The 144,179-nt window shown below is 38.3% G+C and overlaps 2 protein-coding genes across 12 annotated transcripts; one reads left to right on the top strand and one right to left on the bottom strand.

The window, feature by feature from the left end:
- Positions 1 to 27,275: 27,275 nt before the first annotated feature.
- Positions 27,276 to 55,824, bottom strand: ETNK1 (ethanolamine kinase 1). Its single transcript, XM_065742480.1, has 8 exons — positions 55,558 to 55,824; positions 44,755 to 45,014; positions 43,825 to 43,965; positions 42,892 to 43,034; positions 36,809 to 36,892; positions 34,693 to 34,853; positions 32,596 to 32,669; positions 27,276 to 31,398 (listed from the first exon to the last, which is right to left on the bottom strand). The coding sequence occupies exons 1-8, from the start codon at positions 55,711 to 55,713 to the stop codon at positions 31,326 to 31,328; spliced, it is 1,092 nt and encodes a 363-aa protein (XP_065598552.1). The 5' UTR covers positions 55,714 to 55,824; the 3' UTR covers positions 27,276 to 31,325.
- Positions 55,825 to 78,003: 22,179 nt separating this feature from the next.
- On the top strand, positions 78,004 to 140,074 carry C2CD5 (C2 calcium dependent domain containing 5). Of its 11 annotated transcripts, none has more exons than XM_065742451.1 (27): positions 78,004 to 78,172; positions 81,574 to 81,660; positions 83,510 to 83,681; positions 85,947 to 86,042; positions 86,599 to 86,754; positions 87,575 to 87,773; positions 90,271 to 90,422; positions 93,217 to 93,411; positions 95,778 to 95,863; positions 101,394 to 101,502; positions 115,364 to 115,478; positions 117,189 to 117,377; positions 118,897 to 119,088; positions 121,091 to 121,277; positions 122,124 to 122,288; positions 122,620 to 122,760; positions 124,987 to 125,050; positions 128,876 to 128,937; positions 129,763 to 129,861; positions 130,159 to 130,248; positions 130,635 to 130,722; positions 131,723 to 131,809; positions 133,846 to 133,896; positions 134,907 to 135,008; positions 135,842 to 136,032; positions 138,459 to 138,605; positions 139,192 to 140,074. In XM_065742451.1, exons 1-27 carry the CDS (start codon positions 78,083 to 78,085, stop codon positions 139,321 to 139,323), a joined length of 3,444 nt encoding a protein of 1,147 aa, XP_065598523.1. In that variant the 5' UTR covers positions 78,004 to 78,082; the 3' UTR covers positions 139,324 to 140,074. The 11 variants fall into 11 exon arrangements, 9 of the variants coding, with proteins under 9 accessions (XP_065598523.1, XP_065598516.1, XP_065598518.1 ...); XM_065742444.1 differs by having other exon boundaries at positions 78,010 to 78,130; XM_065742446.1 differs by having other exon boundaries at positions 78,010 to 78,172; positions 117,189 to 117,284.
- The last annotated feature ends 4,105 nt before the right edge of the window (positions 140,075 to 144,179 follow it).

Raw genomic sequence — 144,179 nt, 5'->3', positions numbered from 1 at the left:
CACTCCTTTCTAAAGGGAGTCAGCTCCTTAACCACACCACTCAAATGGAATATGGCCATGTCCCACCCACTGTTTACAGTGCCAACCCAGAATTTACAAGTGAGTAATTAGTAACGAGCCTGCTATTTTGAAGGCAGAAAAATAAGAAAATGCTTCTATCAAAAGAGTAATGTACAGAAGTTCCCAAGTGCTGTTCAAAACTTTCAAGAGGGCACGGCCTTTTATTAGCCTGAAATAATAAGGAGAAGACTTATAAAGAAAGAAAACAGTTATTCCTTTTCTGGTCTTGGGAGAAAGTAATTTACAGCATGCTCTCAGATGGCACAGGTCCCCTCTATTGGTCTGCATCATTGTTTCTGGCTGAAACATGGAGAAGCCCCAGCTTTTCTTCCACTCAGCCTCGGTTCCCACTTCCTGATGGGGCAGGTAGCCTCAGTATTTCCCCCTTCCCTCAAGCCACAAGTCAGTGGTAGTCAATGCACCCAGAGCAGCAGTTTTTCAATGAAAAGGAAGAATAAAAATCAAGATTACAGGCAGTCAATGCATTAATTTTAAATATCTTGCACTGAATTAAAGGCTGGGGGCATGTCTTCTGATGGCACAATTGTATAGACATGAAGTATGGTGTATTGGAAGAAAAGTTTAATAGAAAATGTCTTCTTGACAAGTTACACACCATAAGTGTGTTTTTTTTTTAATGGTTTATCCACTAAAGGAAGAATTTATGGCAGCTTAATTCCCTGAGTTAAAGGGGAGAAAAATGTAAATGATGCTGCAAAGGTAACTGGGCTACCAAGAAGCAGATGGCTTTAATTACCTATTTACAGGATTGTTTATACTGGGAATTTGAAAAAGACACACGGCTTAGAAACAATACTCATTGTGGGAACCTTGTACATTTTAATTAAGCCAGATTTTAAATGAGAATAAAAAGAGATTATTGAATATTACCCGAAGTCAAATTGACACTTCAAAATCATATGTGCCTTGCACACAAAGGTTTAGTTATACCAGATGTGTACAAAGATACACAAATCTGTACACACTGAGCCTCGTCCTCAGTTTTGCTCCTCGTTTCCTTCTGTTCCAACAGAGGCCACAGCTGTGTAAGGCAGCGTTACTGCATTAAGGAGTGTGGTTCACTGGGTGGAATGCATTTCTGGATTTCAGCAGGGTTCTGTCAGAGCCAAATTCAACTCCCAGGACTGTCCTTCAGCACTCCAAGCCTTCTTTACCAAGGAATCCTTCCACAGTCCCAGAACTTGAAGTAAGAAAGCACAGTCAGCCCTGACCAGATGCTCACCTGCCCAGAACTGACTCAGGATATAGTAACACCAACATAACAGCACTAGAGGATGAGCTCCCACCCACACAACTGCTTTTCTTCCTCACCCCCTATTTGTTGTTCATCTGCCATCACCACTGTAGGTCTTCAGAGCTCTTCCATTAGCCAGCCCATATCATTAACAGAAAATTAACTCAGTCACAAAAATGAGCTGTTCACTGGGTGCTGAGCTCTTACCAGCCACAAGTGCAGCAGAAGGATCAGGTAGCTGCAAGCACCAAGGCCAACTGACACAAGCAGGTGAAATCACAGCCTCAAAGAAGTTTGTTCTGATCAGTTTAAAGAAGTGCAATGCCCCCTGAGGATTTTCTGATGTAATGACTTTTGTACGGTTTCCTTCTTTTATCCCCTTCAATCCTAACTAAGAGTTAGGGCCCACACTCAAAAACAACCAAATTACAATAGTTAACCAACTACATGGGAATACCAGCCTTATGCATGTCCTCATACATACTAAATCCCAAGCAAAAGGGCTTGGGCTTAGAGCACTTCAATCTACACCACCTCTTCTACCTATTTACTAGATCCATCTAAAATTGCACTTTAATTTAAGCTGGTTAATGGATTCCAGACATTATCTACAACTCAGGACAACAATGAGCATTTTTTTTTCTTTTTATATAATCAAGATCAAACATAAGTAGCATAAACACACTAATAAATCAAGTGAGCAAATTATATCTGCAAAGAAAATACGCATAAGGAAGGGCAATTCAGCTTCAGTGACTCGGTACAAACAAACCCCTGGGGGAAAGAATAATTACAGCATACTCTCTACAATTGAATAGAATAACCATATCAAGCCAAAATTCAAATGTATGGCCGCTCCAACATGCTTCCAAGCACAAAGAGAGAAGTCACATAGAACCATTTTGCAGATGAGACAAATCAAGAAGAGCAGGAGCACTTGCTCTTCGTCTCTCCTAAAGAAACTGAAAAGTATAGATTACCTCACAACGAGAAGCCTCAGCCAAGATATACCATCACAAAGAGAAACAGCTAACAGGAATAGCCCAGGCAGTTTGTAGGATAACAGCATGCCCTCGAGGAATTATGCCTGACATGAAATGGTTGTATCAGTCCCTATGACACTGGTGCAATACCAGAAATGGGAGGTGATTTCACAAGTTTAGACTGATAAGTTTCTTTTCTCAAACTGTTGCATACTATCAAAAACCACTATGCAAAATTCAGTTGCTACTCACTCAATTGAGACCACAGTAAGTACATTCACTGATCCTGAGCTTTTCCTTCTTTTGCATACACCTTTGGACACTCCTGCATCTCTTCGCCTGGTCAGAGACTGTAAAATCTTTAAGACTGAGCTCATATTTGTTTCCTCAGCGTACACACTGCAAGGGGTTGCTCAAATACAAGGCTGTTACAATTAATGCAGATGCTTCTGCATGGTGACTTCCTCAGTTTAAGTAGCACTAGTGGTCCATAAGGCATCAGAGATCACCTGCAGGATCTTTCCAAATCAAATTTTAAAATTTAATTTTAAATTCCATACATTCAAGGGGCAAATAAATAAATAAATAAATAAGAAGAAAAATAGAAGCAACAGGCACTCAAAGATTAGCCCACCATTTTTTTCAGTTGCCCATGAAAGCCATATTAGCAACAAAGAGATAATAATAAAATTCCTCTCTCCTGTAAAATTTTGGTCAATGATCCAGCTTCCTCCCATTATATGAATGAGAGCTGCAGAAAGTTCAGATACCCAAACCAAATTCATACTACATTGCTTAAAAAAAAAATCCCATTGCGTCCAATAGGACTGAGTTTTGTCCCTAAGAGTCTGGTTTTGATCTGCAATGACTTTCCAAGGTTTATCTCTATCTTATTCCTAGATCCCATGCACACTTTTACCTCCTCATTCCATTTATAGATGTAGGCTTTCTATTAAAAAAAAGTAATGAAAAGAATTGTCACCTCCGTTGTTATGATTTTTTGGCATACCAACTGCAGCCTTCTGGACTATGCTAATCTCTGACAAGACTGAGACACAGACCTAACTAAAATAGTCTAGAACAGCCAACACCATCCTCAAAATAGTTTCACATTTTTTAGAATCTATTTTTACTGGCTAGGGCAGGATTTAATCTTTCAATCATAAGGTTGTGCCTTTGATTTTACTTTAAAATGTGTTAGAAACTTTTTAAATACATGTTTTACTATGTGTATCTTCTGGTGTGAGTTAAATAACTTCAGACCCATATAAAATTACAAGCCATGAGTTAGCCTTCAGCAAGCAGTAATGCCACATAACTTGCCTTTTCCAGAGAAGTTTCATACACTGAAAGCCTGATCTTAGTCATGCCGTTGCATGACACTCATGTGTTTAATGCACAGTCACTTGCCTTTACCTTGCAATTTATTTTTTGAGCTTTGCATGTTCAAATCACCAGAGTGGCTGTCCCATTCCTATCTCAGGAAGAGCTGGGAAGCCTAGTAGCTGGCTGTCATTCCCACCACTGTACTCAGCAAAATGAGTCTGCTGAGGCTTGGTGCCCTTTCTCCCAGATCTCAAGGTAAGAAATAATGTTGTAATGGGATACCACATCGTCTTGGTGCTTGAATTAAAGATTCCACTTTGAGAAGAAATTAGAAGAAATTCAACTTAAGCAAGAGCTATAGTAAGAGAAAATAGAAAGTCTCTGTGGTAGCAGAAACTTTCACATTCTATTCTGTGATCATGGAACACCAATGTCTATCAGAGGAAGGTAGAGAGAGATTTAATTGTTTATAAATTGCTTTGTACTAAAGTATTAAAACTTAGTATGAATTCCTTCTAGCCTATTAGAAGATTGAAAGTAATTTTCTCTACATATGCAGAATTGTCTAGAAGTGATCTGTGACTGAATCTGAGACATTAGTGGTATCTTTACAGGTAATATAGAGGCAAACAAGTCTAGGATTTTCATTAGAGGTTTGCTAAGGCTGAATTAATTGATAAATATACACTCATCGGCAAAACTCATTCATTCCTAAAATCCAACAAGTACTGCTTCTAGCTTAACACTGTCACTGGGGCCTACGATAAAAACATCAGCCTAGAGCACACTGAATCCTGATAACAAAGTTGATTATTTGCAACAATACTGAATATTGAAACAGAATTAAATTGGTAACTGCTGTATCACAGAGGTCGCTTTTTGTGGGTTTTTTAAACAACTTAAAAAAATCTATGGGCACTGCATATTTTCCTCCTAGCTTTTCCATTTTCTCTTTGTGGCTAAATATATAAAAAAAAAATAAACCTCAGGGAGGAAATCTCAATGAAAACTAAGACTTTTTAAGATATTCACGTCTGCTGGATGACACCTCAACAGGACAGCTACAGCCAGAAATTCTTGCAGGAAGCATTTAAAGATAGGATTTTCTGTTCTTATTGTTCAGAGTAAGAACTTACTCCATTGTGTAGGAGTAAGCTACTTCTAGAAAATGCATTAGCTCCTAAAATACAGTCCGTTTCTCTAGTTATTCAAAGCAAATGAAAAGCTGATGTTAATGTTTCTGTGCTTCAAAAATATAAAGCAATGCAAAGATAAAACACTGACTTACGCAGATCCTTCCTTGTGGTAGTCTAGTAACGTGGATATAATGGGCATGGGTTACAGAAGCATGCATCCAAACACAAGCTTAGTTTATTATCTCTGAAAATGTTCAGAAAAGATTCCCAGACTGGTACACAGTCATCCTGATTAGGAAATGGAAAAATGTTAGTTTTTATTAGAATTCTGATTCTGGAAATTCCGACTTACGGGCTTCTCCTCTTTTCTAGTTCAGATAATTTGACAAAGCAGGATCATCTTAAGAAGGATCTCTGAGTGGTTTAAAGCAACTTTTGGAAATACAACCCCACCAGTATAAGTTTATTCATTGCTTTGAATAAATGCATAATACTTTTTTTTTCTGAAATACACATTTTGAGACTGTGAGAAGTCAACACGTTCAGAAAGTGAATAGTAACTTAGGTGTGCTGCTTTGAGGTGCCTAACTGGATACACATCCAAATACTTGGCTTCAAGAGCAAGGATGTATTTAATCATCAGTCCCTGCTGAACATCTTGGACTGGGTTTCTGCTAAAAGTAATCAATGCCCGTCTTTGTGCAATAGTAGCTGTGCACTGGATTCTTCCAGAGATTTCCTTGGTCTCCTATGCTGGTGAGGATCCCACCATTTCACTGCTGTTGGAACATATCTTCAGTTACTTCAGTTATAATTAAAGTTGATGTATCTTACATGAGCCATTCACCTTTCATTCAGCATGAGCAGCATGCAAAAAGTGGATGAGAGGTTCACAGGAAGGAAGCAGTTAAAAGATAAAAATGTGAAATGTTATGCAGCAAGCTGTGTACAATTAACTAGAACTCAAATATACACCTTGTTCCAATCCAAGCCATTTATCAGATAAAAATAGTCTGCTAGAAGAATGTCATGATTAATGAGGTGAGACTCCAGCTAATTACTGTTTCCTCCAGAAGTAATTAGGTTGGCATTGCTAATCAAGATGAATGAACACTCTGACCCGCTTTTTTAAATGTAAAACTATGAGCTGCTGCAGCAATAACATCATTTAGTTCAGGCAATGTAGTCTTTATTAGGCTTGTAGTTTGATTAAATTCTTTTGTTACACCAGGCTTTCCACACATGAACAGATGAATGCTGTGATGTTCAAAGAGTTTGTCACCCTTAATTAAAGATTGAAAAGGCTTGTTCAATTCGCAGGGCAATACACAGGACAGCTCTAAATTGATAGCTTTTAAGTGGGGGATAACTGAGGGAGTCATAGGGCCTGCCCATCTGCAAGAGGATCCCTCCTCCTTCCACAGTTTGCCATCATAGTAGCTGGAAAATTAATATCAGATATTTTTGTATTGATTCCATTAGGGAACACTCATTTCAACAGAGCACCTTTTCACATGCAGCTTCGCTTGTATAAGGAGAATCCATTATAAACTAAAAGAAAAAGCTGTAAGAAGCATGTCCAAAATAGAAGCTAATTTATCACGCTGTTTCTGACTGCAACAATTTTGCACAACTAATGAGCCCCAGAATAGCCTTGTCCCCACCTTTCCAACAGTTTATAAAAGTGTATGGCAACTTCATACTTGAGGGGTGGGATATACCAGGAAAGCCATGATGTAGATAGAAACTGTCTTATGGCAGAGTACTTCCTTGTTTCTAGCATTCATTTAGCTAAACACCAGGTCCAAAATTTTAACTTGAATTCAAAACATGCATTTGAGAGGATAAGAAAATGACACTTGCCCCACATTAGCTTATTTGAACCAATTCACCATCTAGCTGACAAGAAGCATCACAAGGGGCCAGGAGATGGAGCCAGAAGCAGAGGTAGAGAGAGGGCCACACAGGGCAGAGGGAAGGAGGGGAGGTGGCAGGTATAGAAAGCCCATTGCTCTGGATGGCAGCAAACACAGATGCAGAGCCAGGCTACTCCACATGTGCTTCCCAATGGCATCAGCCAGCAGCACCTCTCACAGAACCTCCTACCTCACACACCTTATGCTTGCCCTTGCAAGGGCAACTGCATTGGTAAAGCAATTGGTGGACCTACAAAGGAAAAAAACATATTGAAAAATATTTTTCTTCCTACTGCACAAAAAACTAATAATAAAAAAGGTTGATTTAATCTAGGTGGCTCCCCAGCCATGCAGCCATTTAGCCATTACAAAGCAGCAGGCTCCCCTAGCTGGAACACAGCACAGGCCAGACTACACAGCTCAATGGGAGGTGCCAGCCTACCAGACTACAGTGACCAAAGGCCACCACCAGTAATGGCTGACGAAGCTTTACTATGGCAAGTCATTATCAGTTAGGCAACACAAAGGCCACCCTGAGCCATCTCTCACCTACGTGTTTGTCCCTTGTCTTGTCCTAAAGCAGGGTGAAATCCATCAGTAAGCTCCCCTTTCTCCACAGGACACACAATACAAACAGCAATGAGAGCTAAGCAACCTCAGGCCTGCCAACATTTGAAGTCACACATGTGCCCCCAGGCGAGCACTGCGTGATCACACCTCACACAACACCAATGGGTGCCACGTGAACTGCAGGACACCACTTGCACCTCACTAGCTAGTGGGCAGGGGGTGCCCACTTCATGTCTCTCTCAGCACACCAGGAGGACGGCAGAAGTCCCTGTGCATCACAGCACATAGGACAGACAGACACTGAGCACCTCGCAGAGCTCACAGCCCACACTGACCCCACACCCTGCCAGTGCAGAGTTGTACGCCTGCATTCTGATACTTAATGATTTAGCAAAAAATCCTTACCTAGAGGGTAGGAACAACATCTCCTTCCTTCCTATGCCATCTGGTTGAAATTTCCGCTCACTAGATTGCAAAATCCTATTTTTAACCTCTTCTGCTTAATGATATTCCTGCGCTGGGCGCTGATTGATGCACTCCCACTGTTGCTTCCCAGCCACGCTCTGACTGATGACAGCTGTCCACAGGCTCAGCACCTGAACAGACCTTGGGTACTGCCCCACCCAGGAGCACAGCAGCGGGCAGACCCTCATTCCACCCTAAGGAGCCCTGCTGAGGCTTACAGTGCTGTGCCTTCAAGAAAATGAGGCAGTGTGTTTTGGGGGGAAGCCTCGAGAGATGATTTACAGGTGGTGGTTGGATAATCACACCATAACCTGTGTGAAATCTCTCCAGCCTCAATGAGGCCTCTGACTGCCTTTGCCTACACTGCCTCAGGCCCACAACCCCAGCAGCCTGAGTACCCACAGTCCACTTCTGCTCATCTGTCAGGCTCTAGGCCCATCTACATGAGCCTGTGGCATGTGGGATTTGAGTCCTAAATCATACGTTATCTTTCTTTCTTTCCCTTTTCTGAGAATTGAAGGCTTTTTTAGAGCAGAAGCTTCCTCAACTTGGAGCCAGGATGGTAACACTGTCATCCAACAGCTTTGACTCATCTCTGTTTCGCTTACTGCACCAATTTGCTGGTTGCAGACTCCTGCAAGGATGGGCTTGCTGGGAAATTACAAGAGGCTCATCGCTTTCAAACACTCCAGTTCTTGTCTCAGAAGGCTGTGGGCACGGTGTGGCAGCCTCACACAAGCTCATCTACCCCTCTGCTACCACACCAAGCTGATCAAGGGGCACGAAGCCTGCCTTGCCCTCAGAGTCCATCTACCTAATCCTACATATCCCCTTGCTGAAACAGCTGTTTCACATATACCTGGATTGTCAATGGCTTCCTTTACCACACAGCTCCTTAAAAAAAAAAAAAAAAAAAAAAAAAAACCATGGCATTTCTGAGCTGCTATGTGCCAATGAAGTTACTATAAGTTACTTATTTATGACAGATTTTTTTTTACCTACCCAAGCTGTAGGCGCCCATTCACGTTTACTGACATGTACTCTTAATTCTTCTTATCCTCACAAGAAGAAAAAACTTTTCTTAGCTGAGCCAAATTAAAGCAAGGTACCAAGTAGAAGGAATACATTTCTAAAATCACCTTCCCTGGTGACGTGTACTACGAAGATTCTCTTTCTCTCTACTTCATTTCCACACCTTTCTTCTAGTGGCCCTAGCTCTGCTTGCACACACTCATTTTCATCCCTCAGCATGCTTCTGCTGACAGTGTAGATGTCACACTGATGTTTTTCTTCAGAATCCTTCAGGCACATCTCTCTGGCTGCCCCAAGGAGAGGTCTGCTGCTTATGGACTGCTGGGCGATTTATGCTCTTGAGGTCCCTACTTTGAGTTTCAAAGGTCTGCCAGGAACAATTTGCACATGGAGCACTGCAGATAAGCTCTAATTTCATGACTTATAAGCTCTGATTGCTTTTCTTTCTTTCTTCTTTAAAGCAATTTTTGTATTAATAGAACTACAAACATCCTTGCTGCCTAAAGCTGACCTCTACCCTAGCAGAGTAAGCAAGATTATTCTTAGTTCCCCTGTCTTTTTGCTAATAATTGGACCCAAGGGTGGCTTAAGAAATACTGGGAGAATTAAAATATTGGGTGTGTAAATGAAAAATTCAAGTGAAAAAATACAAATGAAGTAAGAAGCAATAATAAGCTTGTGAGGTCACTGATGGTGTCCAGACTGCATCGGGATGAGGGGAACTTGCAGTCATTCTGAGGGCTGCTATCACCCCCCGTGGAGCAGGGAGGGTGGAGCCCAGCTCTCATCACTGAGGTCACCTCCTCTCTAATCCTACACGTTTTGTACTTCTGGAGAACGACTGCTGTGGTTTCGGCAGGAAGTGAGCTCAGCCCTGCCAGCTGAGGGGTGAGAGTTGTCGGGAATTTCCAGCCCGCCCCCCAGCTGAGGTTGTTTATAAGTCCCTGGACCCCCTCTGCTTCAAGAGAAAGAAATCTGTGTTCATCCGGATCCACCTACTTTCTGTGCATTTTGTGCTATGTGTGCGTCACAGAGCTCAGTTCAGTAGGACTGATCTATGAACACCAGTGCCCAGCTGGCATGCTCAGGTGTCTGCGTGCCTAATCCACAGGGCATGTAAATCATTTGTGCTTCTTAGACCCAGAGTGTACTGACTTGAATTCAATGACTTGAATATTTGCAACTTGTTCTGGAAGAACCCCAGCTTTAGACAAACCAGCAGGTATTGAGCTTGTCCTGCATCACAGCGACCTTTTCCTCCTGCCTGGAGGAAGCTTGTCCCCATCCATCAATGAGGGAAACCAGCTCATCCTGATAGGTGCCAGGGCTGAATGTATCCAGGTGGGCAGAAGGAATACCTGTCCTCTTTCCATGCAGGTTTCATTCTCCCCCTCCAGCAGATTTCCAGCTGTGCTCCAGAGCTTGTCAGGTTTTGGAAAAGCACAAACTGAATCTCCTCAAAGCTCTTCTTGTGCTTTTCAGAGCCCTTTGCCTATTGTGCTGCTGCAGCTGTGGGCGAGGGAGCGTGGGCACACCACCAGGCTTGTCTGCTGCATGTTTCCTTTGGTTAAGGTTTTTTTGGCTTGTTGCTTTTTTGAATCTAATTCAAGTTATGGAATTCTTGATGTAGGTTTTTCTTCTTGAGAGAATGAAATAGAAAAGTCACTGATGATTTGTTCTTTCACTATATTTTAGCGCCAATACATCATTTAGCTCTGCAGCAGCCATCAATACCCACTCAGCCACTATCGTGCGGCTTTTCCCTGTCATTCACTGTGTCATTTAGAAAGTGATAAAAAATCCCAGCTTAGAGCAGTGTATTCTCTTTTGTGGTCCCCTACTTCCAGCAACCTTTCAAAGCACTGAACAGAATTAGCAACAAATTACTTTATGAATACCGAGCCCTTTTGTTACAGTATTCTGAGAGTTTGCAGTACTGTCAGATTTCAATTAAATTTAAGAAAAATTAAGCTGCTCTGTGTGGCTGCTTGCTCAGACAGTGAGGTAATTACATATAATAAGGAGATCTGTTTAACAATTGCTTCTAGTCATGGCAACGTCTCACCATTATTGTGCTTAATGTGAAGAAAGACTGCTATATTGTTTTTAGAATGTGAGAAACGAGCAATAGCTAAGGCACATCATGAGCTTAACACACAGAGCAGGATTTTTAACATTACTGGCTGCAGTAACTTAATTGTCACGACTTTGCATTCTTTCAGGTTAAAGTAAACTGTGTGAAATCCCTGGTAACGTGCACATTGCACTGCAATGGTAGGCACACAGCCGAAGTACCACTCGAAGTACCGTCCAAGTTTTTGTGTATTAAATGCAGACCAATTCTATCAGTGCTGCTTTTTTCACTTTTTAAAAATAGCCATTGTCCTTTCTGTATGTCTCAATGGGATGTGACAGCAGGTGATAAGAGCAGGAATCCTGGAGGAGCTGCATCCATCACTGGATCCCGGCACAGCACTCAAGCTATTATGTCACAGGGCTAGGTGAATGGAGTACACGTTGCTGTGGTTTCACAGGATAAGTGATCCTGTGTGTTTGGGAAGACAGATGGACACATAGAGCTCAGACATGCTCTTTCATATGTGGGCATGATGACTTCCATTGCCCTGCCCCAACAGCTGCAGGGTGTGTGTGCTGCTCGCCTGGAAGCACAGCCTTGTGCCAAGAGAGGCATCTGCAGGGCGGTTTGCCCAGGAGGGTGAAGAGCAGCTTAACCTACAGTGCGTTTTTTCCCCTCTGGATATAGTATCTCATTGCGGGTTAGGGGAAAGCAGCTGTGTTCTGGGATTTTGCTCCCCAGTAGCAAGGCATTTTGAACTTGTAAAGTTGGAAGAGAAAATATCAAAGTTCAGTTCTGTTCAGGACCAAGTTCTGAATCATGGCAAAGCTTAACTAGGCGAGTGAGGAATATTTCTGGTTTGTGCTGTGGAAAGGAAGGAGCTCAGGCCTAAGAAAGTACAATACAGAAACAGCCTTCCTTTTTCAAAGTGGACAATCCCAAAGCTGGTGAAAGCCTTCTCCCTGAGCAGGAATGCCAGAGGAGACAAACGGGAAACACATGCAGGATCCCATTTGGTACCAAAGTTTTTAAGAAGGATTTGAGGATCAGTGCATCTCATTTCTAAACTAAGCAGAGAAGGAAGACGGAGTGGAAACTTGGCGTAGGGCAGCAGTAGCCAAGCTAAGCTCCCAAACATCTCCAGCACAGCTCCCACGCTGGGGCTCCGACACGAGCCAGCAGCAGAAGTATTTGGCACAGGCAGCGCCTCGGAAATCCAAAGGTCCATCTGTGGGAGAAAGTTATTGGGTGAGGAGGTGATAAGGTAGCCAGGAAAAGCAAATAAACACCAAGAAAAGCAAAGGACTGAGCTTGGGCATGGATCTGATCATTATCACTCAGGAAAGAGCTTGGCGTCACTGTGGATAAAGCCATGGGAACATCAAGTCCATGCTGTGCAGTGACTGAAGAGACAAATGGGACACCAAGAATAAGGAGGGAAGGAAGGGCCAGCGGAAAGCAGAACTGTGCCATGTGCCTGTGTCTGCTTCACGTTCCTGTCATAGCTCTCCAAAATGTTACAAGGACATAGAAATGATAAGGCAACAGCCATGGGGAGAGCCAGGGAGCAGTGTCTATATGGGAGACAGCAAGGTGCCCAAGGGCACTCCACCTAGAAGAGAGAGAATGCGACCCTCAAAATGCTGGTGGCTGTGGATAAGGGCAGCAGAGAAGATGCAGGGCCGTTTCTCAGGGTCTAAGGCCTCAGGACATTAAATGATCTTGAAATAGGGCTGGAATGAGCAAAGGAAGCACTTTTCCATATGGCACGCAATTAAGCTTGAGTAAAGATAACTCTGGGCACCAAAAGTATAAATTGCTTTAAAACAGAATTTTTCAGACTCAGGGAGGTAAGGTCTATCAATCTATCTATTGTTAAACAGAAAGGTTTTCATGAGGAAGGCTGCTACTATTGTTGCAGAAAATAACAGACAAGAAATTAGTTAGAAAAAGGAGTGCTCTGCAATCAGAAGAAATTTAAACCCCTAATTAAAAACTGATTCCAGGTCTGAAGCACATGGCAAAAATCAGGTCTATTAAGCCCATGAAAGCAGTGACATTTCAATTTCAAGAGTAAAGGTTACTTGGAACATGTCTGTCCGAGCAAAGGAATTGGGGAGATCTGTCAAACCATGCTGAGCAAGTTGGCTGCTTAGGACATGAGTCCAGAGGCATCAGAACAGAGCTGATGGTTGTGCAGAAAGAGTACCCAAGAAAATTCCAGTACTTTTATGTCCTCAAAAATAAATCATAGTTGTTTTGATATTCTCCAAGTCAATTGTTCACATGAGGCTGGCCTGCAATGTTTCATTCTGACACAATCAAGAGTATTCTGTGCTTGCCTTCTTTGGCACTGTGGCTTTATGAGAATCAATCAGGAGACCAATGTCCCCACTCTCCCCATGGGATTAACCTTCCTGTAACGTACCAGCTGGCGTGGTCACAGGAAATTATTCATTACGTTGTGGGAGATGTGGTCCTCCAGGGAGCCTTGCTCATGGAATAGAAGAAAGACCAAATGTCTCAATGAAACAACTTGCTGGAAGAGAAACAGCATTCAGTGTTTTATTGCAGACTGAAAAATTAAATGTTCTTTGTAAGTCTAGCAGAGTGTTAGGCATGAATTATTTGCACTTGGATTGAATCAGCTAAAACCAATTTTAATTTTATTTTTTGCAATCTGTTTTGCAATACTAATATTTTCCTAATTCTTTTTTTAGGTTGATTTTTCTATCAAAATATCATTTTCCAGAAAAAAATAAATTTTAATAATCTGTCTTAGACAGTCTATTTTAATTAGACAATCTAAATATATCGATATCGACATTCAGAAGGCTAAAGAAAAAAGAAATGGCCCCACTGTGAAGCAATCTAACACAGAACTTGATAGTACTGAGGCAGAATAAAATCTATTAAAAAGCCTTGTAAATGAAGAGGAGGGAGCATTCATTTTATGTCTTTCTCATTAAAAAAAAAAAAAAAAAAACTATCACTATTCTGACAGTGGACAAAAAGCCACTGAGATGGCAGCAGAAGAACTCACAGAGGAAACACATCTATTTAAATTAAAAAATACCTGAGAGTAAAGCAATTAGTGATCCCCTAGCACCACCTCTACTAGGACACCAGATCTCTGCACTTCTGGTAGTGTTTGTATAGAACTAACCACAACTGCTAGGATTCAGAGAAATAATCAGGAAGGGACCTCGCTGTGAAGCTTGCTACACGTTCATAAGCTCAGCTTGCCCTGGAGGCTTCCAGTTAAAAGACCTCTGGATGATAGGTAAGAAATGTGAATACGCCACATGAGCAGATGAATACAGTGAAGTATTAGCACAGCACAGTCCTCCTACATGCTGTTTGAGCCATGGCAGGGCACAAGCCATTATTAGATTATATATGGAGTAGAATAAAGGATTAGTTTGAAAAGCACGTTCAGAGTCAAATCTTAAATTAGGTACAAAGAAAGATTCCTATCTAAATGTTGCAGAAGTTGGAGGGTGGCAGCCAGTCCTCCCCGGGTATTAGTCCTATTTCCTCATGGAGCACGTTGAACTGATCATCTCACTGAACAAGATTTAGCTGTGAGCAGCTGTGAACAGTGTAATCCCAGAAAATTCTGCATGGAGGGGAGGAAAACTGCAGTGCTCTCCTCTGCTCTAAAAGTAAAAGTAATTTTGTCCTTTTCTGGAAAAAAAAAATCTAATAAACTAATAGAAGCCTTTATTCAAATACAATAATCTTTAAAAAAATATATAACGTCTTTTTAGATGCAGAGCCGGCACAGAAACTTTCAGTGCAACTGATGTAAGTTTGAGAATCATAGAATAATATAGGTTGGAAAAGACCTCTAAGGTCATCTAGCCCATCCATCAGCCCATCCCCATTATGCCCACTAACCACATCCCTCAGTGCCATATCTACCCATTTCTCAAAAACCCCCAGGGACAATGACTCCTCCACCTCCCTGAGGAGCCTGTTCCAGATGCAACAACTTAGTTTACAAGGTACTTGGATATCATGTTTTAATAGCCACCAATAGATTTAATTATAACTTTTTTGCTGTTATTGCTTTTGTGATAAAGCGTTTTGTCTATAGAGGCGGAAGGACAGTGGAAAGGGTAAGAGACATTCAAACAAGGGGGTTACAGATGAGAGTGGCTTGTCATCCTTCCTTCAGGCAGATTCAGCAGTCCTCTCATTCAGTCAAGGATGTCAAACCCCATTCCCTCTGCTGGATGCTGCACATATTTTGCTAAGTCATATTCAGCAGTGGCTAACAAGAACACCACTTATACTGCACAGCAAATCCTCTGCTGCTCTCTCATATCTCTTATACATGGTGGATATAACTGGGACCACATAAGGTTGGCATGATGTTAGCAATTCAGCACAGAATCCATGGTGCCTCAGCCAAAAATTCCCAGTTCTTGGGTGCTGGCCCAGGTATGGCCAAAAATGCTCTTTCTGAAAGCAGCTAATCCAGATGTATTCGCATCTTGTAGAGACACAGAGTCTAGTATACAACATAGTCAGCAACTCAGATTAAAAACTGAAAATGTCCTACACTTTGTAACTCCTCTCTTCTGTGTCCACCTGCAAATACTAGTCCTACTCCGGAATTGTGCATAGGCCTTAGAAAGCATCTGGCAGAGTTTCTGTTCAGAATTAATTTTGTATTGATGTTCCACACCTTCTATTTTTTTTTTTTTTTTAGGGTGGGTCCAACATGCTCAAAAGCAGCAGATGTACTGTTTCCACAAATACAGCTGGTAGATACTGGTGTCACTACAGGCTGCCCATTGGGCCTCCTTCTCCAACAGAGCAGTGAACTGAATGGTATTATGGCCACCTGTGAAGGCCTCCCTGTAGAACAGCATTCTCTTTAGATGCTTTTCCTGAGTAAAAGGATAAAATAGTGTCTATAGATTTGCACTATTGTAAGGATAAAAAATGTAGATTGCTACCTGAAGATCTTGTTTTGTTCTCTTCTGTTGTTTCTTTTTTCTCTTTTCTCTCTTATTTACATTAATATTAGGTGTTTCTTTAGAGGATGCAGATTGAGCAGGGACTATTCTGAAGTATATTTTTAGTTACTTCTGGAAAATATGGCTTGAAAAGCAGGACGTGTATTCTCTTCTGATATAGGAGTTACCTGCTGAAAAAGAAATCCAAGATCTGGAGAATTCTCTGTACAGATTTTATTTAATCAGGAATTATAAATTCTCAGTCAGTGTTTTACAGAATGTTTTACAGAATTACTACAGTCTAGAAAAATACTTGCACATCTTCCATAATGAACAGAAAATATCTGTCAGAAGAATAAAAAATAAACAGAGGTGGGTTGTGAAGGTTTGATAGAGACTAATCATCATCTTTGCATAACATCCAGACTATAATACTACAGTATACATACTTAAAAGTATATGCATTCTATGTTTTCCATATACCCAAACTGTATATTGTTTCCACATCTTCACATCCTGTAAGCATTTTGGTAAAACATTTTTCATTTTCTCTTCTTTATAGTTTGTGCTAAAGTTTATTTATCTTCCATAAAGCCACCGAAGAAAGAAATAATATATTGTGTTTATAAACTGCACTGTGTCAGTAAGCTCATGTGTACTGCTATCTGCCCTGATGAAGATGTATCTTTGCTGTGAAGGACCAAGATTTTAGGCAGCCATCTCAACCCAAACTGAAATCAATCCCAACAGTATTCTTTATGGCCAGAGCACTGTAAAGAAAAGCAGCTGCCTTATGTAACACTGGCACTAAAGGTTCTTCAAACAAAATTAAGTTCACTATTAAAAATGTCCTTTTATGACTTTGCATGGGAAAACTAGAATAAAGTTGAGTAAAAGTTCTTACTGATGCAAAAGAACATCTAGACCAGTCATTGCCACAGTTTCTCTGCAGTGCTAATGAGAGAAAACACACACACACACAAAAATAAGAGAGAAGATCTACTGATTAGCAAAGAGCTTTTTATTCATTGAATGAAGTAATTACTTGATGAATCACTGAATCCTAGGGGTTGGAAGGGACCTGTAGAGATCAACAAGACCATCCTGCCTGCTAAAGCAGGTTCCCTGCAGCAGGTAGCACAGGAAGGTGTCCAGACAAATTTTCAGTATCTCCAGAGAAGGAGACTCCATCATCTCTTTGGGAGGCCTCTTCCAGTGTTCTGTCACTCTGACAGTATAGAAATTTTTCCTCATGTTCGGATGGAACTTCCTGTGTTCTGGTTTCTGGCTGATGCCCCTTGTTCTACTTCTTCTCACCACCAAAAACTGTCCACCCTCATAGAGTTGAAATCTGCCCCCATGGACTCAAAGTAAGATGGGATTTTAGATCTAAGAATTGAAGCCTGCAAGGAGTTTGGTAACTCTGGAACTGCTTGTATTTCTGAAGTCGCCTGGGTCAAGATTGTTTTTCCTTGACAGGTGACATTAGCTTTACAGGTGGAAGTCAGTAATTGCCAGCAGCACCCCCACTATACAATAAGGGATGTATATTTCTGGGTGTAGTGTTTCTTGCTGCTTCACAGGGACACCTGTTGCATAGATTTGTATATATATATTTATATATATACATATATATATAAACTGTGCCACCATTGGACTGCATGGTGTCTCCTTGTCATGTCCTCCTCAACAGCCACAGACGCTGCTGGGACCCCAATGGCTTCACTAAGAGCTTATTTCCAAGGTGCTGAATCAAGAATCCAATGTGGTGCACGGTGTAAAGACACCGCAGAGCCTATCATGGCTTTTATTGTTAAAGAGAACAGCACACTATTCTATCATCCCTGCCTCACCATACCTGGTTATAAGCCACAAGATGATAAAGGTTTTCAGTGTTGATATTGATTTTGGATTTTGAAGCCTTTCATTTGACCTTGAAGACTTTTGAGCGCACACTTGGATAGGTGAGGTAGGCTGATATGTCAATGACACACCAGCATTTTTGTACCCTACCATTTTGGGTGTCAGTCATGGACCACATCCAGTGCTGGAGAGAGGCTGAAATAGTTTCAAATCAGAGTGAAAAATTGCTTCCAAGCTAACTTAGAACAACCAACATGTTTCCAATACTTCATTTGGATAATGTTTATCCATCTCATTTGAGCTTTTCTTTTATGTCAAATATGAAGTGTTAGCTGGTATATTTAATATGAAGCATGTTAAAGATACTTTTATGGGAAAAAAATGAAATGGAAACAGGATAAAGTCAAAACAATTTTATCTTATATCAAAACAAAACGTTTCGATATTATTAAAATAAATCAAGAAAGTAAAAATGAAATGTTTTGACTTTTTCTTGTTAAAAATATTTGTCAGAATTGACACATACTTGCAAAACATTTGGATTTTGACAAACAGAATTCTTTTTACAGAAGAATTGTTTTAGTGAGCTCTAATTAAAAACTGGCTAAATCACAGATCTCAAAAAATAGTTGTCAGTGGTGAATTATTACTGTGTGTCAGATATCTGGTGAGAGGGAACAGTTTACAGCCCACTGCTATTTAGTATTGCCATCTGTGATCCTAACATGAATTTTAAAATGTTTTTGACCAATTTCTAGGCAATGTGGAGTTTGGCAGAGCAGTCAGGGCCATCATAGTGTGATCAGGATCGCCTAGAGAACCCAGCAACTTGAGTACCACGATTTTCAGTGCAAGGAAATGTAGATCTTGTCCCCATGCACAAAGATGGTGCGTGATAGTAACTGCCTCAGTGGAACAGATGACTCATTTTCAGTTGATAAATATCAACCCATAGCTAAATAAATGCAGAGGAGAAGCAGGCAGGACACACAGAGGGGTCCAGTAGTAGAGTACACCTTCTGGTTCTGAGATGTAAAATTTTAAGTACAGAAAAGCACAAGAAATTTAAAGCAGACAAATTCATACATATTCTGACCAGAGGAATGTGGTATCTGCCCCAGCAGAGAATGCTTCATTTCAATTTCCCTTCAAGTCAAGACTGGCTGCTTTGCTGAAGCCACTAATTGCTTGCACATGGCAGATAGTCAAAGGATAACCAGGAAATTGTTAGGAGATGCTAAACTATACTGAAAATCATTCACTTGTTACCAGTGCTGTCAACAATTGTTGCAGGTGGATGTTTGGATTTACGAGTAAAAGAGCGTCCCGGAAATTATTTTACTAAAGCATTTCAAATTTCTGTACAATCTCTTACAAGAGTTCCTTTTTTCCCCTTCATTTAAGGAGGGTGACAAAGAGAGAGCCTTTCTAGAACTGCTCCAGTAGTGAGGAGACACACACAGATGCAGGAGAGATGCTTGCCTTCCTAATTGAAAAGTCAGTATCATCAAGGCCTTATACATCACTCCAGACCTCAGGAAACTCTCGGTAAATAGAACACGACTGTAGGAACAGTTCAGTCTCAGTGGGCACCATTTCTCCTCAGGAGAAAAAGTCGTATTTGAAAAGCTTGTTCCATTTAATATCTGTGTTTAATTCTGGCTCGTGTTACCAAAGCTAGGTTCGTCATTTATGTTTCCATTATGTTCTTCTTTACCTGCAAAATGGGAATACGACCTTCTTTTACCTTTATTTCTGTTGCAAGGATGTTGAAAGGGTCTCTCTCTCTGTATATTTACACATGAAGTAAAAAGCAAAACAGCTTTTTGTGTCTAAGCTCATTCGTAACGCAGATAGTGTTTGTTCTTTTACTGCTCTACTTAAAAAAAATATAGTCAACAGTTAGAAACTGCAACCCAGAGATATTATCTGTCTTCCATGACTTGAATATTATATACTTAAATAAATATCGAATTGTTCAAAGAAATTGATTTATTTTATGCCATGTGTTTCTTGGTAGAACAATACAACAGTAAGATAACATTTTACAACTTCAGATCATTTCCCTTGACAAGAAAATTATATTTTCCAGCCAGCTGGTTTTTTTTCTCTATTTAACATAAACACAACAGATCCCAGTTAGGACTGATGGTTTTGGTAAAACGTTCTTCACAACCAGGTGTAAATAAGTGATAGAGCAATAGAACACTGTCACCTATCTGCTCCCAGAATTTTTCAGCTCTCAAAACCTCATCGTGCTTTTCAGTTTCAGAAGACTTTGTTTTGGTTGTAGAGCAGGAGCAATCTTCATGAATTTATTTACATTATTTGCACTGTATTATATTTTTCATATGGACTTATATATACAGAAAGAGATTTAATTGTGCTAATAGTAGGTGTTTGTATCTAAGACACATTTTTTATCAGTACCTAGGATAAATCTAAGACCTAGGCAATCTATGTAAAGTGTGGCAGGAAAAGTGAAATTTAGACCACAGGTAGATGGCTCAGATTGGGTTAGTTAACAGGTTAATAGCAGAGCAAGGTATTAAACTGAACAGATACACAACCATGCTGGTGATTCCATCTGATAAATGTGTGCATTTGTTCCTAGCCCAAAGGAAGATTTGAAACAGCAGTAATACCCTATTTGGTACAGCGTTACGAAGTATAATATGGCAAAATAATATTACTCAGTGGCAAAACTTAAAATATCCCGATTTTGGCACTCAAAGTAATTCTCCACTTGCAGTACCCGAACACAAGCACAAATTTCTCCCATGAAGCACCCATAAATCAGAACACTGAATGACATGACTTAAAAAGCTTGGCACGGGAAAGAGATCTCAATAGTCTCAATCACAAATTCATTGATGCAATCCATATATCATTTATTGTAAGATGAATTTCCCAGCCAGCTCCTACTGTCATTTTTCTCAGGTCTCCCTTGTTGATGTTCAGGTTACATGGAGTAAAGTGTCATACTTAGAGAATTCTTACTGCACACATACACATACACAAACATCAGACAGCCAGTGCCTTATAAACATCTCAGTCCTTATTCACAGCACATGAAGTCATGTGTGGCAGGCAAAGGTTGGGTACAAACCATGAGGTTCATGATACCACAACATAATTAGCAGCAATTTAGTTGTGTTCTAAGAGTAGTTGTAGCCTTAAATGTGTGCCCACCCTGGAGAATTTCTCATACATACATTTGTATTTTTCCTCTCCGTTCTTTAACCTAGAAAACCCTAAGAAGTGGAAGTTAACCCTACATCTAATGAATAAAAGTGCTTCCAAAACATGAAGCTCAGATCTTGTAAGCAGAACTGGAGCCACCAAAAGCTACCCTGAACACTGCTGGATCTTCAGTTGGGTGTTCAGACCAAAAAAAAAAAATGCAAAATCACGACCACTTTTGATAATACATGCCAGAGAAACAATAAAATAAATTCACTATGACAGTTTCATAAAGAAGTTTTCATTTTTCCTCTGCTGTAAACTCATTATCCTCAGGACATCTCTAATTTACTCTTGTCAGCATCTTATCACCACTTGTTCAGTATCTTCCCTCTCTCTCATCTTGGATGTTCCCCCTATTTCATGTGCCCATTTTCCTGTGTCAGCAAGCCTTTTCATTAATTGCTCTCTCCACTCAGTTTCTGAAGTCTTGGTACAAACGAGCATCTGTAGTGAGAGGTTGCACTATACAGGCTAGATCCATGAGCAGTATTCAGAACAGGAAAAGGGTTTTGCTTCTCATAAAGCTGTAACACAGTGACATCTGCGTGACAACTTAATTCACCCCCCTCTGCAAGTACTCAGCTCCCCTTGGTTATAGAGGGAGGATGAATGAGCTCTAAGACAGGTCAGTGCAAATAAAGCATTGCTGTTGGTGTGGTTTACCTGCAGGTTAAAGAGCCATTCACTTGTTCTCCCCCAGTGGGATGGGAGAGTGAATCAGCACAGGCACTGACTAGTCACCTGAACTGCTAAATCCAGACAAGTGCTCGGAGCAGTCAGGAAGCTGATGTTCCTTCTGTGGCCTTTAGGCACAACCTGAAGGAATAAATACTTGACAGTGGATCACTAGCTGTCGTTTTTCCAAAGCTAAAAAGAAGTTTTGCCTTAAAAACATGTGAGTTTATAATAAGAGCTAGAGGATGCCCAACGAATCCATCTTGAGAAGCCATGGTAGGTGTAACTCTTAAGTTCGGTCCCTAAGTTAGATCTCTCCCAGCTCTCACATGAGAGCTCACATTGTTATCAAAGCCTGTAGAGAAGAAAGCGGGGCAGTGGCAGCTGCTCGTAAGCAGAAACTGCAGACTAGCTTTCAGAGAGCATCTCAAGTATTTAAAAGTTCAAATAAAGGAGGGTTTTTGTGTCTCCCTAGCTCCAGTCTTTTCATGCTGTTATTTTACTGATAAAATCTGGGGAAAATATGCTGCTGTTTTTATAGTGCAAGACGATTGGCAAGCCCCCACTTTAGAGAAGTGTAGGTTGCAGCACGCATGACTAACGATTAATGATGCTCATTAAAAAATGAAGTTCTGATGAAATTCATTAATGCTTGGCTTGAGTCTTGCTAACAGTTATGCAACATTAAGAGCAAGGCAATTACAGATCTTGGCTGCAACTCATTGAGAGATAAAAGAATACCCTTTTCCCCGTTTAACTCAATGTATGGCACACTGTACTATGGAAATCAACTGTCTTGAAATGCTTCTTGAACAATGAGACACAGCCTGCAGCTCCATTGCCACCTGCGGGTAAGCGCTGGAGTCTGTCAGCCCCTTCTGTTCCACAGGACACAAAGGAAGGTATGAACAGAAAATAACTTCAATCAAGAGCTGCCCAGTTAGTCGTGAAGTCACTTGAAGGAGACACCACCTTTGGCCTTTGAAGTGACTGCTACCACTTGAACTGCTCTATTCACACTCCAGTAACTTTGAAATACTGGCAAGTGGCATTATTCTAAACAGCACGGCAAGAAACTAAGATAAGGTTGAACTGCAGCCTAATTGTGGGGAACACGAACAGGGGATGGGAAGGAAACAAGTTATGGTTAGCAGCTTAAACAAGACTTCCAAGAGTATACAAGAAAAAGGTCACACTTCCCATATCAAAGCGAGTTCTGGATGAAAGAAATGTTTTTGTCCTTTCTTGCCAGCAGTAAAAGCACACTGTGAGACTTAAATAAGAAGAGAGAAAAGAGCTGTCCCTACCTGATCAGTAGCAAGTGCAGGTTCTAAAATGAGGCTGTGAGTAGGACACACACATTGACATGCAGAGAGGATACCAGCACATTCCTGTGCAGCTTGACTCTGCTGTGCTAATGGAAGTAAAGGCTTCCATTTAATAAATCCGATATGAATTAAGGGTGTGCGATTCTGAATTCATGCAAGGACCAGTTTTTGTTTTCCATAAGTGAGTGTTTTATACTGCTGACATTTTAATACATGCTGTATTCGAGTTCGGTGCATACACCACTATTTTCCCTCCTATCGCATGTCTGTAGTTTGATACCTATCTTGAGGAAAATGCCCTACTCAAGATCTCAATTTCTGGACAGGTCTTCAAAAACTCTGTATTATTCCCCACTGACAACAACTAGCTCATACAGAGCTCGCTTTCCATTTTCTGTAAAGCCAAGGCAGACAGTGAAGAAACGCGAGCTCCCAGTTTCAAGCAGCAGTTCTGCTTGGATGAGTAACCCCAGTTCTCCTGTCACTGAATATTTTTTCACTAAACCAAAGAATAATTTTGGTCTTACTCATTCTGTAGCAGAAACAGTACATTGACACAAAGCCTAGTGTTAGTAAGCCACGGGTTCAGGTCAGCGACAGCCAGCAGAGGTTTGAGAAACTAAGGCCATAGCTGTTGTGCACAGGGAACATTTCTGTGTGACCATTACACTAACAGAAAACAATCAGTGAGTTTAAAAGGCAGAGGCCTTCCAAATTAAGAATTATTATATATATATACACACACACACACAAAAAAAATCTATTTAAAGAAAGATGCATGGGTCTCAGGTCTACAAAGCTGGTTAATGCTTTCTCTCAAGCCCAAAGATACCTTTTCTTTTGCACTCAACAGAACTGTCCTGTTCTGCCCACACCTTTCTAAATACACAAAGACTCTGGTAACTCTAATCAAGCCCACTAAAACTAATTATTTTTTCTATTTAGTGTATGTAGGAAAGATATTTTCCGTGAGGAGGGAAGATCCATCACAGAGGTAAACTTGACAAGGAGAAACAGACTCAAGGGGAGGTTCAGGTTGGATATCAGGAAACAGTTCTGTACAGAAAGGGTTGTTAGGCACTGGAATAGGCTCCTCAGGTTGAGTCATCATCCCTGAGTGTGTTTAAAATCCAACTGGATGCGGTGCTCAGGGACATGATTCAGCAGTGGGTTGTTGTGGTAGTATGGTTTGGTTGCTGTTGGACCTGATGATGATGGAGATCCTTTCCAACCTGAGCAATTCTATGGTTCTACGACTCATTGTTCTCCTCAATAAATTCATAGTGGTCAGTTGCTTAAGGTTACTCAACCCTAAGTAATATCTGTCTCGGTGAAACCATTGTCTTCACAGTTGCACAAACAAAATGGAGGCAGCAGAATTTTACTAATACACATTATACATTCCCCCAAGCAACTGTCTAATGTAGTGCCCGTAGCACTGCATGCAGAGCCTGTAAAATAGGACCCAAGCAGTTAACACAGCCCTTACTGCGCACAAGTAGGAGCTGACAGCAGGATGGACTTCTTTCCCCCAGTTCCTCAGTTGTGCTCCCTACTGACAGCCATGCTCACTGCACCTCCCAAATGTGACACTTTAGTATCCAGTGACCAAGAGTCAACTTCGTGCAAGCAGAGTACTAGCCTGAAAGCATTTCACTTTCAGATGGGTCATTAATCCCAGAGAGATTTTAACGCATTTTAACACAAGTCAAAAGCCTTTAACAGCCCTTCAACTATTCCACAGTAAGTGCTTTTAAGTGTGGGGAAAGCAAAATCACAACAGATGCTAACAGTGCAGTTAGAAACAAACTTTATTGTTGCAGTTTGAAATTATTTACACAATATAAATCTCTTTCAAAGGTACATTACTTCATTTAATCAGTGGTAGAAGGCCTTACAATAGAGCTTCAATAACATTGAGTTCAAAAGAAATACAGTTCACTGCAATGGATAAATGATGCACCTAAACTCCACAACATACAAAAAGGGTCATGGGGACTTTCGGGGGATGACAGTGCCAGAAGATAAAGGTTGCTTTTTAAATTTAACTTATTCACAGCACATAAATGGACTCATGTTTAAAAGAACACTGGCAAATATTCAGTTAAAAAAAAAAACAAAGAGAAAGGACACAAAGAGGAACATACCCCTACTATGCTATGGCCCTGTTTCTGCAAGTAATTAAGGGTTTTAGACAGCTGGATTAAGACGCTTGAGACAGAACTAAAGAATCTAAGTTATATATTACAGATTGGATACATTCTTGGTGCTGAGACTATTCAAAGCACTTGTGTACAAAGCAGCATTACTGACTACCACAGATTGTACTGGAGATACAAAATGTTAAGAACGTTTCTACCTATCAAAAAATGAAATTAAAAAAAAAAGTCTGTCACACACTTAAGACTCAACACCTACTCTTTTTACTTTTGTTTGTTTCTTAATAACACTTGGAAGTTACTACCACCAAAAGCTAGGCATTTTTTTTCCCCAACCTGCTCTGTGTTTTATGGGATTGCATGTAAGTTTTTGATGCTTCTCTTGTGTGGTCTCCTTCACCTTGTGTTTTGCATGAATCTCTACTACATGGAGGAAAAAAACCCAACAGAATACCACACCATGAAAAAAAAATGCAGCTGTGATATCACAGAACATAAGGCTGGTGCAGTACCTGAAGTTATTTCAGCATTTAACGCCCATCAGGTTTTCAAGTGATGTGCTTTCCAAACATCCACATGACTTAACCAGCACCAGGACTTCCCAAGGTCAGCATCGCATATTTTGGGGGGTGGTTAATTCTAATCCTACACAACTGGGAACCCGAGACAAAAGCTGTGCATTTTTGTATAAGGCTACAGAAGCAAGTAGTGTAAGTTCTGCATCAGAAGGGAGTTCATCTGGTGAAGCCTGGCCACTTGTCCTAAGGTTAGACGACTCAGGCCCACATTCCAGCACATTTCTGGCATTCAGCAAGGATAATAAAACCTGTTATTAAACCATCTGGTGCAGAACATTATCTATACCGTTAAATAAATGAAAAGGCCCAACATACACCTGAAGTTTCACAAATTAACTGTGCCTAGATTTTAACATATAGTTAATTTTTCAGAATGCCTCCTCCCTTCCCTGGTCCCCTAATTTGGCTGGATTCTAGTTAGAGCACCTTAAACTGTACAGATCGATCACTTGAAAAAGTCACTTTGAAGCACTTCCATACAACTGGCACACGCAAACAATTTGCACATTTTCCTTTCCATTCCACAGCTCTAACAGCCACAAAAGTGGCTTTCTTCTGACATACCCCACCTAAATTTGTGTGGTTCCTCACTGCCAAGAGTTCCTTTAAATTACATGGCTGGCTAACAGAAGACCTATACTGTGCAAGACCAAAGGTCGTGGATTTTTATCTCTTTTATACCTAATGAAAACATTCAGCATGTAGCCTACGTGTTCGCATGCGCCTGTGAACACATTTAAAAGCACAAAAAGAAAAAAACAACACTGATAACAGACAGCTCACTTGAAACAAAACAGACGGGATGAGGTCAACCTCTTCTAGTAGCTACAGGGAGAATTACCCTGAGCAAGAAATTGTATTACAGTGGGCTATAGAAAACAGTTTTAATTAGAAAAGCAGTTACCTTAAGATTCCTTCTGGCAGGAGTGCCTTTTCTAGCTAGCAAACGTTTTAAAATAAATTTAAACTTAACTTTGACACAAACTTTACCCTTTTGCTCTTGTCCTCAAACCACGCAGTAGGCATATTCAATAATTTGCTACATTGAAAGTCCAAGTTCTCATTTCCATGGGGATTTCCTCTTAGCTATATTTACTGAGCCCAACCCACCTTGATGAACGCTTCTACGACAAGCTTACTTCCCAGCACCCTCATAACTTAAGTGTCAACACTGATAAGCATGTGTACCTTTCATCCAGTGCAGGGAGAGCTGACAACGCATGACAACTGCATCAAGATCGATTTGTCAGATGGACAATAAGATTAGCACACCAGTGTTTTCCAGCAGAAATACAGCAGGGACAAGAATATACCAACAGCTTGAAGGACACCACGCTGTTCAAAATTGGTACTGAAAGGCAACAGTACTGAAATATAGTTGGCCATTTGGAAACAACTGTCTATGCTTCACTTCCAAGGGCAAAGGCCTCTTTAGCAAGGGACTTTATACAAAATAATTCTGATGAGGAGTAGTATACTAATAAAGTAGAACACAATTTCAGTCAAAAAAACTTGGATTAAGTACAGAAAGGAAGCTTTTATAATCACGTTTCCCCCAATGAACTAGGGTCTGGGGGCTGCAGGAGAGTAGCACACACAGGAAAAAAAACCTCCTCAAGTTAAATCTCAAATAGTCTAAAGGAACTACCAATAATTCTAGTGTGAACGAAAATGACTGGCAGAACTACTTGAGTGATCTGAGGGTGAGGGGGTTATTATAAGCATTTACAAGTTAGCAACTAATCCTATTTTATGTCTATATCCACCAAAAACATTTAAATTCGGAGACTTCTATCACAACTAACTCAATTGCTGTCAACACAGGAGCGCACACTTAAGAGTACTTCAATTCAACATGCTTATGGTTTAGAAGTCACCAGCATTCAAGAATGTATAGGACATTTCTTTTTTAATTTTAACAGCCTTCCCTATACAGCAGGTACTTACAGGTACCTGTGATACATCGTTTGCCCTATCAGAACAGACTTTCTCTTCAAATTAGCACTGTACGAATTACTTTTCTCCCCAGAATCATTCCCAAGAGCAAGATGTTAAAAAAGCCAGCAGGGAAAAACGACACTGGGTGTCCAAGGCTACAAATGGATACCTGAACATAACGACTATGCTTTGTTACAGATAAATTTAACAAAAGAAGTCAGCACACGGAGTTAGATTTCTTCTTTACATGAAAATTTCTACAAAATAGGAGAGAATACAATGCAATACACAAGTCCATAAAAGCAAGGTACAGTACAATTCACACTAATTTACAAATGGTTATTTACACTGTTTTATATACATATAACAGTCAGATCTGGTTAATACAAATTTGGTAATTAACTTTTAAAATGCAAATCAAGACATAAATGAATTCAGAATTGTATAAGAACAGATCAGTTACTCAGAAATCTGTAATGCTTAAACGACTTAAAAAATTAAGCACTGATTAGCCAGATCTGACTGCAGAAATGAGAAGAAAAAAATTCACACTATTCTGCTTTACAAAAGCAACCAGGCCACTATGGTCTATTGACTTGATGCTATTTATGCAAGAATGCCATTATTAATAATCCTTTTAATATTTACATTACAGGTTTAACTACAGTAAGAATTATTAATTTTGGCATTTATGCCCTTAGCTTAACATAAAGGCAACAGAGTATCTTCTTGGCAAGTCACAGTCAAAACTACTACAGGATGTTTCTAGAGCTCAGTCTTTTTTGCCCTCCTTCAAATGTCTTAAAGTTGCCATTAAGAGACTGAGAGAAACTAATCAGAACAAGTACACATTCTCTAGTTTGGTGCTTTAGTACCTAACTTACATTCAGAATGTCCTGTATTCACAGTTTCAAGCTACCTTAAAATTTGCAACGCTATTGAAAAACCTACCGCTTCAAACTTAATACATCTGTAGATATTCTGTTGCAAATGAGAATATCTGAGTGCTACTGGCTAAATGTGATGTGGTACAAGAATCAAGGTAACTGGCATTTCATTTTGGAAAAGTTACAGTATTTTCTCAGAACCTTTTATCAGGAATTGTTTTAATCTGTACTTGTCTCGAAAGAAAGCTGATGCAAAGCAGTATTTAAGTGTGTAAAATGAAAATCAACATGCAAAATGAAAGCCTCTATCAGTACTGCAAAGTTGACCACTATAACCTGTGATAATCCTTGTGCTTCTTCAAAGTGGCTCAGAAAAAGCGTGCAGTATTTACTATCTGCTTGAAAGTGCTTTTATGGGAGATTCAGTGGAAATTAACTCTGTAAAAATGAGATTGAACTGTATTCACAAAGAGCTTTGGTTCTGCAGAAGCGAGTTTCCAAGTTTCCACTCCTACAGTTATTGCTACTTGAACTACATAAACAAAATACTACTGAAAAAAAGTTACACTAACTCCAAACTTAAACAGAACTGGTACTTGAAAAGGGAATGTGGGTTGCAAGCTGTTGGGAAAGTTAGTCAGGATCTGTGAAGTGCTGGATTTCCCAAGACCAATTGAATTTCACAGCCTCTTACACATTTTTAAAACAAAGCAACATCGACAGAAATAAAGACACAAATTGAAGAAAATAATAGAAAAAAAAAATCAAGTTCTAAAATCTTTATCAACCTTACTATCAAAGAGATCATGCCATTCTTGAAGGGACTACAAAGACAGCATGCTATTACTCAATATATGTCAATCATGCCTACAGGGGGAAAGTACAGAAAACGAGTCTTCAGTGCTTTCGTGAGCTCTAGCAACATCCTCTATATCTGCTACAAAAGAAAATATAAATGTCAATTTTAGCTATTTGTTTCTATTTAACTACCAAGATATTTTGTCCAGTATATTAGCCTCCAGCTAACAAACACTAACAAAAAAGGTTATCCAACTTCAAGTTACAGAAAAAAAAGCCCAGTTTTCCCCACTGCATTACAGTTAAGGTTTTGACTAAATAATTTAAAAAAAGAAAAAAAAAAGAAAAACTTTCAGAGATGAATATAAACAAGAGGGGAAAACCCAACCCTTGCTTTTGTAAAAACACAGAATGCCATTCAAAATGGTTGTTCAAGATGAAAATTCTTCATTCACATCAACCTTCTTTGTCTTGAAAGAATCAAAAAAGCTTTAAAGCACACGTGTATGTATATGTTATTTATATGTATATATATACACACACACACCAGTATGTCACAAAGCAATTTAGAATAAATATCTTTGCCGGAGTCTCTACAAAAAGCTCCCCATAATATTTACTCTTCAGTTAAGTTTGTGATTGCATGTGTATATGCACACACAGACTTTGTACATGTGGGCACTTAAGTGACCAAAGTGCAAAGTTTTTCAGAGTATACCCAAGAGCTGAGTACACGCCTGCCCAACTCCAAATTGCCTTGTTGGTTTTATTTTTGTTGTTTCTCCCTACCCCTTCTGAAAGAGTTTTAAAGCCTCTTTTCCATTTAAACTTACATACAGTTTTCTTAAGTAAACATTTTCTTTTCAATTCACATTTTGTGATCCAGACCATTCTTGGTATAATAGCTTTAAAAAGCTGTGTGTGACAATCAAAGTCCCACTGTTCAAGTCATATTTTTTCATGTTATCCTTCAAACCGGAGACTTTGAAAAGTAATTTGCTGCCACAGAAGAAAAACAGACTTACAGAATTTGCAACTACAGGACCGAGCATTTAAGACTAGAATCCAAGGTTAGATGATGACAAAGCAGAAGGAAAGACAATATACAATATAACAAACTGTAAACCTAAGTGTCTTGCTCCCCAGTGCAACAGGATCTCTGTTCACTAATTTGCAGTTCATATAGTCCATTCTGTCAGATACTGCTGAAGCACATCAGAGACCAGAATAGTGTTGAAATTTTGAATCAAGTTTCAAAAAGTTATACAAATTTTGGAACAGTGGTCTTTTGTTTAAGAAGTACGCTTAGTCAACAAGCAGCTTTCCCACAGAAGTTAGAGGTGGTACACTTGCCATCTAACACTGTGATGGTACGGAGTCTAAAAGAACTGGATGGCCACAGAACGTTCACATTTCTACAGCTGAACACACAGAAAGGAAAGTCGAAACATTACTTATCATTTTAGCAAGAAGGCTGATTCTTATACAAAAGTACTATAACACGGAGAGCTACCTTTTTCTCTATAAAATTAAAAAATAAAAATAAAAAAAGATTACCCTAACCTTTTCCCCTAGTTACTACACACCTGTGACCAGTATCTTGCATTTTGCCTGCACAGATCTAAACGGTTGATATCCTCTGTGTAGATCACTAATATAAGTTAACACAGCTCACTAAAACAAGTCGTTACACAAATCCTTTGGAACAACTTCACCGTCTGCACCCAACTTTTACAAAAACTGAAGAAAGCAGCAATGGAATCATGTTAAACTTAAAATAAATAATTCACATACAACATGTTAAATTACAAAAGAGGATTAAATTGCCTTGTCTACAACTTTTTTTAGATTTAGCAAGTTTCTAACCCATTTTATATCAACAGCAGTACGTATGCTCTTCATATTAAATTTAACATTGAAGGACTGTTTAGAGGCATTATTTATAAAGCAAGAACCACCAAGTGAGCATTACAGAACTTCAACAAATGTTTAGCTTTTTATCCAGTATCCATTCTCAGAAAAGATTCAGGGGCTGCCTATCCACTTGGCAAGTTTACTCCTCTTCTTTACTCTGGGAGAGTTAACATTGTGACCTCCAGCTTCATTTTGAAATACTGGTTAAAACGAACAATTGCATACCTATCCAAAGGGAAAAAGATCTGAAGTTAGGAGCAGATAACTTCCTACATGCAAACACAGACAGGCTAGGGCTAATCAGAAGTTCACCTATCCCAGAACCATGTTTCAAATATTAACCCATAGCAACTACAAGAGGAGGAAGAACAGAACAACCTTATTATGGTACTTCCTCAACAACACAACTGCACCACTCCACCCAGCTTGCTATAGTTTGCAAAACAGATGCTACTCTTAAGTGTATCAGGTGGCAATTCCATGCTTAAAGTTCTTAATAAAGTGTCCTACAATTTACAGATCCAAAAAAAACATAAAAAACGGAGGAAAAAATGAAATGCAAACAACTATCTTGTTCATTGGAAGAACGTTATTTTTCTAAACCACAACGTTCTGGGGAGTTCTCACTTGCAGTTTTACTTGCTTTTTGCGCCATCTAGCGGCCACTTTAAAGCACTTCTCCTTGGGAATAACTAGTCACAAGGCCGCAGAAGAAACACACATTGGTATTGTTTACAGAACAGCACAACTAAGCCTAGTAAACCAGCTTAGTCATTGCCAAACAAATATTCTAAACTGGAGCAGACTCATGCCAAGTAGTAGGATGGATCAATCTTCAAAAATAGATATATTCTGCTTGCTGTGACAAAAGACTAATAAAAAAAACGACAAACGTCTACCTGAAACAGAACCATTAGCCAGTGTTTCAGTATTCAGTAGACAGAACTTAATGTTTGTTGGCATTATGGAGGTTCTTCTTAAATTCCTAACTTTTTGAGATCAATATTCTGCGCAGTAAGAAGTAAGCTAAACTTCCTATACAAAAGGCCTATTTCTTGACTTTTGCAGTTGGGGACGTACATCTTCTGACAACTCGCACACCACAGCGACTAGTCTGCTTCTGTGCCTTTATCTCTTTGATAAAAACCTTTAATCCTTAGAAGCACTTACTCCTCTAGTTTAGTCTCTTGCCTTGCTACACTACCTATTTTAGCCCAAAGACACATATTAAGTTTAGAAAATTTTCAGGAGAAAGGAAAAAAAAGACCGTAACAGCTGTTTACACTTTCACTTCAAAAGTTGCAGTACAATCATGTAAAACTCTAACTTCAGTTTATGATAGCAGGGATACTTAACCAGACTGTCCCAAAATTCCCTTCCAACCTCAATTATTGAATGATTATATGAAGCAAGCATACTTACCCTAGAAAATCAAAGTCAATGGTAGAATATTTGGCTTGAATTAGGGCCCACAATCCCCAAAAGAAGTGGGAAGCCTTAAGGAAAAAAAATTGGGAAAGATTAGCATTGTATAAAAGGACATGTAAGTGCATTCTTATACTGAAATAAAAGAATCATCTACAAGAGAACTCCCCAAAATTCATCTCTGTAAACTTGCTTAATATCTCTTCATCAAAGAGATTGGTAAACAAGCATTATAGAACCACAGGCAGAATAAATCTATTGCCCTCTGGACACTACAACCGTCTTGGTTTTTAACCCCAAGAAAAATAACTTTGCATTTGTGAAACTATTCATCTATTGAGTAAATTGTTGTGTAATTATATACATCATGTTGAGAAAAGAGAAATAGAACTGCTACTACTGTTACTTATCTAGGATATTAACAGTAAGTTGCTTAATGTATTCAACTCTAATGTATATAAAAGGCTTCCATTTGAAGCTTTGATTACACCCTTAGATTATTATAACTGCAACTCACTTTCACTATTGACCTGGACAAAAGCATCATCTGTAGCTACGGAAGAGAATCTCCACAGCGTTCACACACTTGTAATTTGTACACTTCAACCATAACTGCTTTACTAGTCCACATAAACAGTCTGGAGGCCTATGTTCGATTTCAGATTGAAATCTATGGATCAAAATCACTATGAATGATGTGACTACTAGTGAACTTTCAAACAAACACAATGGACATGAGCTTGATAATCTCCTTATTGAAGGCATTTCTGGACCACTCAGGTTACATACAACACACTTTTGACTTCTATTCAGTTAATAACTGCTTATAGTAAACTGCTTCCCAGAGCTTGCATGTAACACTTTACCAGAAGTATAGAAGACACTTTCAGGCACGTATATCTGGAAACACCTAAAAACAGCAACCATTATACGCAAGCGTGAATCTTTCCTGCACCTCTAAGTTTAGGTAACTTTACCTGACAGTGAGCAGTTCGGAGCTTCACATCAGCATCCATTAATTTTTCTATTAGCAAAGCTTCCCACATTAAATGACACCTGCTTTTATTTGGCACTATTTGTGCATCATCGTGTGGTCTCAAGGCATATCTTAAGCTCTTCTCTAAACAGAACACTATCCTCTCCTAAAGATTAGTATGACCATGATTTAGAATTGACAAAAATAACACTATATATTTGACATAAGACCACAATCAGCAGTAACAGTAGATTATACAGATTTTCACAGAACAACAACAAATTGGTATTTTTCTAAGGACTTGTTTAATATCATCTTCCTAGAGTAGGACCTGTATTTCTTCACTATTACCATTAGCTTTTTGCCAGAAAACTAAAGGTATTACAGTATAGAGGTGAGCTTGGACTAGTCAGAAATAAAATAAGATCAAACTGGCATTTTAGCCTTAGTCAGCCTAAGAATAGTTTAGCACATTTTACTTCAGGAGAAAGCAAAATGAAATGAAGCTTTCACATCTGAAGAAGGCAGACTGACAGCAGACAGTTTACAACTCACAAGGTACAAGACGAGCAGGAAAACAGATTCTCACAGTCAGCCCTCAGAATACCTCCTGGGATTCTTAAGACTACAAGTGCATTTTGCTACAGTTTACATCACACAGTTTTCCAGAACACTGAAAGCAAGGGAAGAGTTATAGTAGTGCTAAAAGATTCTAAAAAGAGATCACCTGTTAAAAAAAGTTAAAAGTATCCTAGTTTTACTCTAACAAAAAAAATGAGGAAAAAAAACTTAAATCAGAATCTTGGTATGTCTTTATGGAGTTCTATATTGTTTTTCTGTTGTCTTACAAGCAGTTCAGCATAGACCCACCATAAGCTCTTGCCAACACAGGGACTTGCCAGTCAGTAGCTATACTTGCTAAAAATCTCATCATCTCTGAATACTCACTGCCTCTTTTCCTTGGAACCGACACACAACATGACAAAAACTTCCAGAGAACATGCTAAGAAGTTTTTCTTCACTAACACAGTGCACAAGTTAAGAAACTGACAATTACATTTGCCCACAGAGAAAAAATACAGCATTTAACATATTCATATCCACAGATTGTTATTTACCAGTGCAAACTGATTGACTTGAACATATAGAACTTCAACTTCCTTTTCACTGACTTCTGTGCCAAATCCTTTATATTCTTTGTAGGCCTCAAGGTAAGATCTCAGCCACTGTTCCTGTAATTTTCTGTTGGGATAAAGGCTGTAGTCTACTTCATTTACGCCTATAGGGGGGAAAAAAAATAAATCTGAATCTTAGGGTATCTAAAGAGATCAATAGAATCATAGTACTGGAATGCTACTCCCACTCTCCGTCCCTGAACACAAACACATAGATTGATGCAAAAAGATGACTTTTACTTTGATATGATTTTATCAGATCAGTTTTTCATTGACAAGAATTTCTCACACAAGAATCACACAGCATTCAACACAATGATTTATGGTGTTTTCAGCCATGTACACATTCCATTTGTTTTGGAATGCAACAAGTTTAGCTTTAGCAGAGATCTCAAAAAAAAAAAAAAAACACGTTTGCTCTGCAAAGTGGAAGCCTTCCTGAACATCAAATAGGAACTCATACAACATTATCCAAAGCTGAATCCAGATATGTATACATTGTCAGCTCATATTTCTAAGAATAAAACTTTAGAGTAGTCCACTCCTCCCTCCCCATAGGTAGAATTACAAGCCTTATCTCTGTAACTATTTTGTTCTGCCATACTGCTCTTCTCAGCCCACGGCTCCAAATTTGTCTGTACTAGACATTCTCAACAGCTGGCCACATGGAGTCTACTAGGAGTCCCAAGACATGGATCACAGCTGATCAACACCCAGAAGATGTGGAATAATATTTTTAATCCTGCTTCAAGGACAAAGATTGCTCTATGTTTAGGAAGTCATTCTTAGCCACTCCACCTCTTCCTTTGAAAAACACTCCTGGTGTCCTTTCCTCTGTTTCACCTTCCAGAAGATTAAAGCAGTATGTACATGCAGCAAACTAGACACTAAACATACTATTCCTGAGTAAAAAAAACACATTTACAATCAGTAGTACAAGGCATATGCAACTGAACCACTCTATTCTCAAAGCACTATATTTGAGATATAACACACAGAAAATACTAAGGAAATGTCAGACCTACTGTACAAGTGCATCAGGAAAGAGGCTACATTACACAGCTCTCTCTTGCACAGGGTAAGAAGCTTCACCTCATCAGATTACGTCACAAATCTACACTATTTCATACAGCCAAATGGTTGTGACCATATATGCTACTAACACGCGTGCCCATGTCAATTTGAAATTTTCCTATCTAATTCTCCTTCAGTCCTATTTTATGACCATTGCAATCTCCTAGCACTTGAATTCTTCCCCATGTCTGAACCTCAAATGTAGCAAAGGTGATGCACAGCTGCTCTTCGGTAGCAAAAAAATTACTTGTGTCAAACTTCTAACTGTACTTAGCTCCTTGAATATGCACTTGGACTCTCAAAAGTTTCAGATTAAATTAATCAAAAGCTTCCAAATGTATTCTGCGAAGAAATTAACTCATTTCCTAAATACTTAAATTTTAAAAACATCTGAATATACTTAGATTAACTTATCTGAACTTGAGATTTGAAAAGTAATGACAGGAACATAAACAAAGGCTCCTCCTTTCACCATACTGTACTTTCCACCTATGTTAATAATTGTATTTTATAATGATTGTACGTTTTCCCTATTCTCCATCATCCAAGATAGCACCATAAATCAAGGTTATTTCTCTGTTATGGATTAAAGGGAAGGAGTACTCATCAAAAGAACCTCAATAATCTAATGAATGAATATATCCACTGCTTAATTAAGTTAATCTGACACTTTTTCCAACCATTCATTCTTAGCCTCTACTCCACATTTGAGCACAAGGGCGAGTACTTAGCAAACATATGCAAAACCACTGAAAAAAAATGTAGAGTCTGCCATTTGTAACCACATAGCATATTCTGCACATTAAATAACTACTTATGCTGTTGCTGATAGATCCATGGTATGTATTTCATTAACACATTTTGATCCCATAAGATTAAGAGCTACATGCATGTATCTCGATGCACAAAAAAAATAGAACGTGGTACAAGAATGAGAATTCAAAAGTTTTTCATGTCCACTTTACCTCATAAATCCAATTTTTACCTGCAAATTCATTGAAGTGATTGCCAATGTCATAAGCCAGGTAGTTGTATCCAGAGTATTCATAGTCTATGAACTGCACATCACCTATGTGAGACAAGAGCAGCAACATCAGAGACCACATCAAATAAAATCATGGCCCTAATCCTTTGGTGTCCTTTGAAGTTTTAGGGAAACAAACAGCAACAAAAAAGCACATTTCTATCTTATTTGTACCCACTTGCGTGCACTCAGATTTTACAGTGCAGGACTTATTTTTGTGGCATGAGACTTCTTTGAATATTCATTCAAGAGATCTCTTAATAATCAGAGCTTAAAATGCTCTGTTAACGCTGACTAGCAAAATTTTAACTTCTACCACACGAGGGCATCAATTACCTTCAAAATAAGAAATATCGTAGAGAAGTCTTAATTTAGACTTAATGTAGAAATCACAGATCATCCTTTCCCTGACTTAAAAAATTACAGTCCTATTTATTCTAAGACAAGCATGCAACCATGGCAGACTAACATGCTGCAACAGGTTGCTTTTTCCTTTTAGAATGCTGATATTCCTTGCTTTCTTCAAGCACACTTACAAAGCAAGACTTTTCTAATGGTTGTCCTTTTTTAAGTTGGCTTAAACTAGTCTCCAGATACTGATAGACAATGGTCACAATAAGGAAGCTACCTAGTATCATGTAAATAAGAATTGATGGAGTATCATCAGCCTCAAATGTTTCTAAGTTGCTTTTTTTTTTTTTTTTTAAAGTCAGTGGTTGTCTTTGGGAAGTTGGGCAAAGTGCTTCACTCAAAGATGTTATGCAGCACTGAACCTGCTCAAGCATGTCTACACCACAGCAAGCTTTAAAGACATCAAGTTTGAATAACTAGATAAAATTAGAGCTCTTTTATTTAAAGGGAGCAACAGAAAGGGAAGTAGTGTGCTATTCACAGTGGAACCTTAAAATGTAAAAGCTTACATTTCCCATACTATGCTGGAATGGCTAATGTTCTAAGTTGTACTCTTCTGCCTCTCTACACTCATTCTTTCAATGTCTAGTTGGGTATTTACTTCATTAAAAACATACTCTTGTTTCAGTGAACAATCTTATTAACATCACTTAAAAACTTATAGATATTAATGCTATTATATCTCTATAAAGTAAATTAAGAATAATGCTAAAAGTTAACTACTAGATATTTTCTAGGCTAAGGATTGAGAATCTAATACTCTGCCTCATAAGAATTTATGAATATTGCACATATCAAAACAATAGCTATGTCAGGCATATGTCCCAAGCAAGTTAACAGAACAACTTTGTTAGAAGTGTTCCTTGTGCCTACGCAGTTCATCATTACCATGTTTGAAATAATAACGCATCTGTCTCTCCAGATGCATCCATCTTCTTGTCTAAGTGCTTACAATAGAAGTTAAACCCCAAAACACTAACAAAATCATTTAGTCACAATCCTCCAAGTCAGATTTACCCTTGCTTCCACAGAAAAAGAGGATTGCTTACCAAGGTTATGAGGTTAAACCTTTTAGGCTCTGACAAACCAACATGAGAATGCAAAGTGGCAAGCTCCTCGCAGGAAAATCTTGTTGGCAATGGAAAATTGAAGGGTCTGAAGGGACAAGAAGTTTTACAGCAGATGCAGCCAAGATCTTACGATACTGTCACAGACCAACTTCTGCCGCTACTTGACTGGCAGATTCATACACTTGCATGTGCTTGTGCTTCTCACTGGTTCTTTAGTACTTCTTTTAAAAACAAACACCTGTAAGTTACAAGCCAGTCAAAATGCACCGCCCAACCCTGGTTAATACTCTGCAACACAACTGACCTCCTGATGCCCCCCACCATACCGTCATTAGAAACTGACTGCGTTCAGCTTTTTCCCCACATTAGATAAAAACACAGCAGGTTAAAGTCTGCTTGTAAAGTACCAGCATAAAGATATACCTTAAAATAAATTTATTCCATGTCCAAATTTTATCTTGAACATACCTCTATCTGCCATTATGTTGGTTTTTAAATTCAGCCAAAATTTAATTCTTACACTCCCACATATAAATAATAGTCTTGTGAAATAAGACATTGAATCTAACAAGCTACAGATGATGCTGTTACCAGGCACTCTCCAATGGGAGGCACACACAAAAAAAATTGATGTGATAAAACATCTGTTCAGTGCACTCATGTAGCACTGTGCATATCACCACAAGGCAGCAACAGTGGCACATGTGATCTGTAGCAGATAAAGAAAATTTGGGAACTCATACGTGGTAAGACAAAACTTAAGAGTAAAAAAGATCCTGCATTCTTATTTATCTATTTCAGACTTGTACTAGCGAGGAGTTTTAACTACTTTCCTTTAGAAGAAGCATTGTTCTTATTGTCTAGATATGCACAGTATTAGAATTTGCTTTAAAGATTTACTGCAGTTAATACTGTAAATCCACTTCTAAAGGTATATTTACACTACAAGTTAATCAGTTTGCTTTCATATTTTAAAGAAGCATTGAATTTGTACATTCCACTGGTATCAATGTGAGTAGGGAAACCAAATACGCCGTCATCTGAGCACATCTGCATTTTACTGAAGAGACATTACTTAAAACTAAGCTCTGTCATCTCTCCAGAACAGCGATCGTTACCAACAGAAATAAAGGTGTTAAGAATATTTGTGTTTCAAGCTGTTTTCAACTTAGCACAATAAGTTCCTTACATCAAGGGATGCCTACCACTGTAGGCAACACAAGCTCATCTATGAACATTGTGTAAAGATACAAAATGGAATCCATGTTGTTTTATAAACCTGAAATTCAATTTTCAAATAGAAGATAATCAATAGGACATCTGTTCGATCTCCTCAGGGAACTGAAAGGCAGGAGGGTGATGACACCTCTCTCTATAACTGCCCTTCATTTTCAATTGATTAATGAGGTAAACATGTTAAACAAGCAAGTCCTAGCTGTAGTTACTACAGCAGAACGATGTATCGTAAGTTCTCTCCTATCCTGGTCATTAGGTGAGCCACTGATGTCCTACAAGACAGCTTCAGAGAAGACAGGGATCTAGGCTACTATCATATCTGAAATACAAAAAAAGGGTCATACACCCACAAAATAATTTTAGTTATCAATACTCAATATACCTTTGCAAAATTAAAAAAGGTTTCAGATCAAAACTAGAAGCCTTAAACATACCTCAGTCTTCAGAAGCACTGAGCACCCACAGACTCCTACCAAAGATCATAGAAAACATTGGGTAGGCAGAGGGAATAAACAGAACAAAACTAGCCATCTACCTACACACTTAACTTCCTGGCAGAATTTAACACATTCAAAAAGAACACAGATATAGATAAAATAATACTGGTATTTGGTCTTTTTGAACAGCAAGTATTTGAATACTTTTAGAACATATATTTTTGGACACTCCCAGCTTCTGTTAAAAAAAAAACAAAAAAACAAAAGCCAAAAACCTTGAACAGTATCAGAACAGGAGCTCTACAAATGTGTTACTAAGCACATTTCCATCATCTTTATGTCCAAACTGCAATTAAGAGCAACAAGAAGCTCTGAATTGTAACCTTCAAAGACTAATTTGCACTGATAATTATTATGAGTTATGTAAAAGAACACTGGCTAATTTCATATCCTGAGTGACTGAGAACAGCCATTAACAAAGCAGTGAGAAGAGGCAAAGTTCTCTCAGACACAGCATGAGCAAATTCAAATCAGGTAACTTATAACCCAGTAAATGAAGGTAGCATTTAACATGCTATTCCAGTCTCATAAATAAAATCTAAGGACATGAGATTGTTTCTCCTCAAAAGCAGCACGACAACTATGATTTTTCTTCCAAGTTAGAAAATTTAACATTAATATAATCCAGAGTCCAAGACTAAAAAAGCAAGGCACTGGGATAAGTTACTATAATTCTAACTGCTCTGGACAAGAGTCCTAGTATCTGTTGTCAGCCTGTAGTTTGAAAACAAAAGAATATGTTAAGTAGGTGTCCTGAGCATTTATAAATACAACAAATATGGTGTTGTTAAAGCCAATGAGTTATTCTGTGCCAGCTTCTGAAAAGGTAGATACACATTACCAGCACTATTTAAATCTTTAATGGAGAAAGAGGGGAAAATAAACAAACAAAAAACTAAGTAGTTAATCTAGAAGCCTGATTCTCTCTCCTCAGTTCCAGTTTAGGGTCAGCCAAGATGCTTTTGACACACAAGTCTCTCTGGATATTAAGTAAATTTAGTAAAGTCTCAGCATCATCACAGCTGTTAGCTACCTTCATACAGTCAGATGTCATTCCCAATGAAGTGCATCTTTTAAAGATTCTATTTTGTGCTTATGAAGTTCTCTATATACCAACGTAAGGTTTTGCTGTGCTTAACAGGACTCCAGCAAAACACATGTAAAATTATAGTTGAGCCTCTCTCCACTTCTAAAAATGACATTCCTTAAGATTGTACTAATGGGCAAATAGATAGATTTTTGCCCTGCAATAAGTATGCTGTAAGAGCAGGCTTTCAAAGGACAGATATAAACATACTACAGCTGGCATTGAGGTTTGGTTACTATGAAGTGGTACCTGCTGTACCCAGATTGCAGAAGTCTTACAACACAATACATGTGCAACATTCAAACAAGTGTAACAATCTACCTACTTCAGATTTCCAAGTCAAAACCCCAGTGAGCTTGAAGCCCAAGAGCTTTATGTACCCCTCCCACTCCTCCCCACCCTGTCCCCAAACACTAAGCACTCACACACTGGTTATTGTAGGATTGCTCATAAGTGATGCACTGCTGGCATTGTTTTTTCCTCCATTCTGTTTATAAAAAGAAAAGCATATAGCAGTTGTTTTAAAGTAGGAACTTTAAGTCTACTGACCGTGATAGCGAGCCTTTTAGAAGAATTCCTTATTCATCAAATCATGGTTCTACTATGAAATGTGAACTAAAAAACTATTTTTTTTTTTTTTACCTCAATGGGTGATTGAGTAATGTTGAAACCCAAGGCAGTTTCAGCACTGAAAAAACCTACATGAGAACAATAGTTTTTTTTATATATATATAATATCACAACTCCAATGTAAGATCACATGCTGATTTTTTTATTCCTGGTCAACTCCAAACAATTTTGGCTGAAATATCTACAGTCACTGAACTGTTGCAACCATGCGAAGTTACTAAAATGATCAAGTCATTTTCATTTCAAAAGAACCTTGAATATTTAACATATCTAACCTGATTAATTTATTGCATTCAGCTGATGTCAGCTATTTTAAATGAGGAAAGCTGTGCAAACATAACCATTTTTACCACATCATTTTAGCATCTTAGTTTGCCTTCTCTGTTTATTTTAATAATCTATTCAACTAATTTAGTAACTGAACCTCAAACCAATAAAATAAATGTGAGTTTATACAGAAGCTTTTCAGATTCTATTTGAGGCATTCTTCAATAAAATTATTTTCTTTTTATTTATAGCTCACCAACTAACTCAAAATTAATTCATCTTCACTAAGACCTGTACTGCCTTTAACTGTTTGAATGAAGCATGTACTTAAAGAAATCTAAGATGATGACTATGACCTCATGCAGAACGTAAACTGAATGACTGAATGCAGTGCCAAGTATCACTGAAATACTCTGCATGAAGATCTTTCCTTACAGCAACATAATCATAAACCAGAACAGCACACAGATTACAGGAGATGTCTTCAGGTTATTTTCTACACTTGTATAATTTTTCCCCTTCATATGACTGGAACAGAATTACCATAAGCAATTATATACTTTGAAACCTAGTTATACAGGCAGGTTACAGAATACCAAATTAATTAAATAAAAGCAAGCAGCAACACATACAGTACAGTAACAGTACTTCGTGCAGTAACAAAGATGAGAATGAACTGATTCAACAAAGCAGTATTTACATAGGTATCACTAACATTACATGGAGTCCTGGAAGCTCAATCTGAGTTCAGTAGTTACCAACACTGAAGGGACACCACTGATGTAGCAAATGAAACTGTACAGTAAACAAACTAAGCCACTACTTACTGCTTAGTTCAATACCTACCTCGTTTCTTGTTGTAAATAATATTCTTACACAACAGGTCATTGTGACAAAGTACCACTGGTGATCCTAAATTTGACAGTCTTTCCTTCATCCAGGCCATCTCTTCCTGAAGAACTTGAGGACTTGGAATTTCACTTAAAAACCTTTTCAGGTGTAAGAAGTTTGAGAGTTAATTTTTAGTAGTGTGTTCCATACCAAGCATCTGTAATGAAATAACTTAATTATTTTCCTCTACACTCTTATTTCAAATAATTCAATAGATGTTCTCTCAAACGAGGGCACTATTTCCCCTGGCACCACTGCAGCTGATTTATGCCAATATCCTACTTGGCCCTCCCAGAGCAATTCCAGAGACTATCTGCTCTGAATGTGACAGCAGTCTACTCAAGAATAGAATTTAAACACAATCCTGCACATTGTTAAAGGAGCATAAACAGTTTGCAGCATTCACTCGTTGCTCACACTGCAATACGCAACTGCAAGTAACATAATTATCTATCCATATTTATCATTCAATTTATCTATTAATCTATAGAGATTAACTAAGATTCCTGTTTTTTTTCTTTCTTTTAATCACAGTAAATATACTTAGGTTGACAGCTTTAAGATTTTTCAATTACTCCTGTCTAGAGAATTTTGTTGTAGAAAACCACAACTTTGCTACAGCGTTTACAATGCAGGGGGAGAAGCAATATAAAGAACATTTAAGCTGGAATCTGCTTATCAAGGAAATTTGATGATATTGTACACATGCCTTCAAATTATAGTTTTAGCTTTAAAGTCTGACTGTGCCTCCCTGTCACTCTAAACGGCCTTTTCTTAGCTTTGGATTTCAATTTTTATTTATTTTGGAGAAAAATGAATATTATATAGTCTTCCACCCATCATCCTGAAAAACAAAGTCAGGAAAGCACACACTGATCAAACACCTACCTTTTATTCACTTCCTGATCTGCAAACTCTGTGGGTATAAGAGAGAAGTATTTCCCCATCTTCAGCCACAGGTTAGATTTCGGGATCCATCCATTGTGTGCATGGATAGTATGGATTTTAGCAAGCTGTCTGGCAATGAGTCTACAAAAAAAGAAAGTTAAAATTAATTTTAAATTTGCAATAGATTAGACAGTTCCTATCCTATCTTTCCTAGCAAGAAGAGAGGACAACAAAAATACATAACAGAAACACGATAAGAGATCCAACAAAGAAATCAAGAGTGTAAATAAGAGCAGTACAGCACAGGGTAGTATTTTTAAAGATTCATAAGCTTTAGCAGCACTGTGTGTGAAGCTCTAGCAGGGAGAGGAACTAGAATTCAGCTACAGCATGCATATTTGATGTGTAATCTTTGACATGTATGTCTTCAGAAGACTTGGCTTAAATTAGTTGCAGCTTTTAGGTATCAAACACATCTCAACACACATGAAAAGCTAAGAAAAACCTTAAAACGTTAACATTTTTTATTTGCTGTTAAGAAAAAAAATCTCAGTGAAACATTTTGAACTATTCACAAATGAATTATACTAAAAATAGAGCTAGGATTCACTTTAATGAAATCCAGCCCTTCTAACTGCGCCACGTTAAATTATTTAACGAACAGCAGTGCTCAAGCATTCAACACACTAATAGAACTTTACTGTGTATGAAGTCCTCTGTCTTCAGCAAGGATCATTTTTTCACAACTGAAATACCATGATGATGTAAGGACAGTGAACCACCACAAGTTTGAAAGTCAGCTTCCCACAGGCTTATAGTGACATTCACTTTGTCTGCTCATAAACTAAGCCTGAGACCCTTTGGGTTTGACAAAACATCATCTATACATCACAGAACTTGTATAATAAAATAATTAAGTAAAAAGCTTACCTGAAAATATCAGGATTGCATACATGCTCAGGATCCAGGGCCTCTCCTTGCATGAACTCGTAGCACAAGCCATTGTTGAAAGTACAATATAGCTGAGGTGCACAGCCGTGGGCCTGCAACACACGGAAGCTCTTCACTTCTTCATCACGGTCGACTAAGAGCTCAGTCTTGTTTCCATAGATCCTAACTAGAACCACATCATCTGTTATGTCACCCTCATAGCAGCCAATTAATTTATTGGTGATTCCATCAGTAAACAACTGAAAAGTAAAAACAATGCATCACTTAGTCTTGCCTCCACATTTCTACGGTCCAAGAAAAGAAAGCAAGATTACTCTTCAGCTCGCAAGTCTGAGATTTAAAGAAAACAAATCTTTAAACACAGGAAAATCATGAAAGAAAACTGCGAAGTTTTTCCATGTAACACACCAAAGGACAATAGGGCAATATGAAAACATGCTACAGTGACCTAAAGAAACATTAAACACAAAAGGCAGTAGCTGAATACTCAACACTGTAGATCAAATTCTCACTTAACCACTGTGAAACTGGTGCATTAAATTGGCTGAAATCAAAGCCTGAAGAAGGTAGCTATCCTAAAATTGCTATATCATGAACACAGGCAGCACAAACAATTTTGATGCACTTAAGAATTTCACTATTTGCTGATGAACAAACAGTAAAAAGATATTCCTAGAGTCCTAGGGTCTATCTTTTAACCAAAATTTAATGAAATTGAGGTAAGGCACAGTCCAAGTTCTGTGTTACCTTCACACCAGCCGTGAAGTTTTATCATTTTAGAACAACTCCTAAAGTCACTTTGGCTCCTCTACAAGTGAGGAAAAGCATCTCAAATTCAAGACATCAGTTTTCAGCCTCAGGTATCACTCCAAGTTTAAGAGCTTCTGACAATAATCACTCTTTTCACCATTAGACTTCGTAACAGACTCATTCCACTCAGGAGACACATAAGCACTGTAAGTCTTTGTCGTTAAAGATGCACACAAAAATAGTTTTTTGAAGCTCTGCAATTTACTTTCACTTCAGAGACCAGCCTAGTGACTGATGCCTGAACAGACAGGAGGTAAGGCAAGCGACCCTCTATAAAAGTAAAAGCATTATGTTTACATCTCATGACAACCTACTCAGTGTCCTTCAAATAACAGTGGAGGTATGGTTGCTTTGAGTTCCTAGATATGGAAAAAAGGCAGAAAGGAAGAAAAACCATCACAAACTACTGCTTCTCCTTTCAACATCTGATGACAGTAGTCACTAAAGAGGCTGCAGTCCCACGGAAGCTACCAGGTAAGCAGGATAAATCCAGAGTTACTAAGAAGCTATGCGCACACAGTTACATGCAGTTGAACATTTGAAAGCAACATAAAAGAAATAGCAGTACACTCATCTTTTACAACCTGAGGAATTTTACCAGCTTAGAAAATAGGTGTTTGGTGCTTTCAAGCTTTCTGCCTTGTCATCACAGACTGGGTTCTTGCTAGATGAGTATTATTCATCTTAACTCTAGCTTTTAAGTGACTTAAGGGCAAGACATTAACATTTTCAGGTGACAAACACTTTCACATAGCCAACAGCACAGGGTTGTTACCACAGGTTGTTGCCACAGATGGAGCTCAGGAGCAGAAAATAGTTCTGAGTAACATCTTGCTACTCTTGGCAGCAAAAGGAATTAATTAAATTATACTATTATTTTGACATTCCTGTTCTGTGTGATAAAAAAGAAAGGTCATATTCACAAACTCTGAAAAAACACTGTTTAGTAACTTACCAACTTGCTTGAGTAACAAGTGAGCATCATTCCTGGCAACCCATTTTAAGAATGGGCAGATTTCTGACACAAGAAAAAAAATGTAACCCTTATACAAGAAAGTAGTTGGAAAACTGATACTACTTGTAGGATAAAATAAAAAACAAACTCATAAATAAGACTTTCACTTAAGTCCTAAGAAGTCAAACACACAAAACAAACGGTCAAGCTGTACCACAAGCAGCCAGCGCTCTACATCTAAGCACTATGTAGCTGCCAAGAAGAAAGTTTTTAACCACCAAGAACCCAGTTTTGAGACTTTGACTCATCTATAAGCAAAAGTTTCAAACCGTTTCTTGCCTTCTCTCCCCCCTTCTCAAGAAAAATATTGGGAGTATTACTAAGAGCCCAGCAGAGCAGAAGAAGAAAATTCTCTAAACCATCTGAAGAAATAAATGTATCTTATCTTGATCTACTGGCAAAGGCAGCAAACAGAAGTAGAGACATAACTTACATCAGCATCACTTCAAAACACTGATCTTCTGCTATCATAGTTCTATATTTAAGTCACTCCGAAAGCACTGTCTCCTGTTTATTTTCATAGAACTACAAGAGATACGAAGAGCACAATAACACTCTTTCATAGAGCAAATTCTCAGCTACAAAACAGTTTCTCAACACACTCACCATCATTAGATATGCATTTTTGCTAGTGATGAACAAAAGTATGCATGCCATGCTCAGCAAAATCTGCACCAGCAAAAGGGACCCACTATTGCAGTCAGCACTGCTTAAACACACCTGCCTCACCATGCTCACAGTCACTGTTTGGTCACCATCAACATTCAACAAGAATTGATGAACATCACTGAGTGCCATTTTTTCCCATATGGAAGAATTCAATGCTACATCACATCATACACACTTCCATATCAGACATGACCTCGTCAGACCACCCCTCCACTGCCATCTGTCACAGGCAACAACACTTCACAGAATACTGGGGGGAAGCTTCAACCTCTACTGCCATACCACCACCATCCACCTGAGGCATCACAGTCAACATAATGAAATGGGAAGCGTTACTTTAAGAGCAGACTTAAAAAAATAAACTAAATAAAAACAAAAACAAAACAACAACAACAACAAAAACCTATAATCAAACTTGCTTTTTTCCCTCAGTGTAGAATACATAATGTAGAAGGCCAGGTTTTAAGTCATGAGAAATGGCAATGGCACTGACAACAAAGTATAAATGTGAAGTTTCCTTGTAACACACTTCTGGCAGCTGTACAGCTTTTGACATACTGCACAGGTCTGTTATCCCCTCCAAAATAAGCCTCATTAGTGTTAACACAAGAAAATCTCTACAAGAAAGAAACTGGCATCTTTCAATCAATAATTTAGGAACTCTACTTCTTATTAGCATCTATTTGTAACATGCTGCTCCAAGTAATTATTTACACTCAGGAGCACTTTATTTATTGCTTCTTAAAAAGGTAGTTAGCTTTCTTTCCTACTAACGTCACTCAGAGCAGAAGATTTTTGTTCTCCATCACAAGAAAAAAAAAAGCTGTCTAGCAGTAAAGTAACATAATACTTTATCCTTTTGTTCAGAACATCATCAATGCTGCGTTTAAAGAATCTACTCAGAATGTCTGCACTGAAATGTAAACCAAGATGCAGCAGAGCAAAACAAAAGCTCTTTAACAAAAGTATGAACAGAGAATGGGCCCTGATTACAAAGATAAGAAAAAATGATCAGTAAAATCTCAAATACAAGAAAAAGGAAAAAAATCTACAGGATGTCAGGTATACCAGGTACAAAATTACTGAAATAAATCAGGAAATATGGAGAGCTAAAAGAAGCAGAGAACATCACTGAGTGTGCAGAACAATCCAAAACCAAGACTCCAGCAGCCTGCACAAATTTAAATGTCACGATACATACTTATCACGTGGTGGTATGCACCTTCAGTTGATATGACACTAAGCTAAAACTGAATTCTTACAACATTCTTGGAAATGTGTTTATATTGCACCACCATCTAGGCAGTCATCACAGGAGGAGACAGAGCTTTAAGAAAGGCTCCCTAGATCAGCTCCTGGAAACAAATATAAACTGCTTATTGAAACAGGGAGCAAACAAGAAAAATACAGAAGAGTTATCCAGGTGCACTCAAAGAAAGCAGCAGAGAAAAACATGACAAACCAAACAGGTCCAGGAAAATCACAGAAATGTCTTTGAGAATTTAGAGGCACTTTAAGAAATTTAATAGATTTCTGATGAGGGCATGTACTGGGTATATTCCCATTTAACGTACAGAAGTGGTTCAAGAAAAGTTCTATCTTATCCTACTGTTTCAGGTGCTCATAGAAAAACAAACAAAACAAAACAAAAAAACAAGAATAAATTATGATCACATGGAACCCTTCCGTAGGAGGAAAAATACCAAAAGAAGCACTGAACAGCTGTATAAACAAAAGTGATGTCAATTTTCAGCTTAAATAAGCAGCGATTTTCTGCTTCTGAACCCCAAAATGAACTTTAAGATCCTCAGAAAGTTTTATCACATCCTTATTGAAATTAAAGCACTAAATTCGTAGGAACAGACAATACAGGCACATCCACAAGATGACATTAGGCAAGAATTCCAGGAAAACGTAGGTCTCAAGGCCTACATATTCAAGGAAAATGTCATTTGATGCTCCAGGCACTGCAGCCATACCCTCTGCATCACTGCACTCAGCGTTTGAAAGACTGTATCTGCCCGACTTGGGCATTCAGTTGACCAGGAGCAAGCACGATCTGGTGTGAAAGACTGAGGCTCACAAAAATCCAGTACGTTAACGGTGCTATTCCATTATCAGTTCAACTCCAAGCTTAATCAACAGTTTTCCACTAAACTCTTATGGCACTCAGCCACAAAAGCACAGAGAAAACAACAGTACTACTTCCCACACTACAGAGCACAATAAATGCTCTTCCTTTGCTACCGAACAATAATGCCTGAAGAATTCTCTTTTTGTGGTGGTGGGTTTTTTATTTGCTATGGATTTTTTTGAAAGCTTTTAATTTCACATCCTACGCATTCTCAATATGGAGGTCATGTAAAATTACAAGCAGAAATCTATTAGGGCAGCTCCAAAAGTAATGCCTCCTGCTTGATTGTGTTGGCAGTATGGCAGTAGAGGTTGAATCCTCCAACCAGTATTCCATTGCATTTTGTTGCCGTGCAAATGATGACAGCAGAAGTGCAGTCTGACAGAATGGGTGTCTGACATGTTAGTGCATATGAAGCAAAGGTGTGGCACTGAATTCCTTCATGCAGAAAAAATGGCAGTGACATCCACTGACACTTGCTGAGTGTTTCTGAAGCCCCAACAGTGGTTGCGAGCACAGTGAGGCAGTGGGTGGTGTGTTTCAGCAGTGACAGCAGCAGTATTAAAGACAAACTACAGCTGTCATGCTATGAAATGAAGAGATACTTGATCAGCTCATCCACACAAACAGGCAGGTTATAACCAGAGAGGGAACTGAATATCAACTTTGATACACTGAAACAATGGAGTCAATGTTGGAATATCACAAAGTTTGCGCCAAGTGAGTCCTACAAATGCTTGCATAGGAACAGAAAGAACACTGTCAGCAAGTCTTTAAGGACCCATTAAACCAACACAAGGCTGAGTTTCCTAGACCACGTCATTACTGGTGATGAGATGTGGTGTAAACACTACGAGCCGCAGTTAAAAGGGCAGCGCATGGAGTGGCAACATTGGAATTTCCCAGCAAATAGAAAGTTCAAGATGAGACCCTCAGTGGGTTACGTGATGCACAATGTCTTTTGGAATAGAAAATAAATGATTCTCCTGGATTTTCTGGAAAGCAGACAAAACATCAACTCTTACTTCTACACCACAACACAGACTAAGCTGAAGGCTCAAACTTCCAGACTCAGGCTGGAGAAGAAGACAACCTTTCTCCTTGCAACAGGATAACGCCAGACCCCATGCCAGTGTGAAGACTGTGGAGCACACCGTCAGTCTTGACTGGACTGTCCTAACACATCCACCATATAGTCCAGTTCTGGTACCCTCTATCTACTTGGGCCAATGAAAGATGGACTGCGGGCAACACTTTCCTAGCAGCAATGCCATCGTAGCAGCAGTAAAATTGTAGGTCACCTCCAATGGTGCAGATTTTGTTTTTTAAGCATGTCACACAGCTCTTGATCATCACCAGTAAGAACACATAGCTAATGGTAGTGACGTGGTTGAAAAATAGCATTTTGTAGCTAAGAGTTTGCCCTATCAAATAGTGTTATTGTGCTCTTTCTAGCTGTTGCAATTTCCATGGAAATAAGTAAGAGGCATTACTTTTGGAGAGAACAATAAATATGTCACTTTTTACAAGGACTGGTTCTTATCTAATTGAGTTAGAAGGTTACAGTTACTCTTGTTTATGCTGTAATAATACTTATTTTTGGAGATTTATTAACTTCTTTCTGAAGAATATTCTCCCAAGAAGATGGTCAACATCGGACAACCAGTTAAGACTTCTGAAGAGGAAAATCGTTTTAGATCTTTCTAAAGATTTTGTGACTTTGATTAAAAGTTACAGGCAAATCCAGGAGGAAAAAAAAAAACATAAAAGGAGTCTATGATTTTATTTTCACTCATGAATAAGCTTGCTGCTCCTCCCTCAAAAGGCTTTGATGTGAAATGGCCGACTAACAGTAGAAAAAACCCACAGGCTAATGAGGAACATCTCTGGTAGCCCTCTTCCTTTCCAAAAATCACAAACCTTCAGAGCAAATTATGTGTCACTACATAAGCCAGGCTATGACTAAGCAAGTATTGATTACTTTTATTTAGAACAGAATTATCAGTACAGACAGCACACCTATAGTGCACACACAACTGCCTTACGTCATGTGCTGTGACATGGCACATAAATTAAGACCTCACCGCGTGAATGTGATTGCTGCCCCACCCACTGATACCATGAAAATTCCTTTTTTACAAGTGATTGACTTTATTAAACTTCAGACACTTCATGGGAATGAAGAAACCAATCAGCAGATGACAGCTAATACTGCTTCAGTTTCCAAACTGCTTTGACACTGAGCTCAAGACACACCTCTGATTAGTTTTACCACAATAAATCAGCACAGCATATTCTGAAACTATTTTTTTCCTGTTTTCCTTCAGTCATTCTTTCTCTAAATAGGAAGAACTTTCACAACTGTTGAAAGATCACAATGTCCTAGAACAGCTAAGCAATAAAAATAATACTCTTGAAAAATGTCACAACATTGAGATTCAAAAATAAAGTTACAATTTACATCATCTCCCGTGATACTCATATTTTATTCTCATCCAATTATTTCAGGGTTCTGAACTCCATATGCAGTTTAGGCAAAGTGAAGTATTTTAAGTCATTTGCAAATCTGAATGTAGGCATAGTTTATTATAACAAAAATAAAAAGACATTCACAAGAACAGAACTGAAAGCAGACACCAAAAAACACTGACCACAGAAAAGCTACCAAGCACAAGACAGGAAGAAAAAAGCAGACATATAGGAAGTGCTGATAAATGCAAAGATGTACATCCTGATAATAAGAGCAGTACTAAAAAGCAAGCAACATTTAATTATATGGGGAAGCACCACTCATGAAACATACTAGGAGACAATATGGACCCAAGTTAGATGCTTGCAGGATTCTAATTTTACTGAATATGCTAATTCCCCCCCCCCCAAAAAAAAAATAAAGCTTCCCTCCTTCTTAGGTTTGGGCAAGGATGAGCACCATGTGCTACAAGTAATTTTAATTATTTTAGACACTCATATAATCTGGCTGCTGAGTTTTTGGCACATTTCATGCTGTGCAAATATCCAATGTCTAAATTACACTAAGGCTCTTCAAGAGCAAGATCAAGGCACACTTTATAAAGATCACTTCAAAATGGGAAGAAGTAAACATTGTACTCCCTGTTGCACAGTATTACACTACAGAGTGGCTATCAGGTATTAGCCTACTGATCCTTCTTTATGACCTGACCAAAGAGGTCTTTAATATGTCATGGGATAAAACAATTTCAGTTCTGTGCTTGTGGCAGTGGACACTAGTTTTCCCACACCGTAACTGAAAACTTATTCTTCTTCAAAAAAGAAAACTTCATCTCCATGAGATGAGAAAAAAAATCATAAACTATAATTGTATTTTCACAAGCTCTTTAAGGCAGTAGAGCTGAATGCAATCACAGTTCTCTCTATAATTTAGAATGAATTGGCAAGGATATAAAATTGGCACGTTCACTTTCACTAATCCAGAACAGTGTCTGAGTTTTGAAAGGCATTTTCTTTTATGGAATCCAAACACATGATTCCCTGTATTCATTATAATCAATTTCTGGATTCAGTAAGCATTCACCAGGAGCATGAAGCCTCCAGAGATCCCTTCGAACTTGAACTACCCTATGATTTTATTACTAAAATCACGTCATAAAATCAAAAGCTACTACTGCAAAAGGCATATACTTGCTTTAATGACAAAGCTTTCTGCAATCATAAAGCAGAGAAAGCAAATGTCAAGAATTTAGAGAAAATACCGAGTTCTATGCAGCACCTAGCACACCCTCAGATGAGGACTGCACAGACAAAACACATGAAGGTCAGTGTTCAGATAGGAAAACTTGGCTTTTCTTTATTGACACATAAGAGCCTGAGTATCTAAGCTGTTTTGTGGTGATAAGATTCATGTGTAACTGGACACAGGAGGTTTATTGTAACGTAGCTCCTCTGTTATTCAGTAAGCAGCTGGCAATAAGTACAGGTTCTAGAATTTCAAAAATAAAGCAATACAACTAGTTTAAGCACTACTGAGATTTTCATCCTCTGACCCTCACTTGTTTGCCATGCTACAATACAAAAAAGTCATTAAATTGTGAATATTTTAACTTATAAATCTTAACTTAAAAAGAAAATACTAAACATTATGATGTTTTAACTATGCTGTCTCAACTGTTTTGGTGACTAATCAGACACAATAGTACTTTAAAAAAAAAGACAAAAAGAAAGGTTAGTTAACTTTTATAAGGTCAAACCCTGGACTCTTCCTACTTGCCTTTTTGCCCTTAGAATTACTTAGAGCAAAGGCACAGCTCAACAGAGGAACCTTCATCTATCAATGTTCTTTGTCTACTTTACTATGATGCTGCTGTTTCAGATTAGTCAAGCATATTTTCCATGGAATACACAATTCTCAGTTTCACCTCCCTCCTAAATACACAGCCACTCTAATGAGGGGAACCCAGGGCAGACCCTCTGTTTGCACCATCCAACAAAGGCAGTTATCTTTTATTTCAGCATCTTACTATATGTAAGAGATGCCTAACCACAAGTGTTCTTGCTTGTTACATAAAGGTCAGTTTAAAAACAGACTAATGAGTAAAAATAAAAAGGCAGGGTAGAGTTTTGCGAGCAGGACGCTCTTGCGCAGCAAACAGAAAGAAAAGTTAAAAAGTTTCAGTTTCAAAGTAACTAAGTTGAAGCAAGAAACCCACTTTTTTTTTAACATACAAATACGGGAACAGCAGCTAATCACTTTGCTATAGCTCAACCCGCCACGCGTCCCTGTTCTACACCAAAGGTACCAGTGGCTTTTATTCTGCTCATTGTTCCTTCATCCAAATTGGGTGGTGGATGAAGGAAAGGGGGTTGGGTTTTGTAAGTTCTTGTAGGTTTAGAACTTTCCCGAATGATAAAAGGCCATCCCACATAAATTGAAAAAAAAGTCTCATTTCTCAGGGTGAACGAGAAAAGATTTTGTTGGGAAGTGCCCCCACCACTAAACGAGAACAAAATCATAACCAGGGCCCTGTTCTGTACCCTTCTACATGTTTTGAAGCTATTTTCAGTGTACATCAAGATAAAAAAAAAATCTCCCTGAAGAAAGACATCTTACCTACACAGGCACTGTGCCTCACTTACAGCTGTAGTCTTCAAGGAAATCACTTGAAAGAAGCATTGCCTTCATTTTCATATCAACTGGACTGTGGAAGTCAAGCTTCCACCATCAGGGAACTTCAGAACATCTAAGTCAATTTGTGTGTTATTACCAAGGCACGCACAGTTTCGGTATAACAGTTTGAAGAGAAATAATTCTCTGGAAATGAGAAACTTAACCAAAATCCGAAACCACCGTGTGCTGTAACGGCTGGGTCACAGAGTTGAAGGGCAAAGCACAAAGCACCCACCTGAGTGCAGGCAGCACATGAGGGCAGCCGCCGTTTCTCGCAGCTGCACGCACGTAGTGAAGATGCAAGCAGGGCTAGGTGAAGTATATTCTAGAAGCACAAAGCAACCAATCCTCACACAGATGATTCATCATAAATGTGAATGATTGCTCACCTAGCTCAGCACCCAGGCGAGGCTTCAGGACTGAGAGGCAAGCGAGGCCGTTAGCGGGGCAGATACCTACCGACATACCGCTGACACGGAGGAAAAACGCAGCGACCCGAGGCTTTTATTGCCGTTTATTACACGCCGGGCGCACCCGCCCATCAGCTCCCGCGGAGCGCCCCAGCCCGCGGCGCCCTTACCTCAGCGGCCGCCCCTCGCCCGCCCCCTTCCCCCGTGCGCCGGGAAGGACAGCCCGCGGGCTCTGAAGGCATGACGAGGGCAAACCTTCCCCTGCCTGCCCTCGCCGGCCCTGCGCGGGCAGCAGGGTGGAGGAAGCCGAGTTCCAGAGGGCAGGGTGCGAAAGGAGGAAGAGGAAAGCGAGAGCCGGAGGAAAGGGGGGGGGCGGCAGGGGATGCTGCCGGCCGCCACGCCCCGCCGCCAGGCAGCGGAGCGAATGGGGCTCGGCGCAGGGGGCTGCCTGCGGAGAGGAGGGGGAGGGGACGGCGGCGCGGCGGCGCTCCCCCGCACAATGGCCGCCTGCCCCCCCCTTCCCTTCCTTTTCCTTCCCTTCTCTCCGCAGCCCCAGAACGCCGCATCACCCGCACGCCGGCGCGGCCGCGGTCCGCCGTACCTGCAGCGTCACCTCTTCGGGTCTCCAATGGGGCCGCAGGCGGCGCAGCAGCTGCAGGGCGCCCTGGCGACAGCCGGGCCCCTCCCGCTCGCTGACGGTGATGTCCAGCTTGGGCACCTCCGGGGAACCGGGCGGGACATGGATGTAGTTGGACATGACGGCGTGCGAACGCGACAAGGACGAGCGACTCTATCTGGCGTCTCCTCCGCGGCGAAGCCGGCAACTGAGGGGGAAATTTCCACTTCGGCTCTCGATAAAGCGAGCGGCTCCACCTCCCCCGGCTGCGGCGCGGAGCAGCCTGGGAGAGCGGGTGGGCGGGGCCTGTGACGTCCTCCCATCCTCTCCTGTCCCCTGCCCTCTTCTTCCCTCCGTCGCCCCTCACCTGCCAGCCCGTGGCCGGCTCCCCCTCACCCCCTTCGGGCGACTGCCCGGCAGTGCTATGGAGGAGCTCTCTCCCCCCCGCCTCCCCCCCCCGCTCCCCTCAGCGCAACCCCCTCTGTTGCCCTCACAGTAAAGAATTTCTTCCTTGTGTTCGTATGGAACTTCCTGTGTTGCAGTTTGCACCCCGTCTTGTCCCTGCATCCCACCAAAAAAAAAAGCCTGCCCCCATCCAACACTTACAATTTAGATATTCATAAGCAGCGATGAGATCCTCTCTCAACCTTTTATTTGACAGGCTGAACAGTCAGCTCTCTCAGCCTATTCTCAGAGAGGAGATGCTCCAAGCACTTAATCGTCTTTGTGACCCTCCTCTGGACCTAGAAGATCCCTCTTTTCTGAGCAGAGGAGCACAGACCTGGATGCAGTACTCCAGATGTGGCCTCACCAAGGCAAACTAGAGGGGAAGGATAGCCTCCCTTGACCTGCTGGCCACATTTGCTTTAATACACCTCAGTATACCGTTGGCCTTCTTGGCCACAGGTGCATGCCACTGACTAACCTGTTGCCCACAAGGACACTCAGGTTCTCTGCAGAGCTCCTTTCCAGCAGATCAGCTTCTAACTAGTACTGATGCACACAGTGAATAATGGCCAGTCTGTGAGGAAAATGGCTAGTTCTACAGTTTCAGTTCTCACTAACTTAATACACATTCCTTTCCAGAACTGCATCGTAACCTTAGTTACTTCAACTTAGTGTTATCCACTACCATCTACTTGGAAACCTCCTGTCTTTTACCAATAACTACTGTCTTGTCACTGATGTGTTTTGCATAAGCTAAGTAGAGAGGTTAGCATCACTTCTATTCCCATTATTGCTACTGAACACCTCACTTTATCCTATGGTTCTTCTTCATTCACTCACCTGTTTGATGTTCCACTCAAACTGAATTCAACATTTGGAATATCCTATAAACTAAAAATAATTCATTTCTTTCTTAATTTTTCTTTTCTCTCATCCCTTGTTATCATTAATCTTAGTATTCTCTTCTATTTGGACTTTGGTTTAGACCTTCCTGTAATGTTTGAAATTTCTAGAGCCAGGAATCTGTCTTTGAGGGAATTCAGGAAACAAAATTTCCTTCTGCTTGATTTCAGGTGAAAATATGTTTATGGATTGGTGTTATTAGTGCAAATGTTATTCTGTATTAATAGTTTTTTTTCTATCAAGATATAGGAGGGTGGGATCTATATGGGGGTCTATATCAAATTTCTAGTGTCATAAAATAGTGTCACTAGTGTCATAAAATTTCCAGATCTAAATGTTACAGCTTCAGTATATTTGTAGCCATAATATGTTTTTAGTTTGCTTTTATTTAAATCTGTTCCCTAAAAGAAGCTATTCCAAGTTCTTTAATACTCTTTCCTGTGATTTTGCATATTTTTAATATACACTGCCTTACTCATTTTTTCCATTAATCCACTACACTTTTCCTCTTTGAACACTGAAATTTTAAACTCTTTTTATTATTTAAAATATATATATTTCTTTAAATGCACTTACAGATTTCATCATTTAAACATTATTCAGTCATGTAAATTAGCACTAGTACTAGCACAGTGGCATTATATCACTCTATCTGATCAGATGTGACATACAGTGTCCTCTGCTTCTGCTCAGGCAGTTTGGTAGATGATAAACTAAGACTAGCTTACAGAGTAAGGGCAAAGTGACATTTTGTTAAAATAAAATGTCGAAAGTTGAATGCTCCATCTTCCGCATGACCTGGTCTAAACAGAGATTCAATCATGCTAATGCAGAACATAATATGTACTCCTGCCAGAAGCCATATTACTTTCAGTTGTTGACTCCAAGAAGCTTTGCTAATTTGCCAGAATCTGACTACATCTCCAGAAATTGGCTGTGAATGTATTTAAACATAAGGAGAGAAGCTGGATTCATCATGGGGTTTGGATTGTTTGGGAATTAAGGATACAGAATTTTTATGAAAGTTCATGATACAAAGATATATCCTTGTTGCTTGTCCCCAGAGTTCATGGGGGTATTCATTCCTATTTTAAAGCAGTTCAGGATAAGGTGGAGCCAAGTACTAGCCCTGTTTCCTTTCTTTCTCTTTATCTTTTTATTTTTTTCCTGTAAATACTTTCTATGTCCAAATCAAACATCAGAAAACATTTTTTGTCAAAACTGGGAATCCTACTCAAAGTTTTCACTTACAGTATTTTTCTTTTTTGTTTTAGAAAAAATATTTTTACTTTCCTTTATTCCTCCTGACACCTGTACCCCACAAACTGAAATTCATTACTAAGAACTCCATTGGGATCCTCAGAGTCTACAAAGCTTCCACATCAACTGCGGACGTGTTCTTAGAAAGACCTGATATTACATGAAGTAAAGACTTGGAAGTTAATTGAATAATGTGTTTTCCTTTAATATCTGTTTGTGTTTTTTTTTTTTAAACACATCATATTAAATTAAAGCCATCCTAAGACTGACCTTATAGATGTATACAACATGGAATTGAAATAAACAGGGTGCATTAATTCTCTCCCAAGCTGCTCTCCACCAGCCATTCTGGGCATTGGCTACCTACAGCCTTTTTAAGCTGCTTATCCTCATTGTTCTGCCATTCTCTTTTTCCATCTTCTAGTAAGCAGAAAGGAGGTTGTGCCATTTCACTTATTTCTACAATTTTCACCTTGCATTTAGGTCAGCTCTGCGTACACTATAAGCTCTTCAGGAGTTTTTAACAGAAACAACAGGCTTGGAACCAGTTTTAACTTCCCAGATGTGGTTCTCCTGGCTGCTTTTCAAACCAAATAATTCAGTAATTGCTTCAGGAGAACTCAGTGCATAAACATGGCTATTGGTTGAAAATGTACCATTTCTAGCCATAGCCATAATTAATTTTAATAATAGTTTGCATATTGAAGAGTCTCAAAATACTGTTCTTATACTGCCCTTATCTTACAGATGGAAAAACTGAGTCATAAGAGGTTTAAACTTTCCATTAGATCAGTCACTCCATAAGCCTGGAAATAATTTTTGAGTTCTAATCCAGTCCTTTGATCATACCATTTCTTCAGTGCTTTAAAGAATGTCATCTCTGGTGGTTATCCAGCATGTATTATTTGTGTCAAGATGAAGTGCATCTTCGTACACACAGTGTTAAAGTGTAATTCAACTCATATTTATTTATTTATTATATTGATTTTTAAAGTGCCTACTGCCCCAGCCCCTGTATTGATTTACCAGCATCGACTCTCGACACACAAAGCTGATAGTTCTATCATATGTTTATTGTATTCTGTATACAGATTTCATTTTAATCTTGGTGAATACTAGCTTGAAATATATCATTTTATAAAAATCTTGACAGTTTATAAATTTCTCAAAGATAGTTCAGCTCAATATGCTATTTATATGGTAAAAATTCTTCTCTTGAGCAAGTTGCTTGGCAGAGTAATGGATTATAGCTTTTTCAAGAATATTTTGAAAGAGTATTTTGATAGAGTAAAACTTTCAGTGCTTGTTGCAGTTTTATGACTTAATTTTCTAGTAGCCTGCCAATTAGTGACATGCACCTGACACATTCTATGTGATAACCAAGGTCCTGGCTATCTTAAACCTGTTTTTTTTGTTTGTTTGTTTGTTTGTTTGTTTGTTTTCCATTATGGGAGTTATGCTGAGCATAATCTAATCTCTATAACAGATGTGAGTACTCATGAAACTGCTTAGTGGCTTCCACCTCTTTCAGTTTTTCAGGGTTTCACCTGGAAACCTTAGCAGTTCCTAGTGGAAGTCTGGACATCTGTGGCAATAGGCTTTGTTACCTACAAGCCTGCTTCAGCTGAGCACACAGACATCTTCCTTCTATTCTTCCTTGGCTCTGAGTCTGTGACCTGCAGACTGAATCACTGTGGATAGCTACCAGTCACACATCCTGCAGGAAATCTGGCCTCAACTAAGCAAAACACGGAAATGCATTTAAGTTGCTCCCGGTTATATGAAGAGACAAAGCCTGCTTAAATCAGGAGGGCCAAAAACATGCTTAAGTTAAATCACAATGAGCAGCTCAGCAAGTGGTTCTGTGATTTCTCAGTGCCTGTGGGGGTAATCTGCACAAACATATTCATTGACTATAAAGAGAGAAAACCTTCATACTGTACTCAAAAGTATAGGTTAGATAAAGCAGCACAAAATCATAATTAAGGCTGGACTGGGTGTTTATTTTAATAGGAAAATCTGTCTTTTAAAATATGAAGAGTAATTGAAATTTGACTATCTAAACTTGGGCTGTACACACACCCAATGGTTTAACATATTGTGCTGCTTTTCTCAAGGGCAACAAATACAGATACTGGGTAAGTATCCAAACCAAGTGTATTTGGGTATATTTATGATGCCTCACATGCAAGAATAAATTCACCTGAAGCAATATAAAAGGAGGAGTTTAATGGCTTTTATATCTTTTAGAAAAATAAGCTTTTCTGACTTTTTATTGACTAACCCAACATCTTCCTCAAGGAAAAAGTTAGAAATTTTGGTAATTTGAAACTTTGCACAGAGGAAGTCTCTGTGAACCAGGACAATGTCAGATGTGTGTTTAAATGTTGTGTGAGCTTACAAAAGAAGCATGGAATACATTATTTTTAAGGTACTATAAAAATGCCATTGTTTTCTCTCATATCAAATCAATATGATAGCATAAAAAGGATGTGTGGGAGTTAGGTGAAGTAAATTAAAACAATTCTAAAAAATATCTACAGGTTTGTCTTGAGAGACCAAGAATGCAGTTATCAAATATAAATGACTGCCAGTTCTTATATGATCAATAATAAAGAAAGAAACACACACACAATCAATAATAATAATAATAAAAATACAGAGAGAGAAAGGAAAGCAAAGAACAGGAAGTTTTTGTCTTTTTTTTTTCTGTCATTCTGTGTCAATGAGAGAAGAAATTAATAAACTGACATTGTTCCTGGTGACCTTCTTGTTGGTAGTTTCAAGAAGTCAAGGACCAAAGAATCATAGAAATTATGCAGAAATAGTGCTGTGTTGTCACTCGCCTGCTCCTTTGCATCAAGTTGGTGGAAAAAAAGGACTCTGGGACAACATTATCACATCCTTTCATTAAGGTTTCTAATGGCTTGCACATCTGGGTACCTGTCTACTAGATTCCAAGCTGAATATATATTTTGTTTTAATTTTATTTTACATGTGTGTGTCTCTTTTTGTATCACTTCTCTTAAGTATTACTTCCATCCTCGTTTATAGGGTATTTCCTACAGGATTAAGTTTGAAGTTATCAGACTTTGTGTCTGTTCTCCCTGCATGACTTTAGGAGGGACTTTAGAATTTCACTGGGATTTTAAATCCCAAACATAGCTTTAAATCCTATAACTGTTAGGAATAGATTATACAAAAAAAATATTTCTCACTGAAAGAGAGATAATCTTTTATCTAGGTTTTTGCTGTCTATGTCTTTGCTTTCCTCTTCTTATTTTTACCACTTCTCAAGTGGGTAGAAGGGAGAGTTCTCTCCATTTTTGAAAGGTCTGTAATCCCAACTTCCCTGGAAAAAAATCAGATAGGGTAATCTATCTTAGTATCCCCTCTTCAGACTTTTCTTCTTTTGCCTTTATGTTAATCCCACAACCGAGTTTCTCTAGTAGACTGGAAGCATATAATGTATGTTTGAATAGATTCTTAATGGACTTGGAAACACTGCATGCAAGGAATTCATCAGCATCCAAAATTAGTCTGTGGTGCTACAGTAATATTCCTTCTCTGGAACTCCTCCTTTTTTCCTGTAATCTCTACGTATGCTTCTTTGTGTTTGCTTTTCACAGTCTCAGCTTCTTCCAGGATTCCTCTCTCCTGTTGATCTTCTTTGTAGTGGTTTCCATTTGTTGCCCTCCAACACAGAAGGGACTAGCACAGTCCAGTTAAAATCAGTTATGTGCAAGGAGCAGAACTTTTCACAACCTGTTTCAGCACCCATCACAGTCACCAGGAAAACTACCATTTACCTCACTGGGAGCTAAATGGAGCAGAACAGGTACTGGTACATCTGTACCACCATGTGTACTTTGATTAAAGTTCACAGCTCTGCTCTCTCACCACCCTCACCCCACCAGCAAGGGTTCAAATTCCATTTCTGTGGTCTGGTGGGGGGTAGCTGGAGCTGGCAGCTGCCTGGGGGTGATGGGGGCACCCAGGCGCGTGCACAGAGGCTGATGGAGGTGAGGCCCTGGCCAAGGGGACCACAAAGGGCCATTCATGCACCAAGGAAAGCAAACGTGACTTTCACATAAGACTCGAATTTCTATTCTGAAACTACAGGCTGTAGGCCACAGTCTTAGCATGCTGTTGGAAATCCTGCAGGGTTTTGGGTTTTAGTATCATCTATTACAAACATACAGACTGCTTTTACTCCTTATAGGGGTTGCCAAAGAAGTACTGTAGGCATAAGAGCTCCTCAGAATGGGCTGATATTTAATCAGAGGTCGTAAATACCTTTTACGAACTTCCCTATCTGCATTCGCTGCTATGTATGGTTCATCACTGAGTTAGTCAGCTTTGTTTATGCGTTTGTTCAGGGAGAGCTTGGAACATAAAGTTTCAAGTTTAGAAACAATAAAGCTACATGTTTGCACTGGGAACAGTAAGCAGTAAAGCTACGAAAGATACACCAAGTGTCCACAGCCAACTTCTGAGGAAGTCAGCGCTCCTCTCTGTAAGGCTGCAGGGCTCAACCACAGAAGCAGAGGGGACTGCAGAGGAGGATGGCTCGCCCTGTACAGCCAGATCAGACAACCAGCAGCAGGCAGGAGGGTGAGCAGCAAGAAGTGTAACAGAAGTTGCTATTGGGATTACGCCGTGTCTCACAAGCAGCATTCTGAGTTTTATCAAATCACCTTGAAAAAGAACCGGAAACCCCGCTGCCGGCTAAACAAACACATTCCTAATGATCATCAGCTTTCCTGAATTGTTTCTTTCTTGTCTTGCCTCAAAGTATTTTAGCTGGCACAACAGGTTTAACTCTGCGGTCTTTACGCTTGAAAATGTGACAAATTTTCTGGTTCCTTCCAATCAGCAGAACTTTTAACATGTCAAAAGGAACGAATATTCATTCCGGCCTCCCCCCTCCCAACCCCCCCTCCCACCAAAGCACCGCTGGAGAGGAGCAATGCCTCTGGTTCCTCTCCACACACTGGAATTTTGCATTTCTATGTCAGCCGGGCCTCCCAGCCCCGAGCAGCACAGGCTGCGGTTAGCCCGGAGCTCCGCAGATCATCTTTCACAGGCAGGTTGCAACTGCAACCTTCTGCTCCCATTCTGTGATCCACCTATCTTCTGCATCAGTGTTATTTGAGATTTACGTTTTCATTTTGACTTCAAGCTTCTACCCTAGTTGCTTTCTTCTTGTTTAGAAGATACCGTTTTCCCTGGTATTCATTCCAATTGGCTTTGGGTACATCGAGAGCTTAGTCAGCAGCTAGAGCAGCGAGAGGCCAAGACTTGTTTTTCTTCTTTTTATCCCTTTCATCCAGTGGAAAAAGTTTCCCGCTGCTCTGCCTACTGATATTCGATATCCTGTCTCCAACTGCTGTACATCTTTAAGTTTTAAAGAACAGCGTGTCAGAGAGCTCTGTTAATTATCACTCATTCTGAGTTGTATTTCTTTTTCCCCCTGCATTTTGGAGGTGATACTTCTCAGGGGAATGATTTTTTCCTGATCCAACTCGCACTTGCATAATAAAAAAAAAACACTTTTTTGTTTTGTTTTGTAACAGTGTATTTAATCTGCAGAATTAAAAGAATGCATGCAATAAGCAAAGCAGAAATTCAGCTTTTTTCAGAATGTGTTTTGCAAGTAATACTGTAATGCAAAAAAGGTAGGGAACTTGAGAGATCTGGGGAGTTTCTCTCGAAGTAGTTTACATTCTAATAGATTTTCCTGGTAAGTATCTTCCTGCCTATGCTTTATGAGAATCTTTCTGGCATAAACATCAAATACCTACATTTGAAAGGAAGCAGTGGGAAGCTATTACTGCGCAGTTATTGATCATTTAATCAAATGTACTACTTAGCTGCTTTATGACGAGTAAATTGCAAAAACATCTCCAAAATCTTATTCTACCATGAATATTAAAGTCCCTGGTTATCTTTACAACTGATTCCTACTGTCTTTTGGAACAGGAAGGTTTAGTTTGTAGAAAAACACGAGTATACACAAGCAGAAATACTGAAGAAGTGATTGCAAGGAAGGCTGGCCAATCCTGCAATTGCACAGATTAACTGCCTAGAATTTAGACATGTATAAAAATGCCTGCAACATCATTCATAGATCCTTAGCAGTGGAAAAGCAGAACTCATGAGACAGCTCTTCTGTGGCAGTCAGTTATAGTTCAGTAAATTATTGTCTAGCTTTACTTTGCTCAATTTAATTGCACAAAATCATTGACTCGAGGTCAACTTCTTCGTCATCCCTAAGTGTTCCCAGAACAGCTCTGCCACAGTCACAGCCTGTCTCAAAGCCAGAACCACACATGGACCTGTGAGGAGGAAAGTAGAATAAACTCAAATGTTTGAACATTCAGAACTTTTATAAACAGTCAACTTCAAAACACTTTGATGAATTTGAGGTCACTACTTATTTGTAGTTCTTTTTTGTTGTTGTTGTTTGTTTGTTTGTTTGTATATATTATTTTTTATTTTTTGTCTTCTTTTTGTCTTTTCAAAGTTCCGTGGTATTTCAGGAAATGTTCTTCTAAATCTTGTGTGTACATGAAAGTTGGTGCCAGAAACCAAACATCTGGCAGAAAATATTTTTCTCCTACAATAACATTTCCTTTGCTTACTTTTTTATAAAGCAAACTTTAATTGTTTCCAGAAATATTATGTGCCTTTGCTCTTCTCTGATATATTTTAACTTTTCTTTCCTTTGAAAAAAAAAAAAAAAAACAAAACACAAAAAACGGAAAGAAAACCTTTGTGGTGTTTGTCAGCATTCCTTCCTCAGCCTGCTGTTCAAATCTGATTGTAATAATTCACTAGACGTTTTCATAAAAAGAGCGAGGCTTCTTCTACAAAGAAAAGCTCATAAATAAGAGGTTGTACCTTGCAAAGGAGGTAGGCAAAATCTGAATTTCATAGAGGAAGGATCACAGAGCAGAACACAAATAGAAAAACAAAGCATATTTTTGGTGTATTTACTGAAAGTTGCAGAAAAATGTTAGAAAATGAAGTGTAGTAAGCTGTGGCATGGGTTGTCTTTTTTTTTTTTTTTTTTTTTTTTTGAGGTGGGGTTGTTGAATACCATATCAGGAACTAATTTTAAGAGGAAAAAGAAGAAATATGAGAACGCTGCATAGTGGAGAGGTTTAGACTCAAAGTTCAAGAAGCAGCTGAGACAGCCATGGCAGTAGCTGTGAGAGGCAGTTCTTATGGCTTTGACCCAATTTGACAAAGCCCTGAAGTTAACTGCAGTTTTACGTGAGCAAAAGATGTTTCTGTGTGGACACAAAGTGAATAAAATCAGTACAAACAGTTCAAAAACAAGATAAAACGTTTCCATAGGCTATGTCTGAGAAACTAATTACAAGTTTTATGTCTCTTATCAGGAAAGCATGGAATCTGCTCCAATAAAACTTGGGTCCAAAGAATTTAGAATAAATAGAAGAAAAGCATTCTTAACTGTCATCGGAGTATGGAAAACAGTGCTTTGGGCACTTTACCTAAATGTTGTGGCTGAATAATTTTATGACTGATAATAATATCTGTAGTTACTGCACATGCTAATTTAAGGATAATAAAGATAAGAGTAATTAAATCTTGTTACTGTTGGGTATAAACTAAATTGTCAGAAGTCAGGAAGGAATTTTTCTCTTTCAAATCTTAGTATGTAGAACACCATGTATTTCTTAATGAATTATATAGTAATCATATTATATAGAAATATGATCCCATTTTGTTTGGAAAGTCTCTGGTTCTTGCATAGCATTGACTGTAGGAGAGTGGATTGCTCATACCATGTGGCAACATATTAGTTTTGTCTTACAAACGCACAAGCAGACACTCATACTGAGAGAAACATGTTTGTATTAAAATGTATGTAGAAATATGTAGTGATTGTATTAAACCACTCACAAAGTCCTAAATTAATGTTTACTATGCTTTGATTCTTTTAGCCTGGTGCATTGTAAGATTTATACAGCATTTCTACATTGAGCATTCAGGACACATCCTCCTGCACGTCAGCACAGAGATCTGACAGAAGGAGGGAGTGCTGCCATAGAGCCTTTCTTCTCCCCTAATGAGCCTTCAGGGGCTGCTGAGGAAATCCAGGTCCTTAGAGAATTCTGCATAACTTTCAGAGTTTGTTTGTTTTTTTTTCCCATAGACAAGCATAGCTGTGCATCAGCTGGTGCTGCATGACTAGAACACACATATATTAGCTTGTAGTTTCCACTGAGCCCTCATCAGAAATAACACATACAATGCTGATTCCGTAAGTTACAATCCAAACCAAGTAAAACACAGCAAGGTAAATGGAGTCCCCTACTCCCTTGTAAGAGGACTCTGGCACTCAGCTAGTTCCATACAGTACAAGAAAGTCTGTGTGTGGGTAGACTCAAGCTCTACAAAAGCATTGGGGCAGAAGTCTTTTCCCTTTAGGATACCTATTTAGGCTAAAAGACAATGTCAGTGTGCACAAAATAGGTATAAGCTGCTACTGGGGTTCTAGGTAGAAAATTTCTGATTATGTATTGATGCTCTGAAACAGCCTTCAAATATGAGTGATGGAGACAAGAAATGTCTTGAAGTTAAGGTTAAGCTTGACTTTGTTATTAAGACGAAGTATCTGATTTATTTTTCCTCTCCTGAGTCTAAGCAAGAATGATGTTTCATAGCAGTTGCTTCTTAAAGCTTCAGTGCATTCTGTACACATATTTAACAGGAACTTCTTTAACCAGAAGGAAAAAAATAATAATAATAAAATAAATAATTAACCAACAAGTTAACTAGCTACACACCATCTTCTGAAAATAATCAAACAAATCCTCATACGCAGGCACATTTAAATCACAAGAAGCTTGATACCCCTTGTCTTAGATACTTAGATCTAAGTCACAGATCATCTAAAATGATCATCACATCTAAAATCACAATGGTGATTTTCTTTCTTTTCTTTTGGTGTGTGTGTTTGATTTTTGTTTGTTTGTTCATTTGCTCTTTGTTTTAAATATAGATTAGCATACTATTTCTAAGAATTTCTAGGCATTTCACTGTTGGTTTATTTTGATAAGAGGGGGAATTGGAGAACAACAGCTTGTTATCTGTGCTTAGAATTCTGTATCTTACTGTTTGGAGTCAGGGCAGTTTGGACTGAGAAAAGATGTGCAGAAGCATAACCCATTCTAGATCCAGTCCGATACTAATTATGAGTTTCAGTACTTCTGCACATCTGAGCACATGGTCATCTGAGATGGCTAAAATAGAATTATTCTTTTTCCAGCTTGCTTTTCAATTGCACAAAGTTCAACTACCTAATTCAATTCATCATGATATATCTATCTCCACTTAACAAAGCTGGGAGGGAGGATTGCATCTTATCTCATACCAAAGTTCTTTCGTATGACTCCTTGGAAAAAGAATGCATATAGCTACCAAGAATAGAAAACGAAACTGTGAGGCATATCTGGTTTATGAGCTGAGGAATCCATTTCCTCTAGGAGACATTCAATATCACAGACTGATTTAAAAAAAAGAAAACTTTTGTAACAGCAAGCTCTGACAATAGCACCTGGCGCTGGAAGAGCTGATAGCTGCAAAGGGTGATTCTGAAAGGCAGGTTTGGTACTCCTTTGCTGCATGTAGATGACAAAAGAGGTCAGTAAGTATGGTTTTGCATTACTTACAGTCGCCAATTATTCAAAAAATCTCATACTAAGTGAATTACAAACTATAGGCAAGTATCTAAAATCTCACAAGGAGTCAAGGCCCTTTGCACAGATTTCTAGTAGTCTCCCTAGCTTAACAGCATCACTTTTCATTTATTTTTTTTTCAGCATTTTAGTTCTCATCTACACATTCAAGGCATCAAGCTAAGAACTCATGAGCACTATGTGGCTCCAGTGAATATTGGAGTACAACACACAGCACGTGTGCATCTCACATGCTTAATGATGTATGCATCAGGATTACCACCTGTGGAGAACAAGCAGCATACTTCCAACAGCTTCACCCCAGGCTACTGTCTGTGCTTTCAGACTACAAGTATTCTAACCACAGTGACTTCAAACACCGTATTAGGGCTGTAATATGTGATCTGTGGTGTAACTAATCTACTGCGATAGATTCTGCATTGCCTTATCTCAGCAATGCCTAAAAACAAAACAAAAAAAACAAGCACTACCTGTGCAAGAAAAACATTTCAAACATTATCCAAGACAGTTTGTGCTTTTTTAAACCTGAAAATCAATGTTATCATGCTCCTTCCCCACACATCCAAACAATAACAAGGTTAAAACAACATTAGTTCTGTCTTAATTTCAAAACAATCTTCCAACATGAAGTGAAGGCTGCAATGATTTATCTGTTGACTTAAAACACTGAAACTTACATGGTATATTGAGATAATCTCAGACATAAGTGGAAAATCACTGGAAAGGAAGGCCACAGATAAAATATGATGCAAAGGTGATAGCAGTTAACTCTTTGCCATCAGAAACTGTGCTAGAATTAGGCCTTCAAAACTTCAAGGCCTCATCTTCATACAGATGACAGCTACATTTTGCAAGAAACTCTTGAAGACATTGACCTGCATTTCTGCAAGGCTTATGTCATGGTCCCACACCACATCCTTATTTCTAAGTTGGAGAATGATGGATTTGAAAGGTGGACTATTTGGTGGATAAAGAACTGGTTGGATGGTTGCAGCCAGAGGGTTGTGGTCAGTGGCTCTATGTCCAGGTGGATGCCAATCATGGGTGCTGAAACTGCTGATCCTTAACATCTCTATCAATGACAGGGATCGAGTGCACCATCAGCAAGTTTGTGGACAACATCAAGCTGCATGATGCTGTTGCTATACTAGAAGGAGGAGATGCCACTCAAAGGGACCCAGAGAAGCTTGAGAAATAGGCCCATGTGGACCTAATGAGGTTCAACAAGGTCAAGTGCAAGTTGTGTTTTGATTGTGACAATCCCAGGTATGTGTACAGACTGAGAGAACTCTTTGAGAGCAGCTCTGCAAAGAAGGACTTGGAGTTTCTGATGAATGAAAATCTTCATATGAGCCAGCATTGTGTGCTTGCAGCCTGCATGGCCAACTGTATCCTGGGCTGCATCAAAAGAGGGGTGGCCAGGATGGTGAGGGAGGTGATTGTCCCCCTCTACTCTGCCCTCATGGGGTCCCATCTGGAGTACTACATCCAGGCCTCGGGTTCCTAGCACAAGAAAGACCTAGAGCTGTTGGAGTGGGTTCAGAGGAGACCATGAACATGATCAGAGGGCTGGAGCACCTCTCTTACGAGGAAAGGCTGTGAGAGCTGGGCTTGTTCGACCTGGAGAACAGAAGGCTCCAGGAAGACCTCACTGTGGCCTTCCACTACTTGAGGGGAGCTTATAAACAGGAAGGAGACAGACATTTTACATGGTCTAATAGTGATAGGACAAAGGGGAAACAGTTTTAAACCAAAAGAAGGAAGATTTAGATTAGATATTGGGGGAAAATTTTCATTCATACTGTGGTGAGGCACTAGAACAGGTTGACCAGAGAGATTGTGGATGCACCACATCTGGAGACATGGCCAGGTTGGATGGGGCACTGGGCACTCCCCCTGCACCCACAGCAGGGGCGCTGGAACCAGATGATCTTTCAGTTCACTTCCAACCCAAGCCATTCGCTGATTCTGTTCTATGACTCTACGGAACTGTACACACCAGCCTGTAACCTTACTCTGCATGACGGTTATGAAAGTTCCTTCACAGGTGGTCACACCTTGTTCAGGCCTTTCTAACTCCCTCTCCAAGGTTTAGCTACCAGTCTTCAAGACCATCTGTATTAACAGATGGCTATTCCTTGAAAATAACTCCTGGGGTCTCTTCAGTTTCTGCTTGTGGTTTGGGAGCTGGGCTAGGCTTGGGCACAGGTCCTTAGCTCTCACCTGAGAGCAGAGGTAAACTGGATCCATCTGGCCTTGCAGTGTACACATCATGACCTCACCCTACTGGCTTGTCTCGACTTTTGACCTGCCTACTTAGTGTAGACCAGCACCCCTGAGCAATTCTTGCTTGGGCACTGTGGGACTTCATCCAGGTGGGTGGTGCCACTGTCCCTGCCTGCCTTGTTGTTACCCTTACCTCCTAGTTTGCCTAAGTAAGGTCTGTACTTAACTTTCACACACTGTTCTACAGTGTTGTTATGTTTGTCTCCTTTTGGATCCTTCTTTGGGCTGAGTTGTGTTGTAGAATTGAAGAGACAATTGTCAAATGGCATGAAGCTGCATCAGAGGAGGGTCAGGCTGTGTGTTAAGAAAAAAGTTCTTCACTAGTGGGTGGTCAGGCATGGAACAGGTTCCCCATGGTCCCAAGCTGTTGGAATTAAGGAGCATTTGGTCAACAGTCTCAAACACGGGGTTTGGATTTTGGCTAATCCTGAGCAGAGCCAGGAGCTAGACTTGATGATCCCTATGCGTTCCTTCCAACTCTATATTCTATAAAATTAATTAAGTATAGTTACATAATAATATTTCTCAGGTTGTGCTGTTCATAATCATCTTTGTTAATAAAATCAAAGCTAACAACACAGTCCAGTGTGATGATCTTAATTCTCCTGTACATAAAAGCAAAGAAAGTACAGAGCAAGGTTGACAAATGTGAATTTTTTATACTTTAAAAGGAGTTTCAAGACTCTGCCTTCATATATCAAAAGCTCCATAAATTGCTTTTAACAGGGTCAAATGCTGCATTGGCCACAACCTTGTCAGGAATGAATTAAGATGGTACTCCGAACAAGCACAGGTGACAGAGATCAGGATCCTACTTTCAGCTAGCCAGGTTTGACTCAGCATGAGTTTTTACTTGAGAAGTCAGGTGCTAAGTAACAGATATGAAGAGTTTGCTTCGATGGCTAGTAATCAAGAGAATGAGTAGGATTAATTCATAGTAACACAATGTCTGTACTGAGACCATCTATCCTCCCTCTTTTCTGCGTCACATAGTACAGTTACATGCACCAAGAGTATATCAGATTTTTTTTAAAGGGTGCTTTGTGGGGCTTCTGAGAGCTCTGAATAAAGAGGAGATGGTTTCTTCTATTTGTTCATCCTTTTCCCTTATCTCAGTGTGTCTGAAGAGAGATTTTCTGTCTAGCTTGTGTAGCGCTTCATCTCCCAGCAGCCACAGTTCCCTCTTCCTCATTCACATATGTCACAAGCACTTTGTGAAGCTGAGCTCAAACGACATTTTCTACAGCAGTAGAACATACTTTTCACAGCAAATTGGATGGTGGTAGAATTATAAGGATGTTACAGTTTAAGCTTCTAGCTCCGGCAGCCTGATTTGGGAGCCTAGTTTTTATACTTGTACTAGTTTTTACACTATGTACTAACGGGGGAGAGAGAATTCAGATCAGGAGCCCCCCTGTCTCCTTTGGCTCGACATGAAAATATAACTCTTAAAATAAACAAGGTGAAAGCTGCTGTCAGTTGTTTTGACAGTAAATTAACATCACCACGGTGTAGACACAGGGCCTCATTCACTTTTGTAAGAAGCTGAATGTTGCATGCTGTTGAAAACCAAACTCGGCAAATTTGTTCCACACATTTGTTTTTATTGTTTATATGTTAGGAACTTCAATGTTAAATAGCTCACCACATCGTATCTATTCCAAGTGGAACACAAGAAGCAAAAGCATCACATGGTTATTAAGCACTGCTCGCACTCCAAGTTTTAGAATACAAAGATTTATTGTTTTATTCATAATCCAATTTAATCTCTTTAATGCACCAGGAAATAGCTTGCATATCTTGCGAAGGATCTTGAAGACTACTCTACAGACAGTTTATGTGGTTACTGTCCTTCAAATATCCTCCACCAAGACAGGAGGATTTGATGAGGTTGTGTGGGCTCTTTCTTGCTGTCCAGCTGTTGACAAGACAGACGGCAAGGACCATAGCTTTAATAAGCATTAACCAACCTTTCATGATCATCAACTTTGATCCTGACAGCAATTTCAGAATATAAATATATCTGTCCATCAGTATCTCATTTTATCTATCTGTTTAGGTCCCATTCAAAAAAATCTTTTTATTATATTCCTACAAGAAAAAGGAAGACAAAATACCAACAATGTTAAAGATGAGAAAAAAACAGCAAATACGACAATTCTAATAACTGTGAAAGTAGAATACAAATTACAAGCAGTTAAACATTTCGTTTGACTCATCCTTTAGGAGGAGGAAGTCGCTGAAGTACTAATTATCTTCTAATGATATAAATGCTACTGCTAACAATTACAATTAATTAAATTATTAACTAGGTGTTGACTAATTAACTAGGGCTTTGTACGTTTGAAGTACTTTGAATAGCTGTTATTATTGTACCACTTGCAACTAAATATCTTTCCTAGAGCATGTGCACACAGGGTTCTGTTGCAATCTCTGTCAACTGATAGCCCAGTTATGCCATTGCCACTCACTGCTCCTAGAACGCACAGAGCTCTGTGCAATGTTACTTCTCTTACAGAAGTATAAGAAAGATAAATGATATCCAATTACTAGCTGAGAACATGACATCAGCTCCAGTTGTTTTACTCTCCCTGTAAGTAACTGCATACCTTCTCACGGTAGTGAATATTTATTTAATCCAATTTCTTTCAAGTCTATCTGGAAATTGAAAGCTTCATGCAGCCATAATAGCATGAAATGGAAAATTTGAACACTGTTACATTATTTTAATGTTGTAATGAACTGCTTGATGTGGACCAAATCCCAAACTGCTAAATTCCACAGGAAATTGTTACTGATTTGACTGGACTGTTGAAAAGATGTCATGTTCATAAAAATAAAACGTTGAGATTTTTCTTCCAAAGGAAATACTTTCAGTTAATATCCAGGAAACAAATGTACATAACTCAGAAATACAATTTTTGATCTGAGACATAACTGAGCTTATATTTACCCTCTTAAGTCTTGAGAATAATTTTTGGCTTCTGTTTGTCCTCAAAGGGCACACAGGTTTTACTCAATTCACTAGGTCTTTGTATAGGAATAATATTTTAGAATATCACAGGAATTAGAGAAATGATTTTTCACTGGGTAAGCATTTTCTCATACATAATATTAGCACATCTGTCCAGATCCAACTATCTGTTCTGTCAATAGTGTGGTGTTTTTATCTCCTGGCGATCTTTAACTTTAAAAATCAACTCCAACATATGGTCACCTTTTAAAGACCAAATGAGTCCCACATTCAGTTCCTGTGTAATACAAAGGAAAAGACTGTATCATCATATATCACCAGTGTCAGCACAAATTAATTCCCTTAGCTTAAGAACTATTTTGAATAGATTCAGGACAAAAGTAAGGCATGTGATACAATTAATAGTATACATTGGCAGTTTAATTCCATCAGGAAAATAACTCATTATGACAATCTCATTTTTACCTACCATAATATCAAGATGAAAAAGTATTACTGAGAGAAGTAGCTTTAGGCAAAGCATGATGAGGCCAGGAAAACTGAGCTCATTACATCCTCCCCATGTATGAGTGCGTGAGTGTCTGTGTGTGTATCTACACACCTATTATCTATATACCTATTATCCGGATACAAGACATCCTGGGCATTATAAAAAGCTATTTTTGAACTGTTGTCCTGTAGATTTCAGCCAGATAGCTCTGAAACAGAATAATATTGGCATTTTTCCAGCAAACAAAATCTGTCACTGCAAAGTTTTCTCTGTTGATCGTAGTTGACAACTATACTGGTAGCGTCCTGTTACAAACACCCCTCAGCACATCAACTGCAGTAGAAACAGAGCCAGTATCTTCTGTGAATGCTATGATGTAAAAGCAGACGTAACTTAAAGTAGACTCCTGATGAAGTCACTGTGGTTTCGATCAAGGAGAAGCAAATAAACCAAACTTCTTCACTGATTTTTTCTCAAAATCAGCTTAATGCAGTATAAGCAAAAGTGCTCCTCCCAATGGTGAAGACACGTCCCTAACAACTCAAGTCATGCTGTAACTTGAGGGAAGTTTAGGGTAACACCTCCTAACCTGTGTGTAAAGATGATCAATAAGCCAGCATCGTTGAAATCTAATATCAAGGGGTAGGTTTAGTTAGCAGACTAAAGGTATGGGGAAAATTGTTCTTTGGAGTATCAGTTTCTGAACTAAGGGTTAAATGTGTATGGCTACCACCACTGTTGTCTTTAAAATTATAATTAGCAACATTCTTGGTTAGTAGAAGTTGAGTTATGATGCCACTGAATACATGACAACACATGCTCATATGAGATAATTATTCTTTAAGCATATCAGGCTTGTTACCTAGCCGAGGCAGGACTTGTAAGGACTCATCAGGATGACCTGCTAAAACCCCACTTTTAAGTAGAAAGGAAAGAAACTTGGCAGGAGACAAAGAGGATGTTAAAGTGCAGTCAGTTCCTCACAACTTTATTCCCCTTATGACAAAAATAGATCTTGATGCTTTTGATGGATGTCTAAGCATGCATTTTACTGAGAAAATACATACCGTGGATTTAAAGTATATTCATTACATTGAACACTCACCTGAACAGCAGGAAAATCTGATACTTTTTTCAGACGCCTCAAAATGATCTATACACTCTAGGGCCCTGGCCAAAATTTTGCCAGAGTCCCTTCTACCTTTCCCTTTCTGGAAATTCCTGATGGCCCTAGGGAACTGGAACGCCACTGGCATAAGATGTGTTAAGTGACATGGTTAATTTACAGGCCTCCAGAATGAGCCACTACAGAAAGTCATCGACCTTATGAGAGGCATAACACACCAAGCAGGTTTCTTAACGCACTAAATTCTAACTGGTTCTTTCAAGTATCTAACAGATTTGAACTGGTTCTCCAAAATAGTTGTGGAGTTCCTTCTTGTAGTTTTTCTGTTTGATTACTTAAATTTCTACTCGTAAAGATGGGTCCTCAGACAAATTTTAGAGAAGTATGTACCATATCAATCCTTGCACTTCATTATCCCACAGAGAAGAAGAGGCATGACTGCTAGTGAAGCATTGGTAAAGCTTCCCTGGAGCATTGCCTCCAGGCTGAGATAATAAATTATAGAAAGCATGTGGTCTGTTTGGAGAGTGTTCAGGGGAAATTAAGAAGAAATGTTCAGGCATATGAAAAAAAGACCTGCAAAGACTTGGAAAAAAAAAGTTTCTTTTTATTTATTTATTTAATTAATTAATTTGTTCAAAACAAGTTACAGAATCACAGAATTGTAGGGGTTGGAAAGGTCCTCTAGAGATCAAGTCCAACCCCACTGCTAAAGCAGGCTTCCTACAGTGGGTTGCACAGGTAGGCACTGAATCTATAAAACACCCTTTTAAAAATGTTGCCTGAGTAAAAGGAAGTTATTCCTTCTCTCTCATAATTTAAGGGATGGGAATCCACATATGAACCAAAAGTTCAAAATTAAACATAGAACTTTTTTCCATACCCGTGGATCCTATTGGTCCCAGTAAAATAGCATGACAGCTTACCTACAAGCACGTGTATCAGTTACAATCAATCCAAAAGTCTTCTAATATTTCTGAAGGGATAATCTGTTATCTAGGTTTAGTGGATGAGCCAAGAACAGATTTGTATTTCATCCTGAAACACTCAGATTGACTTTTTTATACTGGAAAACAATTAGAGAAATTGTCTGGGAAGACATGAAAAGCCTTTAAGAGCCAGGAGTGCTGCAGTTGATCTGAAACCTGCCTGGATGAGCTTCATTCTTTCCGATGTCTCCTTGAATGCTTCCTTACAGCAAGCATCAGATAGAATAATGCATGGATCATCTAAGGATAGCCCCCAAACTGTAACCATTTTATTTCCCAAGAGAATATACTTAGCCAGGTACTCACTGTCAATTAGTCAGTCAAACTACTCAACCACTGGTGAACAATAAAGAATTACAGAGGCTTTGTTGACTGTTCAGTGACTAAAGGCAGACTTAGGAAGAACCTGACTTCACATAAATATTTTGTAGAGCCAACTACCAATCTCTGAAGAGATGCAACTGAACTAAATTCGTGCTCTTTTCCTTATGATGCACTGGACAGTTTCAATCTTTATCTTCTCAAGGGCTAAAAATTCATTCTTCCAAATTAAAGCAAAAATTGTCATGCTTTTCCAAGCTTTATAAGCTGAAAAAATCACTCTGCATATCACAAGATGTCATAAACTCATAATAACCACACAATGTTTCCTAAACATTGCTGTTTATTTTGCAAATGAAGAAAAAAAATATGTACTTCTGTCAGAAAAGAACATATGACGAAGTTTGTTTTTACTTTGTTCCTACTTGTTTATAGTCAAGAACTTACTTTGCACTCCCTAAACCTTGAGCTACAGAGCAGCGTACACCAAGAATCAATGAAATCCCATCTACAGGGAACTGCTTTTATTTTTTGTCATCACACCCTCTGCTGGTGATTTTCTACTCCAGTAGGAAAGTTAAAATAGAGAAATGCTTGTGTTTACAAGCAATGTAGAGAATTAATGGCTTTCTTCAGGGTCCTGCTGCTAAAGATCCAGCATCTACATCCTAAGCCACTTAAGAGATTTTACAGTACATTCAATTTGTCACAACGGCCTGAATGCCGTTAAACAGCTGGAATAAATTTGGTGTGACTGCTAGTGCATGTGTTCCACTTCAATCTAATCCAAATATCCAGTCCATGCTCTGAGCAATTGCTCCATTTCGCGAGTGAGAACAACATTTAAATAGGTGATAACAATTTCGTTAAAAACAGCAGACTTCTGGTCTAAGCCCCACCGACACCATTAGTGACATATTTTCTGGCTTTGATTCCCTTCCAGGATCTTTGCTCTTCATTGTTGTTCTGCCCTGGAAGTAATTCCACTCAAACAAGGATGCATAAAGAAGAACACTCATCTACCCTGCTCATCATTTCCTCAGGTTCGCTGGATCTCAGCAACAGTATGAATAGATCCTGAGACACCTTCACAATAAACTGACGAAGGGAAGTGCCATCTGTGCAAATGATGCAGAAAAACATATACACAATTTAATTAATTTGCTCTGCCACACACTGCTGTACTTTGTTCATATGGTCATGCTTTTAGTATCACAGCCTAAATCATAACATTATTTAGTCTTTTGTAAGATTAGAAAAAGAGAGGGGAATAATCCAAGCAGATCTCGCATTTGGCTCTACGTTTGGGGACTGCTCAGCACAAAGGCTCTTTATGGCTCTGCACAGCATGCAATGCACTGAGCTGGAGGGGACCCACGAGGTACACAACCCAGTTCTGCAGCCCCATGTCCCCCCCCGCAACAACCGCACCTGCGTTTCGCTTCCTCAAGCTTTCCCTGAGCTCCTTCCTAAACAAAGAGCTTTTCAGGCATCAAGAAGTCAAAACCTGGCCACATGAACCATATCAAATCCTATTTCTGATAACTAAATTCCATTTAATCTACCCGTGATCCCTCAATTCCTGTAAATATTTTTCTTCTGATTAAGAAAGCACACCCACAAACCCCCTGCTTCTCCTTTCTGGGGAAGGCCGGGAGTACCCCGTGCCCAAGCCGCTCGCCCCCCAGCCTGGCTGTGCAGAAGCCACAAAGAGACAGACGGCAGTCCCTGCCGCCATCTTGGAACACCCCTTCACTCCCGCGCACCGCGGTGAGCACGCATGCGCGTAGCGGCCGTCCCCTCCCCGCTAGTCGCGGCGCCGGGTGCGGGCGTCGGCGCCGGGCATGGGCGGGCGGCGAGAGACCGTTGCTCGGTGTGACGCATGCGCGGTCGCACCGCCCGCCCCCACGGCTCGGCCGTGCCGTTCCATGGGACGCGCGCGGTTGTTTTCTCCCTGCAGCTGGCGGGAGGCGGAGGAGGAAGATGCCGGGGAAGTTGAAGGTCAAAATCGTGGCGGGGCGCCATTTGCCGGTGATGGACCGCGCTAGCGACTTGACCGACGCCTTTGTGGAGGTTTGCGGGAGAAGAGGGACGTCGGGGCGGGTGGGCGGACCCCGCCTCAGGCCCGCACCTGCCGCCGGCCCCGCGCCGCCTCGGGCCGCCTCCCCGCGGGGCGCCCCCTGCTGGCGGGGCGAGGCGCTGTCCTCAGCGGGGCAGGCGGCGCGCAGCCGCAGTGGGCCGCGTTCCGCTGCGCCGGTGGGAGAGGCGCGGGCACCCGCGCCCATGTGGGCTGTCTTTAAAACGGCTTCTGGGCTGCGCTCGGGCGTGACTGCGAGGTGACAGCCCCGGGCTGCCCGAGCGGCACCTTAGAAACGTGCTCGTTTCAGCCTCTGGCTGGGGGTTGTTAATGAGAGGCTCTTGCTAATATGTCAGCCTCGCGGAGACTGTTTCGGGATTCGGTAGATGCGTTGTAACAGAATGAAGCTGTCTTCGCAAGCGTTTTCAGGTCACTCGTATCTTTGAATATAGGAAATGCAGAGTGACTGTACAGGTCCTCTTTTATTGGTTTTAATTATATTTTCAGTTTGAACTTTGTGAGAAGCTAACGTTTTCAGACACAATTTTTATTGAGGATGTATCTGGTATAACTTACACACCCTTACACCAAAGCTATCAAATGCCAAAGCTTTTTCTCCTATTGTAGCTAACAGAACCGTATGAGCTGTTCATAGAATCACAGAACAGTTTGGGTGGAAGGGTCCTTAAAGTCTGCCAGTTCCAGCCCCCCTGCTGTGGGCAGGGCTGCCACTCATGACATCAGGCTGCCCAGGGCCTCATCCAACCTGGCCCTGAATATGATAGGGCACCCACGGCTTCTCTGGGCAGCAGTGCCGATGCCTCATTGCCCTCTGGGTAAAGAATTTCTTCCTGACATCCAGCCTAAATCTGCCTTCTTTTAGTTTAAACGGTTCTTAGGAGAGGATTGAAAAACGAGCTGATGAGAGGCTTTTGCTCAATGGCTCTGTACTTCCATCACAAATATCTCTAGAACAATTTCAGTGGCATTCCACAGATTAAAAAGTCATACTTTTAGGAAAGAAGTTGTTAAGAAATGGAATCCTGCACATGTGTGTGCCTGTGCTATAAATAGTCATTGAAGGTTGGCTCAGTACTGAGATTCCAGTAGGAAAATGGAATGTCATTCAAGAACTGTACACACTGAAAACTGCATATTCGTCTCCAGACAGGTTTGATGTGGTGCATCTAAACTTGGTTGACATTAGGCATTAAGTGCATTGCTTAGCGAGGCATGGCATTGGTAATAAAGTGAAAATCTATTTCTGACAGTTCTCAGTGGAAGTGAAATTGTACATGGTAAATTAAGAATTAGTAATTCAGTGTTTAACTTCAGAAATCTCATCGGTAAGTTCAGCTTACAGAGAGATTTTCTTAGGGTTTTTAATTTGAATAGGCAGACTACAACACTTCTTGTGTATGAAGATGGGAAGCAGAGTAGGAAGTGCTGAATGTTGGGCTCTCCTCTCCTGCTGGTTCCTTGTTTCCAGCCCTGCACTTTCTTTCCCTACCACCCCTACCTACAGTGTGAGTAGCTTTGTAGCAAGGCATATATAGAAATGCATCTGGCTAAACGCTAGCTCAACAAAAGAAGAAAAGGGCAATATTTTCAGCATTATCAGTTTGCTTGGCTGGGTTGATTAAGACTCAGCTTCAAGAATGTCTTGGCACAAATAAGGCTGAAGAAATTTGTAGATGAGGCCTTGCTTTCAGAGCCAATACGTGGGAAAAAAGTTCAGTCTGGGAAGTACCCTTTTCACATGTGGAGCAGGTGTGGCTGTGGGCAGAACTTGTCAGAATGAGCTTAAAACTGTCATTTTGTTTTTCAGCTTGAGGTTGCCTTTACAAAACTTCTTTGTTTGAATAAAAATGGCAAGTGGAAAAAGTATTAGAGTGCTAATTAATTGCTAGCATTTAATTTCCTTCTTATGCATTGAAATATAAATCGAGAATTAGAAAAGAAAATGATGATGAAAGACTTCAAAGTGGTTACTTATTTCAGGTTATACATAATTAGGATTTAGTCAGCACGTGTGGTCTGGAACAAATTAGCGCAGCTTCTTCTGCAGCTGCACTGCTAAATTTGTACAAAGGATAGCAGTCCAGGAGATTACCTCTCCTAGCTTTAATGATCTGGCTGGAATACTGGCAAAATTTCCTTAGAGCTTCCGAGGCTCCCAGGGAGCCCATTTGCTCCCAAGATAACATGTAAAATTAGGCTGGGTGGAGCTCTTTGCTGCTGCATGTTGGCAGCCTTTGCATAAAGTAGCTCTGCTAAACCATTGTCATTATCTCTATTATCATGCTTTGTGTGATGAATACACCATCCAAATAGGTGTGCTGTTTTCTATACGCTTTTAGTCTGAACCCATGTTTCGATAGCTAGGTTTTTATTTTTATACTCTAACACTGCTTTGCCTTGTGCTTTCGTACCACTCCAACTTTCAAAGCTTACTTTGAAAATAGGATGTTTTCCAAAAGCATGATTGTTTCTTGAATCAAGTCAGTGCATAAGTCAGTTGTCAGATGTGTGGTATGAGTTGAAGTACTAATTATTTTGAGAGGTACCGTTCACAGTGCGTAGTGATTTGGAGTGAAAGCTGCAGTGAAATAACACCTCTTGCATTATGCAGTGTGGCTTCTTGGTGCAAAGGCCATCGCAGAAATTCTGTTTGTGACGTGGTCCTGAAATAGATTCCTGCGGGGCCAAATAGACGTTCCTGAAATACGCACCTCTAACTGCTTATCAGCCTTAATCAATGGAAGTATGTAGAATGTTTAATCTTTGTTAACAGAAGATTAGAGGAGATATATAGTTCCCTCTGTCCTTGTTGCTGATGCGCTTTCTGGAGTTTTCTCTAACAAGGGAGGGCTAGAAACTGTGAAGGTGCTTGTCCTTGCTGCTTTGGATTCAGGGATATGTGTCTGGCATAGAAAACTGCAGGTCATTTGTCAAGACAGTGTGTTTTAAGAAATAAGTTCACTACATTTGGCTCTATATTTCATTTTGAATCCTAGAGAGAACAGTACTGAAGCATGAACTATCAGTTTATATAGAATAGTTTTGCTTAAAACGTTTCTAAACAAAGGCAACAAATTGCCGAGACTGTATACTGTGTGACCACGAGAAGGTAGCATGAAGTGATATTTTAACTCTGAAGTGACTGAGAAGAAAAGGAAATGATGGGAAAGAGAAGTTAATTGCACGTGTTGGTGATACATGTAAGATTACTTACTAATAATGTACACTGGTTCAAAAAAGGAACTCTCCTTGAAAAGAATGTGTTGATATTATTAAAATACGTATTTGAACTTATTTCCGTGTATAGATTTGATGAGTAACTCACTTTCTAAATATATCCATTAATGTTTATTTTTAATAATGTTTGTATTTTTAGGTAAAATTTGGGAATACAACATTTAAGACGGATGTATATCCAAAATCACTTAATCCTCAGTGGAATTCTGAATGGTTTAAATTTGAAGTAAGTATTTCCTAAGTATTTGCCTGTGTCTACATGGATACCTTTGATGAAATAATATCACTTCAGGCAGAAAAATGTTTTGGGCAGTGAAGCTAATTCTGGTTAAGCACATATGAAACCATTCAGTAAATCTGTTTATGGTCAGACCGTATTTGCCAGTGGCATCTCCTTGGCTTTTTTTTTTAAATTGTTTGCAAAGATAAAAACTCGCCAGATGAGATCCAACTGAAATGTTATGGCAGAGGTAAAAGCTTTATCCATGGGGCTTTCAGATATGGGTCTGCTCCTTTTTTTTCTATTTCTTCTATCTTTTTTTTTTTTGAGTAATTTTGAGTAAAGAAAGTTAACTGGGCTGTTAATTTGGCTGGAGAAAGTAATACACTTGAAAAAGAAAATAAAGAATTTATAAAAGAAAATTAAAAAATAAAGTGTTTGCACAATAATTGCTTGATGCTTTCTTTCTCACTTTGTTATGTAATAATGAGGACACTCAGCATTTTCCTGTAATTGCTTGTTCCTTTCAAGAATCTGATTAGTTCATTTTAATGAACTGAATACAGAAGTACCATAGGTGTCCTTTGGCGTTCTGCCCTGAGCTACTGTTTTTGTATTTGTTTTGTTACTGCCATTCTGTTACCCTTAAAAAAATAGTGTAATGGTTTGTAGAATTAATTAATTGTTGAAATATTTGAATATATAGTACTGGTTTGCTTGTAGTGTTCTAAGATAATATCCCAATATAAACATGTAGTGAGTGACAGTACAGTAACATTAGAACAAATATAAACCAGTAAGTTTAGGCAACTTATTAATTGATGTGAAGTCCTTGTTGAAATACATCTCATAATTACAGTTTTTGCTCATTAAGAAAGCAGTACGATGATGTTGAAGTTCACTCAGTTCTCTTAGTATGCTTATCTTTAATTATTCAGTTCCTCAGGTCTTTTTTTTTTTTTTGTAAGGGGAAATAATTAGCTGAACTGTATGGAGGGTTAACTCTCTTAGTACAGAAGGAATTAAAATTTTAGACAATTTTAGAAGTCTTAATAAATTTTACCTTTTTGCATGCAAAGATGGATTTTGGAAGGAAAACAGACAAACACTGAAAAAATAAATAAATCAGAATTCCACATTTCATTCAAAGAGTGGAAAAACACTAACTGCTTAAGAGATCGTGAGTGTGTGCATGTGTGTGTAGTTTGGTCTTTTAGCAACACCATGTTGTGATTCTCCAGACACTTACATGAGTTTTCCCATTACGTTTCGCAGAGCTGGTCCTTACTTCGTGGTGTGCAGCACAAAAAGCAGTAGAATCTTGTATCTCCTAAAAAATAGCCTGTGTGCCTGAGGATGGATGATTGCATTCATTTAGGAAAGTGCATGTCTGAAATTACTTAATTTTTGCTATGAGTTGTATGAAGTATTTTGTATTCTTTTAAGCCACAGGTTAGTGTTGAAGCATGAGAGTGTAACTTCAGTGTCATAATCCTCTGAGGCTCTTACGTTAAATTTTCATGTTTTATTATGAAAAGTATATATATTATGGGGATGGGTAGATACTGTGACTTAAAATAATGTGGAATTTTAAAATGTGCAATTGATGTAATCTTTTTTTCTGTACTTCTCCCGGTGCTAACTCTCGTTTCAGGATTTCCACGTTTTGTGAAGGGCAAAGTAAAAAAATAATGTGCTGTTTAGATCCAGGAAATAGAAAATTTATCTATGTCATGTATCTGTATGTAACTGACTCACCTGTTACTGTGCTTGTTTTTCTAGGAGTGTTCCCCTGCTTTCTATTTATTTATTTATTTTTGACATATTCAAATTCCATGTCAATATTTGTTTCCAGGTGGACGATGAAGAGCTGCAAGACGAGCCCCTTCAGATCACAGTTCTTGATCATGATACCTACAGTGCTAATGATGCTATTGGCAAAGTATACATTGATATTGATCCTTTGCTTTATAGTGAAGCAGCTACAGTTATTTCAGGATGGTTTCCAATTTACGATACCATCCACGGTAAGATTTGCTAATTGAAAACAGTGTTTTACAGTGTTCCTTGCTGTAAGCAGCCTTCAGAAATGTGTAATAATTTTAGCCTCAGGAGCTGGGAAGTTCCAGTTTTGGTACTTTTATCTGGTCTTCAGTGAGTTAAGAATGCTATCTGAAAATCAGTGACAAAGTACTTCTGAAAATTTTTCATATTTTATAGCAATAATGATTCATATGTGAAAGATGTCTAATATTTCTGCCATAAGAAAGTCTAAACTTCTGTGCCGGAATCTGAGAGATTGGCAGGATCTTGAGGCGAGACTTGGAGAATTGGCAGAATGCCTTCCGTAAAAATTGTGACAAGTGGAAAACATCTTCTCATAGTATTTAAAATAGTTACTGGAAATAGTCACTGGAAAAATCAGTTAAAAAAAAACAACAAACTTAAGCATACTTATTCAATTACTTTGTGTTTACTAAAAGAATATATTTTTGCTGAAGTTACTTAGGGTGTGCCTTCCTGGGGTGTTGGATAAGCTTCATTTGAGATGGAAGGGATGAATATGACAAACATAAAATGCAAGGTGAAGCTCTGCTTTGCCATCAGCAGTCCTGGGTTGTGCTATTCAGAATATCTTGAGAGTGCAAGAAAATGATGACGGTAATGATACTTTTACCTTAGATTTTAAGGAAGCAGGGCTTTAATCCCAGAAAGTTAAGGCCCATTTACAGCAAGTTGTCTTCTTGAATACCTTACTACCAAACATCTGTGTGGTGATTATTACTGTCATAGTTTATTATACAGTGGGAATTAAATGACTATTTTAAAAGCTAATTGTATCTATGGTGAAAAGCATTCGTAGTATTTACTGGATGATCATTATAGCCAATGATAATTTTTTTCTTTTTACATTTCTGAGTTATAGTGAGAAAGGTTCTTAAGGAATATTGCATGTTTCACTTTTTTGAAATTCTGCTCACATTTGCTTATTGGACACTTTCTTCTGAACTGTTGTCTCAAGATGTGTGTAATTTGTATGTCAGGGAGAATTAGTCTTCCCTGTGTTTTCTAGTTGTGTTGGTTTTTCACAGCTCTTTCTTCTACTTGGCAGACATTAATTAATGGTTTCTTAAAAGAAAACAGACATTTCTTTATATTTATTTAATGTATTTTTATTGCTCCATCCGTGAGTGTGATGCATTTCCTGTTACAGCAAATGAAGGCTTCTTTCTATTGGCATTTGGGAAGATAATTCTGGGTGACTTTACTGCAGTAATGTCATTCAGTCTGTGAACTTAATTCCTCTGTCTGAGTTGGATATTTCTGAGATAAAGGCTTCTGAAGTCACTAGAGATCAGCTTCGTCAAGAAGTTTAGTCCTCAATGTGTCAGAATCCATAATGGTGTGATGTGAAAGGATTTGGTTAGTGGATGCAGGAAAAGGAGCAAGCTCAAAATAGGAGCAGAAAAGTCTAAAAAGGAATAGCTGTGTTCTAAAGAAATCCAGCCCTATTAATAAGATTTAGCTGTAGCTGAAAGATTGAGTTTTACCTCAAAAATGTGTAATACCTTATTTTATAAATTTATTGTCAAAATATTTTACATTGCCTGCTTTCTGGTTTTGAGAACTGTATCTTTTCTCATTGTACTGACTTCAGTTTTACCGTGATCTTGCTACTGTTCGAGGGAGAAAATGTAAAATGCTCTGAACAACACAAAAAAAACCCTTTTGATGTGGACAAGGCTGTAGTTTTGAGGTATCTGTAATCCAAAGTAGTCCTACTTTTTGTGCTGAGCATGTCCTGGAGCAATATCACAGAACTTAACTGATTTTGTGCCTTTCTGGCACCGATATTCGTAGCAGCCCAAGGGAACAGAGGCAGCATTTGCTCCCTGCAGCTGAGGCCACACTATAGCAGAAAGCTGATGGCTTCTCTTCCCAGTTCCACCTTCTAAAATCCTGTTTGGTGCATTTGTTTGATGATTGTTTGATGATTGTTGCTTGTGAGGCTTCGGCCTCAAAGCCTAGGGAGAACTAGCAGCTTCCTCTGAGAGGGCATCTCTATGGCAGGCTGGAGAAGCGAGATGTCGTCCTGCTCCTCTGGCCCAGGCTAGAAGTGAAATGTTAGCAGTCAGTTGAACCAGGCAGTTTTATTAGGATTGTGCTGTGTTCTCTGCAGAAAAACGGACTCAGTGGTAATAGAAGGTGCATCAGTTAGTGAGATTATGGAACAGCTAGTTCTGTATTGCTTTCTGATAACATTTCACATTTTCGTTTTTCTTTTCTGATAGGTATACGTGGGGAGATTAATGTGGTGGTGAAAGTAGACCTCTTCAATGATTTAAACAGATTCAGGCAATCATCATGTGGAGTGAAGTTTTTTTGCAGTAAGTAAAGGAAATAAAAGAAGAAAGCCAAAGGTGTTTTTTTTGTTTTCTTAACTGCCTCTGTTTCCTTCCTCTTGCCAGTTCATTACATAAACCTACTGTGGATTACACTGACTGCAGTAGTAAATGCAGAAAATGTATTTAGTTTGCTTCTTTGTATTTTTAACATTTTCACTTGCATATAAATTTGCAGGCAGTTGAGGTAGTTTTTTCTCTCGCCCCATCTTTCTGGTCATTATGTTACTTTGGGTGAATATTCTGTTACAGAGGCACAAAATCAAAGAGGTTTCAGAATGGTACATGTTGTAGCAGGGTTGTAACTGGTACACTGGACAGTTGTTGGTCTTCCAGCATCAGAACAAAATTGCTTTGGAATGTCCACATTCTAACAGATGAAGCTGTCTGATGTAGGAGATAAAGCTCAACAGAAAAAAAAAATGTGTGGACTAGATTCTGGAATCATTTACATCAGTATCTAGATTTAATTTTCTTTTTTTCTTTGAATTCCTTTCTCTTAGACTCATACTTTGCATTTTTTTTTATATTTCTTCAACAGCTACATCTATTCCAAAGTGTTACAGAGCTGTAATAATTCATGGATTTGTGGAAGAACTGGTAGTTAATGAAGACCCAGAATACCAGTGGATAGACCGAATACGTACACCAAGGGCATCAAATGAGGCTAGACAAAGACTCATTTCTCTAATGTCAGGTATTAAACATGTATGCTGTAATGATTTGTAAAAGAAGTCATCATTCAAATTAGTGGCTTAGTTTTGAGACAAGATTGTATTATAAATTTTGATATTAGAAGTTTATTTCTTCAGTTCACATCGTAGTGCAATCATTGGTGACAATGTCTGAAAAATCCTGAGGAATTCTGTAACTTTTCTGAGCATGGCTGCTTACTTCTGCAGTCAGAATTGACATCATTCTGTGACGTGTGATGAGTCTTACAGTCACAGGGGTTTTCAGTCCTCGTGTACAGTGCTTTGTTTGCAGTAGTAGTGTATTTGGTATCCTGTTTTGCTTACTTTATCTCATACACTGTTTTTTAGATGAAGTTGACAAGTAATATAAAATAAAAAAGAACTGAAAGTATCAATAAGGTTAAATTAAATAGGTTTTGATTACAAAAATGATGGATTTTAACATGGATTTCAAAGGTGTTGCTTTAGATTGAACTGTATGAAGGAATATCTATAAACTTTTGTGTGTTCCAACACACATCCATTTCTTTGTCCCTAAATAAACAAAAAAGGGAATAGCCAGTGAGAAGATAAATACATTAATTATGAAATAACAAGCTGTAGTTGCAAATAGAATAGCTTTAGGGGAAAAGAGCAAAAGCTAATGAAACATTGTGCTGTGTTACAGGAAGCAGAGGTTGTGATTATTGTAGTTATGTAAAATCAGACCAGTACCTGTTTTATTGATCTGCAGTTCCAAAAACAGAGAGGAAAAAAGCCACGAAAGAAAATAGGAAAAGTTCACTGCAGTTACATATGAACTTTTCACCTTTTGTGTTGTAGGTGAGCTGCAAAGGAAGATTGGCTTGAAAGTCCTTGAAATGAGAGGAAATGCTGTTGTTGGTTACTTGCAATGTTTTGATTTGGAGGGAGAATCTGGACTGGTAGTACGAGCCATAGGAACAGCCTGCACTTTGGATAAATTAAGTAGCACATCAGCATTTTTACCTGCATGTAACTCTCCATCCAAAGAAATGAAGGAGTAAGTATGAATCACTAGCTTTTAGAGGAACAAATTTCATTTCTTTTCATAGTCATTCAGTTTTACATAACAGGTGTGATTTATTCCCCACCCTCCCCTCCCCAGATCTGTTTTCTTTTACAGTTTTTATGGTCTGGAACTCAGTTTTATATTCTACAGTTCTGAAATGAAATGGATTACTTATTTCTTTAGAGGCTGGGGTGGCATTGTGGCTTTTTTTGCATTTCTATTTCTAGCGAAAATATTATCCTTGGTCTGGGATTCTCCAGTTTCCCAATGAATAATTAGTTTTGCAGTGACTTTGTGTTGGTACAGCACATGTTTCTGTGAGGACTCAATGGTATGCCTTGTGTAAGAATTTCCAATTGGAATACAGTCTTACTTGAGTGGCTATGCTGAGCGTGTAGAAGGGTTTGCATAGTTCAGTCAGTGGTTTAGAGAATGACCCTAAAGCAGGCTCTTCTTTTCTTACGCCCTTTGCTTTTTACTGTTGCAAAACAGGTTGGGGTAAAGTATACTTGCAGAGGATACTCTTTATGATGAGAAAAACAAAACAGATCAAGAAATTCTGCAGCGCTAAAGGCAGTGTGCTTGCAAATTTTTAATGTGCAAAGAAGTTACTAGGTAAATACTTGCAGTCTCTAAATTGTTGTTTGGGTAAATTAGTTACTTTCTGTTTGATAGAGTCATCCAGTTTGTAGAAGGAGAAAAACAGCAGTAGAAAGTCTACTACTTCCATTATATTTCCAGGTGTCTTTATTAACTTGCTGTTACATTATTGCGCTAGAAACCAGACACTTTTTAGGAAGCTGTGTGCTCTGACTTCTCAAAAGTAGTTTTTCTTTTTCAAGTCCTAGCTTGTTTAACTTGTCTTCATTTTAAAACGTTGCCATCAAAAGAGCTTCTGGATGCACTGCAGCATGAAATAACAGTGATGATTTAAAATGAACAGAGAAAAAAAAAAACTGGACCTGGCAACCACCATCTTAAAAGGCTTTTGTAGGTTAGTCTGGAGTGAAAGGTGGAAATTTCATCCCTCAAATAATCCACGTTTAGCAGCTTGGTGGTACATATTGACAAAATCACTGTTCCTCAGTCCAAAAAGTGAGAATGTTTCTCAAAGCCAGCAAAGTCAACTAATGCCTCTTATTATTGGCTTTACTAACTTGATGTGCTGTTGCCAAAAATCGATTTATGATCGTAAGCTAGTACTTAAGCTGTTCCTTTCTCTCTTTATTTCATCTGGACTCTTGCATGCTAGGAATTAAAATTCTTAGTCCGCTTAAAATAAGAGATCTCCTCTAGCTAAACTTCCCTGAAATCATTTATAACATAACTTTGCAACCTGTTTGTATGTATTGTTTTCTTTTCTTCCACCTTGGCTGCAAATTCTCTCAGGTCTCCGCTGGTTCATCCTCCAAGCCATGGATGCCGCTCGACTCACAACAGCCCAATTCACACTGCTACTGGCTCACGACTTACTCAGAACTTCTCTGTGTCTGTTCCCACTCTCATCTACACTGGTACGAGACTGCTCAGACTCAAGAGCTGGGGAGAGGCAGGCCACAAGGCACAGTGGTCGCAAAGTGCAGGCAGGCAGGCAGTGTAGGCAGGTACCACCCATCTTTTCTCCCTCATTTTCTCATGGAGAAACCTGTTGTCAGTGAAGAGCTCTCTGTGCAGCTGCTGAAACAAAGGCTATAGTTTCTTGAAAGTGCATCAGTCTCTTCCACAAAGCCACACTCTTTGTTTCTCTTTAATAAACTCGTTTTTTGAAGAAATTAAGTAAAAATAAGTTGATACATCTGAGTAACATTCACTGCGTTACAGTGCTTGGGGGAAGCCGTGTTTTGATTGGAGTTCATAATTGCTTTCGGGCATAATTCAGATATTTAATACTTGGTTTTAAAATGGTTATATGAAGGGTATGTGCCTTTTGTGGAAGAGACAACTTTGGAAAGCAGGTAAGTCAATCTGTGCATACGTGAACTGTTTGTCAATATAGCTGTTCCCATAAGGATTCTCCTCTTTGCTCTGTTTTTAGCTGTGGCATGCTGTTGATGCTATAGGATAAGGAAACATTATTTTTTTTTCCTTAAATTGTATATGTGTGTATATACATAAATGTACAGATATGTATAAACACAAATATAACATGAAATCATTTTTTCTGTATTAAACTAACTCAAATGTTGTGTATATGACTAGATTTTTAAGCCATGAACTGATTTCAGTCTTTTCTTTTGCATATATATATTTTTTTGGTCCCATCTCATGCCTTTCATTTGGCTTAATTGTTTCATTGTAGATTATCAGCATCTATCTGTAGAGTGCTGAATGGTTAAACAGCATTTGCCTTTGGCCTCATCCCCAGTCTCGCACCTAAGGAATAGCTGCTGGCCCTGCCCCAACCCCATCCTGGTGTTTGGATCATGCTGCTGTCAGCCAGGTCCTTTGGCACAGGATTACTGAATGTGTTTCCACCTTCTTCTGGCAGGATTCCCTTCAATGAAGATCCCAATCCCAATACTCATTCATCAGGACCCTCCACCCCTCTGAAAAACCAAACCTATTCCTTTTCACCTTCCAAGTCCTACAGTCGACAGTCCTCTTCTTCTGACACAGATTTGAGTTTGACACCCAAAACTGGTAAGGCACTTCCACCCACTTTTTCTTTAATTTGTGTTTCTCTTTTTATATTTTCATTCAACCTCTTTTTGTTTTTTGGCATTTAAGTTATCAAAATTATGTTGAAATTGGAGACTTCAGGTAGCACTTTTGTGCTCATGAAGGATTTCTGTAGGCTGAAGATTTAAATCCTGCCTTGTGTTTCCACTAATGTAATAATATTAAAATTAGATTTTTAACATAACTATATTCAGTCCTAAATAAAATATCACACGGCCTTAAGGGTGTCCGAAGTAACTGCCTTTTTCTTATTTCCTCCATTTCATACTACACACAGATCATGGGAGCACATTTCTCAGCATAATCTGTTAAGAGGCAGTATTCTTACTAAAGCTGTAATTTTCTAGCATTATGTATTGTGCTGTAGGTGTACTGTTGTATACATATCTCTGTGCCTATTTAACTCCCTCTTGGAAATGCCATACTAGAAGTCGTGCAACTGCTGCCTATTAAATTTTCCTGGCATATGGGAATTACATACACAGTCTACTTTTTGAAAGTAACCTAAATGGTACTCCAGTCATCTAAAAACATTTTTCTTCCTTTGTTGTTCTGTCAAAATTTCTTCAGCTTGTTTCCTTCTTCCCTTCTTTTTAGTCTGTGGTTACAATCATGGCAATAACAATGTCAGCGCAGCTCAAAGAATTATAGTGTTTATTATTATGCGGCCAGTGCCCTGAGTTTTACCAGTGTAGTGCTAAATATGTTGCAGAATTGTTTGTATAAGCTTGATTCTTTTTAAAATGGGGTTTTAAATTGTGGTATTTGGAGCTCAGAACATTCTTGTTTCCATCTAATCATGACAATTTTTTAAGTATATTAGAATAGTTGACTCAGCTTTACCTGATAGCATCCCTTCCAAGAACCTTTCAGTTATTTTCCCAAGTAGATAAATTTAATACTGCATTCACGTGCTTTTATGTTAAATGTTTTACCTAGTTTATTCACCAAATTTCTGTTGAAAAATATTGCAGATAAGGAACCTTTCTTAATTCTGTCATATCCATCTTGTTCAAAAAGCAAACAAACAAACACAGCCAACCACCCAAAACAAAGAAACAACAACAAAAAAAAAACAAAACAAAGAAACAACAAAGACAAAGCCAAAAACCCCACATTACTACTTCATTTTTTCATCCTTTTGTGTACGTGATGACTATTGTGTTTGTTTTATGGAATATTTGAAAATGTGTTGGTTGTGATCACGTTTTCATGGTAAGGACCCTGTAGTGTAAAGGTTAAAATGAAATGGCAGTGATTGTATCTGTAGGTATAAATATTCTGGATTTATGATGGTGGCAGCTCACTGTGAATTTGCCAAGTTTTTGAAGTGGCAGCCTTAACTTGTTTACTGGCAATGTTATGTAGGTGGATGGGCCCTTTCTTTTGGTTCATACGTTCATGATTAAACCAGATTGTATCATTGCCACCTTTTGGGAATTTTGAAGTACGTAGAGAAAGCAGATCTATGTTTTACCTGTTTTTTTAGTATCAAATTTAACAGTGAGTGTACTTCCGCTTGCTAGCACTTTTTATCAGCTTTTAACTGCTGCTGAAACTTGTCATAAGATTTACCAAATGCATTTAAAAATTCTCTATCTGGGTGTTACTTACTGAATTTTGAATCTCAGTAGCTTAAAGAACATCTCTCAGTAATTTGTGTTACCAGTTATACAGTGATGTGCAAAAGATGTTTTCAAAACGTACTGAATTCAATATGTCACTTCTAACAATCCACTGTACGTGATAGGATATCTATTTTCCTTTCCAAGAACTGTTGGAATGTTATTGGAATATTTCTGTGTGAAAGTTAGTGAGGTTAGTACTAAAACAGATATCCACTGCTCTATTGACACGGCCTATTAAACATAAAATTTGAGGTGGCAGATTGACTGATGTGAACAATGAAGTATTTCCTTGTTTTTCTGCAGTACACTATAGTCTTTTATTTCTCAGTCAGGTAGCTGGTACATTTACATGCTTGAGATGGAGACTGACCTGGAAAAAGAGTGCAGATACCACAATTTCTCAGTGTGAATAATTAAACGGGGTAGATGGAAACTTGGATCTGCTTAAGTGTCCAGTTTTCAGTAGCTCCAGATCAGGAGATTACTATACTAATATCTTAGAGAAAACACAGCTGTGATTGAATTATATATTCTGGTCTGTATATACCCTAAATAGAAGGGGGACTTTCTCAGTTCTGAGAAGGCTCGTATTGGTTTGGAACTGGATTTCTTCTTTACGTAGTGATCTATTTTATACCACTGCAAACTAATAGAAATATTAGGCTGACGAAAAGCATTGCATATTTTAACCAGATAGTCTTGCTTGATGTGATATTTGGAGGAAATTGAAAAGGTGGGAACTCCTTTTCTTGTTGGCACCATAGAATTCAATGGGAATTAAGGTTCCAAAGAAATACACCAAAGTGATGAAAGTAATCTGTTTCTTAGCCCTTATTCCATAACACCCATCAAATTTTGGATATACTTTATTGGATTATCAAGGCTTTTTAATAGAACAGGATAATTTAAAAATAAAATTAATCAGTTCATGATTTTTGATAATGTGCTTCTCGTTCATATTGTGTAGCTGTACTGTCATTCCATTTCTTTGTATGTTGAGGAATAGTTTAGCAGTGAGTGTGGGTTCATTTGGAGGAAAAAAAATGCTTCATTTTGTTTTCTTCTTTCTGTTTCTTTAGTCATCTTCTGAATCTACATCTTTTTGTCTCTATTACTTTCCTCCACAGCACCTTCCCCCCAGGGACCTAGGATTTTCCTGTTTCCCAGCTCCCCTACACTCTCATGTGATTCCCCACATCTTAAAAAGTCCTGTCTCCTCCTCTCGGGGTCTAGCCTTTACCCTCTACACTCTAGCCATGTCAGCCCAGTTGTTCTGAGGAAAAGTGTTTCTTTCACTGAAGAGCTGCTTCTGGCTGCTTCTGGTAGGATCAATCTATTATGGCCTTTTAAACATTTTAAGAAATTGTTGTTGCTATTTGATACAGGGACATTTAACACACAGCCTTCTATAACCCGATGTTTTCGTTAGCCTCTGAAAACTGCTGGCTACATGACTACCCATACCATCTCTCACCTGTGCCCTAGAAGCTTGTAACAGCTTCAGAATTTCACGCCATGGAGGATTTGAAGCATGTAATTCACGCTAAAGAACTTCCTCGTTTCCCCTCTCAATTTCCTTTGGTAATTGGACTAAAGTAATTGACTTTATTTTTTCCCTTCTCATTCCCTTCAGCTTGTTGTTCCTCTGTTTTGCATGGAACAAGCACTTGCTCATTAATTCATTCATAATTTTTGGAATTAAGGCTATCAGATGACTATCAACTCTGCTCTTAATGCGCATCAGGCAAAGTCCATGCATACTTTTTATTTGTACTGCACTTTTTTCCATTCCATTGGCATGCATTTAAATTATACAGTTGATATTAGTGCCTTTTTTTTATATATATAATCTATTTCAATTAGTTTGTATTTTTTTTTGCCACTGTTGATGCTATGTTTGTCTGTATTTACTATTGTATAGTCCCTGAGAATGATATTTAGATCAACACCAAATAGTTGAAAGCAATTAAAACTTGTTTAATGGGACTATACAGATACTAATCTTATTGTTTCCTTATCCAAGAACAGCTAAAAATATTTGTTAGCAGTTACAATCTTTATGTAGTGTATATATAATACGTAGTATATACTTAGAGTATACATATTTAAATGGCAATGAGAGCCTGGTAATTTTTTGAAAATGTTAGAAATGAAGTTAATGTATATTAAGATCAGTATTTCTAGATCTCCCTGTATTTTCTTAGAGGAAGTAGCTACACTTTGATGTATACGTACAGTCTCATTTGTGTTTATTTGATGCTTAATGACAAGAGAAAGATACCGAGTGGGGAATTGTGTTTTAATTAGTTAGTATTACTGTAAAAGAGAATCTTGCCTTCACTCATAACCGTTTGTGCTGTAGTGTGTTTGTATTTCATCTTGCTCCTGACATGTCTTTTTGTTCTTTATCCTTTTTCTTAGTCCTTTCCTAAATTTAGGTGCATATTATTGCAGTGTCCTACTAGCACTGATGATTTTAGAGACGATAAATACCAGTGATAGCATATTTTTAGGCATGAAATATTGCCAAGAAAATCTGATTCACCAGTATTGTGTTTATTGTAGGAAAAACACAATCTTGGTACGTGCTTATTTTTTACTTTTTTTGATTTCTAACCGTAGAGCAAATGATATAGTCATACATATAACCTGCATCTCACAGTGCTCAGTTAAAGAATACTGTTCCTTGACAACAGATCCTTGTTGGCAAAAATGCTTAAGTATCTGATACATTTTGCAGCTCTTCAGAGAAGTTCCCAAATTAGGGACTGGAGGTGGAAGTGAAATATGCAGAAGAAGGAACAAGACAATTACACATGATATGCAAAATTAGAATTTATTTGTTATTTTTTATTTACCGATGATCTGCAGGTTATGTGTATGAAAATGTAGTAATCAGATAAGTGTGGCAGTTTGGAATGCTGAGCAGTATTACTAAATTTATCTGATGGAATCAAATGAGTGAATATCTCATGGCATTTAAATATAGCTGCCATATATTTCAGTTCAAAGGATTTGTAGTTATCGCTGCAATTTTCGTCTCACTCGTGCAATATGCAGCTACTGCTGAAATAGTGTTCAGTCACCTCCCACTGGTTAGGAAAGGTGATTTGGTTACTCTGAAACTCTGGAAGGCAGTTTTTTTTTTTTTTGCAAGCAGATAGGTGTAGCTTACTACAGAGGAATCTAGCAGAATTGTTCAACAGCATGATGTGAATGGTAAATTTGCAGCCCTTTTTAGGTAAGAACTCTGAAATTCTAATGATGTTGAAGCTTTCTGTGGCAAGAGTAAGAAGGAGATCTATACTGAAATTAAAGCTTTACATTGAACAAAAGACGTGAAAACCCAGATCTTCGAAGACATTGTATTTTGAAGCCTTTTTCATTCAGACTGACGTCAGGAGAAGGTCTTAGGTCAGACAATTTTTTTTATCCCAATCTATAGTGATTAAAAACACTCCTAGTCATTTTAAAAATAAATAAAAAAGCCCACCACCCTCCTACCCTGCCCCACTCACAGAATCCAAATGCTTAAACAGCAATGCTCAGCATTTTTTCTTGAAAATTTGAGGTAATAGTTTGTATGTTTTCAATCACAACTTGATAAGTTTTTAAATCAGAGTTTGATTACAAATGGTAATATGTTTTTATTTATTTTTTAAATGTCATTTGTACTGGTACTCTTTAGGAATGGGCAGTGGGAGTGCTGGAAAAGAAGGGGGGCCATTTAAAACTCTTTTAAGACAGCAGACTCAGTCAGCTCTGGAACAAAGGGTAAGGCATTTTATACTTACATTTCAGATATACTAAAGAAAAAATTAAGCTTCTAGTAGGTTTCCTGTTACTGTCTATTTTAAAGGATGCACTTTTTTTTGGTCTGAAAACTCACTGTAGATGTTGAATATTTTATAGACTCTTAATAATTAAAAAACTCACCTGGATTCTAATATATTATTAAAGCTGTAAGAGTGGTGGAAATAATTGCAACATGTGCACATTAGTGGTTACATGCAAGTGATTACAGTGGGTATTACAAAAAAGTTGTAGCATAAGGTGTATGCGTGTGTTTAATATTTTACTATTGCATATTTAGTTGAATTTTTATAGAAGTAAAAGTCAGAATCATTGAAATAACTTCAAACAAGGTGAAAGTCCTTTAATTAATTGAGAAAATTGTGACATTTGGAAAAAAAAAATTGTTGCATAATTCAGCCTTGTTTGTACTATATGAAATGATGTGCATGTAGCCTTTGTAAGACAATAACTTAATTCAGTTCCCAAAAGTAAAAGAGGCTTTCAAGTTTTGGAAGAACCTCTCTAAGACTGAAGATTCAATTTGCTTATGTGCTGTCAAATCTATACTGAATAGAGAGCAAAATAAAAATGGTGTTTTTAATTCCTTTCAGTTATTTAAAAATGCTTGGGAGGTGTATGTTTTTATGGTATATTCTGCTATGGCTAAAATGCAGTGTTATTAATGAGGAAGAAATATGGAATATTCTGCTGTCTGGAGAAAAAAAATACTCAGAATGTGTAAATATAATCACCTGAGATACTTATGTAGAACCTCTGTAAGCTGTTGAAAACAATATCAGCCACCTCTGTGAAATAGAAGTGAATAGCTGCTATTTTGAGTCAAGTGGATGATTCTCTTCTCATTTCTTGTGTTGTCCATTGCTAAGAGAGGATCGCCTCATAGGTTCTGTAGAAGGCGGGTATGTTCTACAACATTGTGTGACTCTTTGCAGCTTTATTTTATTTTATTTTATTTTTGTATTGAAGATTTCTAAGCAGTAAATTCTAGTCTTCTGATTTTCTTTGTGGGGCTTCTTCATATTTCTTTGGAATCTTGCTTATGCAGGAATTTTGTATATTTGTTAGTCTTTCTCTTGTTTCAAAGCATTTATCAGATTTACTTCAGCTTAATTTATATTTTGCATGTTCATACATTTCAGTTATAATTTCTCTTTCAAATAAAAATCCTTAGCTTTGCTTTTAATGCTGTAGTTTGGAGGAAAAAAAAAAATTTAAAAAGAGCCTTTTCTCTCTCTCACCTTATAGTTAACATATATCTAGAATGTGAATTATTTGCAATTTTTTTTATAAGACCTGTATACTGCTAAGTTGAAGATATACCATAAAATGAGGTGGAAAATTGCTGAGTCTGTTATTAATTCTAAGATGATCGATATGTGCCAAAGCATGCAGACTATTAATTGACACCCCAAAAAAATGCTTCTGTTGTCTTCCTGATAATTTCAAGTTGGATTTCTTCTCTGTTGTGCTTGCCCTCTACTTGATGCTTACTTATAATGAATAAGAAGGATGGGGAGAGGCATTTAGCTCAAAGTGTTCTTGGCACGCACAAGAATTTTTTGTCTGTTTCACTATTCCACACATACATAGCGCGTTGTAGTTACCTGTGTGGATTATTTAGGGTAGCATTTAAGCAAAGAGTAAAATTGGTATGTGTATTGTATTGCCACATGTGTTGAATGTACAGTAAGCTCTTTCCAATCTTAGCTAAGATTATTGAGCATATGGCAGTGCTAAGGCATGTTATAAGCAGTTCATTTAACCTGATGTATCGTCAGCTTTTTTTAATCAAATATCTATTAGTCTGTTAAATAAAGTGAATTGGAAACCAGAAGAGATTTTGTTAGAAGAATTATCTTAACTGTTTCTTTTTATCCTGGGAAAGTGCACCAGCCATGGAAAATGTGTACATCTGTTGTTTAACATTAATATATTTTTAGCAGTCCACAGGATCCCCATTGGTTGCAGATGTTACCTGTATGACACAGCTATCTTTCTGTGTACTTCTGCCTAGAAATGTATATTGCCTCTGTCAGTAGGCAAAAAATAGCCTGTGTTTTCATAGACGCAGTCAAGCACTGCTCTTGATTGTGATTTATATCTCTTTGAAACTCAACTTGGACAAATGCTGTTACTCCTCCGTATTTGCATTCTGCAAGTGCTTGAGAGATCTTTACTGCTGCCTTGACAAAACAGAGGTCCACTGATGTTCATCTGTGAAGAGCACTGCTGGATCACTGTTGTGTTACAATGCAGTTCTCTCTCTGATTCTTTTGGCTGCACTGCTGACTTAAGCAACTTTTCTTTCCAGTGACTTCTTACTCCTATCCAGGTCACCCCTCAGTTCATATGAAATAAGAATTATAAGATTATTTGGCCTTCTGGTGAGAAGGCACAGCAAACATGGCTAGAATAAGATAAGTCAAACAGAAAATAAACAGTATTTTGGTACGGATGAGGTCTCTGCTCTGGCTTGGTTCCAGAAGCTCCATGACTGTGTCAGCATCACTAGTGATACCTGGGGGAGTGGTACCATGGTAGGAATAAGGGAATGGCTGGATAGAAAGCTGAGAACTGCTTCCCTGGCACTAGCACCACAGTATGTATGTGTGTGTTTGTAGCTTTGTTTCATGTGCTTTTTCATTGTTTTGTGTGTAACGTATGTAAAATGCAATTTAAGTACTAGCAATACATGTATGTATATATGCGGGTGTTTTAAAGCACTGTATTAAACATTGCAGTGACTTTATTATAGCCTCATCAAACTTGCTCCAAACACTGGCTATAAAATCTCAATCTAGTTGCAAGGATTAAATCAATGAGCTGCTTTTTTTCAGAGTCCACTCAGTCAATAACTGAGAAATGATGTAGTCAATTAGAATCATAGCATATGCTGAGTTGGAAGAGACCCACAAGGATCATCGAGTCCTGCACCTAATTTACTATTTAGTGTTGGTAAAAATAATTGTCTTCAGTTGTAGCTTGGAAAATAAATTGACAAACATGGGAAGATTTTGTCTTCATGCTACCTTATTTTAAAGGTCCATTGCAAAGTACAGGAAGGAGGAAATCTGTAATACGCAGCTATGGCATTTGGTTCATAGGGAATCTGTTTTCCGTGCAACCAGTGTGCCTTTAAACTTCATAAAGTATTACATATCACCACATGTAGCTGGGGCTGGGTCTTGTGTTACATTGAGTACTACGATAATAAAGAGACCCTTTTGAGAGAGCTTAAGGAAGAAACAAGAATAAAAGGCCATTGTAGCGAGTGACAGGGTTCTACGTGCATCAGAAGAAATGAGACATGCTGTTGTTGGAGTAAGAGCATGTTTGAGTGCTTCAGTGAGTTCTTTAGAGTTGTTTGTGGGTGAAATTAATTGAGAGGACATAGGCTTAATTAGGACATAATTTTAGCATACTAGGCTCTCAATTATGAATGCATCTGGGTATACTGTCTGAGACAAAATGATGCTAGTATTTATTCCTAGTTTGTAAACTAAGCAGGCTGGGTGTCTAAACATGTTAAAATTGCTTGCAGAATAAAGTCTTACGAAAACATGTAAAGTAACTTCTGAATTGACATTGATTAAAAAGCATTTTATTTCCTTGTACTTTAGAGCACAGAGTGAAAACACTTGCTCTGTTCACTACATACACTAAGCATAGTTTAAGTGTGAATATATGCATATTTCATACAGATAGCGTGCACTGAACTTTCTATAATCAGTTTGTACAGTTCTAAGAAAGCTAGTTATTAATTCTAACATTAGTAATGCAGGATAACTATTCAGGGGACACAGCAAATGTGTCTTTGCTGTATATATGTATTTTTTTATATTATTAAGTTACATATAATGGTTGTCATAGAATTACACAGAAGAAAAAAATATTACTTTATTGTGAATCACTGAATAGTTGATGAAGCTGTACTGGGATTTGTACTTTTTTTTTTTTGCATAAAGCTGTACAGGAAAGAAGTAGATTGTGTTGTGGTCAGGGCCTTTGGCTACTCTGATTACCTGCAGAGCACTTCAAGATCTGGTGAAACCTTCAGGTGGAATCTTTTCTGTAGCCCTCTGTAGACATCCGTTGGTGCTCCTGAGCACAAGTTAGCCAAGCAGGTTTGCAGATTCCTGTTGTAAAATCTTCCTACTTTTTAATGCCTTTTTTTATTTTTCCTGCTTGTGGTTGTCAATATTATTATTACTGATGTCAAAATCTGCCTCAATTTTGAAATTCTGTAGTAGAAGGGAAAATGCAGGGGAAAAAAATGTAGTTTGTAGGACCTTTTAAGAATTTGTAAGAGTTCTAATAAACTTCATATGGCTGTTAATAATCCTGAAGTGGCCATTTTAAAAGTTGCCTTGGGCTTTTGCTCAAAAGGTCATTTCATGCCATGTATTGCTGGAAGAACCACGATCCTCATTTCATTTGCAGCACGTACACTGTTCAGGTGGAAGCTCAGTTGCACTGTACTGTTGCAAGTGCTTCGAGTATGTGAGAAAGGAATCTGTACTGTACTTTCTCTCATATACAATTACATTGTTTATTTTATCTGTTTAACCAGTCATCACTACAAAAAACACAGTTGCATGGTTTTTCTTTGTATTTTTGCCTCTTTGCTGAGAATTGCTGAATACTAACCGGTCACCTTTCCCCCCATAAATATGCTATAGTATGTGTAATAATGTAGAAAATAAAATCTTCCCGTTTTTGGGTTCACCACATTTGAATATGAAGGATTTTGTCACGTATGTAATAAAAAATAGCTATTTTCTCTTACCGGCCTCTTGTACTAGTATTTCCAAACTGTTGCTGAAACTGATTAATTGCTGATTTCAATTATGAATTTGTTAATCTCATTTATGCAAATGAAATTGGAAGTGAATTTCCTGGGTTTGAGAACTTAGTTGTATTTCATATACGCTTTATTCCAGAAGATAAAGTTTTTTTTTTTTTTTTTAGAGCTTATGACACTCGCAGGAGAATCTGCTAATATATTTGTACATGTGTCATCCTGTACTAAGATATTCACTGTTCTTACAGAACTGAAGTTAGCTTTACCCTGTGCTTCAGGATCAAACTGCATTCGGTTATAGCAGTAAGCCCAGGAAAATGGAGAAAAATAATCCTTTACTGTTTATCAGCTAATAAAATTGTGTTGCTTAGCTGCCTTCTTAAAGGCAGACCAATAAAAGCTTTGTTAGCTCAAATATGTAAAGCTTTTAGTACTAATTACACTGTGTTAGGATGCAACTCTATGGGGGAAAAGTATTTTTACATTTTTAGAATAACTGCTTTTCTTATACTTGTTGATATGTGAAGGTGTGTGGTTACGTAGTGCCTAGTAAGCCTGAAGGATATGTTTGGCCCTCTGTAACTGCTTTATTTGTATTTCAGGGCATTGATCAGTTCACTGCATGTTTAGTGGCAGTTAGCAGTAATTGATGAACGGTCATCTGATGTTTGTTTTTAATCACGACAGGAATTTCCATTTTTTACCTTGACGGCCTTTCCACCAGGCTTCCTAGTCCACGTTGGTGGCGTTGTTAGTGCCCGTTCCGTGAAGCTCTTGGATCGCATTCACAATCCTGGTACGTTGACACAATAAATCTTGCCTAAGTTCTATCGTGATGAGCGTGTACTTCTTTAAAATGTTACTATGAAGTGGTGTTTTTATTAATACAAATATATTCTAACCATATAGGGCAATAATTAAAGCTTGAAAAATAATAGGCATTCAGAGGGTTTGTCTCTGGTGAGAAATCTCTCAAGTTAATGAAATTCTGAAGTATGTGGCATCCAGTACCTTTGCACCCAGAACTGTCTTTGAATTATTGAGACTTTAATTATTCTTTGGCTACTTCAGAATATTAAAGTATGATGCAAGATTTCCTATCGAACAAAAATTAGATGAAGTACTTATATATACCTATAATTGTTTTCTAATTTTTAGCTCTTTTAAATCCTTCAGGACTAATCTCTGCATTCCAGCTCAATATGATTTTAACCTTAGTTGGTAAACCTTTAGAGTGTTATATCCTCACTTACAAACATATGCAGAACAATTTTTTAATATTTTTGTTTAGTATTTACCTGGGAATTCCAGTAATGGAACGTGTATTTTGCATGTACTAATTCTGAAATCAACATTAAGTGACTCTGAATACTTTTGATGTTATATTTATTGAGACGAGCAGAGATGCTCTATAAAAAGTTGGAGTTAATCAGTACACTTAAAATGCAGACAGATGAGAGAATACAGTAGTACCTGTGGTAATTTTGCATGCACTGACCAGGAGTAATAGAACATAAAGTTTGTGCAAATGCATCTTTGTCAAATAATAATTAAAACCAAACAAACAAACAAACAAAAAACCAGAAATCTCTCTCCTTTCCTTCAAGGCAGGTAATTTTTGAAGCAGGAAGATTGTTGCTGGATTAAACTGATAATATGAAATAAAATCCCAGACTTGATTTGAGTTCAAGTTAACTGCTTTAAGAATTTTTTAAAACGTCTGAGTGCAGAATATTGTTCCTTTTTTCTTTTTTCCTCTTTGTAAGCTTTTATTTATGAAGTAGAATATTAGGAGTAATGTCAATGTATAATTTGTTCTTTTTTGATACGAATTTGTCTCAAGCTTCTGTATTTTGACGTATGATACAGATATAACATCTATATCATACACAGATTACCTATATGATGCCAATTGCTTACATGTGAAGTTTACTGTATGATGAGACAAAATGAAAATGAAAAAGAAAAAACAAACTGGAAGCAGGATAAGAATATAAAATAGACACATTTAAGTGACTTTTTGCAACCTAAAGGGTTTTTTTTTGTGATTTTTGGATTGCTCCTGACCAGTGTATATAGCGTACACAATACTTCAAACTCAGTATATTGCAAAAAAAAAAAAGGAAACTAAAAAGGGAGAGTGAAAGGATGTGCCAGTGTGTTGGAAAGTGAAAAAGTAGAAAAAGATCTGATGTACAGATGGTCATATAAAGCATTCGAGTTCATAAATTAATTAAATTACTTACGGTGGCAAGTGAATATACAGGAAATTGTAGCAGAGGAAAAAAGATTAAAAAAGAAAAAAGAGGTTGTTTGAGAACATACCAGTTACACAATAATTGCTATTTATTGTACACTTTGATCACGCCTAGTGCTAGATTGCTATAGCATGCTCCTTTATTCCCTTTCTATTTCAGCCTCTTATTAACTCTGCTGTCTGTGTCTTTCCAGTTCCTGTGGAATGATGTTGTCAATTGTGTTCTTGTTGGTAGTTTTTTTTCTTTTCACTGTTCTGCTCCTATAACTGATCTACTAATTTGCTGTTTTGAACTCAGCCTTTGTCGGAATTATGGGTAACACAAGATCATACAAACTGCTAGACTGGAATAGTTTCAATTCAGGTATTTTATTAGTCATTCAGTACTACATACGCTGACAGAAATTATGGCAGCTCAGTGAAGTTCTTAGAAATGCTGTAGGATATTGATTAGGTTAATGATTCAAATTTAAATCTGTTTAACGGTGACATGCCTCAGTGTCTTGTTTTAATGTTGTTAAAGGCTTTCTTTAAAATTGCAAAACATTGCTTTAGTATAAAATAGTATTCCTAAGATTAATATAATACTAATCTGAAAAGCCTTGTGTCTAGAAAACAAGCTAGGCAAAGAGAATGGATTCTGATTTTACACAGTTGGGATCATGTCAAATGTGATTTTTTTGTCGTTGTTTTGTTTTATTTTGCATGATCTTGCACTTTCTTCAATAATGGCTGTACTTCTGTTAATTTTAGGAAATAATGAACATGTTTTTTCCAAATATTAGACATAATGTAGGTTGAAAGCAAGAAAAATAGACTAAGAAGACAGTCTCTACAGAGAGGGTAGTATGTAGTCCGGAATGTGCTGGTTCTGTCCTAAGTCTTGTATTATATGGTACAATTATCTTGCAAGTTTTACAGCAGAATTATTTAAACTTTTAAATCTCTTCAAAACTTAATGTAAAAGGCCCCAGTGTTCTACTTTTTATACTGTTTTAGGGGTCAAAGTGTGTAACGTCTTTATATAGCTGCAGAGAAAATGAATGAGTTATGGTGCAATCTACATAAAAGATATATAAAGTACTGGCCTCTTACAGGGAGAAATAAAAACAATCTCCTTTCTTAAGCATCCCCAGATGTATAACTTCTGTGCTCGTAATATCCAAGACAGTGAAGCCTGCCAAACATCGGTGTTTTTTAAACTGACACAGTAAAAAGGCAGAAAGGTGACTTCAGCGGGGGTTTGTTTGTCCCCGGAATCAAACTTGCCTTCCTGTGACTGAACTGCTCCGTTGCACATCTTTATTGTGTCCTTGGAAATTGCACATAGTCATACTCTAAACTTTATTTTAATTATCTATACACGCTTTTCATTTTACAGATAGTTCAATTACAGGTAGTATGTGAAACCACGGCTAATTTTTGTGTCCTTGTTTCTTCTCACATTAAGTGTTCAGAAACATCAGAATTAGGAGGTTTTATGCCTTTTTTTGGCCTGTTTTATTTATTTATTTATTATTGTTATAGAATAGAATCTTTTAAATTGATTTTTAATTTCCATATGAAAATAATGTTATGAAATTTCCAGATGGATTATTGGTGTAACATAGCCTTATTCAAGGTGTTTCATGTTATAATGGAAATTTTATTAGAATAATGGAGTAAATTCATTATGTACTGACACTAAACTGCATTAAACTAGGCTAGAAAGTGATCCAGTAATGAAAGCCTATGAAACGAAGGGCAAGCTGGTCATTAATTCATTTCAAAAAGTAGCATGAATTGAAGACATATGTCTGTTATATGCATTTATACCCAGAGATGTTGGTTATGCAGAAATTCTCTAATAGAGAAGCCTAAATCAAGCACTAATTTGAGAATTAATACTTTCCTGAGAGCCAGAACTGTCTGTATTTCTGTTGGTATATGTCAGCAGCTCTACTAAACAGTCTTGATTTATCTTAACTGGTCAGGCACTGAGCAAGTTATATTCACATTTGTTGGTTTTTTCTTGGCAGGGATGTTGTTGAACAAGAAGAGCAAAGGAATACAGTAGATCAAGTGTTACATGTGATGTGCAGTGGGCAGTAGATATTGTAGTAGAGTTCAGATTACATACTTTAACTCTGTCGTAGCCTGAAATAACAAATATGTTGTGTAAATCTGCCACTGTTGAGAAATTAAAGATTTCTGTTCGTCTCCCTCTTCTAGACATTTCTTGCTAAGACTCTTGTTGCTTTGGCTGAAAGGAGAGAAGAGACTTCTAAAGGTTAAGGAAAACAGTACTGTGCATTTACATTACATTCTTGTTAGCAAGTTGTAACCACAACCATAAGTAGGCTAAAATTTTTTTGCTTTTTGAAACTGCTCAGGCTTCACTTAAGCGTATCAGTGAACTGTGTACAGACACTAAAGAACATGGAAGGATATTCCTTTTCTTTCTTTGCTGGTGGTAATTTGTTTCATTGTGTAAGATACAGCAATGTTTCATGAAAAAAAAGCAGCTTTGAGCATAATTGAAAACCAAATGTGGAAGTAAGGACTGACTTGAATTTGGTGAAGGGAAAAGACACTTCTTAAAAAACTACAAGTTGTGTACAGTTAAATGATGTAATTGTTAAATATTGGTGAAGTGAGGAAAAGGCGATGGTGAAGATGAATCTGCAGTGTAAATGTAGAGAGGCAGGAGAGTAAATTCATAGGAACAAAGGCAGTACTGGATTACATTTCTGTGGTGTTCCAAAAAAGGATTCTACAGATTTATTGTAAATATAAAAGCATGAGAGGAGTTCTAGGTCCAGAAGGGTGGATCATTGTTAGTTTTTTTTTGAGGTTCAATGCAGAGAAGAAAGGTTCCTTAGTAAGTAAAAGAAACTTGTTCAATAGTCACTGCTCCTTGTGTGATGTTCCTGACTTCTTATTGGACTGTGAAATTGTCCAGAGTGCTAGTCTGTTGCAAGAGAAAATGAAAGAGGAAAGATTGAGAATATTTTGATTCTGAAACTGAATGCTTTTCTGTCACAGAAATACATACAGTGGCTGTGCAGATTACATTTCATACTGCTATCTGGAGTGATAATGTGGCATACTTGGAAAAATGCAATAGAAGATGACAGAATGTTTTCATTAGAGTCTAAAGTGATGGTTCAGAACTAATAAAAAAAAAAAAGCACAATTTTAAGGTTGACCTCTAGCTTTTTCTTGAAGAATTTCTAGGTTGACTTGTACATCAATGTGTACAGACAGAATAATTTTTCAGCAGTTGTCAGGGGGTTTTCTGAATGGGGGAAGAATAATAAAAGGTACATGGTATCTGAATTAATCTTTATCTTTTTGTTCTTTATTAATATGTGTGTTAATCTGCTTTTTTGCTCTGAAATGTTTATTTCAGAGCAGTATTTCCAAATGGTTTTTTTGATTGATGTGAATGTTTTTTTGAATGTTCTCTTTTGAAGTAGATGCACCCTTAAATTAAGGAAATAATTTCCTTTGGAACTGCATGTGATTTTTCATTTAGAGTGTTTTGGGCTGATGTCTATGTAATTGAACAAAGGTTCATCATTATATCAGTGAGTGTAGAATACCATTCATATATTCTGTTAAAGATTCATATATTAACGAAGTTTACATTTAAAATCCTTGTTTTAGGAATCTTTGCCCTAATACTGAGTACTGCTATTTAGATTGTTTTAGTTAATCTAAAAATCTCTCTGAAATTTGGCTAATGATGTGAGAGTCAACATAGACTTTTTGTTGCACACACACTTCAATGCAGCTGTTGCCTTTTACACCACTACAGTTTGAACTGGTAGTATGTGGGAGAGAGCGCCACGGTCTTGAAGAAAATTGTTGCAGATCACTTGTTCTAATTTCAAAATCTGAGGTTTGACTAAAACCATTATCTTCATATCATGGTTTTCCTTCATGGTTTGTGATGAGGTTTGGTCAGCCTTATGCTGTGCCACTCTGAGGTTGGAAAGACATAGTTGTGCAGTTTCTTACTTTGTTCAAGATATATTAGAATAAAACTAGAACTATGCTAGCTGAAATGACACCTTCCTAGATATTACAAAACAACAGACAAACTTGTATTTGTAAAATGCTGACAGAGTTTTAGGAAGCTGGAATGTGTGTTGCAGATTACACAAGTTCTAACAGACCTTATGAGGATTATAGGAACAGTGGTGAGTAAATGTTAATGGATAATATCCATTTTCTGAGTTGAATTAGGCACAACAGCTCTTCCTTCTTAGTTGGAATACTGAGGTCTTCAGTACACCATGCTTCTAATAATAATAAAAAAAGAATTTTTTTTTCTCGTTAAACTACAAATTAGACAGTGAAATCTTAGATCCTTTGCAGAAATATTTTCAGCATTTTTTGTAACTTCTGAGTTATTTTGTCTCCATGCAGTCTTGCTGAAGTTCTGTAGGAAGGACTTCTTGGATCCGGAAATTTAAAGAGGGTTCTTCTGCTAGTTTGTCTAGCAAAAAACAGAAATGTGGTTGTGGAACTATAGGAGTGCAGGATATAGAAGATCTGTGTATGTAACATAGAAAGCATGAGAAGTGTAAACAGTGAATAGGAAATAGAAGCAGTATGAATTTCTGCCAAATAATGTCATTATTTCTGCAGTTGTACAGTGAGGTAAACTGTCTGCATGGCAGTCAGCCAGAAAGTGGCAGCCTTGTCTGTGAACATCTGTGTTTGTTGAATGATTCATCTCTTGTTTTCTTTGAAGTTCTGTATGTTTCTTTCAGTGACTGTATTAGATAAAATAACGTTCTTGCTTATTTTAAGTTTCTAGGTAGTTGGACTTGTTGAAGACTTAAAAACATACCCACAGTTCATTTTGTGATACTAGTTATTCAGTAGACACTGAGTGGTTTTTAAAAAACCACTCAGTTTACAGCAGAGTACCTCCTGCTTTGACTCACAGTTCCATCATTTCAAGATGTCCTTTGAAGATTGCTGGTATTTTAAAATGTTACATTTACTGTACCTAAATGACAAAGCAACAGGTAGAATTAAAATGAAGAGTGTCTTTATTACCAAGCAGCTCAGCAAAGACTGTCCTTGTTACTGTAATAGATCAATTGAAACATTCCTATATGGTACTTAGTGTCCTCGTTTTGTTACTAGAGGAACCTTGTGCACAGCCATAAGGACTTCAGTGTTACAGAATGAATGACTGATGGAGATTATAACTAAAAGCTAGAATGACACAATTAGGCCTGACAGACTTATATTTTCTGGAGGAAAATTAGTTACAGTATTTAACATTTTATTATGCCTGAATAGCATTTTCAAACCTTATAGTGCTACAGAAATATGGTGAGGATTAAACCTTTATTTTTAAGAGTTATCTTAATAATCGTTTAATTTTAGGTTTAATTTGTAGTATGTACATAGAAAACCAGTAGGTTTTTTTTAGTTTTCAAATGCAATATCTTTTTGGTTTTTAGTTGTATTACATGATAATTTCCTTTTTCTTTAAACACAATTACTATTGCCAGTTTGATGGTATGACAACTTAAAGAAAAAAGAAAAAATACTCTTTTGCATCATGTATTAAGCATTTAAGAACTTCACCTACCATTAAAAAGAAAAGTTGCATTGTCTATAAACTTTATAGCTCTGCATATAATGCAGAATTGGTTGAACCTGTATGGAAAATTCTTCCCTCAAAGATGATGTGTGAAGTCTAGAAAATGTTAAATTATGCTGTGACCTGTCCAAGTAATTCTTGCTTGTTTGTTCTGAGGATCAGTCACACAGCTTGCAGCGTGTGACTAATAAAGTGCAGAACAATGGGGACTTGGCTGATCTTCAGCTATGAGTGTTTAAAGTGCTCCACGGATTATTTGTTTGAGATTAGGAACAAATTAGGGATGTTCCAAGGCTGGGAATGTCAAGAATGTAATTTTGTTTATGAATTTAAGAGAATTAGCTGATGGGAAGGTAAGGCAGGGTTCCAAGGCTTCTGAATTAGGATTCTTACGATTGTCTTTTAAGGGTGAGACAGTTAAAATGCTTCAGTCCATTTTAGAATTTCAGTATGGAAGTATAATTCCATGGGTTCCTTCCTAAATTACAAATACATTCACGTGTATTAAAGAAACAGAAATTACAGAATTATGCAGTAGCGGCTGAAAGGGACCTCTGTAGAGTCCAACCCCTCTACTAAAACAAGTTCCCTATGGTAGGTTACACAGGAAAGCATCCACATGGGTCTTGAATATCTCCAGAGAAGGAGATTCCACCACCTCTCAGGGCAGTGTTCCAGCACTCTGTCACTCTCCACAGTAAAGAAGTTTTCCTAATTCATTCCCTGTATGGAATTTCCTGTTTCTCAGTTTTTACCCATTGCCCTTTGTCCTGTCATGGCTCCAGTGAAAAGAGCCTGACCACATTTATTTGACTCCCACACTTGAGGTATTTATAAACAGTGAGGAGATTCCCCTTTCAGCCTTCTCTAGGCTGAATGGTCCCAGATCTCTCAGCCTTTCATTTTACAGGAGGTACTCGAAGCCCCAAGTTACTGAGACAATTAATTCTGTTTTATACTTAAAGCAACTCCTTTTTTTTTTTCCCCTTTGTAAGAAAAAAACAGTATTTTCCAGTATTTTGGCAGCAATGTGGGGTTTTCAATGGAATTTGGAATAAAGAATATTCAGGAGTTGTGGTGGGAATGTTGCTAAGAGAAACTTGGCTGCTTATCTATCTAGAAGTGTATCTTTATTAAATCTCACACATTTCAGTGGTGAGCTGTCGCTGAAAGGAGCAGTCCTGCTTTTCTGCACTTTTTCTGCCATGTGGCCCTGCAGTCTTGTGGTGACCATGGTCTCTTGCAGAGTGTATCTCTTGGTCTGACTAACCTGATAGAAGAAAACTAGCCCTGCGAGGGAATAGTTTTGTGTTCAATCAGCCAGCTGAAATACCTCGTGCTGCAAATGTGTGAAGGCTGGATGCAGTTTTAATCCTAGATAATTGATAATTATCCTTCGGTAATTGATGAATTCCTTCAACATCAGCACTTAAAGTATGTTTTTTCTCACTCAGCGTTTGGGCTTGAGAAATGAGGTACATGCTTTCTGACCTCATTTCATGCACCAGGAAAGCACTGACACAGTGCTGTTCTCTAGCTTGGATGTTTCCTCTGTAGTTCTAAGTTTTGTAGGAGTAAGCACACCATTTCTCTTCAGTAACACGTGTGCACTGCTTTTTGCATCTTAGTTTTCAGGCGATAAATCACAATAACCTGTTTCCTTTGGTTTCTGAATTATAAAAAGCAGTTTTTATTTTCCCATCTTTGTCTCGAAGATAAACATAGGGAGCAGTTTAAAGAGGAGGGGAAAAAAGCATCAAGTGGCTTTGAGAATCTTTGGAAGGTTTCAGGTTAGTCTTCATCTGTTGTAGGCTTAGTTGTTTGTTACCCAGGTTTTCTGTTTTAAGGTTTACAGGCAAGAAGCTCTTTGTACTCTTACTGTTAAATAGTTTAGAAACGTTATAGGAAATACCGTATGTGGGAGAGCCAGCAAATATCAGATTAGGCTTGCAAGGGGGTAAGACTCCAGGGAAGTTGCTTGTAAACTTAACAAAAATATTTCTGAAAAGAAAAGGGAAGAAAAGGACTGCCCCTCCAAAAAAAACAATCTCACGCAAGGAAAACAAAGGAAGCAACTTCGCCCCCCCCCCCCCCCACACACACATATAAGCTGATTAATAGGTTTTAATAGAGAAGATTTGAGAATAAGAGGATAAGGACACTCTGTTTGCAGTATAAAAGCACAGTAGCTGTGCCCATTCCCGCTGTTTGAGGTTATTAAGATTGAGGCCTCCTGAGAAGAGCGTGGATTATAACTTAGTGAAAGATTCAGAGTTTAAATTTGCTGTCTTTGTTGCTGTTTTTCGAGGTGCAGGGACAGTGAATCACTTGTAGGTTGATAGAACTCTCCAGTGTGATTGTCCTCCTCATTTTGGAATGCTGCATGTAAACGTAAATATCCACTGAATTTCAGTATGAAGTCTTAGGATACGTTGAAATGAACCATACAGTTCCTACTTAAGAGTTTTTATCAGGATCTTTTAGGATTCAGCTTTAATGCAGTAACTCTTGTGTAGACTACTCTTGTTTAAAAGATTTGTAGGGACCTAGCGCAGTGCAAATTCTGGCAAATTCTTGAAGACAACCTCTTAACAAATAACTTTGGAAAGATGTTGCTTCTTGAGAATCAGAAAACACCTTCAGTGAAAGAAATCAATCCTATGTCTTGAAGGAAAGAAATAGGTAGTTTATGGACCGAAAGAACATTTGGGGCACCAAATGAAGGCAATGTTTGTAGTTACTGAAGCTGTAAAATAAATTTGGAAAAGTTTCAGCTGGAGAGGGTTTGAGTTGGCACGATTTTTATAGAAAGCTGTTCTGTTTGCGACATTGTTTCTCAAGTCTTCAACTCTAGAAACAGTATGCTTTGCTTCCGCTTTGTTATAAATATCATGCCAATTTTGACACATTAATGAAAGCAGGTCAATATTGAGTCTTTGTTTTCCAATAAAGAGTACATAATAGCAGTGTAATTTTTGCTGACTTCCTTGTTTGGAGTTTAGATAAACCTTGCTATAAACTACTTGATGGATTTGCTAGAAAAGCTTGTGATTGAGTGCTATGTATGCTTGCCTTTTTGCTTCCACCTAGAATCCAGGGCCATTACTTTCTGTAACCATTTCAGTGAGCTGCCATAGTTTTCAGTCTGTACTGTCACCTGATCCAAGCATGCGCCAAAATACCCACCGTTTCTGGCTACTGTCTGCTGAATCTGCTTTGCAAACCCTTAGCTCTTAAGCTTTTGCCTTAGTGAAAAACAACAACAGACACTCATACGGAGTGTGCTGGACACATGCCATCCTGCTTCCCTAACTCCTCTAATTGTTTATGTAAATCCTTAGCTTTACTAAACTTGTAAATGCTACAACGGCATCCCCATGTGAAATTGTGTGGCTTGTGTCAAACAAGGCTGCTTGTGAAAATATCTGTCAGAAGAATTTGAATGCTACACATTGCACTGCATTCAGTGTTTTGTATCAATTTATTACTGCAATGTCATAGTGTTTGATCTTAACTGTAGACAATCATTTTGTATTTTAATATGCAAAGGTAAGTTCATGTAAATTGTGTGTGGATGTACAGTATTAATATACTGATATATATTATTCCCTTTCTGGAAGGGAAAATATAGTGATTCAGCTGAATGTCTTAAAGGAGGCTGGGTCTTCTACTTACAAGCACTTGTTTATGCATGACCTTAATAAAAATTGTAAACATTCACAATGAGAATTTGTTGGATTTTTTTTTTTTTTTTTGAAAGATATTGAAACTGATCCTGTGAGCAATGAAGACAATGACTGGAAAATGATTCAAAATGATCCAGTACATCCAGTACATACTCTAGTTTAATTGTTTTGTTAATTCTTATGGTGAATAGATCCTTAAGAGTAAAGTGTTAAATGTTGCTTGAGCAAGGCATAGTGTTGAGCAACCTTACAACAGTACACACTTGCCATTATGCTAGGCATTCTTGTAGATAGGCTAGGTGAGAAAATTGTGTTAACTCTCTTAAAAATGTGTTCTGAACTTTGATTTAAATGCTAAATTTCCTGTGGAGGATAGTTATGTGTTTGTAGCAGAGGTTGGGACCCGTCACTTCTCACTCAGCCATTTCTGTACCCTTTGAGAGTTTCTGTTTCAGCATTTCATTGTTTCAGTTTTTCCTGTGTCCATATTCCTTTTTAATATCATCTTCTTGCTTGTAATCTTGTTCTTTACTCCACAATGTCTCATTTGTTCATCCCATTGCTTCACCTGTTCCTCACTTTCAACCCCTTCATCACAACATTTCATTTGCACTTTTTGTCACAGAGAGGTCACTAGCAGTACTTGCCAAATGGTTCCTGAGGATGTGAAGAGAAAACTGACAATAGTAATAAAATTAACTTTCCTTTGCCTAAGTCTTTATGTCTGGAAAAAGATTGCAACAGACCAGTTACATCTCCATTGCAGGTTTTTCTGTGAATCACAAAGATGTCAGTGGCTATTCCATCAGTGCTTATAGCCAGCAGCCTGTGATCAAGGCTAATTGAGCAAGAAGTGTCTTGTATGGTCAGTGCTCCCACTTCCTCTACTTAGTTAAACCTTTTTCTTATGGAGGGAAACACATTAAAAAGCAAACTTCCTGTCTGTGATTGGATGGAGAAGAAGAAATGTCTCTGTAGATCCACTTCTGTCCTACCAGGAAGAATTAGTGATGACATGTAACAAATTTATTTGTGGTCTCACATCTTCCTGTAGCTTACTGTGTTTTGTCTGACATTGTAACCTTTGCCTTAAAATGTGTTTCCAAGATTCCTCTGGTTACATAGTAATTCTGCTGTCAGCTGGTGGCAGCCAGGGCAGCCTGTGTTCAGGTACAGAAATACACATGCAAAAGAAGATGCTTTATGTGTGGTTATCAACGATGAACTTGGTAAGTCCAGTGCTGTGATGTGATGGGCTGCTTCTGCACAACTCAGCTCTTGAAAGCTGAAAAATGTGAGACTTACCTACCTTATAGCAGATACTTCAGCTATCTCAGTCTTGAGCGCTTGATTTTCCAGTCATCAGAAGTCTTTCAACACTGGTTTCACTCTGAGGAATGGCACAGTACAGTGCCTAGAGGTTCTCCTAGGAATGTATTGAGACCTGCTGAAGGTAAACTCAGCTAGCGTGCAACATGCTGGAAGAGCGTAGCAGTTTATGAAAATCCTTAGTCTGTTTTATGTTCTTGTGTGTATATTTTTGTCTCAGTTCTTAGGAAAGTATTCCATGATCACTGTAGTTTTTTGTTGTTATTAGCATATGCTTCTTAAAGCAAATGGATGAACTTGATTCTGCACACCCTAGCCTGCTGTTAGTACAATACTATGAGTACATAAGCAGTAACATCTGAAAATAGATATGGTTGAATATCTAACTTACTTAATGCAAACCTCTGTGCTTGCTTTTTAATTATTAAAAAATGACCATTAGTCTATTTTAGAAAGCTGAAAGCCAAGTTCTGAATTAAAAGCTAAGGTGAAATCAGGGATGAATGCATCTTGCTGTACAATGTTTTTGTTTCAGTAGGTTTCAAAATATCTGTATATCTGCATCTTCCATTTTTGTTCATCATGTTGTCAAAGAACTTAGTGTATGATATGGAATTATCATACACTGTATTTACTTAATTTGTATTCCTGATAGCACCAAAAGTGCAAAAGTGGTTCCCAATGATTGTCAGGTTTAGTTTGTATCCATGCCAAACACAATTGATTCCAGAGAAATTGTGGAAGAACCTATCTGTTCAGATCCTTTTGTAGTACCCGAGTGCCTACTGTTTGATATTGTTTTCTCCCTTGTTTTATTTATCGACAGTTAACATAGTTTTCCATTTTGAAAGAAGCAGCACTTGATAAAACTCAGTTCTAAACTGTAGTATTTTACTTCATACGTAAAAAGTTTGCAAGTGTAGAGCTTTAGCTTTGGGAAACTTGTTTCTGAACAGTCATAATAAATGAACCGTGTGAACTTACTCTAGTAGTACTTCTCTTTTGCTTTTTGACATAGTTTTCATTAAAGGGAGTTAGGATATACTTTAATATTTAAAATACATCCCAGAGACAATAAGGATTAGATAGAAGAATTCATGCGGTCACCAAGATACTGAAGCAAAAAAGATGTTGGCAAGTATATAGTCAACACACTTCTTGTTGCTCTTCATGTTGTTAATTTAAAAGTAGTTTAAAATTCATACTGTTTTTATAAGTTAGAAACAGTGAACCAAGAGCTGCAAAGCACTGTGTTTGACTAGTGATTCAACCTTGAACAAAAGCTTTTTAAAAACTGGTGAGCAGTACTTCTGCTTGCAGTAGAAGAAATTGTTCAGGTTATTTCAAAGATGTCAGGTGAATATCGATGTATTACTCTAAATACTGTTTTATTAGTAGTAGTAGTTGTTTTTCCATGTTGTAGAAGATCTTTGAGGCTTTGTTGGAAATTAGATGCTATTCCTAAATAGTTGGAAACTGATAGTATGACTTTAGAGAAGGTAGAGACTGGAACAGTATCTCCAATACTTCAGCGTCATGTGGACCACAACAAGAATGCAGTAATTTGTCAGAACCAGTTCCATGGCTGATAAAGAAGAACATTAATGGCACAGCCCTGCTGACGTTTGCTCAATACTTGTAGTGTGACAGCTGGGAAATAGAAAGTTGTCAGATAAAGCACTTGAATATGTAAATTTCAACCTTTGAGATTAATTGCATGAGACTTCTGTGTTGACGTAGTGCGGAATAGTGAACTGATTTGTACTTTGTCTTTCAGATGAACCAGAGACACGAGATGCGTGGTGGGCAGAAATCAGACAAGAAATAAAATCCCATGCCAAGGCATTGGGTTGTCATGCTGTAGTGGGCTACAGTGAATCAACTAGCATTTGGTAAATCATGATTTTTCAAAATGACACAGAAAAATCGATGTATTTTTCAATGGATTACAGATAGTGAACTGTTTCCACACAGTTGTTGTCTCTGTCTACTAGGCCTACTTTGGAGAACATGTTGAAATAACTTCTTTAAGTTTCAGAATTTAGCTTAAAAAGTTAAATAGTCTATCAGATTTCCTTTTTGTGAATACATTTTGTTTTGGGCTTTCACTGGGTTTTCATTTATTTTCTAATGAATATTATTGTTCTTATTGATGCTTTTTTAATTTTCAATTTGCATGTTTGATTTTGTACTAGTAGCATTGATTTCTTTGAAGTTTTCTAAACCTAATTACTTGATGTATAAGTGGCAAACTGGTTCTTTAATGGTAAACTTCCAACATGAGACACAAGTTCTTTACTAGAAAAGTATTAAAGGTATATTAAAGGAAGAGATGCTGCCTAATGCATAAGAACACTTGAGGTATAAATATTTGTATTGCATTTCTTTCTAAAAAATGCATGCTGTTATTTTTGCATATGTTAAATAGCAGCTGAGCAGTAGTCTTTCTGAAATCCAGTTTTAGAAAGCAATCAGTTCCCCAGGCATGTGTCCTACTCAGGTCTCTGGTGTCTCGCTGAATTGCTCTTGACTAAGAAATGCTAATCTTGTGTATTTTATGGCTTAGAAATAATCCGTGAGAAGTCTGGAGATGGGGAGAAATGACTTAGAGTTCATCTCGTTACAGCATTAATACATAAATTTATTTTTATTTAACTTCAAGTATGAATGGGGTAAGACTATACAGAGTTAGGCAGTTTGTTATTAGCTCATTTAATACTTTCCTTTCCTTTCCTTTAGAAACTTAATGTAGTTTAATGTTTATTATAGAGTTTCTGTACTTAGTTGTCAATTCATATTTATTCCATAGTTAAAGAGCAGAGCTCTGTCTGTAGTACTGGTCTGCTAGATATGGTGTATAAAAAATGATTCTGGAAAAAGAAATGACAAATAAAGAAGGCAAATATGTCATTCTAGAAAATGTAGGAAAGCTGTTCTCCATATTTTTCCATCATAGTACTTTAAGTACCTTTAGGTGTTATAAGTTTGTTTCATGTTTAACAAATTCAGAAATGCTAAAGGCTTTGTGACCATTCTCTGTGTTTCTGAGAGCTTTTAACTCTGCTGGACCAGGAATCTGGTCGGTTACTTTACATGTACGTACTATGATGGTAGTTGTTGGTAGTTCTGCTCCTTACTATCTTCCAAGAAGCATCCTTGTCCATGTTGTATTGTAACTTCATTTTGAGAGTAAATATCTGCAAGGTGATGAACTCTCAGCTTCCAGTTCACTTTGGGAAACAGTTACGCTCTTTAATTTGTTAAATATTTCTTTGCTTTTGTTGGATGACTGGGTTTCTTTTCATTAACTGTAGAGTCAAAACCCGGGTAACCTTTGTGGTAATGTATTATATTCTTTATAACCATAGGCAAGGCTCTTTAGTCTTTCTGTTCAATCCTGCTTTGCTTACTGATAAAATAATTTAAATACTGAAAGAGGATTGTGTGTGAGGTGTCATGGATAAAATAGAACGAATGCATAAAATTAGTAGCTATATTGAATTTACTGAGAGTTAAGTACAAGCCTTCTAATATAATAGTTTTATTTAAAAGTTGTGCTGAGTAGTAGGAATTCACTGTGTTGTAATTTTTTTCTCTTATAGTGAAGAGGTCTGTATTTTGTCCGCGTCTGGCACAGCAGCTGTACTGAACCCTAGGTTTCTTCAGGATGGCACCGTGGAAGGCTGTTTGGATCAAAGGTTGTCATGGCAGCCTGGCTTCTTTTCCATAGGGTCAGAGAAGGGAGAGGTTGATTTTTTTCCTCACAGCCAAGATAGTTCTTCTCTATTAGGGTAGGTTACAGTGTTACAGTGCAGGATGCGGGGACCAACCACTTTTCTGCTTTTCACTAACAACAACAACAACAGAAGTAATGGAACTCTACAACAAATTAGATATTCTGTTTTTATTTCTAACAGTCTGAATAAGGTAACACGCTTGATACTAACCACAGGTGATAACTCAGTTTTTCTCTTTGCCACTCCTCAGGTACCTTTCTCAACTTTATATCACATCGAAAAAATGACAGTTGTATGATAAGTTGTATGATAAGCCAAATTCTGTGTGCTATTTAAGAGCTGTGTAGGAGATAAAATAGCTTAGTTGTAAAATGATGATGATCACAGGTAGTTTCACAAGATGTGTGTTTTAGGTGAAGTTCATGAAACAAAAATCAAGAAACTGAAGGAAAACCATGATCTTTCCTGCTACATTCCTTTGTTTCTGCTTTTACACATAAAATTTAAAGAATGATTATTGACAGTTACTTTTGGAAAAAAAAAATTAGATTAATATATACTAGTACCTTATTGTGTTTGTTGAAAAAGTCATTATATATTTGAAGGGATTACTTTAGTCACAAGTAAGGCTATTTGTTATATTAACACTTATATTACTTTTTGCATGTAACCCTGCTAATATTATGCTGTTTATTATTTTTTAACTTTAGCAAGAGGCTGTTATCTTCTTGTGGAGATAAGGTCTTGAAAAACGTAGCAAGAACACAAATGTTTGTTTCCATATTCAGTATATCACCCTACATTCTGTCAGAAAAATAAGAGATGGAAAGAAAGAAATGTGCTCACATTGTGAAGGAAATTATGTTTTTATCTAAATATGTATTTCACTGCTATTGAGAGTCTTGGCTAAGATAACAAAGTAGGATAAAGCAACCAGACAGAAAAAGCCCATGTTTGAGACAAAATATGCTTGCCAAAGTGATGCTTAATGTTTGAAATCGCTCCAATTTGCTTTAAGCTTCTCCTCAAAAATCAATGAGAAGCATTGGGCTATGTGAAGTGAAGTAGGTTTACAGGGATGTTGTTAGCATACATGTTCCTTGTTCATATTTTTTACAGTGTTCACTCCTGGATTTTTCCTGCTGGTACTTTGTCATAGAAAATAGTATTGCAGTGTTAACAACTGTTGTGCTTCTTCTCAGTAGGATGGTTGTTCTACTGCTTATGTTCTACTTACTAGGCTTGAGTAGGTTTTTGGATACAATCAGATAAAGGAGACTGCTATATGTGGTACAGCAAATTCTCTGTAAATGTGTTGTACCATGGACTATATTTAAAAAGTTGTAGAGCCTAAAGCTAGCTCAGTAATGTTTTAGGAGTACATAAATTGGCCACTGTTTATACTCAATCCCTATATGATAAGTTTGAACACAGGTCTAACTTCTATATTAGCTAGTAGTGTGCAACTGAATTTTAACCTTTTCTTGATGAAATACAATGCACGTGTGCACATATTGGTGCTTTCTAATAAGATGTGGATGTTTTAAGTATGTTCTCCATAATGTATTTTTAGGATTGAAGAAGCTTCACCACCAGGTTGTGGATTTTGCCATATACCATACGATGAATTGAACATGCCATTCCCTGCTCACCTCACTTACTGTTACAACTGCAGGAAGCAAAAAGTTCCTGATGTCCTTTTCACCACAATTGATCTTCCTGTAGAGGCAACTGTTATTGGAAAGGGGTGTCTTATTCAAGCCAGGTATTGATCAAAATGTTCTCTTTGTAAAGTTTTTGAGGTCTTAGAAAGAATTCCTGTTGCTAAAACTGAATATGCTATTAAAGCTTAAGTTTTCATGCTGAATTCTAGGTTTTAACAACACTATTAAGGTACTGTAGGGGAATGCCACCTTTCTCTTCCCATCATCTTTTGTGCATGTCTGTTGATGGGCTGTTCAGTAACTTTTGTGAATGCTGCTGTGTTTTGTCTTCCTGGATTATACGTCAGAGTTGCTATACTTTTAAGTTACTCTTCGAGTCTGCTAACATGATCTGTTACAGCTATTCCATTGTCAATTCAACAAACTCAAAAAGTCAGTTGTATTAATACTTTGCTTATGTCCGTAACTTCAACTCTGTGGAATTGTCAGCTGTGTCACATTCATGCTATGGCCTTTCAATTTGAAAAAGGGAATAAGGAGATTTACAGTGGGAAAGAAGGAAAGGAAGGGTTAGCTGTGTATGGTACGTGTGGGTGGCTAGTTGTGTGGGTAGATAACCAGTTGGGTGGCTAGGCTGAAAAGTTGTGGTTTATGGTTCATAACCTACCTGGATGATGGTAACAAGCATACTAGGTTCTGCAGTGGGATCTGTACTGTTGGACACATGGAGATGGATAACTGTCTGCACTCACTTCAGGTTGTTAGTTCTACCAAACTGAAAGTGATCAATTAGTAAAGTATTTGTTTGAGTTGTGTTTTCCTCTAGGGCTAAGAAACACATTAGAGAAAGTTCAGTGGAGAGCCACCAAAAGAGTAAGGAGCACCTGATCTGACAGGAGAAGCTGAGGAATCTGGAGTCATTCAGTCTGGAGGGAGGAAGGTTTCAGGGGTATCTAATTGCAGCCTTCTCACACCTAAGGGGAAGTAGTGGAGAAGATATAGACAGGGTGGTGTACAGTGGAAGGTCAAGAGGCACTTGCCTTAAGTTGAAGCAATAAAGATTCATGCTGAACATAAGGAAAAACTTCTTCCTTATGAGAGCAGTCAGACAGTGGAGCAGTTTGCTTAGAGAGCCTACTGGACAGTCACCATCCTTTGGATGATCTCACTGCTGACCCCTATTTGGGAAGGCAGCTGGACTTCTCATCTTAGGGTTTTTTACTGGGTCCTGAGTCTTTCTGAGTTCTGCTAGAGGAGAGTTACTGGAGCTACTGTAGAGGTGTGTTACGTACTCCTCTACTGGTATTCTTAGCATTATTAAACTCTGTGTTCAACACCATTGTGAAAATCAACTCTGTCACGAGTATCTGAGTGCTTGCAGATGTCTTGTTTTTTTTTAAGATATTATTTCAAGCATCGATCACCAGAAGGGAAAAAAAAAGACCTGGAGCTAAAATATGATCAGAAGGATTTTGGGGTGAACTTGCTAGGGTTAGGCAAATTACTACATTTTTCTGGTCATGTAGGAATGTGGTCCTTAGAAGGGAACATGTCATCACATCACTAGGAGATATAATTATCGTTTGCTCTTTTTGAATGGTGTTCTGTAACTGAAAGTAAGCAATCATTACACTAGTGTGGTGTTTGAATTTCAGCCTGTGGGACTAAGTCTGAAGAATGGAATATGACTAGCAGTATAGTCAGAGATGGTATTTCTATGGCCTTCTTAATTCATAAAAATTAGCATTTCTGACTTTGTTATTGCTTGAGCTGTGAGAGCAGTGATTTTTCTTCTACTTTTTTCCCCTTATTCCCAAATATGACTTGAATAACTGTATTAATACGAAGTTTTCAAGTTCTACGAGCAGATGTAATTTCCTGAAATTGTACTTTTAGAGGTTTGCAGCAATAGAAATAGATAAAACAGATGTTTAATAGTTATTTGGTGCTGTCAGACTATTATAGAAAAAAAAAGCACAAGTGACAAGAAACTAGTTGTGTTGGGTGATACAGCAAAGTGAGAAAGTATCCTATGATCGTTTTCTGTTTTCAACAGTCGGTTAGAATTGTCTGCTGTTGTTATATAGTGTTTCTTATTATCAGGTTATGCCGTCTAAAGAAGAAAGCTCAAGCAGAAGCAAATGCAACTTCTATCAGTAATCTCCTGCCGTTTATGGAATATGAAGTGCACACACAACTGATGAACAAACTTAAGCTGAGAGGAATGAATGCTCTCTTTGGGCTGAGAATTCAAATCACTGTGGGTGAAAATATGCTAATGGGGTTGGCAGTAAGTACTGTTTTAATCTTGGGATTTTTTTGCTTTCTTACATTAGTTTTTCAAGACAAAGATGTACATGTGTTGTGGAATTCAGGGTAGCTAGAGATATTAAAATGTCATTCTAAGAATAAATTAAAATGGTGGGAAGAAGTAAGGTGTCTGCTGACAAATCAAGACTGATTGTCTTTCAGTGCAAGAAAATAAGATTGGAAACCTCTTGAAACTGCTGGAGAAGGTTTTTATTAGACAGAATGAGAGGAAAAGAAACTTTAGACAGCTTAGTGTCATAAATTATAGAAAAATGATTGCATTATTGGAAGGTCAGAGATCCTTGTTCCTCAAGTTGCATGACAAGTAAAGTCATTACATCCTTTGGTTAGTTGCCGACTAGAGAAAGGTTTGTTGCCTTGTATTTGATAGTTCTGAATAAATAAATAAATGATAGATTGAAAGTCTCTGAGGTATAGTGAGGAAACACTCATTTGTGATATTTTTAATCTCATTTTGTCATGTAGGGTAAGAATAGTGAATTCTGCTTTTTCCTGCATCAGTATAAGAAAATGGTTTGGTAATATTGAGTGGCTTCCATGGTTCTTTTGTCTGAACGGATCTGTTTCAAGATCTATGAGAATGAGGGAGATTATTTTAAGACAAGTATTTTACATATGTGAGCAGCAGGGAGAGATGAATTTGTTACGGGAAGAGATAGTGCTGTAATGTACATGTTATAATGCTCTCCATTGCAGTGTAACCATTATTGAAAATTATTTCTATGAAAATATTAGAAGTACGTGCTTGTGTAGGAGGTTTGAAGATGCTGAAGAGTATCTTTTTTCTTAATGACTTTCTAAAAAGTCTGCAACAGGCGTGTATCTAGCTGCCTTGCCAACACCTGGTGGTATTCAGATCGCTGGGAAGACTCCAAATGATGGCACCTATGAGCAGCATATATCTCACATGCAGAAGAAAATAAATGATACAATAGCAAAAAACAAGGAACTTTATGAGATTAATCCCCCAGTAAGTAAAGCTTTTGTATTCTTAGAAGTAGTGCATTCTGAGTCCGACACAAATTATATTACGTATATCCTTGAATTCTTAGATTTCTTCTCTTGTAACATAAATTATTTTTAATAGAGATGTATAATATGTTCACTATTTTTTGGGAACATACTGTTCTTTTTGTATCTGACAATCCACGTAACCAAATCAGTTTGTACTTTTGTAGATTTATTTCTCAGAAAATTTAGTTTCAGAACGTTCTGATTCTTAAAAGTGTAAAGAAATCACTTAGAAATGAAGTGGCTTTTTAGAGCTACACTGAGCAACTTCATTGTGGTATCTTTTTTAGGAATTACCTGAAGAAATCATTGGGTCTCCCATTCCAGAGCCAAGACAACGTTCCAGGTTATTGAGATCTCAGTCAGAAAGCTCTGATGAAGTTACAGAGCTAGATCTTTCACATGGGAAGAAGGATGCTTTTGTTTTAGAGGTGATAAATGTTTTCAGTACTAATTTTCACACTTTTTTCTTTTCCCGACATATGTTTAAAAGCAATCAATCAAACAAACAAGAAAAAAAAAGACAGGAAAAAAATAACTACTCATCTCCAAAGACAGTTTTAAAATTTATACTCCTTTTTTTCTTTCCATATTGTATCATTAGAAAAAATGTCACGCTGATATTTGTGACGTGTAAGCAGTCTGTAAAATTATAACTGAGCTGGTGAGAAATGCTCTTCTGCCTACAGCAAGCAATAGTCATGAGGAGTCCTAAAGCTACGTACATTCTTGTGAACAATATGATTTTCTATTGTCACACTGAAGACACTTTTTCCTTGCTGATTCTGTGTTCTTCCTGTTGCAAAGCTTTTGTTGTTACACTTTGATATTCAGAATTATTAGTCTCTAGAACTGGTAGTATTCAGAAAAACAGGTGTCAAGAGAACATAAATGAAGTCTTATTTTTTTTTTTCTGAACTTACAGCTGACGCTTTCTTGAGTTTAAAAATTGAAAGCTTAGGGGAATACCATCCAATTCCATCTATAGCTACAACTAGAAACAAAAGCCATCTGCAGATAAACACGTTTCTTTTACCTCTTTCTTCACTCAGACGTTGTTTTAACAGTGTAAAATTTGAAGGAAAAGATCAGTTATTAAAGAACACTACAGCTTTGGTTTGTTTTTGTAGTTAAAAGGGTTATAAAGACCAGATCTCACGTACCAAAAAGAAAAAAATGAAGTTACAGCATGTAATTGCAGCCTGATATGCATTCAGTACTTTTACTTATGTTAATCTTCACAAAACTCTACCTTCATGGAAAATAATCTGACAGAAGAACTGTTGATAGGGGGAATGTGAGAATGCTGTAATAGGCATTAATTTGAAACCACGGAGATTGGAAAGGAGAGTGAAAAAAATAACAGATTGTGAGCAGTTGGTATAATTAATAAATAGAGATTAGTTAGCACTTCTGATCTTTGAGTACACTTTTGTTCTCCAGTGCATTCCAAGTATACTAGGATCAAAGGAAGTAAATTGGGAGGTCCCTAAAAGAAACCTTGCTGCTGGTATGGTCTGTATAGACTCTGAAGAATGGAATTAATATCCTCTAAACAAAAATAATGAGAGATGTACCGTGAGGCACTGTATTTAAATAGATGAGTTGATCAGAAGATGCTTCAGTCAGTGCTCAAGTGTTGTATGACTATCACAGAACGTGATGTGATTGCATTAAAAAAAAAAAAAGAAACAACCTGAAGACTTTTTCATTGTAAGAAATCCTATGTAGGAGTTATGAAAAATATCTGAAAAATATAAGCATGACCTCCCTTTTGCATCTACATCTGTTAAATAGAAGAGGGATAGTGGTGATGGAAGCCAGGCAAACTTCCTCCAGGTGTCCCCATAAAGAATGCTGATCCTCTATAAACAAAGATCAACTACTTAAGAACTGCATTATATAGTGCAAGTGGAGTTAAGCTCCCTTTTTTACTATTTTGGAGAATTCTTGCCTCTACCTTATTTATCAAGCATGGTAGAAGTGCTTGGGGGAATAGCAGGAGGTTTCCATGTGTAAAAGAAAAACGAAAGTATGTAGCAGAGTACCCTATAAATGCTACTCAGAGTAGGTAAGAAAAAATGGGATCCCCATAAAGAATGGGCAACTCTGAATTAAGGGACTGCGCTTGCTTGATTTCCATCATGTGAATGTACTGATCCTATAATGTGCACTTATGTGTTTTGGTGGTTCAGTCTTTATTTATAGGGGAAATGAAAAGAGACTTCTCATTGTTTTACTGTATCCCTTGTTAAGAAATTGGTAATGAGTCACTGTATTCCAGGAGCTTTAATAAAGCTCCTGACTCTGATCTCAGGAATGCTTAGCTGAAAAAAGTTCTAAGTTCTGTGATACCTTGTTTGGAATTTTATGTTGTTTTAAAATTCAAATATTTATTGTCACCTTCTTATTGTGTGCAATTCTTGTGTATTCTGTGCACATCATTAATACTGTTTAATTAAGGGAACTATTTTCCATGCATTAAGCACACTATGTGCTCTTGGGTTAAATTCAGAAGGTTGATTGGTTGAATCCTTTTTTAAAATCTCTGCTTAGCTGTCAGATACAGATCTCTACATAACATCACTTTTACATCTTTCTGACTAGAGGAGCAGTGTGATTTTTATTTATCACTGTCTTTTCCCCCCTGCCCCCAGATTGATGATACAGATGCAATGGAAGATGTACATTCTTTGCTGACGGATGCTCCACCACCTTCTGGTATAGTTAAAACAATAATTTTCAATTATTATATTCAACAACATTTTCTAATGTGCTCTGTGGCCTGTAAAATCTTCTTGTGAACAACATGACGAGATAGAACTTTCTAAGTGAAAATTTTCTAAATAACAATTATTAAGACTCATGGGGATATGTTGCTCATTGAAAACTGAGCTAAGCACAGTGTTTATGTGGTTGTATTTTACTGATTTGTACCATAGTTGCAAATTTGTAGTTAATTCACGTGGATCTGTTACTGGAGATTTTTAGAATCTCAGTGGCAAGTTAGTAGGTTTCGTGGTCAATGAAAATAAAAGTATGGAATGTGGTACTTTGAATTATTTTTTGCCATATAATGTGACACAACAGTGTCATTACTGAAGTAAGCAATTTGCCATTTTACTTTTAGCACTCTCATTTATCTTGCACATACACCTACGTCACTCCAATAATAAAGCCTCCTACTTATTTATTTCCATGGAAGCTACAGTGGTGGAATGGTGTGTTGGTGGGAAGGTTCAGCTTCTACTGCCACGCAGCCAACATCCACCTCTGATGTTGTGGGCCAACATAATAAAATACTAGACATTACTTTTGGAACAGACTTCATACGATATCCTTACTTTGTGACTTTGCTGTGCTGTGAACTTTAATGTGTTTGTTTTCAGTGCTTTTGAAGTCATTACTGTTGAGAAAGTGAAGTTGAATATGATTTGGAGTTCTTAAATCACCCATAGCATTTTTGTCCAAGTCGGTAATGGCCATTTTCTGTAGACAGCAGTAAAGTCACATAATAGAAATGCAGTAATTTGTAATTCCTTTAGTGTGCTTATAGATTTATTAAGAGTTATTTAAAAGCCCCACATAGAAATAGGTGTACTATATCACACAGTGTATCCTTGCTGTTACAGGTGAGCGGAAAATGTGTACTGCATTAAAGTAAGAGCAAGTAAAATAAATCGTAATCCCCCAAATACGTTACTAATAGTTAGTACTTCAGCAGCATCTTGAAAGAGAGAAGCTTTTTATCAAACTTTTCTTCTGTTTTTGCTGTTTGCATTTTGAACCCAGTGTTTTGCATCAGAATTTGCATCCCTATAAAAGCCATCTCCCTTTGTTTTGAATCAGCTACCATCTTAGCCTTTTCCTTCTTCTTCTTTACTGTACTGGGGAGAACAGTGAATTGAGTTACTGCTTTCTGTCAGTTTTCTGTGTTCCATCTGTGGTTTTATAGACATCTGTCACATCCCTCTCGGTAGAACTTCTTGATCTGGCTCAGAGGCTGATGTGGTCATCAACTGTACAGAAGTTTGGTCACACTTGTCACACCCCTCTTTTATCTTCTGGAATTTACCCATGCTTGTGAGAATGTCTGTAGCATTCCTAGTAATTGCTACAAATATTTATCTTTTTGAGTACTGTTGAGTCCAGAACTAACATTATCATAATTATCAATTATTATGACCATATCATTTGTTTCTCATAACTTATAGCCAACAGGGAGATTATCACTGCATTTACATGATGTTAAATTTTTTCTGCGTGCACCAGTGATTTATTCATATTAAATCTAATCTCTTATGTACTTACTATCCATTGTTAGGTTCTGCTGCAGTTGATTATACTACCCTAAAATAAGGTTGTCAGCTGTCACCTTGTTTTATCCTGTTACAGATAAGCTGTGTTGGAAGTATGCAACTCTTGAGATATAAATGTATCCACTGTAAAATTTGACCATTTCCTCTGACCTGTTTAGTCTTTTAACCAGTTGTATTTCCTTCAGTGGTATTCTGTTGTATCCTTCAGCATATCTGTCTGTTAAAGAGTCTGTCTTACCAAATGCCTTTTGATGTCCCAAACAGATGTTATCCATCAGATGTTTATGTGCTTACTGACTCCTTGGTAGAAATCCAGTGGGTGTGTGAGCCATCGCTTCTATTTACAGAAATGATACCAACTTCTCTTCAGTATCTTCTTGCTCTTTCTGCCCATTAATTTCATTTTCTGAATTGCTTCCAGAGGACAGTAGTGCCAATATCTGTACCATGTAAGTTCATAGCTTCTGGTCACATAAAAGCACCTAAATACCACAGGTGAAAGGATCCTTTCCTTTGGTAGTGAGTTCATTAGCAATTAGTCAACTATTTAATCTTTTTCCTTTCCTGTTGCTTACATGAATTTCTATTTGTTCTTTTGCCTGTTTGTTCAGTAACTCTTTCAGAAACTTCTATTTAACACAAGTTCTTTGAACAATAAACTAGTTTTCCACCATTGTGAAAACCTTCTCTACCAGGGTGAACATGGATGCAGAAAATATGTATGGTCTGCTATCCTGTTATTCTCTCTAAATATTCATTATGAGATTTCTGCTTTTGATGTTCTGAAGCAAAATTAATTCATATTTATACTTTTTTCAAGCTGCTCCACCGTTTCTTTTCTAGCTTATTTTGTGCATTTACGAAGACCAGATTTTTCTCTTTTGAATGCATTTAGATGTATATTCAAATTTTGAGGGTTACTTAACACGCTTTTGATAACTTCCTACCCTAGTGTTCAGTTGTTGTGATTTTTTGTTGTTGTTCTCCAATCTCTTCAAGTCTCTCTCAGTAAGTGCCAATATTTGCACTCCAATCCTTAGATAGTATCTTTAAGCATCTCTGTGCTGTCTGTCAAGGGTTATCTTTTCAGCTTGTCCTACGAGCACATTTTTAGTAAGCTTCTTCGTTTGTACTTAGTTTCTTAGGAGCTAAGTAGTGGATTTTTGGTGTTTGCCAATGAGAATGCTTAAGTATATCTAAAAAGCAGCTTTGTACACTTCTCTGTCCTCAGGACCAGCTAGCTAGGAGGTTCCTGTTTTGGGATTCTGTGGGGAATGGCCCCATGAGGCAGCCAGGGAGCATGTCTTACCAGTCAGCATCAGTGGACATGAGCTAGCCAGTCTTCAGTGCAGTTATCACTGTTGCATTTCACCCCTGCCAAAGCAGCTCCCTAGCCCAGGTTGCACAGGTAGGCGTCCAGGTGGGTCCTGAAGGTCTCCAGAGAAGGAGACTCCACCACCTCTCTGTGCAGCTGTGCCACTGCTCCGTCACTGCACTGGGAAGAAGTTCCCATGCACATTTGTGCAGAACTTCCTATGCTTCAGTTTGTGGCCATTTCCACTTGTTCTATCACCACACACTGCTGAGAAGAGTCCAGCCTCGTCCTTTTGCCTCCTGCTCCTTAGATATTTATAAATGTCGATCACATCATCCCCTGAGTCTTCTTTTCTCAAGGCTGAACAGACCCAGGTCTCTCAGCCATTCCTCTTAAGGGAGGTGTTCCATGTCCTTTATCATCTTTGTAGCCCTCCACTGGACTCTTTCAAGGAGATCTCTGTCTTTTTTATATCAAGAAGCCCAGAATTGGACGCAGTACTCCAGGGCAGAGGCAGAGTAGGGTGGCAGGGGGATGGGGCAGGACACATTTCTGCTTAATCTCTCTGTTGTCACTCACCATGATGACAGTTCCAGCTTTACTTTTTGGCAGTTGGGTAAACATTCAGAATAAGAATTCTGTAGTCAGAGTATTTGTTTTAGAAGTGATGAGTTCAGTCTTTCCTATCTGTTTTTCACTTCAGTATGAGTAATAGAAACTCTATTTATAATGAAAGTTATGTTGTGTTCTTCAGATTTGCTCTTTCTTTTAAGTATTGTTCTTGTACTTCAGTTATTATCCAATGTTCTGAGAAACTCAAGGGAAATTATTATTAATGGATTGTGTATATTTCTTCAAAAATATTTTCATATTCAGAGTACGACTTAATTTGCCCATACATTTTCATTACAGGTTTTTACAGTTGCAACACAGAAATTATGCCTGGTATAAATAACTGGACACCGGAAATCCAAGTAAGGTTATTTAAAAAGATAAACCATAAAACTACAATCATATTTTCCTTCCTAATTGCTGAAACGTTGCAGTAGTAACTGGAATATATTTTTGAGAGAGAATTTAAAAGGATACTCTTGTGTTAGAAATATGGGAGGTATTTTTTAATATTGTTGTATAACAATTTGTTATAAAAATGCAAACATTAGAAAAATAGTTGCAGTAAATATGAATTTTAGGCTTTCCTGCACTCTTAATAGCCTGGATAGATTTTACAGCTTCTTGAACAGATGTTGAAAGTGTTGGCTAGTGTGAAATACTGAATTTGATAGCTTTAAGATAAATAAGAATTAGATAAAGTCAAAGTGGAGGAAAAAAGTAAACTTCTGTTTATAATTAAATATTTTGAGCTGATTTATACCATACAGTTGTCACATGCAGAGAGGGAGTTGAAACAGATCTAAATTGGCATGGTGCAGGACTATGCTTTGCAAAAATGGAGGTTGAGTCTGAAAACAAGATGACTGCATTAGCAGCATGTTTTCGGGTTGATGTGATTGCCTGTGTATCTGTATGTGACATTCCATCATTCTGTACATTATTGTACACAATTTACATACATTGTATTTTCTGCTGTTGAAAATTTTTTAAAGGTAGAATGACTATGAAGCAAATTGAAAGGACGTACAGAATTTTATATCTTGCTTAATCACCTTCTGCATATATTCATGAGCTGTAGTTTGCAGAGATTGTCTTTTGTAAAATTTTGAAAAAGTGCTTCATTAGTTTTTTCCTTTTCTTTCCATTTTTGTCTCATTTGTCTTAACTGTGTGTTTCTAATTCAGATGTTCACAGCAGTAAGAGTATCCAGATTAAGCAACATTAATCTAACAAACCAAACCCTAAACAAGAACTTCAATGACCTATGTGAGAACCTGTTGAAGGTAAGAGTCTTAGATTTTAAAGCATGCCTTGAATTGCTCAATGGAAACAAAGTGAAATGAAACTATAATGACAGTAACATTTTCTTCATAGTTGCTTTTCATAATTCAACTACACTGTACCTGAAATTACTTTGCAAGCTTCTGTAAAGATGGATTTAGCCTTTTTTAGTACATTAAAGATTTCTGAAGATTTTTTAATGAGTCCTCTTATTGGTACTGTACTCTAGAGAAGACTTTTGACCATTAATTTCTCTGAAGCAAACGTTTTTTTCTTAAATAATTTTTTGTCTTCAACAGAGCTTGTATTTTAAACTGCGGTCTATGGTTCCGTGCTGCCTTTGTCATGTAAATTTTACAGTGTCTCTACCAGAGGATGAAATAGTTCAGGTAAGTGAACTGCTTCTTCAGTTAAACGTCTCTTTCTTTCTCTCTTGCAAGATGTAATAAGGAGTTCTTATGATTATTTCTCTTTCAAAAAAAAAGAAAGAGTGAACGAACTGATGAACAGAGTTGTAAACAGAGGACAAACACTGTTACGTATGTTCTAACAGCAGACCTTAGTATTCCTGTTTATGCTGTGCAGTGAAGAAGGCTTTTTAATATATCTGTTTTTTTTTTCCCTTCTTGTGGAAAAATTTGTGGGTTTTTGTTAGCTTTGTTGCATTTTGCTTGTTTATTTGTTTGTTTTCTTTATTTGGCTTTCTTTTCCAAAAAGCTTTGGATTTTGCATAAGAGAGAAAGTTGCTAACATGCCATGTGTTTCTGATTTGCAGATTGCAGTCACAGCTGTTGCAATTACATTTGACAAAGATCAAGCATTACAAGCAGCTAAACCCCCTACAGAAAAAGCACAGAAAAGAGGTAAATACTCTGAGGCCTGTTCTGTAAAATCATAGCTATAAAACAGAGTTTTTGGAGCTCGTGTATGTGACCTCTAGTAGGAGGATGCCTTGTCAGGTAGTCAATGTTTGTATCTAACAGACAAAGCTACAGTCTTAGGAAAGTAATGTTTGCTATTTCCATGTTCTGTGTACCATCTTTCTTAGAATATTTTTCTCTAAACAATTCATGTAACTCTTGGGAGTCTTTTAATTGTATTTTGAACTACGTGTCATAAGCCATTGTGGTTATTTATAAGAACTTCTGCCCTTACTTCAAGAAGGAATAAAATGGATTACAGTAGTTGGGGGAAAAAGAAAGCACATAGCATAAAACAAACTCACAAAAATAATAAAAACAAAAGAAAAATCTCACCAAAAAAATCTTAGTCAGATATGTTTTTGGGGGATCAGTAAAGCATACAGCGTTATAGAAAGTAAAGAATTCTAGCTTGCTCAGCCTTTTCTAATGAGGCACCACTTAATGCTAGAAACGTATGTATGCAGTCCATATGTGGGAATTTACAGAGAAGGTGCTTTGAAAGTATTGCATTCTGAAAAATGGAATTTAATAGCTGACCACAGAGCTATATTTTTCTAAAATATTAATCCTATCTCACCTTCTTAAGTAGTAGCAGTACAATTTTTCCTGCATGAAATAAATCAAGTGTAGCTTTTTATTATTGTGGTGTATATCTAACCTAGATTCCACTGTAGAATCAAAATTAAAAGATGCATAAGTTGACTTTAATACTTTCAGGAAAAAAATGTTAAACTCTAGAAGTAGAACACATGCTCTGTTGAATTTTACAGCTGGTTTTATTGCAGTTCACCTCACTGTTCAGGCAGAACAGCACTACTATATGCTCATGCTGAAAAAATCTATTCCAGTCAGACCTGACAGAACTGAATCTGTAGTGCTTGCTTCTGCTGGCAAGTCATATTTTTGAAACAATTATTAATTTGATCTATTTTCTTTGAAGCATCAACAGACAATGAAGAGCAGCTACAATTTCCATTGGAACTTAGCTCCGATCCCCTTGCTTCTCAACCTTTCTCAGCAGCTAAAGGTTGGTTATATGGAAGAAAAAATGAACTCTTTCCTTCTTACTGATTTTGAACATGACTCTTCCACTGTTGCAGTAGCCGTAAAATATCTGTATTTTCATTTTAAATATTCTGTTCTACCTACACATAATAAATACACTCACTCCTACAGTCCATTTTTTGAGTCATATCAGGTCTGTTTGTTTGGTTTTTTTTGATAGATTTTCTATATTCTTTTTGCTTTTGTTATGTTTAGTTTATTGAAAATGTTCTAAAACCACTGTGTTGGGTGTCATTTCACAGACAAGAGTTATGAATTACTTTATAATTAGAGTTGTCTCATATGACTTTGCTTCTACAGGTGAGCCGTATAAAATAACTATCTATCTCATAGTGTTTTTGTGCAGTGAGAAACACCAGCAAATGCTGGCTTTTCAGCTGAGCACAATTGCATTAATTTTTTTGAGGTGAAAGTGGCCTAGACTTGTATAGTTAGTGTTAAACAGCTTTCATTGAAGTCTTCTATCTTTACTTCCTTTTACATTGTTGGTTAACACCTCTGTTAGTAACATGGACAGTGGGATTGAGTGCATGCCCAGCTTGTTTGTGTGCCATACAGAGTTGTGCTATGTGGCCAACATGCTGAAGGGCAGGGATGAGAGGTGGGCCTGTGCAAACAACATCAAGTTCAGTAAAGCCAAGTGCAAAGTTTTGCACCTGGGTTGGGGTAATCCCAGGCGTGAGTGCAGTCTAGAAGAATTTGTTGAAAGTAGTAGCCCTGAGGAGAAGGACTTTGTTGTTCTTGTGAATGAAAAGCTTGATTGTGAGTGTGTGTGCCTTTGTAGCCCAGAATGCCAACTGCATTGTGGAGTGCAGGGAGAGGGAGGTGTTTTTTAGGTTTCAGTTATTTTACTAGCATTGTGACTAACAATGTCCCTCTCACCTGCCTGCGGTGTAATTGAGCCTAATATCTGTTCCTTGTCACACTGCACTGCTTGTAGGATAGGTACTGACCAGTAGAGGGCAGCCTGTCCATGTAGATCGCTTATCTGGTGGTCTTCACGTTCCGTGTTGTACCATCGCTCGCTTCCCGGGTTTTCAGATAGAAAATTATTTCAGCTGTCATTTCTTTGCAAGTAGACATTGAGGTTTCAATGCAGATTTACTTAGTAGCCTGTTTAAAATACAGATCACCTTTTTAAAAAATTTGTTTTCCTATAAGTTAAAAAAAAAAAAAAGCACCGATATTTATATTGTAATGACTGCTGGTAAATATAGTGCTGTTACCATACTTGCGATACAAAAACCTCAAAAGTTTCACTTAGTGACTTTTAATTTGTCCATTAACCCAACTTCAAATAATGTAATAAGGAAAGATTAAAGAATAAAAAAATGAATAAAGTCTTGATTTTTCTCTGAACAATTTTTTTCTGACTCAAAACCCAATATTCTCAACGTACAGAGCTTACAAGGTGAGTTATTTTGTTTGATCTTCTGTCCCCATGTCTGCATTTGGCAGCATTTCTGTAACTGATTTCAGTACTCATCAGCTGTTTATCTTGTTTGGTGCTGAAGGGGATAGTGAGAATTGTGTACTGTGTGGAAAAACCTCAAGTACTTTTTAGATGCTACTTGTTATTACATGAACTGAGCTCAAAGAAAGTTTGGAGCCTAGAGAATGAGCCATGTTTTAAGGAATCTTGCTCAAGTCTAGAGGTGTTAGAAGTTGTGCAGTCCTACCCTCCCATTTGGCTTTTTTGGAGGCTGATTGGGGAGGAGTCTGGAGAAGAATTTCTGGAATCTACTTTTCCATCCTCACATGTCTTTGTATTGTGAGGGGGTTGTGGATGACTGGAAAGTTTAAAGGAATTTAGCACTTGAATGCTACTGTAATCTGTTAGAAATTACAAGGTACATGACGTAGGGTGTTTTATATAGGAGATTTTTCTGGTACTTACTATAAAACTTGCATAAGAAAGAAGTTGTTGTCACATCCTATGTGGCTCACAGTTAATGGTGCCCATGTATTATCTGAGTGAAATTCATTTTCTTTTATTAGAAGTCTCGGAGAGTGCAAGTTCCCACTCAGGTATTCCTGCTGCTCAGAGAGGTGAGTTTACTTAATTTTGCTATATGCCAGAACAGAATGATCATTCTTAGGACATTGGTATACTCTTTTTGGATGTGTCTTAATCCAGGAAGTGTTTACTAGTTAACTGAGAATGCATGCTCTGGTGTGGCTTGATGATATGATAATATTTGGATGGTTTTTAATTACAAAAGCCTATTTGTTAATAACAAGGGGTTTTCTGTTAGATAAATTGGGGTCATTTTATCTGCCAGAAAATGAGTTCCCTGAGAGAGCTTTTTTGCTTTTAATACCTGGTCTTAATTTGAAGTTAGCATGTGTTCCTTCCGTTTCTTCAGGATCATGAAGAAACGGTGTTTGCAAAGCTTCTTATTTTATTTTAAAGATGTGCAAACACCCCCAAACTAATAGCAAAAACTCACAGCAGGAACAGCTCTAGTTTCCACTGTAATTGATAGCGGGGGTGGAGAAGGAGGACAGCATTTTGTCACAGAAGATTCATTTATGTTTTAAACGCAGATGCTGTTTCAGCTTCTGACTCGTGTCCTCATCAGGAAATCTTCTTTTCAGTCTGTAGGCTTACATCAAGTTATTGATAAAGGTAGTTAGGAAGTTTACATTGTCATCTGCAGCTCTTCAGGAGGAAAGGAGTAACAGTGAAAATTAAAGTTAAACAGGGCCTAGGTAAACTGGAAAATAAACAAAATTTAATACCTCACGTGGGATTAAAACAAAAATTACTGAGAAATCTAGCACGAGGAGTTAATGGCTGTATTTGCATGTTTTTTCAGTGCTGAAGTCCCACTCAGGCAGTTGGTTTACAACTGTGACATCACCAGAAATCGGTACACTGGTTTGGACAAGTCCAGACTTATACTGTAACTTTTCCTTTAAACAGACCTGGAAAGGGATGTTCGATCTCTCTCAGACACAGATAATTGCTTCCTCAGAAGGAGCATTGAGATGAGGGAGAGACATCATCCATATTTTTTTCTTTGTTTTTTCTTTTGTTTTTCTGTCTGTGTTTTCAGCAACGTCAGTTGATTACAGTTCCTTTGCAGACAGATGCAACAGCTGGATAGAGCTCATTAAACTGAAAGCTCAGACCATAAGGCGCGGATCAATTAAGACAAGTAGGCGGCTGTTTCTACCACGTTATGATAATCTGAGACATATCTCTGATTTCCCAGTGGTGAATAGTGGAGTTTCTCACCCAGCAGTAGTATTGCAGGTCACATGTAGAATGAGTAGTTGAGCGTGAAGACGTGTTAATGTCTGTGTAAGCTAGTAGGGGGCTTATGAAGTGGTATCGTAAAGAGCAAAATGCAGTATTTGTGTTCACTTAGTTATGATATTAGTTATGGATAAATGTGTACGCCTACTAATTATGTAACATACACTGCATGGATGTAGGTGTATGTATGATCTTGGAAAATTTTTGGTGAGAAACAGGAAGCAATCACCAAGGTGACAGTCAAGGCAATGGTCACTAAATTAGCAAGTGGTGAGTTCTTTTTCAGTAGTTCTTTGGCCACAGGTCTGACTATCTTGCTTAAATTAGTAGAGATTAATATCTGTTTTAATGGGAAATGCTGCACTGGGGAAACACAACAACTTTCACACTTCCTATAATAATTTGTTTCTCCGGCAGAATACGTATTTCAAAATGTTGGCACTTTTTTTCTTTATCTTCACTTTATAACTGATTGTTGTATGTGCAGCTACTCGCCTCGATGTTTTCTTTTGCAGGAATGCCACTCTTCCAAATAAATTCCATTTCAGCTTTTTGTCTCCTTTTGCATGCATTGCATGATGATTTCCTTTCTCACATGGTATGGCTGAGCATCACAGACAGCTGAATGTTGTCACCAAGCTATTTGGAAACCATAAAGAAGAATTGTTGTTTTAAGAAACAGTAGTCTTACTTGGGTAGTTACTTTCTCTTCTTTCTTTTCCATCTGTTTAGCTGCTTCACTTGATAAAGCAAGTCCATTGGCTGAGGGATACTTACGACACCGTTCTGTTCCATCATGTACCAATTCTACCGTCTCTGTTGTTAAGATGACACCTCTTTCTTTTATTCCTCGGGCAAAAATAACCAAATACCTTGGGATAATCAACATGTTTTTTATACGAGAAACTACTTCTTTGCGTGAGGTGAGCTGTATATCAGGGATTTGTACTTGGAAAAACAATAATAATCGAAACTGAGCGTATATGGTATCTGCAGAGATTTGAGTTGAGCACATTGAATTGAGTTTTCGTCACTTGAGGCAAGGTGCTGAGTGGGGATCACAGATTTGCAGGGCTTGCAGGGGACCTCTAGAGATCATGGAGTCCACCCCCCTGCCAGAGCAGCTCCCTAGACCAGGTTGCACAGGTAGGCATCCAGACAGGTCTTGTTGCATTGTGCTGCTTTTGGCAAAATAGAACTTCTCTGTGTTTGGCACTGTTAAGAAAGTGTTACTTATCCTCAGGCCATTGTTGATAGCTAATTTGAGTATACTGTTCAACTGTAGGTTCTTAAACAGAGCCATATGAAAAAACACATCTTTGACTAACAGTGGGAGTTTGGATCCTTTAAACTCCAAACTGAGAATCATTTAATTGCTAAAACCCAGCCAAACAGAGCTGTGCTCATTTGTATTCTCTCATTTAGCAAGCTCAGTGATGAACTTTCACAGTCTGCTCAGATATTAGAATTCTTTGGTTGATAAAGGTTTCCCATATTATATATAACCATTGTACAAACTTCTTTTATGTTACATTCGCTGAATTCTCAGTAACATAAATCTGTGTCATAAATGTCTAAGATGTGTTCCTTCTCATCATAGTTTTCTTTTGGGAAATAGCTGCATCCTTCTGCCACAATTTCTAGAAATAAAATGTATCTCATCTATTTTGCCTGTACTGAAAAGTATGCTGTTTGTTGCTAATTATGCATCGATAAGATTTGCTGCAAGTTCCATGTACGTGCTTTGAACAGACAAATCTCTTGTTTGGATCATGCAATTAATGGTTCCTTTTTACTTGAGAAGTCTATATGAAAAGGACAACGTTTTGAAAGGGATGTAGTAAGGTAGGCCTAGGGCGTTGGTTGCTTTTTCTCTAACTCCACCTTGTGTAGTTATAAATTAAATAGCTGATGTGCAAACTTGGCTGACTGTAATAATGTATCCCAGCAGAGGTAAGTTGCTCAGGTGTTTGATTTGGATCCTCCATGAAGTTGGGAAACCTGTGCAGTTTTTGTGATGCTGACAGTTGCTGTTGGCATCACCAAGGGCAGCTAATTAATATTTATTTCAGCTGTATAGACTGAGTCACAAACCAGCTTTAATAGTGGTTGCAGAGTGTTGCCCCAAGGCTGTGATAAAGTCAGAGCTGAATGGCCATTGTATCCAATGTGAGCAATGTTATTGAAAAGTCTACATAAAAACAGTTGGCAATATTTGTGTTTGTTTTGCTTTCTACTTTGGTTACGGTATTTTACGGAGTATTGAAGCCATACGAACCCTTTAATCAGCTCAACTGTATGTAAGACACTGTACTTCATAAATTGATAATTTTAAGTTCAGTTTATCCACTGCTCTTAAGCTTTGAAGTCTACATGTGGATATTTACAATCTTTCATTATCTGTTGTCATCACGTTTTATATCAGGTTTATATTACAGATTTTTTTTCACCGCTGCTGTAACTGTTAGAACAGTTGGACAAAATGTAAATTTCACGAGGAATGACAGATTTGTATTGAAAACATGATTTCTGGCTGCAGGTGACTTCATTCATGCTTTATGCATGGATTCGTGAAGTTATATTTGATCTCTTATTCATTAATTTTCATCCAGGATGTGTTATTTCTGGTCCTGATGTCTTTGAATCTCTTTGGGGTAGGTGTTACATTTTCCAGTAGATGTTAGGGCAGGCTGTAGTTGTTAAAGTCCACCTTAGTTTCTCTCTTCTTCTGCTTGCTGGTTTCTTATTCTCCAATGGCATGTACAAGTGCCCCCCCCAAAAAAGAACAACTGAAACCACCTACAAGTAAACAAGTAAGAAACCAAAGAGCCTGAACAGCATCTCAGCTCTCTGACCAGTGCTTGCTCGCTTTGTATTTTGAGGAATCTGTTCTTAGTGAATGTTGGGAACTGAAGACAGTCATTGCATACCTGGAGCTATAGTGGCTGCCCCGTGCTCCGTGTCTCTCCATGACTTAATCCTCAGGGTAAATTATTCTGTATTTACTTCCCACTTTTCAAGAAAAAACAAAAGGGCAGCATTCTTCCTGATGAAAGGAAAACTCAATACTCAAATGTCAGTTGAGTTTTGCTGTTCCTGCAGAGATGTAGGAATGTCTGAAAGAATGGGTGTATGCGATAGCCAGTTGTGATTCCTTTTCTCAGGCCATGAGTTTCACTGATCTGAGGTTTAACTGTGACACGTGAAATGGTGAGTGGGTTTGAGGTTCTGTACAAAATGCAATTCCAAGTTTGCTGATGTGTTGAGTGGATAAAACGTAAGGGAAGTATTCAGCATCTTGTCACGATAACTAACATAAAATACCATGTTGTTTTCCCCCCCATTTCAGGAGGGTGGTGTCAGTGGCTTTCTCCATGCCTTTATTGCCGAAGTGTTCGCGATGGTGCGAGCACACGTTGCGGCGTTAGGAGGCAATGCGGTTGTCTCATACATCATGAAGCAGTGCGTGTTCATGGAGAATCCAAACAAAAATCAGGTGAGTTGTGGCATGGATCGCAGTGCTCGTCTTTGTATGACAGAAATAGAGGAGCTTTTTGTTCTTTAAATTCTCCGTAGAGCTGTGTGTGTAGCGCTTCTGGATCTCTCATCACTGTGTTTCTTTAAAGATGCCAAGAGCTTGCTATTGCACCCCAGCTAACCAAAAACTGCAGATTTATATTTAATTCCCAAACGGATAAAAAGAAACTAAGTTCACTAAGGGCGAAGTAAACGGTGGGAGACAAACAGGAGAACACAGCAGTGATGAACTTGGCTTTTGTTTTTTTTTAATCCTGTTCATATGGAGATTTTGGTTCATGTTGGACATGAAGTGGCAAAATTTAGTTAGAGGAGGTGACAGCTGACTGTGGTTGTTTTGGTACGTGAGGTAAATTCAAAACAGCAGTGATGTGAAGAGCAGGTGCCCAGGTTGTTGCGTGTTGCTAGTCTCACGAGAATCTACATAGCACAAAAGTGAGGGGATATGGATGGGAATTTGTCCCTCTCAGATCTTCACCGACTTACATGTTTCCTGTTTACTTTTATGTTAGGTAACCGTATGTTCTCTTTGTTTTTCTTCCCAGGCCCAGTGCTTAATAAACGTAAGTGGAGATGCGGTCATCTTTGTACGTGAATCTGAGTTGGAGGTGCTACCGGTGCAGCCTGTTCCAGTGGCTTCCCAGCCCACAAGTACTGGGGGAGATGTCACGACGTGAAGACAGAGCGAGTGAAATAGACTTCCAGACTGATTAAAATGTGGGAATGCATCTTCAAAATCAGTATCTTCCCTGAACCTCGTTAGCCAAAGTGTAAGACAATCGCTGTATTTGGGCCTCTTCATGCAATTTGGAAACATTGTGGGCTCCTTGGGAATGTAGACAAGCAGAAGCAGTGATAAGAAGTACAGTAAGAAAGGAGGCATCACATAGGAGTGAACTGAAATCCCATTGCCTTTTTCAGCTGTTCAACAGAACTGCAGTACGTCAAAATTCAGGACCACCTCCGAGTTCCCTTATTGTGTCAGGCGCTTCCCAGCTCACTTCAGACAGCAGGGGGTGTGAGCACGTGGGCTGTGGCTGAGGTTGTGTCTGCAGCCTGTGCTGTGCTGGGGCAGCATGGGGAGGTGAGAAGAGCCTGAACTTGGCTCAGGTCATGCGGTGTGGAGAGGAAGGAGCAGCACCAAAATTCTGTTGGAATTTCTGCACGCCGAAAATGCTTTTCAACTCTTGGAGAACTGCTGGGTTGTTTTGTTTTGTTTAAATTATTATCAGATGAAATGAAATGAAATGGTTTTTGTTCTGTTTTTACAAAGCTGTCAGACCATGATGCTGTGTTCTGATTTCACTTTATTGACAAAATGAATATTTTTTTATATAAGAATTTATGAAAGAATTGTCATAAAGCTGATTTCCCGAAGGAATGTCATCCTTGCCAAAAAAAGAAGGAATCATAAAACGTCCTCTGAAAGTGTAGAGAGGTACATTGCAGCCCCCTTTCCATGGGGGATGGGAAACGCCAGGCTGAGTGTACATTAGATGCTCACTCCTACACATTGTTTTTCTTTGTCATTTCCTGTAAGTTTCTGGAAGTCAGTGATACTCAGTGTAGAAGATGCAAACCTTTGATCCGAAGATGCATTCTTACCTAAATCTGACAATACGTGGAACTTGAACAAGGGTGTAAACTTGAATGTAAATAGTCTGCTTAGTGTTGAAGTTAAGCGAAGGCATGGTTATTTGTTAAAAGTAATTATTTCATTGTAAATGAGCATGAAAATCATTCTTTGCACAATAAATTTCTGTAAAAAATACCTCTCCTTTTTATACGTGTGTAATACCTAAATGTGTACAGTGGATGCATATTAAAGATGTCACGCTCTTGCCTTCCGCAGAGGGGCTTTCTCTTTGGTGTTACAGCTGCTTGTTTGGCATTTGGTGAGGTAAGGAATTGTGTTTGAAGTGGCTGAGCCAGGTGCTCAGCAGAACGTTCACACAGTCAATGTTTTCAAAACTGAAAATATGTCACGGCCCAAACTACTGCAAATTATACCACCAGTGGGGAGCTGCAGCTCTTCTGATTATTTTCAAGGCAAAATTCTTTCCTCTGTGAAGCTGATGGTAGAATAATTTCAGATCACTGGAACAGGTTGCCCAGAGAGGGTGTGGATGCCCCATCCCTGGAGGCATTCAAGGCAAGGCTGGATGTGGCTCTGGGCAGCCTGGTCCGGTGCTTGGTGGCTCTGCTCACAGCAGGGGGGTTGAAACTCAAGGATCTTTGAGGTCCTTTTCGACCCAGGCCATCCTATAATTCTGTGATGACCATCTTTTTCATGTTGCAGCTGTTTAAGGAAGAAGGTCACATTTTCTTCTGTGGTGTTTCATTAGACCTAGAGTCAATGCTTTCTCATGTAGAGAATTTGTCTCCGTTTATTATTCCCGAGATGATGAATGTTTTTAACTGTTACTGGTTGAGATCTGGCTTTCCCTGTTTGATCCAGCTGTGTAAATTTAATGTGGAGGAAGCTGTACTCTTTAAGTTGCTTTATGCAGTTTCTTCTTTCCATCATTAAGAAGTACTGAAAAATAGTTAAAAGGGATACATGTGTGCGAAGGCAGTCACCTGGAACATCCTACCTAATGCATTTCTTAAAAAGTAGTTTTGACAGAATCATTGAAGTTTCTGATAAAACAGCAGCAAGATGTTCAACCCAGATGGGACTTCCAGATAAAGGATGGCAGATAGGTTTGTTTTCTTTGTCAGGAACTTTCCTCCAACAATAGCAGTTTGGGGACAGGAGCTGGTGCAACTTGCTGCTTTCTCCTCATGAAAAGTCCAAGTGACAGAGAGTAGGATGAGAGTAGCCCTGCCAAGGTGGGGCTGCCCGCTCCTGGCTGCCAGATCAGGCCCTGCAGCTCGAGGGCCCTGCCAGCTCTACACTGCAGCTCAGAGCTGGGTTTCAGGCTGCGGGCCGACACAGGAGTTTTAACACAAAACATGGCTTGTTGTACATTTATATAACCTGCGTGGGCTGTGGGAAGCAGGTCCTGCTCCACACCTGCGAATGCTGCGCGTGGTGATCAAGGGGAATTGGCTGAAGGTCCTGTGGTGCCTGCTCTGTTGTCATGACTGCCCAAGGAACGTGTGTCCTGGAAAGGAGACCTTGGTGGCCACAGACACAGCTGGAGGCGGTGATTGCAGGTGGGAATTTACCACCTGCATCAGGCAGTGGGCAAACGGCCGCATGGAAGCCACGGTTTTAAACTGGTAATTTCACTCTGGTAATGGCCTTGTGGTTCAGGTTTTGGTCTCCGTCTGGGGCTTGGTGCTGGTTGCAAGGGTGAAAATGGCCAAGGGAAGCTGAAATGGAAGAGATTAAACCGGCCATTCCTGCCCTTACGTAGGCTACCATGCACTTGGCTACCCGTCTGTGGAACTGGGTGTGCAGGGCGATGGCAGCACTCCTCTCTGGAGGGATCTCTCACTTATGCCTGAAATCTGCAAATGGGCTTTTAAATTGTCACTTTAATTTTACATAAATCAGCTGTTAAACCTACCCAGAGGCTGCGTGAAGAGAACGAAACCCAGCACTAATGCTTTCACAGCTTTGTTTCTGTTGACAGCACAGGGCTGTCGCGTGTTGGAGGTAAAATGCTCTTTTCATACTGTTGTCACTTTCGATATTCTCCACAAAGAGCAGCAGGAGGGCTGAGACAAAGGGAAGGCAAGAGGTGTGCTGCATAAAGAGTGCTACTTAGACAGGCGGAACAAGGAAAGTACACAAGATGAACTTGAGCATCTACCAAGCAGAAAGGACAGAAGAACTAATTGGAGAGGCAGACAAATAATGATTCCAAAACCAGAATAAAAAAGCTGAAAATAAAGTGATATATTGTTTTAGCAACTAGCACGCCAATGGCTTGCTCTCTTTTCAAATTTTTCTTGGGTGTAGGACTTGAAACACTTTCCAAAGACCAAGATTGTTTTCCAGCTTTGTGTTGAGGGACAACAGCTGGAGTCAAACGGAGAAATGCTGGAGAGTAGGGTGTACAGGATGTAATCTCAAGCAAGGCCGGGAAGGTTCAGGTTATGTGCGTAGGTGTGTTGTTGCAGCTGTGAGGAGCAGGAAGCACTGCCAAGTTGCTTGGGGACGTCAGTTATACTCCACCAAATTTCTTAGAGAACTGGTGAGATGAGTGTCTTCCAGGACTTACATGTGTGCCTTTGAGCAGGGAATGCACTGGATGACCTCCTGAGATCCTCTTTGTTCCTCAACCTTCATGCTCCAGATTCACATGGGTTCAGTTTAGAACCAAGAAAAAGATGCTTCTTTGCAAATATTTGGATCTAGCCTGAGCAGCTGCTCCTAACCTGTGCTCCAGTAACTTTCTGCGGGAAGTAATGGACTTAATTACTGATAGCTACAAGCAGACAGTGCTATTTACAGTGGCCTTGCCTGCAAATAAACAGACATTATTTTGATAATGCAGTGTGACTGGCACAAAACCCAGTGCCGTTGTTTATTATGGTTTGTTTGAGCTCATTATTGAGTTTGGCCTTAAAAAATCCCGACCGACCAACGAGACAAACAAAAATACCCAAACCACTCTCTGAAATGAAAGGGTTTCATACTGAATGGTTATTATCAGTGTCTAAATCATTTATGTTAAGTTGAAACGTGCAAATAGCCTGCACGAAGTTTGCTCAGATCTCAGTCATAATGTTTCACATACACGCACATAAATGTGATCTATTCTGCAATAAAACAGTTACGTTGACACTGTGGTTCATTAAATTAAATGAGACATTATTTCTTGCAATTAAAAAGGTGCACGGTACAAGCAGCTGCTGTCTCATGCACCCTGGCCGTACATAAGGGAGAAATTTCTTTGACAGGAAATAATTTGAGACTTTGCAATGAAATTGCCCGTGCCATTAGGCAGCCTGACATCAGAAGCTTTGAGTGATTAATGGCTTCAGTAGTTTCGCCAAAGGTTTCCTTGATACCAAAGAGTCGGGCTGTGAAAAATACGAACTGAGTGTCATTAATTTCTCTGCAGTTCATTCTATCAAAAACCTTGCATAGCTGATGGTTCCCAAATACCTGACATGAGGTGTTTTGACTGCTGTAAGGTGGGTGTAGTGCAGAGCCTCTGCTTTTTTTTTTTTATTTTTAATGTGGTTATTCCCCCACAATGGAAATTCTCAGTAGAAATGGGGAAAGAAGTGCATGTAGAGCTCAGGGAGTGGCCAATGTGGAGTGTGGCTTGTTCAGCTGTCACAGAGAAAGCTGCCATTATCTCAAGACTAAAAGGGACCAGAGGGTGGCTTGACTTCCCAGCAACTCATGATGCCTGGTGTCATGGTGGTGAGAGTATCAACAAAAACCAGCGATGGGAATCACGCTGGGGTAGGGATTGAACTGCATACTGAACTATAGCAACAGCTGTATTTTGCTAGGTGCAGCAAAATGTGTTTTCAGTATGTTTTATATGTCGCTGCAAAGTCAGAAAACCTGTGTAAAATCAGAGATCTTCAAACAAGTAAATTTGGACTCTGATGACGATAGCAATCA

Source organism: Cyrtonyx montezumae, unplaced genomic scaffold, assembly GCF_038088225.1.
Source record: "Cyrtonyx montezumae isolate F1298 unplaced genomic scaffold, pur_monq_1.0 scaffold_3, whole genome shotgun sequence".
NCBI lineage: Eukaryota > Metazoa > Chordata > Aves > Galliformes > Odontophoridae > Cyrtonyx > Cyrtonyx montezumae.
Note: the sequence above shows the minus strand (reverse complement) of the source record. Positions and strands in the feature narration are given on the sequence as shown.

Coding starts and splice junctions, on each gene's coding strand:
- C2CD5 (XM_065742451.1), top strand. CDS start 78,083: ATGCCGGGGAAGTTGAAGGTCAAAATCGTGGCGGGGCGCCATTTGCCG. Junction 121,278..122,123: donor ATATGCTAATGGGGTTGGCA/GTAAGTACTGTT, acceptor CTTTCTAAAAAG/TCTGCAACAGGCGTGTATCT. Junction 122,761..124,986: donor AGGATGCTTTTGTTTTAGAG/GTGATAAATGTT, acceptor CCCTGCCCCCAG/ATTGATGATACAGATGCAAT.
- ETNK1 (XM_065742480.1), bottom strand. CDS start 55,713: ATGTCCAACTACATCCATGTCCCGCCCGGTTCCCCGGAGGTGCCCAAG. Junction 32,670..34,692: donor AAGTCAATCAGTTTGCACTG/GTAAATAACAAT, acceptor TTTTTCCTTAAG/GCTTCCCACTTCTTTTGGGG. Junction 31,399..32,595: donor ATTGACTTTGATTTTCTAGG/GTAAGTATGCTT, acceptor CCCTTTGGATAG/GTATGCAATTGTTCGTTTTA.